Raw genomic sequence first — 144,179 nt, 5'->3', positions numbered from 1 at the left:
AAGCTAAGAATAGTGAGGTAAGTAAAAAAATAATTTTTTAAGAAGACAGAAAATAATAAGAGGTTAAAATCAGTCATCTACATTTTGACGGAAGATATGCATTTTCACAGACTACACCGGCCTGTAGTGTTCTAGCAGTGTAAGGTTGAGAGTGAGTTTCTTCAGTAGCGGTGTGATGCAGGCCTCTTTGAAAGCAGTGGGAAATGTCCCAGTGGTGAGCAAAGAGTTGATGATGCGGGTCAGACCAGGCACAACTGCTGGAGAGATGGCATGGAGGAGATGGGTGGGGATGGGATCCAGTGGGCAGGTGGTAGGGTGGTTGGAACCAATGACCTTGGAAACATCATCTTCAGACATAGGAGAAAAGGCTGGTGATGGTGGGGTAGAAAATTGGCTGTTGATTGCGGTAGTTTTCTTTACGAAGAACGATGTAAAATCATCAGCCGTTAACTCCGATGAAGGTGTGGGAGCAAGCGGACAGAGGAGAGCAGAGAAGGTTTTTAAGAGTGTACGAGAGTCAGGAGAGTTGCTGATCTTCGAGTGGTTATAATCAGTTTTTGCAGAGGTGACGTCAACAGAGAAAGTAGAGAGAAGAGACTGGTAGAGAGAGAGAGGTCAGTATGGTCTTTTGATTTGTGCCATTTTCTCTCAGCTGACCGGAGGCTGGTGCGATGCTCACGTGGTACATCCGATAACCAGGGGGCAGACAGGGATGCACGGGCTGGTCCAGATGTAAGAGGGCATATGTTGTCCAAGCAGGATGTAAGCGTGGAACACAGAGTGTCTGTGGCACTGTTGGTATTCAAAAGAGAGAGCTCCTCAGAGGGGGGGAGTGCAGACAAGACAGCAGAGGAAAAGCAGGAGGGAGGGACCGTAGGTAGCGCCGGAAAGTGACCAGCGGTAAGACATCTGCGTTGTCTGGAGCGGTGAGCTCGGGGGTGACAAAGAAGTGATCAGACGTGTGCAGCGGAGTGAACTGAGAGTGATGAGTGGAGCATTTCTCGAATCAGCCTTGTCATTTGCAAAACAGTAAGTGCATTTCTGGTTTTGATTGTTTGATTGCAAGAGACGGCACATGAGTCACGTTAACGCTTTTACTGTTTTTACAATAATTTATTGACAGACAGTGTCATTGTGATGCAGACAGGAAAAGACAGCACTGCATAGCACAAACAAATGTAGAAATCTGAACATAAGACCTTAGACAATCTCCTTAGGGAAAACTGTACATGCAGTGCAGTGGAATTACAGTGCAGTCTTCCTACACCTCCTGACGTTCCTGTCTTTTGGGCAACGGATTCTCATCCACATCACAACAAACATCTTCTCTTGCGATACAGCGTGAAAATCATCTTTCAGAGTGTCTAATCCAGCCTCTGCAGGCATCAGCTGTGATGTCATCACACGTTACATCCATGGCAGCCAGAAGGGTCATCTGTGTATGCGGCTGGCGATCATATACTTTTAATCTTAATGCTGAGAAAAATTCCTCAACGGGGTTGAGTAGGGTGAGAGGAACTCCACCAGCATCCTGTTGTGGGCCGCAAACCATTGCCTGATGATGTTGGAGCGATGGAAACTGACATTGTCCCAAACTAACACGTACTTTGGCAGGTCATCTCCAATCTGCCCCCTCTCTTGTTCAGGGATGAGATCCCTGTAGAGAGTGTCAAAAGACTGTTTAGGTGTGAAAAGGGGCCGTCTGCAACACAGTGAAGTTGTCTTGCAGTCCTATGTGGAAAGAATATAGCAATGCAAAACTAAATTGAGTAAATTAAATGCCACTGTTTACTTAAAGTATACTTACTGTATATTGTAAAACTAGTGCTTAAATGTCGTGGGGATTATACTATTCTACAGAGACCCATTATAATGCATTTTGATCAACATGACATAAGCAATTGATAATATAGGAATCTGCACAGAATTTTGTCATAATCATTTGCATGGATGTACCAAAGCATTTGCAACTTGTTCAAAGAAATGAGAAAATTCTTGTTTGATGTGCACACGTGACACAAGGATGTAAGGATTGAACAAGAAGTTTTGAGAATTTCAAATCGGATCAGAGAAATGTACCAAATTGACTTAGAAAAACTGTATTTAAAGTGGGGGGGGTACTTTTGGGGCAGTTTTGTTTCACCCAAGTGTCCCATTTCCACCCCTCTCAAACTAATGCTTGGATGCATATAGCCAGAAACAATTCATTTGATGCATGCAAAGAAGCAACACTGTGTGTCTCAAGAAGCATTTATTCATGATTACGTAGACATGCTAAAATTTCAAGGCCACACTTCTACACATTACACATAACATTACACATTTCATAAAATTTACATTTAGTCATTTAGCAGACGTTTTTATCCAAAGCGACTTACAGACGAGGAAACATTGGAAGCAATTATAACAATATAGGCAACAAAATGCATAAGTTAATTAAATCCAGTCCATTAAAGCCTAGCACAGTATACAAAGCTAAGAATAGTGAGGTAAGTAAAAAAATACTTTTTGAGGAAGACAGAAAATAATAAGAGGTTAAAATCAGTCATCTTCATTTTGACGGAAGATATGCATTTTCACACACTACACCGGCCTGTAGTGTTCTAGCAGTGTAAGGTTGAGAGTGAGTTTCTTCAGTAGCGGTGTGATGCAGGCCTCTTTGAAAGCAGTGGGAAATGTCCCAGTGGTGAGCAAAGAGTTGATGATGCGGGTCAGACCAGGCACAACTGCTGGAGAGATGGCATGGAGGAGATGGGTGGGGATGGGATCCAGTGGGCAGGTGGTAGGGTGGTTGGAACCAATGACCTTGGAAACATCATCTTCAGACATAGGAGAAAAGGCGGGTGATGGTGGCGTAGAAAATTGGCTGTTGATGGCGGTAGTTTTCTTTACGAACAACGATGCAAAATCATCAGCCGTTAACTCCGATGAAGGTGTGGGAGCAGGCGGACAGAGGAGAGCAGAGAAGGTTTTTAAGAGTGTGCGAGAGTCAGGAGAGTTGCTGATCTTCGAGTGGTTATAATCAGTTTTTGCAGAGGTGACGTCAACGGAGAAAGTAGAGAGAGATAGGTCAGTATGGTCTTTTTGACTTGTGCCATTTTCTCTCAGCTGACCGGAGGCTGGTGCGATGCTCACGTGGTACATCCGATAACCAGGGGGCAGACAGGGATGCACGGGCTGGTCCAGATGTAAGAGGGCATATGTTGTCCAAGCAGGATGTAAGCGTGGAACACAGAGTGTCTGTGGCACTGTTGGTATTCAAAAGAGAGAGCTCCTCAGAGGGGGGGAGTGCAGACAAGACAGCAGAGGAAAAGCAGGAGGGAGGGACCGTAGGTAGCGCTGGAAAGTGACCAGCGGTAAGACATCTGCGTTGTCTGGAGCGGTGAGGTCGGGGCTGACAAAGAAGTGATCAGACGTGTGCAGCGGAGTGACATGAGAGTGATGAGTGGAGCATTTCTCGAATCATCCTTGTCATTTGCAAAACAGTAAGTGCATTTCTGGTTTTGATTGTTTGATTGCAAGAGACGGCACATGATTCACGTTAACGCTTTTACTGTTTGTACAATAATTTATTGACAGACAGTGTCATTGTGATGCAGACAGGAAAAGACAGCACTGCATAGCACAAACAAATGTAGAAATCTGAACATAAGACAATCTCCTTAGGGAAAACTGTACATGCAGTGCAGTGGAATTACAGTGCAGTCTTCCTACACCTCCTGACGTTCCTGTCTTTTGGGCAACGGATTCTCATCCACATCACAACAAATATCTTCGCTTGCGATACAGCGTGAAAATCATCTTTCAGAGTGTCTAATCCAGCCTCTGCAGGCATCAGCTGTGATGTCATCACACGTTACATCCATGGCAGCCAGAAGGGTGATCTGTGTATGCGGCTGGCGATCATATACTTTTAATCTTCATGCTGAGAAAAATTCCTCAACGTGGTTGAGTAGGGTGAGAGGAACTCCACCAGCATCCTGTTGTGGGCCGCAAACCATTGCCTGATGATGTTGGAGCGATGGAAACTGACATTGTCCCAAACTAACACGTACTTTGGCAGGTCATCTCCAATCTGCCCCCTCTCTTGTTCAGGGATGAGATCCCTGTAGAGAGTGTCAAAAGACTGTTTAGGTGTGAAAAGGGGCCGTCTGCAACACAGTGAAGTTGTCTTGCAGTCCTATGTGGAAAGAATATAGCAATGCAAAACACTAAATTGAGTAAAATAAAATGCCACTGTTTACTTAAAGTATACTTACTGTATATTGTAAAACTAGTGCTTAAATGTCGTGGGGATTATACTATTCTACAGAGACCCATTATAATGCATTTTGATCAACATGACATAAGCAATTGATAATGTAGGAATCTGCACAGAATTTTGTCATAATCATTTGCATGGATGTACCAAAGCATTTGCAACTTGTTCAAAGAAATGAGCAAATGCTTGTTTGATGTGCACACGTGACACAAGGATGTAAGGATTGAACAAGAAGTTTTGAGAATTTCAAATCGGATCAGAGAAATGTACCAAATTGACTTAGAAAAAGCTGTATTTAAAGTGGGGGGGCTACTTTTGGGGCAGTTTTGTTTCACCCAAGTGTCCCATTTCCACCCCTCTCAAACTAATGCATGGATGCATATAGCCAGAAACAATTCATTTGATGCATGCAAAGAAGCAACACTGTGTGTCTCAAGAAGCATTTATTCATGATTACGTAGACATGCTAAAATTTCAAGGCCACACACTACACATTACACATGACATTACACATTTCATAAAATTTACATTTAGTCATTTAGCAGACGTTTTTATCCAAAGCGACTTACAGACGAGGAAACATTGGAAGCAATTATAACAATATAGGCAACAAAAGGCATAAGTTAATTAAATCCAGTCCATTAAAGCCTAGCACAGTATACAAAGCTAAGAATAGTGAGGTAAGTAAAAAAATATTTTTTTAAGAAGACAGAAAATAATAAGAGGTTAAAATCAGTCATCTACATTTTGACGGAAGATATGCATTTTCACACACTACACCGGCCTGTAGTGTTCTAGCAGTAAAAGGTTCAGAGTGAGTTTCTTCAGTAGCGGTGTGATGCAGGCCTCTTTGAAAGCAGTGGGAAATGTCCCAGTGGTGAGCAAAGAGTTGATGATGCGGGTCAGACCAAGGCAAGGCAAGGCAAGGCAAGGCAAGGCAAGGCAAGGCAAGGCAAGGCAAGGCAAGGCAAGGCAAGTTTATTTGTATAGCACATTTCATACACAATGGCAATTCAAAGTGCTTTACATAGAAGAAATAAAAAATATCCATTTGATAAAACAGTTAAGAAATAAGAAAAATAAAAGTAACCAGTTAAGAATAAAAAAATAAAATAACATAGTTTAGAAGAAATAAGAAAAATAAAAATTAACCAGTTAATAAAATAAAATAAAATATAGTTTAGATTAGATAATCAATAAAATAAAGAAATGTACCAGGCACCAGGCACCAAGACCAGGCACAACTGCTGGAGAGATGGCATGGAGGAGATGGGTGGGGATGGGATCCAGTGGGCAGGTGGTAGGGTGGTTGGAACCAATGACCTTGGAAACATCATCTTCAGACATAGGAGAAAAGGCGGGTGATGGTGGTGTAGAAAATTGGCTGTTGATGGCGGTAGTTTTCTTTACGAAGAACGATGCAAAATCATCAGCCGTTAACTCCGATGAAGATGTGGGAGCAGGCGGACAGAGGAGAGCAGAGAAGGTTTTTAAGAGTGTGCGAGAGTCAGGAGAGTTGCTGATCTTCGAGTGGTTATAATCAGTTTTTGCAGAGGTGACGTCAACGGAGAAAGTAGAGAGAAGAGACTGGTAGAGAGAGAGAGGTCAGTATGGTCTTTTGATTTGTGCCATTTTCTCTCAGCTGACCGGAGGCTGGTGCGATGCTCACGTGGTACATCCGATAACCAGGGGGCAGACAGGGATGCACGGGCTGGTCCAGATGTAAGAGGGCATATGTTGTCCAAGCAGGATGTAAGCGTGGAACAAAGAGTGTCTGTGGCACTGTTGGTATTCAAAAGAGAGAGCTCCTCAGAGGGGGGGAGTGCAGACAAGACAGCAGAGGAAAAGCAGGAGGGAGGGACCGTAGGTAGCGCCGGAAAGTGACCAGCGGTAAGACATCTGCGTTGTCTGGAGCGGTGAGGTCGGGGGTGACAAAGAAGTGATCAGACGTGTGCAGCGGAGTGACCTGAGAGTGATGAGTGGAGCATTTCTCGAATCATCCTTGTCATTTGCAAAACAGTAAGTGCATTTCTGGTTTTGATTGTTTGATTGCAAGAGACGGCACATGATTCACGTTAACGCTTTTACTGTTTGTACAATAATTTATTGACAGACAGTGTCATTGTGATGCAGACAGGAAAAGACAGCACTGCATAGCACAAACAAATGTAGAAATCTGAAAATAAGACAATCTCCTTAGGGAAAACTGTACATGCAGTGCAGTGGAATTACAGTGCAGTCTTCCTACACCTCCTGACGTTCCTGTCTTTTGGGCAACGGATTCTCATCCACATCACAACAAATATCTTCTCTTGCGATACAGCGTAAAAATCATCTTTCAGAGTGTCTAATCCAGCCTCTGCAGGCATCAGCTGTGATGTCATCACACGTTACATCCATGGCAGCCAGAAGGGTCATCTGTGTATGGGGCTGGCGATCATATACTTTTAATCTTCATGCTGAGAAAAATTCCTCAACGTGGTTGAGTAGGGTGAGAGGAACTCCACCAGCATCCTGATGTGGGCCGCAAACCATTGCCTGATGATGTTAGAGCGATGGAAACTGACATTGTCCCAAACTAACACGTACTTTGGTAGGTCATCTCCAATCTGCCCCCTCTCTTGTTCAGGGATGAGATCCCTGTAGAGAGTGTCAAAAGACTGTTTAGGTGTGAAAAGGGGCCGTCTGCAACACAGTGAAGTTGTCTTGCAGTCCTATGTGGAAAGAATATAGCAATGCAAAACACTAAATTGAGTAAAATAAAATGCCACTGTTTACTTAAAGTATACTTACTGTATATTGTAAAACTAGTGCTTAAATGTCGTGGGGATTATACTATTCTACAGAGACCCATTATAATGCATTTTGATCAACATGACATAAGCAATTGATAATGTAGGAATCTGCACAGAATTTTGTCATAATCATTTGCATGGATGTACCAAAGCATTTGCAACTTGTTCAAAGAAATGAGAAAATGCTTGTTTGATGTGCACACGTGACACAAGGATGTAAGGATTGAACAAGAAGTTTTGAGAATTTCAAATCGGATCAGAGAAATGTACCAAATTGACTTAGAAAAAACTGTATTTAAAGTGGGGGGGGGGTACTTTTGGGGCAGTTTTGTTTCACCCAAGTGTCCCATTTCCACCCCTCTCAAACTAATGCATGGATGCATATAGCCAGAAACAATTCATTTGATGCATGCAAAGAAGCAACACTGTGTGTCTCAAGAAGCATTTATTCATGATTACGTAGACATGCTAAAATTTCAAGGCCACACACTACACATTACACATGACATTACACATTTCATAAAATTTACATTTAGTCATTTAGCAGACGTTTTTATCCAAAGCGACTTACAGACGAGGAAACATTGGAAGCAATTATAACAATATAGGCAACAAAATGCATAAGTTAATTAAATCCAGTCCATTAAAGCCTAGCACAGTATACAAAGCTAAGAATAGTGAGGTAAGTAAAAAAATATTTTTTTAAGAAGACAGAAAATAATAAGAGGTTAAAATCAGTCATCTACATTTTGACGGAAGATATGCATTTTCACACACTACACCGGCCTGTAGTGTTCTAGCAGTGCAAGGTTGAGAGTGAGTTTCTTCAGTAGCGGTGTGATGCAGGCCTCTTTGAAAGCAGTGGGAAATGTCCCAGTGGTGAAAAAAGAGTTGATGATGCGGGTCAGACCAGGCACAACTGCTGGAGAGATGGCATGGAGGAGATGGGTGGGGATGGGATCCAGTGGGCAGGTGGTAGGGTGGTTGGAACCAATGACCTTGGAAACATCATCTTCAGACATAGGAGAAAAGCCGGGTGATGGTGGCGTAGAAAATTGGCTGTTGATGGCGGTAGTTTTCTTTACGAAGAACGATGCAAAATCATCAGCCGTTAACTCCGATGAAGGTGTGGGAGCAGGCGGAGGGAGGAGAGCAGAGAAGGTTTTTAAGAGTGTGCGAGAGTCAGGAGAATTGCTGATCTTCGAGTGGTTATAATCAGTTTTTGCAGAGGTGACGTCAACGGAGAAAGTAGAGAGAGAGAGGTCAGTATGGTCTTTTGACTTGTGCCATTTTCTCTCAGCTGACCGGAGGCTGGTGCGATGCTCACGTGGTATATCCGATAACCAGGGGGCAGACAGGGATGCACGGGCTGGTCCAGATGTAAGAGGGCATATGTTGTCCAAGCAGGATGTAAGCGTGGAACACAGAGTGTCTGTGGCACTGTTGGTATTCAAAAGAGAGAGCTCCTCAAAGGGGGGGAGTGCAGACAAGACAGCAGGGAAAAGCAGGAGGGAGGGACCGTAGGTAGCGCCGGAAAGTGACCAGCGGTAAGACATCTGCGTTGTCTGGAGCGGTGAGGTCGGGGGTGACAAAGAAGTGATCAGACGTGTGCAGCGGAGTGACCTGAGAGTGATGAGTGGAGCATTTCTCGAATCATCCTTGTCATTTGCAAAACAGTAAGTGCATTTCTGGTTTTGATTGTTTGATTGCAAGAGACGGCACATGATTCACGTTAACGCTTTTACTGTTTGTACAATAATTTATTGACAGACAGTGTCATTGTGATGCAGACAGGAAAAGACAGCACTGCATAGCACAAACAAATGTAGAAATCTGAAAATAAGACAATCTCCTTAGGGAAAACTGTACATGCAGTGCAGTGGAATTACAGTGCAGTCTTCCTACACCTCCTGACGTTCCTGTCTTTTGGGCAACGGATTCTCATCCACATCACAACAAATATCTTCTCTTGCGATACAGCGTGAAAATCATCTTTCAGAGTGTCTAATCCAGCCTCTGCAGGCATCAGCTGTGATGTCATCACACGTTACATCCATGGCAGCCAGAAGGGTCATCTGTGTATGGGGCTGGCGATCATATACTTTTAATCTTCATGCTGAGAAAAATTCCTCAACGTGGTTGAGTAGGGTGAGAGGAACTCCACCAGCATCCTGATGTGGGCCGCAAACCATTGCCTGATGATGTTAGAGCGATGGAAACTGACATTGTCCCAAACTAACACGTACTTTGGTAGGTCATCTCCAATCTGCCCCCTCTCTTGTTCAGGGATGAGATCCCTGTAGAGAGTGTCAAAAGACTGTTTAGGTGTGAAAAGGGGCCGTCTGCAACACAGTGAAGTTGTCTTGCAGTCCTATGTGGAAAGAATATAGCAATGCAAAACACTAAATTGAGTAAAATAAAATGCCACTGTTTACTTAAAGTATACTTACAGTATATTGTAAAACTAGTGCTTAAATGTCGTGGGGATTATACTATTCTACAGAGACCCATTATAATGCATTTTGATCAACATGACATAAGCAATTGATAATGTAGGAATCTGCACAGAATTTTGTCATAATCATTTGCATGGATGTACCAAAGCATTTGCAACTTGTTCAAAGAAATGAGAAAATGCTTGTTTGATGTGCACACGTGACACAAGGATGTAAGGATTGAACAAGAAGTTTTGAGAATTTCAAATCGGATCAGAGAAATGTACCAAATTGACTTAGAAAAAACTGTATTTAAAGTGGGGGGGGGGTACTTTTGGGGCAGTTTTGTTTCACCCAAGTGTCCCATTTCCACCCCTCTCAAACTAATGCATGGATGCATATAGCCAGAAACAATTCATTTGATGCATGCAAAGAAGCAACACTGTGTGTCTCAAGAAGCATTTATTCATGATTACGTAGACATGCTAAAATTTCAAGGCCACACACTACACATTACACATGACATTACACATTTCATAAAATTTACATTTAGTCATTTAGCAGACGTTTTTATCCAAAGCGACTTACAGACGAGGAAACATTGGAAGCAATTATAACAATATAGGCAACAAAATGCATAAGTTAATTAAATCCAGTCCATTAAAGCCTAGCACAGTATACAAAGCTAAGAATAGTGAGGTAAGTAAAAAAATATTTTTTTAAGAAGACAGAAAATAATAAGAGGTTAAAATCAGTCATCTACATTTTGACGGAAGATATGCATTTTCACACACTACACCGGCCTGTAGTGTTCTAGCAGTGCAAGGTTGAGAGTGAGTTTCTTCAGTAGCGGTGTGATGCAGGCCTCTTTAAAAGCAGTGGGAAATGTCCCAGTGGTGAAAAAAGAGTTGATGATGCGGGTCAGACCAGGCACAACTGCTGGAGAGATGGCATGGAGGAGATGGGTGGGGATGGGATCCAGTGGGCAGGTGGTAGGGTGGTTGGAACCAATGACCTTGGAAACATCATCTTCAGACATAGGAGAAAAGCCGGGTGATGGTGGCGTAGAAAATTGGCTGTTGATGGCGGTAGTTTTCTTTACGAAGAACGATGCAAAATCATCAGCCGTTAACTCCGATGAAGGTGTGGGAGCAGGCGGACAGAGGAGAGCAGAGAAGGTTTTTAAGAGTGTGCGAGAGTCAGGAGAATTGCTGATCTTCGAGTGGTTATAATCAGTTTTTGCAGAGGTGACGTCAACGGAGAAAGTAGAGAGAGAGAGGTCAGTATGGTCTTTTAACTTGTGCCATTTTCTCTCAGCTGACCGGAGGCTGGTGCGATGCTCACGTGGTACATCCGATAACCAGGGGGCAGACAGGGATGCACGGGCTGGTCCAGATGTAAGAGGGCATATGTTGTCCAAGCAGGATGTAAGCGTGGAACACAGAGTGTCTGTGGCACTGTTGGTATTCAAAAGAGAGAGCTCCTCAAAGGGGGGGAGTGCAAACAAGACAGCAGGGAAAAGCAGGAGGGAGGGACCGTAGGTAGCGCCGGAAAGTGACCAGCGGTAAGACATCTGCGTTGTCTGGAGCGGTGAGGTCGGGGGTGACAAAGAAGTGATCAGACGTGTGCAGCGGAGTGACCTGAGAGTGATGAGTGGAGCATTTCTCGAATCATCCTTGTCATTTGCAAAACAGTAAGTGCATTTCTGGTTTTGATTGTTTGATTGCAAGAGACGGCACATGATTCACGTTAACGCTTTTACTGTTTGTACAATAATTTATTGAGAGACAGTGTCATTGTGATGCAGACAGGAAAAGACAGCACTGCATAGCACAAACAAATGTAGAAATCTGAACATAAGACAATCTCCTTAGGGAAAACTGTACATGCAGTGCAGTGGAATTACAGTGCAGTCTTCCTACACCTCCTGACGTTCCTGTCTTTTGGGCAACGGATTCTCATCCACATCACAACAAATATCTTCTCTTGCGATACAGCGTGAAAATCATCTTTCAGAGTGTCTAATCCAGCCTCTGCAGGCATCAGCTGTGATGTCATCACACGTTACATCCATGGCAGCCAGAAGGGTCATCTGTGTATGCGGCTGGCGATCATATACTTTTAATCTTCATGCTGAGAAAAATTCCTCAACGTGGTTGAGTAGGGTGAGAGGAACTCCACCAGCATCCTGTTGTGGGCCGCAAACCATCAGAGGCGGACAGAGTACACAGGTTCATTACTTGAGTAAAAGTACAGATACCCCTTGCTAAATTTTACTCAAGTACAAGTAAAAGTACTACAGTCAGATGTGTACTTAAGTAAAAGTACTGAAGTACATGTTTTTAAAAGTACTTGAGTATCAAGAGTACAAGAGTACATTTTCTAAATATTGCATTACTACTGCCACAGTACTTACATTTATGTACAGAAACGTCCTACATGGAGTTATGAAAAATGTTAATGTTAATACCTTGGAGAATGTTAAAGGAATTTAAAGTAAAATAAAGTAATTTTAATCTTTTTACCATGCTTTATTCTTTTCACCTCTGCTAGAGTTTTAATGGATTTTTTGCACCCACATTTGAACCGAACAGTTTTAAACAACACACCGCATACTCAAGAACATCAAAGCAAATACTCGGCTTACATTAATGAGTAATATTAGAAAATACAATTCAGCTAACAATTGTGTGTACATGTGAGTTTCTCTGTTTTTTCATTAATCAGTAGTGGCGTTTCATCAAAACCTAGGGTATGGCGAAATTTCCTCAGACCATACAAAAACGAACCACAATGAAACCAAATGATACCACATATATGTAACCACAAAACTTAAAGTAGTAAAAAATAACCCAGCCAGATGTTGTCATAACCACCACCAACGACTACGTTAATCGACTATGAGACTAAAATATAAACCAACCATTGATCAGATTCAGCAAACAAGATTAAATATAAAACATGTCTTACCTTGTCGCAGGGTTGTTAAGCCTTGATTCTTTTCATTTTTAAGCTAATCCTGGCATAGCTAGTGGCAAATCGCAAAATACATAATAGCCTAAACTGCGACTGCACTACAAAGTCTTTCCGTACAATATATTTTTTTAATTTTTCACAGATAGCGTTGTACATTATGAATGAAATACAATAACAATAGTGTAAATTATTCGATTTATTAAAATTATTAAATGGATGCCAACTAAGTGGGAAAATAAAGACCATCCCCACTACCCATAACCTCACACTTGATTCCAAAACCACTGTTAGGCATTTTGTAGACAGTTTCTTTGTTTTATTGAAAATAAATGCCTGTATATGATCTTAAATGTGGAAAATGCAGACAAACGAGTTCCAAAAAGAGCTTCGAACCAACATTACGATGATGTCACGTCAAAACTACATATCTTCGGTCTTACCAACTATACGTCAATGACGCTATGTGAATTAACGGTGTTTATACATTCTCAAATACACATGCTTCCGACGCCTATGCTACATGTACACATCAGTGTAAAGCAGTTTAATTATCTTTAATGAGTCTCATTATGCACACGTACTTTGTTTCAACAATGTTTTCTGAACGCTAGGGCCATACACAAACGCCGCCCCTGAAATCAATAAACCTAAAACAGCAAAGAAGGCGATATAGCAATGTTCTGACACACCTCTGAACCTGACCGTGTTATACACGCAGCATAGAGCAAAGAAGAGAAAATAATAATGATTAAAGAAAATCAGCTGACCGGTCGCGATGTTTTCAAGTTCATTTCATGTTATATTTAGCATTTTATATGACGCTATTGGCTACTCTTCCCTTACCTTTATTCTTTATTCATATAAAAATACCCCCAAATCGCATGAAAATACACACAAAACACATATTCTTCAATCGTGCATTTATTAGCTTCTTGTTTTGGTGAAGAAATGTCACTTTAGCTTCATCGCGGATGTCCTGAATGAGGAAGTGTACACAGGACGTGTCATGCAGACGTGAGATGATTGACAGCTGTACAGCAAATGAAAGAGCTCTGAGGTCTGGGTGATTGTTGCTGATAGGCTCGCCCAATAAGTGGCGCCTGCACAATCCAATCACGTTTGAGAGGGAAAAAACAAATTGGTGGTTTCCGAGATTTTTCTTTTTCCTTTTTAGAAGTAACGGGTACTTACGGTTATGGATAGAAATGTAGCGGAGTAAAGAGTACAATATTTGCCTCTCAAATGTACTTGAGTAAAGTCATGAGTACTCCCCAAAAATTAGACTCAAGTAAAGTACAGATCCCTCAAAATTGTACTTAAGTACTGTACTCGAGTAAATGTACTCCGTTACTGTCCGGCTCTGCACACCATTGCCTGATGATGTTGGAGCGATGGAAACTGACATTGTCCCAAACTAACACGTACTTTGGCAGGTCATCTCCAATCTGCCCCCTCTCTTGTTCAGGGATGAGATCCCTGTAGAGAGTGTCAAAAGACTGTTTAGGTGTGAAAAGGGGCCGTCTGCAACACAGTGAAGTTGTCTTGCAGTCCTATGTGGAAAGAATATAGCAATGCAAAACACTAAATTGAGTAAAATAAAATGCCACTGTTTACTTAAAGTATACTTACTGTATATTGTAAAACTAGTGCTTAAATGTCGTGGGGATTATACTATTCTACAGAGACCCATTATAATGCATTTTGATCAACATGACATAAGCAATTGATAATGTAGGAATCTGCACAGAATTTTGTCATAATAATTTGCATGGATGTACCAAAGCAATTTGCAACTTTTTCAAAGAAATGAGAAAATGCTTGTTTGATGTGCACACGTGACACAAGGATGTAAGGATTGAACAAGAAGTTTTGAGAATTTCAAATCGGATCTGAGAAATGTACCAAATTGACTTAGAAAAAACTGTATTTAAAGTGGGGGGGGGGTACTTTTGGGGCAGTTTTGTTTCACCCAAGTGTCCCATTTCCACCCCTCTCAAACTAATGCATGGATGCATATAGCCAGAAACAATTCATTTGATGCATGCAAAGAAGCAACACTGTGTGTCTCAAGAAGCATTTATTCATGATTACGTAGACATGCTAAAATTTCAAGGCCACACACTACACATTACACATGACATTACACATTTCATAAAATTTACATTTAGTCATTTAGCAGACGTTTTTATCCAAAGCGACTTACAGACGAGGAAACATTGGAAGCAATTATAACAATATAGGCAACAAAATGCATAAGTTAATTAAATCCAGTCCATTAAAGCCTAGCACAGTATACAAAGCTAAGAATAGTGAGGTAAGTAAAAAAATTTTTTTTAGGAAGACAGAAAAGAATTAGAGGTTAAAATCAGTCATCTACATTTTGACGGAAGATATAAATTTTCACACACTACACCGGCCTGTAGTGTTCTAGCAGTGTTGAGAGTGGGTTTCTTCAGTAGCGGTGTGATGCAGGCCTCTTTGAACGCAGTGGGAAATGTCCCAGTGGTGAGCAAAGAGTTGATGATTGATGAACATTAAATCAATGTTCTTTCTGTTCAAATACACAGATGACCCTTCTGGCTGCCATGGATGTAACGTGTGATGACATCACAGCTGATGCCTGCAGAGGCTGGATTAGACACTCTGAAAGATGTGAGGTAATAAAATTTTTTTTTTTAAGAAGACAGAAAAGAATTAGAGGTTAAAATCAGTCATCTACATTTTGACGGAAGATATGCATTTTCACACTCTACACCGGCCTGTAGTGTTCTAGCATTGTAAGGATGAGAGTGGGTTTCTTCAGTAGCGGTGTGATGCAGGCCTCTTTGAACGCAGTGGGAAATGTCCCAGTGGTAAGCAAAGAGTTGATGATGTGGGTCAGACCAGGCACAACTGCTGGAGAGATGGCATGGAGGAGATGGGTGGGGATGGGATCCAGTGGGCAGGTGGTAGGGTGGTTGGAACCAATGACCTTGGAAACATCATCTTCAGACAGAGGAGAAAAGGCGGGTGATGGTGGTGTAGAAAATTGGCTGTTGATGGCAGTAGTTTTCTTTACGAAGAACGATGCAAAATCATCAGCAGTTAACTCCGATGAAGGTGTGGGAGCAGGCGGACAGAGGAGAGCAGAGAAGGTTTTTAAGATTGTGTGAGAGTCAGGAGATTTGCTGATCTTCGAGTGGTTATAATCAGTTTTTGCAGAGGTGACGTCAACTGAGAAAGTAGAGAGAAGAGACTGGTAGAGAGAGAGGTCAGTATGGTCTTTTGACTTGTGCCATTTTCTCTCAGCTGACCGGAGGCTGGCGCGATGCTCACGTGGTACATCCGATAACCAGGGGGCAGACATGGATGCACCGGCTGGTCCAGATGTAAGAGGGCATATGTTGTCCAAGCAGGATGTAAGCGTGGAACACAGAGTGTCTGTGGCACTGTTGGTATTCAAAAGATAGAGCTCCTCAGAGGGGGGGAGTGCAGACAAGACAGCAGAGGAAAAGCAGGAGGGAGGGACCGTAGGTAGCGCCGGAAAGTGACCAGCAGTAAGACATCTGCGTTGTCTGGAGCGGTGAGGTCGGGGGTGACAAAGAAGTGATCAGACGTGTGCAGCGGAGTGACCTGAGACTGATGAGTGGAGCATTTCTCGAATCATCCTTGACATTTTCGCCCGGCACCCTACACGGCCGGGCGGAAGTGCTCGGCGGCGGCGTCGAGATCGTAAACCAAGGCGGGGGAAGCGCTGAGGTCTAGGAGCTAGGCTAAAGGTAACACCACACCGGCTCTCTATACTCAGCATTTTCCTTGCTAATGTTCGATCATTAGTGAACAAAATGGATGAGATTCGACTCCGCATCATCAACAGCAAAAGACTTTTGAATTGCAATGTCATAATCTTCACGAAAAACATGGCTACACAGCGGTATACCGGACAACGCTATTGAGTTAGCCGGCTACAACACACACCGGGCGGATAGAACGGCAGAGGAATCCGGTAAGACAAGAGGAGGTGGATTGTGCATTTCCATCAACAAAGCGTGGTGCACGAACTCTGTTATTGTCGGGAGACACTGCTCGGCTAACCTTGAGTTTCTCATGGTTAAATGTAGACCGTTTTATCTGTCACGGGAATTCACTTCCACCATTATAACGGCAGCTTATATTCCACCGGATGCTGATGCCAAAGCTTGCTATGAAAGAACTTCATGCAGCCATCAGTAAACAACAGACTGCTCACCCGGAGGCTGCATTTATTGTTGCGGGAGATTTTAATTACTCAAACTTAAAGACAGTGCTCCCTAAATTTCATCAGCATGTTTCCTGCCACACAAGAGGAAACAAAACTTTGGTTCATGTCTACACAATCATGACGGAAGCTTACGCCGCGACCCCCCTCCCCCACCTGGGTCAATCTGATCACCTTTCTTTGTTTCTCACCCCCAAGTACATTAATCTCATTAATCGTGTGAAGCCATCAGTGAAGACCATCAAGGTGTGGCCTGCGGGGGCAGACTTTTCACTCCAGGAAAGGTTTCTACACACAGACTGGAGTATGTTTGCTTCTCAGGCCACCAGTGGCTCTCACACAGACATCGACAGTTACACCTCCTCTGTATTGGACTACATAAATTCCACCAGTGTCGCAGTGTCACAACCCAGAAGCAGATCGCCACGTAACCTAATCAGAAGCCATGGATGAACAAGGAAGTGCACCTCCTGTTGAAAGCACGTAACACTGCCTTCCGATCGGATGATGCACAGGCCTACAGTACTTCTAGGGCAAATCTGAAGAGGGGCATCAAAAAGGCCAAGCACTGCTATAAGCTGAAGCTAGAGGAGCATTTTTCTAATTCTGACCCTCGACGCATGTGGCAGGGCATCCAGGCCATCAGTGACTACAAACCCAAACACTCCACCCCCATAGCCACAGATGCCATCTTCCTGAACGAGCTTAATGACTTTTATGCTCGCTTTGAGAGAGACAATAAGGAAACAGCTACCAAGCTCACACCCTCTGCTGACCACCCAATCATCACACTTAAGTCCACTGATGTTCACACTGCACTAAGCCGGATCAACGCGCGCAAGGCTGCTGGCCCAGACGGCATCCCTGGTCGTGTACTCAAGGCATGTACGGAGCAGCTCGCTGGGGTCTTCACGGACATCTTCAACCTGTCCCTCGCCCAAGCAGTGGTTCCAGCATGTCTTAAATCCACCTCCATTGTGCCCATCCCAAAACATTCGAATCCGACATGCCTTAACGACTACCGCCCTGTAGCACTCACACCCATTGTTATGAAGTGCTTTGAGCGGCTGGTCCTGGCACACCTAAAGGTCTCCCTACCACCCACACTGGACCCATACCAATTTGCCTATCGCAACAATAGGAGCACGGATGATGCAGTGTCCATGGCGCTGCACTTTGTGCTCACACATCTGGACAATAAGGATGAGACTGCATACAGGGTGGAGGTCCGGCACCTAGCCACATGGTGCTCAGACAACAACCTGCTCCTTAACACCTCCAAGACAAAGGAGATCATCGTGGACTTCAGGAAGGCGAAAGGAGGCACACACGACCCCATCAAAATTAATGGGATGGCTGTTGAACGTGTTTCCAGTTTTAAGTTCCTGGGGACTCACATTTCGGAGGACCTGTCCTGGACCACCAACACCTCAAGCCTGGTCAAGAAGGCTCACCAGCGTCTCTTCTTTCTGAGGACACTGAAGAAGAACCAACTGTCTTCAACTATCCTGGTGAACTTCTATCGCTGCACGATAGAGAGCATCCTGACCAACTGTGTCACAGTCTGGTACGGGATCTGTTCTGTTGCTGAGCGCAAGGCACTGCAGCGGGTGGTGAAAACAGCCCAGCGCATCACAGGGACTACACTTTCTCCCATTGAGGACATCCAGAAGAAACGCTGTCTGCGTCGAGCTCGCAGCATTCTCAAGGACTCCTCTCACCACGCTCATAGACTGTTTACTCCTGCCTTCCGGTAGGCGCTTCCGGTGCCTCCGGACAAGAACCAGCAGACTAAGAAACAGCATTTTTCCAAGAGCTGTTTCATTATTGAACTCTGCCCCCCCACCGATTCCACTTCCTCTCTTACCTTGAACTCCAAGCTGCTATAACATTGTTTACACTGCACTACAGGGCTGCATGCATGACTGAACTGTACACACCAGTACTTCATGTTATCTGCTCTACTGGACTGTTTACACACGCACAGCATCATTTGCACTCTATACTGCTCACTTGCACATCTGAAATATGCTCATTTGCACTAATGGACCACTTTCATAACTGCACTAACTTATCTACTGTCTGTAACTCTATTAACGGCATCTACTCATCTATTGCACTGTAACCTCAATAACTGCATTAACTAATCTACTGCACTGTAACCTAATTAACTGCATCAGCTCATCTTCTGGACTGCAACCTATTATTACCTCTTATACTGCACCGTAACTTTAATAGCTGCATAACTCATCCACTGCACTGTTACTTCAACAACTGCATTAACTCACCTATTGCATTGCAACTGTAACAGCTAATGTCAATAATCTATGCACACTTAATCACTTGCACTATTGTTTAGTCTAAATTATTATCTGCTCATATCCACCTGTAAATTAATGTTCGTAGTGTTAATGTTCATAGTATATAGTCATCTCTATATATTGTTCATAGTACATACCTACTGTAAAATATTTTCATAACTGTATAATATTTTTTCAATATTGTATTCTGTATTTATTCTAACTTTATATACTGCACTTGCTAATTGCACTTCTGGTTGGACCTAAACTACATTTCGTTACACTGTACTTGTATATGTGTAATGACAATAAAGTTGAATCTAATCTAATCTAAACATTTGCAAAACAGTAAGTGCATTTCTGGTTTTGATTGTTTGATTGCAAGAGACGGCACACGATTCACGTCAACGCTTTTACTGTTTGTACAATAATTTATTGACAGACAGTGTCATTGCGATGCAGACAGGAAAAGACAGCACTGCATAGCACAAGCAAATGTAGAAATATGAACATAAGACAATCTCCTTCGGGAAAACTGTACATGCAGTGCAGTGGAATTACAGTGCAGTCTTCCTACACCTCCTGACGTTCCTGTCTTTTGGGCAACGGATTCTCATCCACATCACAACAAATAACTTCTCTTGCGATACAGCGTGAAAATCATCTTTCAGAGTGTCTAATCCAGCCTCTGCAGGCATCAGCTGTGATGTCATCACACGTTACATCCATGGCAGCCAGAAGGGTCATCTGTGTAAGCGGCTGGCGATCATATACTTTTAATCTTCATGCTGAGAAAAAATCCTCAACGGGGTTAAGTAGGGTGACAGGAAATCCACCAGCATCCTGTTGTGGGCCTCAAACCATTGCCTGATGATGTTGGAGAGATGGAAACTGACATTGTCCCAAACTAACACGTACTTTGGCAGGTCATCTCCAATCTAACCCCTCTCTTGTTCAGGGATGAGATCCCTGTAGAGAGTGTCAAAAGACTGTTTAGGTGTGAAAAGGGGCCGTCTGCAACCCAGTGAACTTGTCTTGCAGTTCTATGTGGAAAGAATATAGTAATGCAAAACACTAAATTGAGTAAAATAAAATGCCACTGTTTACTTGAAGTATACTTACTGTATATTGTAAAAAAAGTGCTTAAATGTCGTGGGGGATTATACTATTCAACAGAGACCCATTACAATGCATTTTGATCAACATGACATGAGCACTGATAATGTAGGAATCTGCACAGAATTGTGTCATAATCATTTGCATGGATATACCAAAGCATTTGCAACTTGTTCAAAGAAATGAGAAAATGCTTGTTTGATGTTGACAAGTGACACAAGGATGTAAGGATTGAACAAGAAGTTTTGAGAATTTCAAATCGGATCTGAGAAATGTACCAAATTGACTTAGAAAAAACTGTATTTAAAGTGGGTGGGGGTACTTTTGGGGCAGTTTTGTTTCACCCAAGTGTCCCATTTCCACCCCTCTCAAACTGATGTATGGATCCATATAGCCAGAAACAATTCGTTTGATGCATGCAAAGAAGCAACACTGTGTGTCTCAAGAAGCATTTATTCATGATTACGTAGACATGCTAAAATTTCAAGGCCACACACTACACATTACACATTACACATGACGTTACACATTTCATAAAATTTACATTTAGTCATTTAGCAGACTTTTTTATCCAAAGCGACTTACAGACGAGGAAACATTGGAAGCAATTATAACAATATAGGCAACAAAATAAATAAGTTAATTAAATCCAGTCCATTAAAGCCTAGCACAGTATACAAAGCTAAGAATAGTGAGGTAAGTAAAAAATTAATTTTTTAAGAAGACAGAAAATAATAAGAGGTTAAAATCAGTCATCTACATTTTGACGGAAGATATGCATTTTCACACACTACACCGGCCTGTAGTGTTCTAGCAGTGTAAGGTTGAGAGTGGGTTTCTTTAGTAGCGGTGTGATGCAGGCCTCTTTGAAAGCAGTGGGAAATGTCCCAGTGGTGAGCAAAGAGTTGATGATGCGGGTCAGACCAGGCACAACTGCTGGAGAGATGGCATGGAGGAGATGGGTGGGGATGGGATCCAGTGGGCAGGTGGTAGGGTGGTTGGAACCAATGACCTTGGAAACATCATCTTCAGACATAGGAGAAAAGCCGGGTGATGGTGGCGTAGAAAATTGGCTGTTGATGGCGGTAGTTTTCTTTACGAAGAACGATGCAAAATCATCAGCCGTTAACTCCGATGAAGGTGTGGGAGCAGGCGGACAGAGGAGAGCAGAGAAAGTTTTTAAGAGTGTGCGAGAGTCAGGAGAGTTGCTGATCTTCGAGTGGTTATAATCAGTTTTTGCAGAAGTAACGTCAACGGAGAAAGTAGAGAGAAGAGACTGGTAGAGAGAGAGAGGTCAGTATGGTCTTTTGACTTGTGCCATTTTCTCTCAGCTGACCGGAGGCTGGTGCGATGCTCACGTGGTACATCCGATAACCAGGGGGCAGACAGGGATGCACGGGCTGGTCCAGATGTAAGAGGGCATATGTTGTCCAAGCAGGATGTAAGCGTGGAACACAGAGTGTCTGTGGCACTGTTGGTATTCAAAAGAGAGAGATCCTCAGAGGGGGGGAGTGCAGACAAGACAGCAGAGGAAAAGCAGGAGGGAGGGACCGTAGGTAGCGCCGGAAAGTGACCAGCGGTAAGACATCTGCGTTGTCTGGAGCGGTGAGGTCGGGGGTGACAAAGAAGCGATCAGACGTGTGCAGCGGAGTGACCTGAGAGTGATGAGTGGAGCATTTCTCTAATCATCCTTGTCATTTGCAAAACAGTAAGTGCATTTCTGGTTTTGATTGTTTCATTGCAAGAGACGGCACATGATTCACGTTTACGCTTTTACTGTTTGTACAATAATTTATTGAAAGACAGTGTCATTGTGATGCAGACAGGAAAAGACAGCACTGCATAGCACAAACAAATGTAGAAATCTGAACATAAGACAATCTCCTTAGGGAAAACTGTACATGCAGTGCAGTGGAATTACAGTGCAGTCTTCCTACACCTCCTGACGTTCCTGTCTTTTGGGCAACGGATTCTCATCCACATCACAACAAATATCTTCTCTTGCGAAACAGCGTGAAAATCATCTTTCAGAGTGTCTAATCCAGCCTCTGCAGGCATCAGCTGTGATGTCATCACACGTTACATCCATGGCAGCCAGAAGGGTCATCTGTGTATGCGGCTGGCGATCATATACTTTTAATCTTCATGCTGAGAAAAATTCCTCAACGTGGTTGAGTAGGGTGAGAGGAACTCCACCAGCATCCTCTTGTGGGCCGCAAACCATTGCCTGATGATGTTGGAGCGATGGAAACTGACATTGTCCCAAACTAACACGTACTTTGGCAGGTCATCTCCAATCTGCCCCCTCTCTTGTTCAGGGATGAGATCCCTGTAGAGAGTGTCAAAAGACTGTTTAGGTGTGAAAAGGGGCCGTCTGCAACAAGGTGAAGTTGTCTTGCAGTCCTATGTGGAAAGAATATAGTAATGCAAATCACTAAATTGAGTAAAATAAAATGCCACTGTTTACTTGAAGTATACTTACTGTATATTGTAAAACTAGTGCTTAAATGTCGTGGGGGATTATACTATTCAACAGAGACCCATTATAATGCATTTTGATCAACATGACGTAAGCAATTGATAATGTTGGAATCTGCACAGAATTGTGTCATAATCATTTGCATGGATGTACCAAAGCATTTGCAACTTCTTCAAAGAAATGAGAAAATGCTTGTTTGATGTGCACAAGTGACACAAGGATGTAAGGATTGAACAAGAAGTTTTGAGAATTTCAAATCGGATCAGAGAAATGTACCAAATTGACTTAGAAAAAAACTGTATTTAAAGTGGGGGGGGGTACTTTTGGGGCAGTTTTGTTTCACCCAAGTGTCCCATTTCCACCCCTCTCAAACTAATGCATGGATGCATATAGCCAGAAACAATTCATTTGATGCATGCAAAGAAGCAACACTGTGTGTCTCAAGAAGCATTTATTCATGATTACGTAGACATGCTAAAATTTCAAGGCCACACACTACACATTACACATTACACATGACATTACACATTTCATAAAATGTACATTTAGTCATTTAGCAGACGTTTTTATCCAAAGCGACTTACAGACGAGGAAACATTGGAAGCAATTATAACAATATAGGCAACAAAATGCATAAGTTAATTAAATCCAGTCCATTAAAGCCTAGCACAGTATACAAAGCTAAGAATAGTGAGGTAAGTAAAAAAATAATTTTTAAAGAAGACAGAAAATAATAAGAGGTTAAAATCAGTCATCTACATTTTGACGGAAGATATGCATTTTCACACACTACACCGGCCTGTAGTGTTCTAGCAGTGTAAGGTTGAGAGTGAGTTTCTTCAGTAGCGGTGTGATGCAGGCCTCTTTGAAAGCAGTGGGAAATGTCCCAGTGGTGAGCAAAGAGTTGATGATGCGGGTAAGACCAGGCACAACTGCTGGAGAGATGGCATGGAGGAGATGGGTGGGGATGGGATCCAGTGGGCAAGTGGTAGGGTGGTTGGAACCAATGACCTTGGAAACATCATCTTCAGACATAGGAGAAAAGGCGGGTGATGGTGGCGTAGAAAATTGGCTGTTGATGGCGGTAGTTTTCTTTACGAAGAACGAAGCAAAATCATCAGCCGTTAACTCCGATGAAGGTGTGGGAGCAGGCGGACAGAGGAGAGCAGAGAAGGTTTTTAAGAGTGTGCGGGAGTCAGGAGAGTTGCTGATCTTCGAGTGGTTATAATCAGTTTTTGCAGAGGTGACGTCAACGGAGAAAGTAGAGAGAGAGAGGTCAGTATGGTCTTTTGACTTGTGCCATTTTCTCTCAGCTGACCGGAGGCTGGTGCGATGCTCACGTGGTACATCCGATAACCAGGGGGCAGACAGGGATGCACGGGCTGGTCCAGATGTAAGAGGGCATATGTTGTCCAAGCAGATGTAAGCTTGGAACACAGAGTGTCTGTGGCACTGTTGATATTCAAAAGAGAGAGCTCCTCAGAGGGGGGGAGTGCAGACAAGACAGCAGAGGAAAAGCAGGAGGGAGGGACCGTAGGTAGCGCCGGAAAGTGACCAGCGGTAAGACATCTGCGTTGTCTGGAGCGGTGAGGTCGGGGGTGAAAAAGAAGTGATCAGACGTGTGCAGCGGAGTGACCTGAGAGTGATGAGTGGAGCATTTCTCGAATCATCCTTGTCATTTGCAAAACAGTAAGTGCATTTCTGGTTTTGATTGTTTGATTGCAAGAGACGGCACATGATTCACGTTAACGCTTTTACTGTTTGTACAATAATTTATTGACAGACAGTGTCATTGTGATGCAGACAGGAAAAGACAGCACTGCATAGCACAAACAAATGTAGAAATCTGAACATAAGACAATCTCCTTAGGGAAAACTGTACATGCAGTGCAGTGGAATTACAGTGCAGTCTTCCTACACCTCCTGACGTTCCTGTCTTTTGGGCAACGGATTCTTATCCACATCACAACAAATATCTTTTCTTGCGATACAGCGTGAAAATCATCTTTCAGAGTGTCTAATCCAGCCTCTGCAGGCATCAGCTGTGATGTCATCACACGTTACATCAATGGCAGCCAGAAGGGTCATCTGTGTATGCGGCTGGCCATCATATACTTTTAATCGTCATGCTGAGAAAAATTCCTCAACGGGGTTGAGTAGGGTGAGAGGAACTCCACCAGCATCCTGTTGTGGGCCGCAAACCATTGCCTGATGATGTTGGAGCGATGGAAACTGACATTGTCCCAAACTAACACGTACTTTGGCAGGTCATCTCCAATCTTTCCCCTCTCTTGTTCAGGGATGAGATCCCTGTAGAGAGTGTCAAAAGACTGTTTAGTTGTGAAAAGGGGCCGTCTGCAACACAGTGAAGTTGTCTTGCAGTCCTATGTGGAAAGAATATAGCAATGCAAAACACTAAATTGAGTAAAATAAAATGCCACTGTTTACTTAAAGTATACTTACTGTATATTGTAAAACTAGTGCTTAAATGTCGTGGGGATTATACTATTCTACAGAGACCCATTATAATGCATTTTGATCAACATGACATAAGCAATTGATAATGTAGGAATCTGCACAGAATTTTGTCATAATCATTTGCATGGATGTACCAAAGCATTTGCAACTTGTTCAAAGAAATGAGAAAATGCTTGTTTGATGTGCACACGTGACACAAGGATGTAAGGATTGAACAAGAAGTTTTGAGAATTTCAAATCGGATCAGAGAAATGTACCAAATTGACTTAGAAAAAACTCTATTTAAAGTGGGGGGGGGTACTTTTGGGGCAGTTTTGTTTCACCCAAGTGTCCCATTTCCACCCCTCTCAAACTAATGCATGGAGGCATATAGCCAGAAACAATTCATTTGATGCATGCAAAGAAGCAACACTGTGTGTCTCAAGAAGCATTTATTCATGATTACGTAGACATGCTAAAATTTCAAGGCCACACACTACACATTACACATAACATTACACATTTCATAAAATTTACATTTAGTCATTTAGCAGACGTTATTATCCAAATCGACTTACAGACGAGGAAACATTGGAAGCAATTATAACAATATAGGCAACAAAATGCATAAGTTAATTAAATCCAGTCCATTAAAGCCTAGCACAGTATACAAAGCTAAGAATAGTGAGGTAAGTAAAAAAATACTTTTTTAAGAAGACAGAAAATAATAAGAGGTTAAAATCAGTCATCTACATTTTGACGGTATATATGCATTTTCACACACTACACCGGCCTGTAGTGTTCTAGCAGTGTAAGGTTGAGAGTGAGTTTCTTCACTAGCGGTGTGATGCAGGCCTCTCTGAAAGCAGTGGGAAATGTCCCAGTGGTGAGCAAAGAGTTGATGATGCGGGTCAGACCAGGCACAACTGCTGGAGAGATGGCATGGAGGAGATGGGTGGGGATGGGATCCAGTGGGCAGGTGGTAGGGTGGTTGGAACCAATGACCTTGGAAACATCATCTTCAGACATAGGAGAAAAGGCGTGTGATGGTGGCGTAGAAAATTGGCTGTTGATGGCGGTAGTTTTCTTTACGAAGAACGATGCAAAATCATCAGCCGTTAACTCCGATGAAGGTGTGGGAGCAGGCGGACAGAGGAGAGCAGAGAAGGTTTTTAAGAGTGTGCGAGAGTCAGGAGAGTTGCTGATCTTCGAGTGGTTATAATCAGTTTTTGCAGAGGTGACGTCAACGGAGAAAGTAGAGAGAGAGAGGTCAGTATGGTCTTTTGACTTGTGCCATTTTCTCTCAGCTGACCGGAGGCTGGTGCGATGCTCACGTGGTACATCCGATAACCAGGGGGCAGACAGGGATGCACGGGCTGGTCCAGATGTAAGAGGGCATATGTTGTCCAAGCAGGATGTAAGCGTGGAACACAGAGTGTCTGTGGCACTGTTGGTTTTCAAAAGAGAGAGCTCCTCAGAGAAAGGGGGGTGCAGACAAGACAGCAGAGGAAAAGCAGGAGGGAGGGACCGTAGGTAACGCCGGAAAGTGACCAGCGGTAAGACATCTGCGTTGTCTGGAGCGGTGAGGTCGGGGGTGACAAAGAAGTGATCAGACGTGTGCAGCGGAGTGACCTGAGAGTGATGAGTGGAGCATTTCTCGAATCATCCTTGTCATTTGCAAAACAGTAAGTGCATTTCTGGTTTTGATTGTTTGATTGCAATAGACGGCACATGATTCACGTTAACGCTTTTACTGTTTGTACAATAATTTATTGACAGACAGTGTCATTGTGATGCAGACAGGAAAAGACAGCACTGCATAGCACAAACAAATGTAGAAATCTGAACATAAGACAATCTCCTTAGGGAAAACTGTACATGCAGTGCAGTGGAATTACAGTGCAGTCTTCCTACACCTCCTGACGTTCCTGTCTTTTGGGCAACGGATTCTCATCCACATCACAACAAATATCTTCTCTTGCGATACAGCGTGAAAATCATCTTTCAGAGTGTCTAATCCAGCCTCTGCAGGCATCAGCTGTGATGTCATCACACGTTACATCCATGGCAGCCAGAAGGGTCATCTGTGTATGCGGCTGGCGATCATATACTTTTAATCTTCATGCTGAGAAAAATTCCTCAACGTGGTTGAGTAGGGTGAGAGGAACTCCACCAGCATCCTGTTGTGGGCCGCAAACCATTGCCTGATGATGTTGGAGCGATGGAAACTGACATTGTCCCAAACTAACACGTACTTTGGCAGGTCATCTCCAATCTGCCCCCTCTCTTGTTCAGGGATGAGATCCCTGTAGAGAGTGTCAAAAGACTGTTTAGGTGTGAAAAGGGGCCGTCTGCAACACAGTAAAGTTGTCTTGCAGTCCTATGTGGAAAGAATATAGCAATGCAAAACACTAAATTGAGTAAAATAAAATGCCACTGTTTACTTAAAGTATACTTACTGTATATTGTAAAACTAGTGCTTAAATGTCGTGGGGATTATACTATTCTACAGAGACCCATTACAATGCATTTTGATCAACATGACATAAGCAATTGATAATGTAGGAATCTGCACAGAATTTTGTCATAATCATTTGCATGGATGTACCAAAGCATTTGCAACTTGTTCAAATGAGAAAATGCTTGTTTGATGTGCACACGTGAAACAAGGATGTAAGGATTGAACAAGAAGTTTTGAGAATTTCAAATCGGATCAGAGAAATGTACCAAATTGACTTAGAAAAAACTGTATTTAAAGTGGGGGGGGTACTTTTGTGGCAGTTTTGTTTCACCCAAGTGTCCCATTTCCACCCCTCTCAAACTAATGCATGGATGTATATAGCCAGAAACAATTCATTTGATGCATGCAAAGAAGCAACACTCTGTGTCTCAAGAAGCATTTATTCATGATTACATAGACATGCTAAAATTTCAAGGCCACACACTACACATTACACATGACATAAAATTTACATTTAGTCATTTAGCAGACGTTTTTATCCAAAGTGACTTACAGACGAGGAAACATTGGAAGCAATTATAACAATATAGGCAACAAAATGCATAAGTTAATTAAATCCAGTCCATTAAAGCCTAGCACAGTATACAAAGCTAAGAATAGTGAGGTAAGTAAAAAAATATTTTTTTTAAAAGACAGAAAATAGTAAGAGGTTAAAATCAGTCATCTACATTTTGACGGAAGATATGCATTTTCACACACTACACCGGCCTGTAGTGTTCTAGCAGTGTAAGGTTGAGAGTGAGTTTCTTCAGTAGCGGTGTGATGCAGGCCTCTTTGAAAGCAGTGGGAAATGTCCCAGTGGTGAGCAAAGAGTTGATGATGCGGGTCAGACCAGGCACAACTGCTGGAGAGATGGCATGGAGGAGATGGGTGGGGATGGGATCCAGTGGGCAGGTGGTAGGGTGGTTGGAACCAATGACCTTGGAAACATCATCTTCAGACATAGGAGAAAAGGCGGGTGATGGTGGCGTAGAAAATTGGCTGTTGATGGCGGTAGTTTTCTTTACGAAGAACGATGCAAAATCATCAGCCGTTAACTCCGATGAAGGTGTGGGAGCAGGCGGACAGAGGAGAGCAGAGAAGGTTTTTAAGAGTGTGCGAGAGTCAGGAGAGTTGCTGATCTTCGAGTGGTTATAATCAGTTTTTGCAGAGGTGACGTCAACGGAGAAAGTAGAGAGAGAGAGGTCAGTATGGTCTTTTGACTTGTGCCATTTTCTCTCAGCTGACCGGAGGCTGGTGCGATGCTCACGTGGTACATCCGATAACCAGGGGGCAGACAGGGATGCACGGGCTGGTCCAGATGTAAGAGGGCATATGTTGTCCAAGCAGGATGTAAGCGTGGAACACAGAGTGTCTGTGGCACTGTTGGTATTCAAAAGAGAGAGCTCCTCAGAGGGGGGGAGTGCAGACAAGACAGCAGAGGAAAAGCAGGAGGGAGGGACCGTAGGTAGCGCCGGAAAGTGACCAGCGGTAAGACATCTGCGTTGTCTGGAGCGGTGAGGTCGGGGGTGACAAAGAAGTGATCAGACGTGTGCAGCGGAGTGACCTGAGAGTGATGAGTGGAGCATTTCTCGAATCATCCTTGTCATTTGCAAAACAGTAAGTGCATTTCTGGTTTTGATTGTTTGATTGCAAGAGACGGCACATGATTCACGTTAACGCTTTTACTGTTTGTACAATAATTTATTGACAGACAGTGTCATTGTGATGCAGACAGGAAAAGACAGCACTGCATAGCACAAACAAATGTAGAAATCTGAACATAAGACAATCTCCTTAGGGAAAACTGTACATGCAGTGCAGTGGAATTACAGTGCAGTCTTCCTACACCTCCTGACGTTCCTGTCTTTTGGGCAACGGATTCTCATCCACATCACAACAAATATCTTCTCTTGCGATACAGCGTGAAAATCATCTTTCAGAGTGTCTAATCCAGCCTCTGCAGGCATCAGCTGTGATGTCATCACACGTTACATCCATGGCAGCCAGAAGGGTCATCTGTGTATGCGGCTGGCCATCATATACTTTTAATCTTCATGCTGAGAAAAATTCCTCAACGGGGTTGAGTAGGGTGAGAGGAAGTCCACCAGCATCCTGTTGTGGGCCGCAAACCATTGCCTGATGATGTTGGAGCGATGGAAACTGACATTGTCCCAAACTAACACGTACTTTGGCAGGTCATCTCCAATCTGCCCCCTCTCTTGTTCAGGGATGAGATCCCTGTAGAGAGTGTCAAAAGACTGTTTAGGTGTGAAAAGGGGCCGTCTGCAACACAGTGAAGTTGTCTTGCAGTCCTATGTGGAAAAGAATATAGCAATGCAAAACACTAAATTGAGTAAAATAAAATGCCATGGTTTACTTAAAGTATTCTTACTGTATATTGTAAAACTAGTTCTTAAATGTCGTGGGGATTATACTATTCTACAGAGACCCATTATAATGCATTTTGATCAACATGACATAAGCAATTGATAATGTAGGAATCTGCACAGAATTTTGTCATAATCATTTGCATGGATGTACCAAAGCATTTGCAACTTGTTCAAAGAAATGAGAAAATGCTTGTTTGATGTGCACACGTGACACAAGGATGTAAGGATTGAACAAGAAGTTTTGAGAATTTCAAATCGGATCAGAGAAATGTACCAAATTGACTTAGAAAAAACTGTATTTAAAGTGGGGGGGGTACTTTTGGGGCAGTTTTGTTTCACCCAAGTGTCCCATTTCCACCCCTCTCAAACTAATGCATGGATGCATATAGCCAGAAACAATTAATTTGATGCATGCAAAGAAGCAACACTGTGTGTCTCAAGAAGCATTTATTCATGATTACGTAGACATGCTAAAATTTCAAGGCCACACACTACACATTACACATGACATTACACATTTCATGAAATTTACATTTAGTCATTTAGCAGACGTTTTTATCCAAAGCGACTTACAGACGAGGAAACATTGGAAGCAATTATAACAATATAGGCAACAAAATGCATAAGTTAATTAAATCCAGTCCATTAAAGCCTAGCACAGTATACAAAGCTAAGAATAGTGAGGTAAGTAAAAAAATATTTTTTTTAAAAGACAGAAAATAGTAAGAGGTTCAAATCAGTCATCTACATTTTGACGGAAGATATGCATTTTCACACACTACACCGGCCTGTAGTGTTCTAGCAGTGTAAGGTTGAGAGTGAGTTTCTTCAGTAGCGGTGTGATGCAGGCCTCTTTGAAAGCAGTGGGAAATGTCCCAGTGGTGAGCAAAGAGTTGATGATGCGGGTCAGACCAGGCACAACTGCTGGAGAGATGGCATGGAGGAGATGGGTGGGGATGGGATCCAGTGGGCAGGTGGTAGGGTGGTTGGAACCAATGACCTTGGAAACATCATCTTCACACATAGGAGAAAAGGCGGGTGATGGTGGCGTAGAAAATTGGCTGTTGATGGCGGTAGTTTTCTTTACGAAGAACGATGCAAAATCATCAGCCGTTAACTCCGATGAAGGTTTGGGAGCAGGCGGACAGAGCGGAGCAGAGAAGGTTTTTAAGAGTGTGCGAGAGTCAGGAGAGTTGCTGATCTTCGAGTGGTTATAATCAGTTTTTGCAGAGGTGACGTCAACGGAGAAAGTAGAGAGAGAGAGGTCAGTATGGTCTTTTGACTTGTGCCATTTTCTCTCAGCTGACCGGAGGCTGGTGCGATGCTCACGTGGTACATCCGATAACCAGGGGGCAGACAGGGATGCACGGGCTGGTCCAGATGTAAGAGGGCATATGTTGTCCAAGCAGGATGTAAGCGTGGAACACAGAGTGTCTGTGGCACTGTTGGTATTCAAAAGAGAGAGCTCCTCAGAGGGGGGGAGTGCAGACAAGACAGCAGAGGAAAAGCAGGAGGGAGGGACCGTAGGTAGCGCCGGAAAGTGACCAGCGGTAAGACATCTGCGTTGTCTGGAGCGGTGAGGTCGGGGGTGACAAAGAAGTGATCAGACGTGTGCAGCGGAGTGACCTGAGAGTGATGAGTGGAGCATTTCTCGAATCATCCTTGTCATTTGCAAAACAGTAAGTGCATTTCTGGTTTTGATTGTTTGATTGCAAGAGACGGCACATGATTCACGTTAACGCTTTTACTGTTTGTACAATAATTTATTGACAGACAGTGTCATTGTGATGCAGACAGGAAAAGACAGCACTGCATAGCACAAACAAATGTAGAAATCTGAACATAAGACAATCTCCTTAGGGAAAACTGTACATGCAGTGCAGTGGAATTACAGTGCAGTCTTCCTACACCTCCTGACGTTCCTGTCTTTTGGGCAACGGATTCTCATCCACATCACAATAAATATCTTCTCTTGCGATACAGCGTGAAAATCATCTTTCAGAGTGTCTAATCCAGCCTCTGCAGGCATCAGCTGAGATGTCATCACACGTTACATCCATGGCAGCCAGAAGGGTCATCTGTGTATGCGGCTGGCCATCATATACTTTTAATCTTCATGCTGAGAAAAATTCCTCAACGGGGTTGAGTAGGGTGAGAGGAACTCCACCAGCATCCTGTTGTGGGCCGCAAACCATTGCCTGATGATGTTGGAGCGATGGAAACTGACATTGTCCCAAACTAACACGTACTTTGGCAGGTCATCTCCAATCTGCCCCTCTCTTGTTCAGGGATGAGATCCCTGTAGAGAGTGTCAAAAGACTGTTTAGGTGTGAAAAGGGGCCGTCTGCAACACAGTGAAGTTGTCTTGCAGTCCTATGTGGAATGAATATAGCAATGCAAAACACTAAATTGAGTAAAATAAAATGCCACTGTTTACTTAAAGTATACTTACTGTATATTGTAAAACTAGTGCTTAAATGTCGTGGGGATTATACTATTCTACAGAGACCCATTATAATGCATTTTGATCAACATGACATAAGCAATTGATAATGTAGGAATCTGCACAGAATTTTGTCATAATCATTTGCATGGATGTACCAAAGCATTTGCAACTTGTTCAAATGAGAAAATACTTGTTTGATGTGCACACGTGACACAAGGATGTAAGGATTGAACAAGAAGTTTTGAGAATTTCAAATCGGATCAGAGAAATGTACCAAATTGACTTAGAAAAACTGTATTTAAAGTGGGGGGGGGTACTTTTGGGGCAGTTTTGTTTCACCCAAGTATCCCATTTCCACCCCTCTCAAACTATTGCATGGATGCATATAGCCAGAAACAATTCATTTGATGCATGCAAAGAAGCAACACTGTGTGTCTCAAGAAGCATTTTTTTCATGATTACGTAGACATGCTAAAATTTCAAGGCCACACACTACACATTACACATGACATTACACATTTCATGAAATTTACATTTAGTCATTTAGCAGACGTTTTTATCCAAAGCGACTTACAGACGAGGAAACATTGGAAGCAATTATAACAATATAGGCAACAAAATGCATAAGTTAATTAAATCCAGTCCATTAAAGCCTAGCACAGTATACAAAGCTAAGAATAGTGAGGTAAGTAAAAAAATATTTTTTTTAAAAGATAGAAAATAGTAAGAGGTTCAAATCAGTCATCTACATTTTGACGGAAGATATGCATTTTCACACACTACACCGGCCTGTAGTGTTCTAGCAGTGTAAGGTTGAGAGTGAGTTTCTTCAGTAGCGGTGTGATGCAGGCCTCTTTGAAAGCAGTGGGAAATGTCCCAGTGGTGAGCAAAGAGTTGATGATGCGGGTCAGACCAGGCACAACTGCTGGAGAGATGGCATGGAGGAGATGGGTGGGGATGGGATCCAGTGGGCAGGTGGTAGGGTGGTTGGAACCAATGACCTTGGAAACATCATCTTCACACATAGGAGAAAAGGCGGGTGATGGTGGCGTAGAAAATTGGCTGTTGATGGCGGTAGTTTTCTTTACGAAGAACGATGCAAAATCATCAGCCGTTAACTCCGATGAAGGTGTGGGAGCAGGCGGACAGAGCGGAGCAGAGAAGGTTTTTAAGAGTGTGCGAGAGTCAGGAGAGTTGCTGATCTTCGAGTGGTTATAATCAGTTTTTGCAGAGGTGACGTCAACGGAGAAAGTAGAGAGAGAGAGGTCAGTATGGTCTTTTGACTTGTGCCATTTTCTCTCAGCTGACCGGAGGCTGGTGCGATGCTCACGTGGTACATCCGATAACCAGGGGGCAGACAGGGATGCACGGGCTGGTCCAGATGTAAGAGGGCATATGTTGTCCAAGCAGGATGTAAGCGTGGAACACAGAGTGTCTGTGGCACTGTTGGTATTCAAAAGAGAGAGCTCCTCAGAGGGGGGGAGTGCAGACAAGACAGCAGAGGAAAAGCAGGAGGGAGGGACCGTAGGTAGCGCCGGAAAGTGACCAGCGGTAAGACATCTGCGTTGTCTGGAGCGGTGAGGTCGGGGGTGACAAAGAAGTGATCAGACGTGTGCAGCGGAGTGACCTGAGAGTGATGAGTGGAGCATTTCTCGAATCATCCTTGTCATTTGCAAAACAGTAAGTGCATTTCTGGTTTTGATTGTTTGATTGCAAGAGACGGCACATGATTCACGTTAACGCTTTTACTGTTTGTACAATAATTTATTGACAGACAGTGTCATTGTGATGCAGACAGGAAAAGACAGCACTGCATAGCACAAACAAATGTAGAAATCTGAACATAAGACAATCTCCTTAGGGAAAACTGTACATGCAGTGCAGTGGAATTACAGTGCAGTCTTCCTACACCTCCTGACGTTCCTGTCTTTTGGGCAACGGATTCTCATCCACATCACAACAAATATCTTCTCTTGCGATACAGCGTGAAAATCATCTTTCAGAGTGTCTAATCCAGCCTCTGCAGGCATCAGCTGTGATGTCATCACACGTTACATCCATGGCAGCCAGAAGGGTCATCTGTGTATGCGGCTGGCCATCATATACTTTTAATCTTCATGCTGAGAAAAATTCCTCAACGGGGTTGAGTAGAGTGAGAGGAACTCCACCAGCATCCTGTTGTGGGCCGCAAACCCTTGCCTGATGATGTTGGAGCAATGGAAACTGACATTGTCCCAAACTAACACGTACTTTGGCAGGTCATCTCCAATCTGCCCCCTCTCTTGTTCAGGGATGAGATCCCTGTAGAGAGTGTCAAAAGACTGTTTAGGTGTGAAAAGGGGCCGTCTGCAACACAGTGAAGTTATCTTGCAGTCCTATGTGGAAAGAATATAGCAATGCAAAACACTAAATTGAGTAAAATAAAATGCCACCGTTTACTTACAGTATACTTACTGTATATTGTAAAACTAGTGCTTAAATGTCGTGGGGATTATACTATTCTACAGAGACCCATTATAATGCATTTTGATCAACATGACATAAGCAATTGAAAATGTAGGAATCTGCACAGAATTTTGTCATAATCATTTGCATGGATGTACCAAAGCATTTGCAACTTGTTCAAAGAAATGAGAAAATGCTTGTTTGATGTGCACACGTGACACAAGGATGTAAGGATTGAACAAGAAGTTTTGAGAATTTCAAATCGGATCTGAGAAATGTACCAAATTGACTTAGAAAAAACTGTATTTAAAGTGGGGGGGGTACTTTTGGGGCAGTTTTGTTTCACCCAAGTGTCCTATTTCCACCCCTCTCAAACTAATGCATGGATGCATATAGCCAGAAACAATTCATTTGATGCATGCAAAGAAGCAACACTGTGTGTCTCAAGAAGCATTTATTTATGATTACGTAGACATGCTAAAGTTTCAAGGCCACACACTACACATTACACATTACACATGACATTACACATTTCATAAAATTTACATTTAGTCATTTAGCAGACGTTTTTATCCAAAGCGACTTACAGACGAGGAAACATTGGAAGCAATTATAACAATATAGGCAACAAAATGCATAAGTTAATTAAATCCAGTCCATTAAAGCCTAGCACAGTATACAAAGCTAAGAATAGTGAGGTAAGTAAAAAAATAATTTTTTAAGAAGACAGAAAATAATAAGAGGTTAAAATCAGTCATCTACATTTTGACGGAAGATATGCATTTTCACACACTACACCGGCCTGTAGTGTTCTAGCAGTGTAAGGTTGAGAGTGAGTTTCTTCAGTAGCGGTGTGATGCAGGCCTCTTTGAAAGCAGTGGGAAATGTCCCAGTGGTGAGCAAAGAGTTGATGATGTGGGTCAGACCAGGCACAACTGCTGGAGAGATAGCATGGAGGAGATGGGTGGGGATGGGATCCAGTGGGCAGGTGGTAGGGTGGTTGGAACCAATGACCTTGGAAACATCATCTTCAGACATAGGAGAAAAGGCGGGTGATGGTGGCGTAGAAAATGAGCTGTTGATGGCGGTAGTTTTCTTTACGAAGAACGATGCAAAATCATCAGCCGTTAACTCCGATGAAGGTGTGGGAGCAGGCGGACAGAGGAGAGCAGAGAAGGTTTTTAAGAGTGTGCGAGAGTCAGGAGAGTTGCTGATCTTCGAGTGGTTATAATCAGTTTTTGCAGAGGTGACGTCAACGGAGAAAGTAGAGAGAGAGAGGTCAGTATGGTCTTTTGACATGTGCCATTTTCTCTCAGCTGACCGGAGGCTGGTGCGATGCTCACGTGGTACATCCGATAACCAGGGGGCAGACAGGGATGCACGGGCTGGTCCAGATGTAAGAGGGCATATGTTGTCCAAGCAGGATGTAAGCGTGGAACACAGAGTGTCTGTGGCACTGTTGGTATTCAAAAGAGAGAGCTCCTCAGAGGGGGGGAGTGCAGACAAGACAGCAGAGGAAAAGCAGGAGGGAGGGACCGTAGGTAGCGCCGGAAAGTGACCAGCGGTAAGACATCTGCGTTGTCTGGAGCGGTGAGGTCGGGGGTGACAAAGAAGTGATCAGACGTGTGCAGCGGAGTGACCTGAGAGTGATGAGTGGAGCATTTCTCGAATCATCCTTGTCATTTGCAAAACAGTAAGTGCATTTCTGGTTTTGATTGTTTGATTGCAAGAGACGGCACATGATTCACGTTAACGCTTTTACTGTTTGTACAATAATTTATTGACAGACAGTGTCATTGTGATGCAGACAGGAAAAGACAGCACTGCATAGCACAAACAAATGTAGAAATCTGAACATAAGACAATCTCCTTAGGGAAAACTGTACATGCAGTGCAGTGGAATTACAGTGCAGTCTTCCTACACCTCCTGACGTTCCTGTCTTTTGGGCAACGGATTCTCATCCACATAACAACAAATATCTTCTCTTTGGATACAGCGTGAAAATCATCTTTCAGAGTGTCTAATCCAGCCTCTGCAGGCATCAGCTGTGATGTCATCACACGTTACATCCATGGCAGCCAGAAGGGTCATCTGTGTATGCGGCTGGCCATCATATACTTTTAATCTTCATGCTGAGAAAAATTCCTCAACGGGGTTGAGTAGGGTGAGAGGAACTCCACCAGCATCCTGTTGTGGGCCGCAAACCATTGCCTGATGATGTTGGAGCGATGGAAACTGACATTGTCCCAAACTAACACGTACTTTGGCAGGTCATCTCCAATCTGCCCCCTCTCTTGTTCAGGGATGAGATCCCTGTAGAGAGTGTCAAAAGACTGTTTAGGTGTGAAAAGGGGCCGTCTGCAACACAGTGAAGTTGTCTTGCAGTCCTATGTAGAAAGAATATAGCAATGCAAAACACTAAATTGAGTAAAATAAAATGCCACTGTTTACTTAAAGTATACTTACTGTATATTGTAAAACTAGTGCTTAAATGTCGTGGGGATTATACTATTCTACAGAGACCCATTATAATGCATTTTGATCAACATGACATAAGCAATTGATAATGTAGGAATCTGCACAGAATTTTGTCATAATCATTTGCATGGATGTACCAAAGCATTTGCAACTTGCTCAAAGAAATGAGATAATGCTTGTTTGATGTGCACACGTGACACAAGGATGTAAGGATTGAACAAGAAGTTTTGAGAATTTCAAATCGGATCAGAGAAATGTACCAAATTGACTTAGAAAAAACTGTATTTAAAGTGGGGGGGGTACTTTTGGGGCAGTTTTGTTTCACCCAAGTGTCCCGTTTCCACCCCTCTCAAACTAATAAATGGATGCATATAGCCAGAAACAATTCATTTGATGCATGCAAAGAAGCAACACTGTGTGTCTCAAGAAGCATTTATTCATGATTACGTAGACATGCTAAAATTTCAAGGCCACACACTACACATTACACATGACATTATACATTTCATAAAATTTACATTTAGTCATTTAGCAGACGTTTTTATCCAAAGCGACTTACAGACGAGGAAACGTGGGAGGAATTATAACAATATAGGCAACAAAATGCATAAGTTAATTAAATCCAGTCCATTAAAGCCTAGCACAGTATACAAAGCTAAGAATAGTGAGGTAAGTAAAAAAATACTTTTTTAAGAAGACAGAAAATAATAAGAGGTTCAAATCAGTCATCTACATTTTGACGGAAGATATGCATTTTCACACACTACACCGGCCTGTAGTGTTCTAGCAGTGTAAGGTTGAGAGTGAGTTTCTTCAGTAGCGGTGTGATGCAGGCCTCTTTGAAAGCAGTGGGAAATGTCCCAGTGGTGAGCAAAGAGTTGATGATGCGGGTCAGACCAGGCACAACTGCTGGAGAGATGGCATGGAGGAGATGGGTGGGGATGGGATCCAGTGGGCAGGTGGTAGGGTGGTTGGAACCAATGACCTTGGAAACATCATCTTCAGACATAGGAGAAAAGGCGGGTGATGGTGACGTAGAAAATTGGCTGTTGATGGCGGTAGTTTTCTTTACGAAGAACGATGCAAAATCATCAGCCGTTAACTCCGATGAAGGAGTGGGAGAAGGCGGACAGAGAAGAGCAGAGAAGGTTTTTAAGAGTGTGCGAGAGTCAGGAGAGTTGCTGATCTTCGAGTGGTTATAATCAGTTTTTGCAGAGGTGACGTCAACGGAGAAAGTAGAGAGAGAGAGGTCAGTATGGTCTTTTGACTTGTGCCATTTTCTCTCAGCTGACCGGAGGCTGGTGCGATGCTCACGTGGTACATCCGATAACCAGGGGGCAGACAGGGATGCACGGGCTGGTCCAGATGTAAGAGGGCATATGTTGTCCAAGCAGGATGTAAGCGTGGAACACAGAGTGTCTGTGGCACTGTTGGTATTCAAAAGAGAGAGCTCCTCAGAGGGGGGGAGTGCAGACAAGACAGCAGAGGAAAAGCAGGAGGGAGGGACCGTAGGTAGTGCCGGAAAGTGACCAGCGGTAAAACATCTGCGTTGTCTGGAGCGGTGAGGTCGGGGGTGACAAAGAAGTGATCAGACGTGTGCAGCGGAGTGACCTGAGAGTGATGAGTGGAGCATTTCTCGAATCATCCTTGTCATTTGCAAAACAGTAAGTGCATTTCTGGTTTTGATTGTTTGATTGCAAGAGACGGCACATGATTCACGTTAACGCTTTTACTGTTTGTACAAGAATTTATTGACAGACAGTGTCATTGTGATGCAGACAGGAAAAGACAGCACTGCATAGCACAAACAAATGTAGAAATCTGAACATAAGACAATCTCCTTAGGGAAAACTGTACATGCAGTGCAGTGGAATTACAGTGCAGTCTTCCTACACCTCCTGAAGTTCCTGTCTTTTGGGCAACGGATTCTCATCCACATCACAACAAATATCTTCTCTTGCGATACAGCGTGAAAATCATCTTTCAGAGTGTCTAATCCAGCCTCTGCAGGCATTAGCTGTGATGTCATCACACGTTAAATCCATGGAAGCCAGAAGGGTCATCTGTGTATGCGGCTGGCGATCATATACTTTTAATCTTCATGCTGAGAAAAATTCCTCAACGTGGTTGAGTAGGGTGAGAGGAACTCCACCAGCATCCTGTTGTGGGCCGCAAACCATTGCCTGATGATGTTGGAGCGATGGAAACTGACATTGTCCCAAACTAACACGTACTTTGGCAGGTCATCTCCAATCTGCCCCCTCTCTTGTTCAGGGATGAGATCCCTGTAGAGAGTGTCAAAAGACTGTTTAGGTGTGAAAAGGGGCCGTCTGCAACACAGTGAAGTTGTCTTGCAGTCCTATGTGGAAAGAATATAGCAATGCAAAACACTAAATTGAGTAAAATAAAATGCCACTGTTTACTTAAAGTATACTTACTGTATATTGTAAAACTAGTGCTTAAATGTCGTGGGGATTATACTATTCTACAGAGACCCATTATAATGCATTTTGATCAACATGACATAAGCAATTGATAATGTAGGAATCTGCACAGAATTTTGTCATAATCATTTGCATGGATGTACCAAAGCATTTGCAACTTGTTCAAAGAAATGAGAAAATGCTTGTTTGATGTGCACACGTGACACAAGGATGTAAGGATTGAACAAGAAGTTTTGAGAATTTCAAATCGGATCTGAGAAATGTTCCAAATTGACTTAGAAAAAACTGTATTTAAAGTGGGGGGGGTACTTTTGGGGCAGTTTTGTTTCACCCAAGTGTCCCATTTCCACCCCTCTCAAACTAATGCATGGATGCATATAGCCAGAAACAATTCATTTGATGCATGCAAAGAAGCAACACTGTGTGTCTCAAGAAGCATTTATTCATGATTACGTAGACATGCTAAAATTTCAAGGCCACACACTACACATTACACATTACACATGACATTACACATTTCATAAAATTTACATTTAGTCATTTAGCAGACGTTTTTATCCAAAGCGACTTACAGACGAGGAAACATTGGAAGCAATTATAACAATATAGGCAACAAAATGCATAAGTTAATTAAATCCAGTCCATTAAAGCCTAGCACAGTATACAAAGCTAAGAATAGTGAGGTAAGTAAAAAAATACTTTTTTAAGAAGACAGAAAATAATAAGAGGTTAAAATCAGTCATCTACATTTTGACGGAAGATATGCATTTTCACACACTACACCGGCCTGTAGTGTTCTAGCAGTGTAAGGTTGAGAGTGAGTTTCTTCAGTAGCGGTGTGATGCAGGCCTCTTTGAAAGCAGTGGGAAATGTCCCAGTGGTGAGCAAAGAGTTGATGATGCGGGTCAGACCAGGCACAACTGCTGGAGAGATGGCATGGAGGAGATGGGTGGGGATGGGATCCAGTGGGCAGGTGGTAGGGTGGTTGGAACCAATGACCTTGGAAACATCATCTTCAGACATAGGAGAAAAGGCGGGTGATGGTGGCGTAGAAAATTGGCTGTTGATGGCGGTAGTTTTCTTTACGAAGAACGATGCAAAATCATCAGCCGTTAACTCCGATGAAGGTGTGGGAGCAGGCGGACAGAGGAGAGCAGAGAAGGTTTTTAAGAGTGTGCGAGAGTCAGGAGAGTTGCTGATCTTCGAGTGGTTATAATCAGTTTTTGCAGAGGTGACGTCAATGGAGAAAGTAGAGAGAGAGAGGTCAGTATGGTCTTTTGACTCGTGCCATTTTCTCTCAGCTGACCGGAGGCTGGTGCGATGCTCACGTGGTACATCCGATAACCAGGGGGCAGACAGGGATGCACGGGCTGGTCCAGATGCAAGAGGGCATATGTTGTCCAAGCAGGTTTTAAGCGTGGAACACAGAGTGTCTGTGGCACTGTTGGTATTCAAAAGTGAGAGCTCCTCAGAGGGGGGAGTGCAGACAAGACAGCAGAGGAAAAGCAGGAGGGAGGGACCGTAGGTAGCGCCGGAAAGTGACCAGTGGTAAGACATCTGCGTTGTCTGGAGCGGTGAGGTCGGGGGTGACAAAGAAGTGATCAGACGTGTGCAGCGGAGTGACCTGAGAGTGATGAGTGGAGCATTTCTCGAATCATCCTTGTCATTTGCAAAACAGTAAGTGCATTTCTGGTTTTGATTGTTTGATTGCAAGAGACGGCACATGATTCACGTTAACGCTTTTACTGTTTGTACAATAATTTATTGACAGACAGTGTCATTGTGATGCAGACAGGAAAAGACAGCACTGCTTAGCACAAACAAATGTAGAAATCTGAACATAAGACAATCTCCTTAGGGAAAACTGTATATGCAGTGCAGTGGAATTACAGTGCAGTCTTCCTACACCTCCTGACGTTCCTGTCTTTTGGGCAACGGATTCTCATCCACATCACAACAAATATCTTCTCTTGCGATACAGCGTGAAAATCATCTTTCAGAGTGTCTAATCCAGCCTCTGCAGGCATCAGCTGTGATGTCATCACACGTTACATCCATGGCAGCCAGAAGGGTCATCTGTGTATGCGGCTGGCCATCATATACTTTTAATCTTCATGCTGAGAAAAATTCCTCAAAGGGGTTGAGTAGGGTGAGAGGAACTCCACCAGCATCCTGTTGTGGGCCGCAAACCATTGCCTGATGATGTTGGAGCGATGGAAACTGACATTGTCCCAAACTAACACGTACTTTGGCAGGTCATCTCCAATCTGCCCCCTCTCTTGTTCAGGGATGAGATCCCTGTAGAGAGTGTCAAAAGACTGTTTAGGTGTGAAAAGGGGCCGTCTGCAACACAGTGAAGTTGTCTTGCAGTACTATGTGGAAAGAATATAGCAATGCAAAACACTAAATTGAGTAAAATAAAATGCCACTGTTTACTTAAAGTATACTTACTGTATATTGTAAAACTAGTGCTTAAATGTCGTGGGGATTATACTATTCTTCAGAGACCCATTATAATGCATTTTGATCAACATGACATAAGCAATTGATAATGTAGGAATCTGCACAGAATTTTGTCATAATCATTTGCATGGATGTACCAAAGCATTTGCAGCTTGTTCAAAGAAATGAGAAAATGCTTGTTTGATGTGCACACGTGACACAAGGATGTAAGGATTGAACAAGAAGTTTTGAGAATTTCAAATCGGATCAGAGAAATGTTCCAAATTGACTTAGAAAAAACTGTATTTAAAGTGGGGGGGGTACTTTTGGGGCAGTTTTGTTTCACCCAAGTGTCCCATTTCCACCCCTCTCAAACTAATGCATGGATGCATATAGCCAGAAACAATTCATTTGATGCATGCAAAGAAGCAACACTGTGTGTCTCAAGAAGCATTTATTCATGATTACGTAGACATGCTAAAATTTCAAGGCCACACACTACACATTACACATTACACATGACATTACACATTTCATAAAATTTACATTTAGTCATTTAGCAGACGTTTTTATCCAAAGCGACTTACAGACGAGGAAACATTGGAAGCAATTATAACATTATAGGCAACAAAATGCATAAGTTAATTAAATCCAGTCCATTAAAGCCTAGCACAGTATACAAAGCTAAGAATAGTGAGGTAAGTAAAAAAATACTTTTTTAAGAAGACAGAAAATAATAAGAGGTTCAAATCAGTCATCTACATTTTGACGGAAGATATGCATTTTCACACACTACACCGGCCTGTAGTGTTCTAGCAGTGTAAGGTTGAGAGTGAGTTTCTTCAGTAGCGGTGTGATGCAGGCCTCTTTGAAAGCAGTGGGAAATGTCCCAGTGGTGAGCAAAGAGTTGATGATGCGGGTCAGACCAGGCACAACTGCTGGAGAGATGGCATGGAGGAGATGGGTGGGGATGGGATCCAGTGGGCAGGTGGTAGGGTGGTTGGAACCAATGACCTTGGAAACATCATCTTCAGACATAGGAGAAAAGGCGGGTGATGGTGGCGTAGAAAATTGGCTGTTGATGGCGGTAGTTTTCTTTACGAAGAACGATGCAAAATCATCAGCCGTTAACTCCGATGAAGGTGTGGGAGCAGGCGGACAGAGGAGAGCAGAGAAGGTTTTTAAGAGTGTGCGAGAGTCAGGAGAGTTGCTGATCTTCGAGTGGTTATAATCAGTTTTTGCAGAGGTGACGTCAACGGAGAAAGTAGAGAGAGAGAGGTCAGTATGGTCTTTTGACTTGTGCCATTTTCTCTCAGCTGACCGGAGGCTGGTGCGATGCTCACGTGGTACATCCGATAACCAGGGGGCAGACAGGGATGCACGGGCTGGTCCAGATGTAAGAGGGCATATGTTGTCCAAGCAGGATGTAAGCGTGGAACACAGAGTGTCTGTGGCACTGTTGGTATTCAAAAGAGAGAGCTCCTCAGAGGGGGGGAGTGCAGACAAGACAGCAGAGGAAAAGCAGGAGGGAGGGACCGTAGGTAGCGCCGGAAAGTGACCAGCGGTAAGACATCTGCGTTGTCTGGAGCGGTGAGGTCGGGGGTGACAAAGAAGTGATCAGACGTGTGCAGCGGAGTGACCTGAGAGTGATGAGTGGAGCATTTCTCGAATCATCCTTGTCATTTGCAAAACAGTAAGTGCATTTCTGGTTTTGATTGTTTGATTGCAAGAGACGGCACATGATTCACGTTAACGCTTTTACTGTTTGTACAATAATTTATTGACAGACAGTGTCATTGTGATGCAGACAGGAAAAGACAGCACTGCATAGCACAAACAAATGTAGAAATCAGAACATAAGACAATCTCTTTAGGGAAAACTGTACATGCAGTGCAGTGGAATTACAGTGCAGTCTTCCTACACCTCCTGACGTTCCTGTCTTTTGGGCAACGGATTCTCATCCACATCACAACAAATATCTTCTCTTGCGAAACAGCGTGAAAATCATCTTTCAGAGTGTCTAATCCAGCCTCTGCAGGCATCAGCTGTGATGTCATCACACGTTACATCCATGGCAGCCAGAAGGGTCATCTGTGTATGCGGCTGGCGATCATATACTTTTAATCTTCATGCTGAGAAAAATTCCTCAACGTGGTTGAGTAGGGTGAGAGGAACTCCACCAGCATCCTGTTGTGGGCCGCAAACCATTGCCTGATGATGTTGGAGCGATGGAAACTGACATTGTCCCAAACTAACACGTACTTTGGCAGGTCATCTCCAATCTGCCCCCTCTCTTGTTCAGGGATGAGATCCCTGTAGAGAGTGTCAAAAGACTGTTTAGGTGTGAAAAGGGGCCGTCTGCGACACAGTGAAGTTGTCTTGCAGTCCTATGTGGAAAGAATATAGCAATGCAAAACACTAAATTGAGTAAAATAAAATGCCATTGTTTACTTAAAGTATACTTACTGTATATTGTAAAACTAGTGCTTAAATGTTGTGGGGATTATACTATTCTACAGAGACCCATTATAATGCATTTTGATCAACATGACATAAGCAATTGATAATGTAGGAATCTGCACAGAATTTTGTCATAATCATTTGCATGGATGTACCAAAGCATTTGCAACTTGTTCAAAGAAATGAGAAAATGCTTGTTTGATGTGCACACGTGACACAAGGATGTAAGGATTGAACAAGAAGTTTTGAGAATTTCAAATCGGATCAGAGAAATGTTCCAAATTGACTTAGAAAAAACTGTATTTAAAGTGGGGGGGGTTCTTTTGGGGCAGTTTTGTTTCACCCAAGTGTCCCATTTCCACCCCTCTCAAACTAATGCATGGATGCATATAGCCAGAAACAATTCATTTGATGCATGCAAAGAAGCAACACTGTGTGTCTCAAGAAGCATTTATTCATGATTACGTAGACATGCTAAAATTTCAAGGCCACACACTACACATTACACATTACACATGACATTACACATTTCATAAAATTTACATTTAGTCATTTAGCAGACGTTTTTATCCAAAGCGACTTACAGACGAGGAAACATTGGAAGCAATTATAACATTATAGGCAACAAAATGCATAAGTTAATTAAATCCAGTCCATTAAAGCCTAGCACAGTATACAAAGCTAAGAATAGTGAGGTAAGTAAAAAAATACTTTTTTAAGAAGACAGAAAATAATAAGAGGTTCAAATCAGTCATCTACATTTTGACGGAAGATATGCATTTTCACACACTACACCGGCCTGTAGTGTTCTAGCAGTGTAAGGTTGAGAGTGAGTTTCTTCAGTAGCGGTGTGATGCAGGCCTCTTTGAAAGCAGTGGGAAATGTCCCAGTGGTGAGCAAAGAGTTGATGATGCGGGTCAGACCAGGCACAACTGCTGGAGAGATGGCATGGAGGAGATGGGTGGGGATGGGATCCAGTGGGCAGGTGGTAGGGTGGTTGGAACCAATGACCTTGGAAACATCATCTTCAGACATAGGAGAAAAGGCGGGTGATGGTGGCGTAGAAAATTGGCTGTTGATGGCGGTAGTTTTCTTTACGAAGAACGATGCAAAATCATCAGCCGTTAACTCCGATGAAGGTGTGGGAGCAGGCGGACAGAGGAGAGCAGAGAAGGTTTTTAAGAGTGTGCGAGAGTCAGGAGAGTTGCTGATCTTCGAGTGGTTATAATCAGTTTTTGCAGAGGTGACGTCAACGGAGAAAGTAGAGAGAGAGAGGTCAGTATGGTCTTTTGACTTGTGCCATTTTCTCTCAGCTGACCGGAGGCTGGTGCGATGCTCACGTGGTACATCCGATAACCAGGGGGCAGACAGGGATGCACGGGCTGGTCCAGATGTAAGAGGGCATATGTTGTCCAAGCAGGATGTAAGCGTGGAACACAGAGTGTCTGTGGCACTGTTGGTATTCAAAAGAGAGAGCTCCTCAGAGGGGGGGAGTGCAGACAAGACAGCAGAGGAAAAGCAGGAGGGAGGGACTGTAGGTAGCGCCGGAAAGTGACCAGCGGTAAGACATCTGCGTTGTCTGGAGCGGTGAGGTCGGGGGTGACAAAGAAGTGATCAGACGTGTGCAGCGGAGTGATCTGAGAGTGATGAGTGGAGCATTTCTCGAATCATCCTTGTCATTTGCAAAACAGTAAGTGCATTTCTGGTTTTGATTGTTTGATTGCAAGAGACGGCACATGATTCACGTTAACGCTTTTACTGTTTGTACAATAATTTATTGACAGACAGTGTCATTGTGATGCAGACAGGAAAAGACAGCACTGCATAGCACAAACAAATGTAGAAATCTGAACATAAGACAATCTCTTTAGGGAAAACTGTACATGCAGTGCAGTGGAATTACAGTGCAGTCTTCCTACACCTCCTGACGTTCCTGTCTTTTGGGCAACGGATTCTCATCCACATCACAACAAATATCTTCTCTTGCGAAACAGCGTGAAAATCATCTTTCAGAGTGTCTAATCCAGCCTCTGCAGGCATCAGCTGTGATGTCATCACACGTTACATCCATGGCAGCCAGAAGGGTCATCTGTGTATGCGGCTGGCGATCATATACTTTTAATCTTCATGCTGAGAAAAATTCCTCAACGTGGTTGAGTAGGGTGAGAGGAACTCCACCAGCATCCTGTTGTGGGCCGCAAACCATTGCCTGATGATGTTGGAGCGATGGAAGCTGACATTGTCCCAAACTAACACGTACTTTGGCAGGTCATCTCCAATCTGCCCCCTCTCTTGTTCAGGGATGAGATCCCTGTAGAGAGTGTCAAAAGACTGTTTAGGTGTGAAAAGGGGCCGTCTGCGACACAGTGAAGTTGTCTTGCAGTCCTATGTGGAAAGAATATAGCAATGCAAAACACTAAATTGAGTAAAATAAAATGCCATTGTTTACTTAAAGTATACTTACTGTATATTGTAAAACTAGTGCTTAAATGTCGTGGGGATTATACTATTCTACAGAGACCCATTATAATGCATTTTGATCAACATGACATAAGCAATTGATAATGTAGGAATCTGCACAGAATTTTGTCATAATCATTTGCATGGATGTACCAAAGCATTTGCAACTTGTTCAAAGAAATGAGATAATGCTTGTTTGATGTTCACACGTGACACAAGGATGTAAGGATTGAACAAGAAGTTTTGAGAATTTCAAATCGGATCAGAGAAATGTACCAAATTGACTTAGAAAAAACTGTATTTAAAGTGGGGGGGGGGGTACTTTTGGGGCAGTTTTGTTTCACCCAAGTGTCCCATTTCCACCCCTCTCAAACTAATGCATGGATGCATATAGCCAGAAACAATTAATTTGATGCATGCAAAGAAGCAACACTGTGTGTCTCAAGAAGCATTTATTCATGATTACGTAGACATGCTAAAATTTCAAGGCCACACACTACACATTACACATTACACATGACATTACACATTTCATAAAATTTACATTTAGTCATTTAGCAGACGTTTTTATCCAAAGCGACTTACAGACGAGGAAACATTGGAAGCAATTATAACAATATAGGCAACAAAATGCATAAGTTAATTAAATCCAGTCCATTAAAGCCTAGCACAGTATACAAAGCTAAGAATAGTGAGGTAATTAAAAGAATACTTTTTTAAGAAGACAGAAAATAATAAGAGGTTAAAATCAGTCATCTACATTTTGACGGAAGATATGCATTTTCACACACTACACCGGCCTGTAGTGTTCTAGCAGTGTAAGGTTGAGAGTGAGTTTCTTCAGTAGCGGTGTGATGCAGGCCTCTTTGAAAGCAGTGGGAAATGTCCCAGTGGTGAGCAAAGAGTTGATGATGCGGGTCAGACCAGGCACAACTGCTGGAGAGATGGCATGGAGGAGATGGGTGGGGATGGGATCCAGTGGGCAGGTGGTAGGGTGGTTGGAACCAATGACCTTGGAAACATCATCTTCAGACATAGGAGAAAAGGCGGGTGATGGTGGCGTAGAAAATTGGCTGTTGATGGCGGTAGTTTTCTTTACGAAGAACGATGCAAAATCATCAGCCGTTAACTCCGATGAAGGTGTGGGAGCAGGCGGACAGAGGAGAGCAGAGAAGGTTTTTAAGAGTGTGCGAGAGTCAGGAGAGTTGCTGATCTTCGAGTGGTTATAATCAGTTTTTGCAGAGGTGACGTCAACGGAGAAAGTAGAGAGAGAGAGGTCAGTATGGTCTTTTGACTTGTGCCATTTTCTCTCAGCTGACCGGAGGCTGGTGCGATGCTCACGTGGTACATCCGATAACTAGGGGGCAGACAGGGATGCACAGGCTGGTCCAGATGTAAGAGGGCATATGTTGTCCAAGCAGGATGTAAGCGTGGAACACAGAGTGTCTGTGGCACTGTTGGTATTCAAAAGTGAGAGCTCCTCAGAGGGGGGAGTGCAGACAAGACAGCAGAGGAAAAGCAGGAGGGAGGGACCGTAGGTAGCGCCGGAAAGTGACCAGCGGTAAGACATCTGCGTTGTCTGGAGCGGTGAGGTCGGGGGTGACAAAGAAGTGATCAGACGTGTGCAGCGGAGTGACCTGAGAGTGATGAGTGGAGCATTTCTCGAATCATCCTTGTCATTTGCAAAACAGTAAGTGCATTTCTGGTTTTGATTGTTTGATTGCAAGAGACGGCACATGATTCACATTAACGCTTTTACTGTTTGTACAATAATTTATTGACAGACAGTGTCATTGTGATGCAGACAGGAAAAGACAGCACTGCATAGCACAAACAAATGTAGAAATCTGAACATAAGACAATCTCCTTAGGGAAAACTGTACATGCAGTGCAGTGGAATTACAGTGCAGTCTTCCTACACCTCCTGACGTTCCTGTCTTTTGGGCAACGGATTCTCATCCACATCACAACAAATATCTTCTCTTGCGATACAGCGTGAAAATCATCTTTCAGAGTGTCTAATCCAGCCTCTGCAGGCATCAGCTGTGATGTCATCACACGTTACATCCATGGCAGCCAGAAGGGTCATCTGTGTATGCGGCTGGCCATCATATACTTTTAATGTTCATGCTCAGAAAAATTCCTCAACGGGGTTGAGTAGGGTGAGAGGAAGTCCACCAGCATCCTGTTGTGGGCCGCAAACCATTGCCTGATGATGTTGGAGCGATGGAAACTGACATTGTCCCAAACTAACACGTACTTTGGCAGGTCATCTCCAATCTGCCCCCTCTCTTGTTCAGGGATGAGATCCCTGTAGAGAGTGTCAAAAGACTGTTTAGGTGTGAAAAGGGGCCGTCTGCAACACAGTGAAGTTGTCTTGCAGTCCTATGTGGAAAGAATATAGCAATGCAAAACACTAAATTGAGTAAAATAAAATGCCATGGTTTACTTAAAGTATTCTTACTGTATATTGTAAAACTAGTTCTTAAATGTCGTGGGGATTATTCTATTCTACAGAGACCCATTATAATGCATTTTGATCAACATGACATACGCAATTGATAATGTAGGAATCTGCACAGAATTTTGTCATAATCATTTGCATGGATGTACCAAAGCATTTGCAACTTGTTCAAAGAAATGAGAAAATGCTTGTTTGATGTGCACACGTGACACAAGGATGTAAGGATTGAACAAGAAGTTTTGAGAATTTCAAATCGGATCAGAGAAATGTACCAAATTGACTTAGAAAAAACTGTATTTAAAGTGGGGGGGGTACTTTTGGGGCAGTTTTGTTTCACCCAAGTGTCCCATTTCCACCCCTCTCAAACTAATGCATGGATGCATATAGCCAGAAACAATTAATTTGATGCATGCAAAGAAGCAACACTGTGTGTCTCAAGAAGCATTTATTCATGATTACGTAGACATGCTAAAATTTCAAGGCCACACACTACACATTACACATGACATTACACATTTCATAAAATTTACATTTAGTCATTTAGCAGACGTTTTTATCCAAAGCGACTTACAGACGAGGAAACATTGGAAGCAATTATAACAATATAGGCAACAAAATGCATAAGTTCATTAAATCCAGTCCATTAAAGCCTAGAACAGTATACAAAGCTAAGAATAGTGAGGTAAGTAAAAACATAATTTTTTAAGAAGACAGAAAATAATAAGAGGTTAAAATCAGTCATCTACATTTTGACGGAAGATATGCATTTTCACACACTACACCGGCCTGTAGTGTTCTAGCAGTGTAAGGTTGAGAGTGAGTTTCTTCAGTAGCGGTGTGATGCAGGCCTCTTTGAAAGCAGTGGGAAATGTCCCAGTGGTGAGCAAAGAGTTGATGATGCGGGTCAGACCAGGCACAACTGCTGGAGAGATGGCATGGAGGAGATGGGTGGGGATGGGATCCAGTGGGCAGGTGGTAGGGTGGTTGGAACCAATGACCTTGGAAACATCATCTTCAGACATAGGAGAAAAGGCGGGTGATGGTGGCGTAGAAAATTGGCTGTTGATGGCGGTAGTTTTCTTTACGAAGAACGATGCAAAATCATCAGCCGTTAACTCCGATGAAGGTGTGGGAGCAGGCGGACAGAGGAGAGCACAGAAGGTTTTTAAGAGTGTGCGAGAGTCAGGAGAGTTGCTGATCTTCGAGTGGTTATAATCAGTTTTTGCAGAGGTGACGTCAACGGAGAAAGTTGAGAGACAGAGGTCAGTATGGTCTTTTGACTTGTGCCATTTTCTCTCAGCTGACCGGAGGCTGGTGCGATGCTCACGTGGTACATCCGATAACCAGGGGGCAGACAGGGATGCACGGGCTGGTCCAGATGTAAGAGGGCATATGTTGTCCAAGCAGGATGTAAGCGTGGAACACAGAGTGTCTGTTGCACTGTTGGTATTCAAAAGAGAGAGCTCCTCAGAGGAGGGGAGTGCAGACAAGACAGCAGATGAAAAGCAGGAGGGTGGAACCGTAGGTAGCGCCGGAAAGTGACCAGTGGTAAGACATCTGCGTTGTCTGGAGCGGTGAGGTCGGGGGTGACAAAGAAGTGATCAGACGTGTGCAGCGGAGTGACCTGAGAGTGATGAGTGGAGCATTTCTCGAATCATCCTTGTCATTTGCAAAACAGTAAGTGCATTTCTGGTTTTGATTGTTTGATTGCAAGAGACAGCACATGATTCACGTTAACGCTTTTACTGTTTGTACAATAATTATTTGACAGACAGTGTCATTGTGATGCAGACAGGAAAAGACAGCACTGCATAGCACAAACAAATGTAGAAATCTGAACATAAGACAATCTCCTTAGGGAAAACTGTACATGCAGTGCAGTGGAATTACAGTGCAGTCTTCCTACACCTCCTGACGTTCCTGTCTTTTGGGCAACGGATTCTCATCCACATCACAACAAATATCTTCTCTTGCGATACAGCGTGAAAATCATCTTTCAGAGTGTCTAATCCAGCCTCTGCAGGCATCAGCAGTGATGTCATCACACGTTACATCCATGGCAGCCTGAAGGGTCATATGTGTATGCGGCTGGCCATCATATACTTTTAATCTTCATGCTGAGAAAAATTCCTCAACGGGGTTGAGTAGGGTGAGAGGAACTCCACCAGCATCCTGTTGTGGGCCGCAAACCATTGCCTGATGATGTTGGAGCGATGGAAACTGACATTGTCCCAAACTAACACGTACTTTGGCAGGTCATCTCCAATCTGCCCCCTCTCTTGTTCAGGGATGAGATCCCTGTAGAGAGTGTCAAAAGACTGTTTAGGTGTGAAAAGGGGCCGTCTGCAACACAGTGAAGTTGTCTTGCAGTCCTATGTGGAAAGAATATAGCAATGCAAAACACTAAATTGAGTAAAAAATAAAATGCCACCGTTTACTTAAAGTATACTTACTGTATATTGTAAAACTAGTGCTTAAATGTCGTGGGGATTATACTATTCTACAGAGACCCATTATAATGCATTTTGATCAACATGACATAAGTAATTGATAATGTAGGAATCTGCACAGAATTTTGTCATAATCATTTGCATGGATGTACCAAAGCATTTGCAACTTGTTCAAAGAAATGAGAAAATGCTTGTTTGATGTGCACACGTGACACAAGGATGTAAGGATTGAACAAGAAGTTTTGAGAATTTCAAATCGGATCAGAGAAATGTACCAAATTGACTTAGAAAAAAGTGTATTTAAAGTGGGGGGGGTACTTTTGGGGCAGTTTTGTTTCACCCAAGTGTCCCATTTCCACCCCTCTCAAACTAATGCATGGATGCATATAGCCAGAAACAATTCATTTGATGCATGCAAAGAAGCAACACTGTGTGTCTCAAGAAGCATTTATTCATGATTACGTAGACATGCTAAAATTTCAAGGCCACACACTACACATTACACATGACATTACACATTTCATAAAATTTACATTTAGTCATTTAGCAGACGTTTTTATCCAAAGCGACTTACAGACGAGGAAACATTGGAAGCAATTATAACAATATAGGCAACAAAAGGCATAAGTTAATTAAATCCAGTCCATTAAAGCCTAGCACAGTATACAAAGCTAAGAATAGTGAGGTAAGTAAAAAAATATTTTTTTAAGAAGACAGAAAATAATAAGAGGTTAAAATCAGTCATCTACATTTTGACGGAAGATATGCATTTTCACACACTACACCGGCCTGTAGTGTTCTAGCAGTATAAGGTTGAGAGTGAGCTTCTTCAGTAGCGGTGTGATGCAGGCCTCTTTGAAAGCAGTGGGAAATGTCCCAGTGGTGAGCAAAGAGTTGATGATGCGGGTCAGACCAGGCACAACTGCTGGAGAGATGGCATGGAGGACATCTGCGTTGTCTGGAGCGGTGAGCTCGGGGGTGACAAAGAAGTGATCAGACGTGTGCAGCGGAGTGAACTGAGAGTGATGAGTGGAGCATTTCTCGAATCAGCCTTGTCATTTGCAAAACAGTAAGTGCATTTCTGGTTTTGATTGTTTGATTGCAAGAAACGGCACATGAGTCACGTTATCGCTTTTACTGTTTTTACAATAATTTATTGACAGACAGTGTCATTGTGATGCAGACAGGAAAAGACAGCACTGCATATTACAAACAAATGTAGAAATCTGAACATAAGACATTAGGGAATTCCTTAGGGAAAACTGTACATGCAGTGCAGTGGAATTACAGTGCAGTCTTCCTACACCTCCTGACGTTCCTGTCTTTTGGGCAACGGATTCTCATCCACATCACAACAAATATCTTCTCTTGCGATACAGCGTGAAAATCATCTTTCAGAGTGTCTAATCCAGCCTCTGCAGGCATCAGCTGTGATGTCATCACATGTTACATCCATGGCAGCCAGAAGGGTCATCTGTGTATGCGGCTGGCCATCATATACTTTTAATCTTCATGCTGAGAGAAATTCCTCAACGTGGTTGAGTAGGGTGAGAGGAACTCCACCAGCATCCTGTTGTGGGCCGCAAACCATTGCCTGATGATGTTGGAGCGATGTAAACTGACATTGTCCAAAACTAACACGTACTTTGCCAGGTCATCTCCAATCTGCCCCCTCTCTTGTTCAGGGATGAGATCCCTGTAGAGAGTGTCAAAAGACTGTTTAGGTGTGTAAAGGGGCCGTCTGCAACACAGTGAAGTTGTCTTGCAGTCCTATGTGGAAAGAATATAGCAATGCAAAACACTAAATTGAGTAAAATAAAATGCCACCGTTTACTTAAAGTATACTTACTGTATATTGTAAAACTAGTGCTTAAATGTCGTGGGGATTATACTATTCTACAGAGACCCATTATAATGCATTTTGATCAACATGACATAAGCAATTGATAATGTAGGAATCTGCACAGAATTTTGTCATAATCATTTGCATGGATGTACCAAAGCATTTGCAACTTGTTCAAAGAAATGAGAAAATGCTTGTTTGATGTGCACATGTGACACAAGGATGTAAGGATTGAACAAGAAGTTTTGAGAATTTCAAATCGGATCAGAGAAATGTACCAAATTGACTTAGAAAAAACTGTATTTAAAGTGGGGGGGGTACTTTTGGGGCAGTTTTGTTTCACCCAAGTGTCCCATTTCCACCCCTCTCAAACTAATGTCTCAAACTGGATGCATATAGCCAGAAACAATTCATTTGATGCATGCAAAGAAGCAACACTGTGTGTCTCAAGAAGCATTTATTCATGATTACGTAGACATGCTAAAATTTCAAGGCCACACACTACACATTACACATTACACATGACATTACACATTTCATAAAATTTACATTTAGTCATTTAGCAGACGTTTTTATCCAAAGCGACTTACAGACGAGGAAACATTGGAAGCAATTATAACAATATAGGCAACAAAATGCATAAGTTAATTAAATCCAGTCCATTAAAGCCTAGCACAGTATACAAAGCTAAGAATAGTGAGGTAAGTAAAAAAATATTTTTTTAAGAAGACAGAAAATAATAAGAGGTTAAAATCAGTCATCTACATTTTGACGGAAGATATGCATTTTCACACACTACACCGGCCTGTAGTGTTCTAGCTGTGTAAGGTTGAGAGTGAGTTTCTTCAGTAGCGGTGTGATGCAGGCCTCTTTGAAAGCAGTGGGAAATGTCACAGTGGTGAGCAAAGAGTTGATGATGCGGGTCAGACCAGGCACAACTGCTGGAGAGATGGCATGGAGGAGATGGGTGGGGATGGGATCCAGTGGGCAGATGGTAGGGTGGTTGGAACCAATGACCTTGGAAACATCATCTTCAGACATAGGAGAAAAGGCGGGTAATGGTGGCGTAGAAAATTGGCTGTTGATGGCGGTAGTTTTCTTTACGAAGAACGATGCAAAATCATCAGCCGTTAACTCCGATGAAGGTGTGGGAGCAGGCGGACAGAGGAGAGCAAAGAAGGTTTTTAAGAGTGTGCGAGAGTCAGGAGAGTTGCTGATCTTCGAGTGGTTATAATCAGTTTTTGCAGAGGTGACGTCAACGGAGAAAGTAGAGAGAAGAGACTGGTAGAGAGAGAGAGGTCAGTATGGTCTTTTGATTTGTGCCATTTTCTCTCAGCTGACCGGAGGCTGGTGCGATGCTCACGTGGTACATCCGATAACCAGGGGGCAGACAGGGATGCACGGGCTGGTCCAGATGTAAGAGGGCATATGTTGTCCAAGCAGGATGTAAGCGTGGAACACAGAGTGTCTGTGGCACTGTTGGTATTCAAAAGATAGAGCTCCTCAGAGGGGGGGAGTGCAGACAAGACAGCAAAGGAAAAGCAGGAGGGAGGGACTGTAGGTAGCGCCGGAAAGTGACCAGCGGTAAGACATCTGCGTTGTCTGGAGCGGTGAGGTCGGGGGTGACAAAGAAGTGATCAGACGTGTGCAGCGGAGTGAACTGAGAGTGATGAGTGGAGCATTTCTCGAATCATCCTTGTCATTTGCAAAACAGTAAGTGCATTTCTGGTTTTGATTGTTTGATTGCAAGAGACGGCACATGAGTCACGTTTACGCTTTTACTGTTTTTACAATAATTTATTGACAGACAGTGTCATTGTGATGCAGACAGGAAAAGACAGCACTGCATAGCACAAACAAATGTAGAAATCTGAACATAAGACAATCTCCTTAGGGAAAACTGTACATGCAGTGCAGTGGAATTACAGTGCAGTCTTCCTACACCTCCTGACGTTCCTGTCTTTTGGGCAACGGATTCTCATCCACATCACAACAAATATCTTCTCTTGCGATACAGCGTGAAAATCATCTTTCAGAGTGTCTAATCCAGCCTCTGCAGGCATCAGCTGTGATGTCATCACACGTTACATCCATGGCAGCCAGAAGGGTCATCTGTGTATGCGGCTGGCGATCATATACTTTTAATCTTCATGCTGAGAAAAATTCCTCAACGTGGTTGAGTAGGGTGAGAGGAACTCCACCAGCATCCTGTTGTGGGCCGCAAACCATTGCCAGATGATGTTGGAGCGATGGAAACTGACATTGTCCCAAACTAACACGTACTTTGGCAGGTCATCTCCAATCTGCCCCCTCTCTTGTTCAGGGATGAGATCCCTGTAGAGAGTGTCAAAAGACTGTTAAGTTGTGAAAAGGGGCCGTCTGCAACACAGTGAAGTTGTCTTGCAGTCCTATGTGGAAAGAATATAGCAATGCAAAACACTAAATTGAGTAAAATAAAATGCCACCGTTTACTTAAAGTATACTCACTGTATATTGTAAAACTAGTGCTCAAATGTCGTGGGGATTATACTATTCTACAGAGACCCATTATAATGCATTTTGATCAACATGATATAAGCAATTGATAATGTAGGAATCTGCACAGAATTTTGTCATAATCATTTGCATGGATGTACCAAAGCATTTGCAACTTGTTCAAAGAAATGAGAAAATGCTTGTTTGATGTGCACACGTGACACAAGGATGTAAGGATTGAACAAGAAGTTTTGAGAATTTCAAATCGGATCAGAGAAATGTACCAAATTGACTTAGAAAAAACTGTATTTAAAGTGGGGGGGGGGTACTTTTGGGGCAGTTTTGTTTCACCCAAGTGTCCCATTTCCACCCCTCTCAAACTAATGCATGGATGCATATAGCCAGAAACAATTCATTTGATGCATGCAAAGAAGCAACACTGTGTGTCTCAAGAAGCATTTATTCATGATTACGTAGACATGCTAAAATTTCAAGGCCACACACTACACATTACACATTACACATGACATTACACATTTCATAAAATTTACATTTAGTCATTTAGCAGACGTTTTTATCCAAAGCGACTTACAGACGAGGAAACATTGGAAGCAATTATAACAATATAGGCAACAAAATGCATAAGTTAATTAAATCCAGTCCATTAAAGCCTAGCACAGTATACAAAGCTAAGAATAGTGAGGTAAGTAAAAAAATACTTTTTGAGGAAGACAGAAAATAATAAGAGGTTAAAATCAGTCATCTACATTTTGACGGAAGATATGCATTTTCACACACTACACCGGCCTGTAGTGTTCTAGCAGTATAAGGTTGAGAGTGAGTTTCTTCAGTAGCGGTGTGATGCAGGCCTCTTTGAAAGCAGTGGGAAATGTCCCAGTGGTGAGCAAAGAGTTGATGATGCGGGTCAGACCAGGCACAACTGCTGGAGAGATGGCATGGAGGAGATGGGTGGGGATGGGATCCAGTGGGCAGGTGGTAGGGTGGTTGGAACCAATGACCTTGGAAACATCATCTTCAGACATAGGAGAAAAGGCGGGTGATGGTGGGGTAGAAAATTGGCTGTTGATGGCGGTAGTTTTCTTTACGAAGAACGATGTAAAATCATCAGCCGTTAACTCCGATGAAGGTGTGGGAGCAAGCGGACAGAGGAGAGCAGAGAAGGTTTTTAAGAGTGTGCGAGAGTCAGGAGAGTTGCTGATCTTCGAGTGGTTATAATCAGTTTTTGCAGAGGTGACGTCAACAGAGAAAGTAGAGAGAAGAGACTGGTAGAGAGAGAGTTCAGTATGGTCTTTTGATTTGTGCCATTTTCTCTCAGCTGACCGGAGGCTGGTGCGATGCTCACGTGGTACATCCGATAACCAGGGGGCAGACAGGGATGCACGGGCTGGTCCAGATGTAAGAGGGCATATGTTGTCCAAGCAGGATGTAAGCGTGGAACACAGAGTGTCTGTGGCACTGTTGGTATTCAAAAGAGAGAGCTCCTCAGAGGGGGGGAGTGCAGACAAGACAGCAGAGGAAAAGCAGGAGGGAGGGACCGTAGGTAGCGCCGGAAAGTGACCAGCGGTAAGACATCTGCGTTGTCTGGAGCGGTGAGCTCGGGGGTGACAAAGAAGTGATCAGACGTGTGCAGCGGAGTGAACTGAGAGTGATGAGTGGAGCATTTCTCGAATCAGCCTTGTCATTTGCAAAACAGTAAGTGCATTTCTGGTTTTGATTGTTTGATTGCAAGAGACGGCACATGAGTCACGTTAACGCTTTTACTGTTTTTAGAATAATTTATTGACAGACAGTGTCATTGTGATGCAGACTGGAAAAGACAGCACTGCATAGCACAAACAAATGTAGAAATCTGAACATAAGACCTTAGACAATCTCCTTAGGGAAAACTGTACATGCAGTGCAGTGGAATTACAGTGCAGTCTTCCTACACCTCCTGACGTTCCTGTCTTTTGGGCAACGGATTCTCATCCACATCACAACAAATATCTTCTCTTGCGATACAGCGTGAAAATCATCTTTCAGAGTGTCTAATCCAGCCTCTGCAGGCATCAGCTGTGATGTCATCACACGTTACATCCATGGCAGCCAGAAGGGTCATCTGTGTATGCGGCTGGCCATCATATACTTTTAATCTTCATGCTGAGAAAAATTCCTCAACGGGGTTGAGTAGGGTGAGAGGAACTCCACCAGCATCCTGTTGTGGGCCGCAAACCATTGCCAGATGATGTTGGAGCGATGGAAACTGACATTGTCCCAAACTAACACGTACTTTGGCAGGTCATCTCCAATCTGCCCCCTCTCTTGTTCAGGGATGAGATCCCTGTAGAGAGTGTCAAAAGACTGTTTAGGTTTGAAAAGGGGCCGTCTGCAACACAGTGAAGTTGTCTTGCAGTCCTATGTGGAAAGAATATAGCAATGCAAAACACTAAATTGAGTAAAATAAAATGCCACTGTTTACTTAAAGTATACTTACTGTATATTGTAAAACTAGTGCTTAAATGTCGTGGGGATTATACTATTCTAAAGAGACCCATTATAATGCATTTTGATCAACATGACATAAGCAATTGATAATGTAGGAATCTACACAGAATTTTGTCATAATCATTTGCATGGATGTACCAAATCATTTGCAACTTGTTCAAAGAAATGAGAAATGCTTGTTTGATGTGCACACGTGACACAAGGATGTAAGGATTGAACAACAAGTTTTGAGAATTTCAAATCGGATCTGAGAAATGTACCAAATTGACTTAGAAAAAACTGTATTTAAAGTGGGGGGGGTACTTTTGGGGCAGTTTTGTTTCACCCAAGTGTCCCATTTCCACCCCTCTCAAACTAATGGATGGATACATATAGCCAGAAACAATTCATTTGATGCATGCAAAGAAGCAACACTGTGTGTCTCAAGAAGCATTTATTCATGATTAAGTAGACATGCTACAATTTCAAGGCCACACACTACACACATTAAACATTACACATGACATTACACATTTCATAAAATTTACATTTAGTCATTTAGAAGACGTTTTTATCCAAAGCGACTTACAGACGAGGAAACATTGGAAGCAATTATAACAATATAGGCAACAAAATGCATAAGTTAATTAAATCCAGTCCATTAAAGCCTAGCACAGTATACAAAGCTAAGAATAGTGAGGTAAGTAAAAAAATACTTTTTAAGAAGACAGAAAATAATAAGAGGTTAAAATCAGTCATCTACATTTTGACGGAAGATATGCATTTTCACACACTACACCCGCCTGTAGTGTTCTAGCAGTGTAAGGTTGAGAGTGAGTTTCTTCAGTAGCGGTGTGATGCAGGCCTCTTTGAAAGCAGTGGGAAATGTCCAAGTGGTGAGCAAAGAGTTGATGATGCGGGTCAGACCAGGCACAACTGCTGGAGAGATGGCATGGAGGAGATGGGTGGGGATGGGATCCAGTGGGCAGGTGGTAGGGTGGTTGGAACCAATGACCTTGGAAACATCATCTTCAGACATAGGAGAAAAGGTGGGTGATGGTGGCGTAGAAAATTGGCTGTTGATGGCGGTAGTTTTCTTTACGAAGAACGATGCAAAATCATCAGCCGTTAACTCCGATGAAGGTGTGGGAGCAGGCGGACAGAGGAGAGCACAGAAGGTTTTTAAGAGTGTGCGAGAGTCAGGAGAGTTGCTGATCTTCGAGTGGTTATAATCAGTTTTTGCAGAGGTGACGTCAACGGAGAAAGTAGAGAGACAGAGGTCAGTATGGTCTTTTGACTTGTGCCATTTTCTCTCAGCTGACCGGAGGCTGGTGCGATGCTCACGTGGTACATCCGATAACCAGGGGGCAGACAGGGATGCACGGGCTGGTCCAGATGTAAGAGGGCATATGTTGTCCAAGCAGGATGTAAGCGTGGAACACAGAGTGTCTGTGGCACTGTTGGTATTCAAAAGAGAGAGCTCCTCAGAGGGGGGGAGTGCAGACAAGACAGCAGAGGAAAAGTAGGAGGGAGGGACCGTAGGTAGCGCCGGAAAGTGACCAGCAGTAAGACATCAGCGTTGTCTGGAGCGGTGAGGTCGGGGGTGACAAAGAAGTGATCAGACGTGTGCAGCGGAGTGACCTGAGAGTGATGAGTGGAGCATTTCTCGAATCATCCTTGTCATTTGCAAAACAGTAAGTGCATTTCTGGTTTTGATTGTTTGATTGCAAGACACGGCACATGATTCACGTTAACGCTTTTACTGTTTGTACAATAATTTATTGACAGACAGTGTCACTGTGATGCAGACAGGAAAAGACAGCACTGCATAGCACAAACAAATGTAGAAATCTGAACATAAGACAATCTCCTTAGGGAAAACTGTACATGCAGTGCAGTGGAATTACAGTGCAGTCTTCCTACACCTCCTGACGTTCCTGTCTTTTGGGCAACGGATTCTCATCCACATCACAACAAATATCTTCTCTTGCGATACAGCGTGAAAATCATCTTTCAGAGTCTCTAATCCAGCCTCTGCAGGCATCAGCTGAGATGTCATCACACGTTACATCCATGGCAGCCAGAAGGGTCATCTGTGTATGCGGCTGGCCATCATATACTTTTAATCTTCATGCTGAGAAAAATTCCTCAACGGAGTTGAGCAGGGTGAGAGGAACTCCACCAGCATCCTGTTGTGGGCCGCAAACCATTGCCTGATGATGTTGGAGCGATGGAAACTGACATTGTCCCAAACTAACACGTACTTTGGCAGGTCATCTCCAATCTGCCCCTCTCTTGTTTAGGGATGAGATCCCTGTAGAGAGTGTCAAAAGACTGTTTAGGTGTGAAAAGGGGCCGTCTGCAACACAGTGAAGTTGTCTTGCAGTCCTATGTGGAAAGAATATAGCAATGCAAAACACTAAATTGAGTAAAATAAAATGCCACTGTTTACTTAAAGTATACTTACTGTATATTGTAAAACTAGTGCTTAAATGTCGTGGGGATTATACTTTTCTACAGAGACCCATTATAATGCATTTTGATCAACATGACATAAGCAATTGATAATGTAGGAATCTGCACAGAATTTTGTCATAATCATTTGCATGGATGTACCAAAGCATTTGCAACTTGTTCAAAGAAATGAGATAATGCTTGTTTGATGTGCACACGTGACACAAGGATGTAAGGATTGAACAAGAAGTTTTGAGAATTTCAAATCGGATCAGAGAAATGTAACAAATTGACTTAGAAAAAACTGTATTTAAAGTGGTGGGGGGGGTACTTTTGGGGCAGTTTTGTTTCACCCAAGTGTCCCATTTCCACCCCTCTCAAACTAATGCATGGATGCATATAGCCAGAAACAATTCATTTGATGCATGCAAAGAAGCAACACTGTGTGTCTCAAGAAGCATTTATTCATGATTACGTAGACATGCTAAAATTTCAAGGCCACACACTACACATTACACATTACACATGACATTACACATTTCATAAAATTTACATTTAGTCATTTAGCAGACGTTTTTATCCAAAGCGACTTACAGACGAGGAAACATTGGAAGCAATTATAACAATATAGGCAACAAAATGCATAAGTTAATTAAATCCAGTCCATTAAAGCCTAGCACAGTATACAAAGCTAAGAATAGTGAGGTAAGTAAAAAAATACTTTTTTAAGAAGACAGAAAATAATAAGAGGTTAAAATCAGTCATCTACATTTTGACGGAAGATATGCATTTTCACACATTACACCGGCCTGTAGTGTTCTAGCAGTGTAAGGTTGAGAGTGAGTTTCTTCAGTAGCGGTGTGATGCAGGCCTCTTTGAAAGCAGTGGGAAATGTCCCAGTGGTGAGCAAAGAGTTGATGATGCGGGTCAGACCAGGCACAACTGCTGGAGAGATGGCATGGAGGAGATGGGTGGGGATGGGATCCAGTGGGCAGGTGGTAGGGTGGTTGGAACCAATGACCTTGGAAACATCATCTTCAGACATAGGAGAAAAGGCGGGTGATGGTGGCGTAGAAAATTGGCTGTTGATGGCGGTAGTTTTTTTTACGAACAACGATGCAAAATCATCAGCCGTTAACTCCGATGAAGGTGTGGGAGCAGGCGGACAGAGGAGAGCAGAGAAGGTTTTTAAGAGTGTGCGAGAGTCAGGAGAGTTGCTGATCTTCTAGTGGTTATAATCAGTTTTTGCAGAGGTGACGTCAACGGAGAAAGTAGAGAGAGAGAGGTCAGTATGGTCTTTTGACTTGTGCCATTTTCTCTCAGCTGACCGGAGGCTGGTGCGATGCATCCGATAACCAGGGGGCAGACAGGGATGCACGGGCTGGTCCAGATGTAAGAGGGCATATGTTGTCCAAGCAGGATGTAAGCGTGGAACACAGAGTGTCTGTGGCACTGTTGGTATTCAAAAGAGAGAGCTCCTCAGAGGGGGGGAGTGCAGACAAGACAGCAGAGGAAAAGCAGGAGGGAGGGACCGTAGGTAGCGCCAGAAAGTGACCAGTGGTAAGACATCTGCGTTGTCTGGAGCGGTGAGGTCGGGGGTGACAAAGAAGTGATCAGACGTGTGCAGAGGAGTGACCTGAGAGTGATGAGTGGAGCATTTCTCGAATCATCCTTGTCATTTGCAAAACAGTAAGTGCATTTCTGGTTTTGATTGTTTGATTGCAAGAGACGGCACATGATTCACGTTAACGCTTTTACTGTTTGTACAATAATTTATTGACAGACAGTGTCATTGTGATGCAGACAGGAAAAGACAGCACTGCATAGCACAAACAAATGTAGAAATCTGAACATAAGACAATCTCCTTAGGGAAAACTGTACATGCAGTGCAGTGGAATTACAGTGCAGTCTTCCTACACCTCCTGACGTTCCTGTCTTTTGGGCAACGGATTCTCATCCACATCACAACAAATATCTTCTCTTGCGATACAGCGTTAAAATCATCTTTCAGAGTGTCTAATCCAGCCTCTGCAGGCATCAGCTGTGATGTCATCACACGTTACATCCATGGCAGCCAGAAGGGTCATCTGTGTATGCGGCTGGCCATCATATACTTTTAATCTTCATGCTGAGAAAAATTCCTCAACGGGGTTGAGTAGGGTGAGAGGAACTCCACCAGCATCCTGTTGTGGACCGCAAACCATTGCCTGATGATGTTGGAGCGATGGAAACTGACATTTTCCCAAACTAACACGTACTTTGGCAGGTCATCTCCAATCTGCCCCCTCTCTTGTTCAGGGATGAGATCCCTGTAGAGAGTGTCAAAAGACTGTTTAGGTGTGAAAAGGGGCCGTCTGCAACACAGTGAAGTTGTTTTGCAGTCCTATGTGGAAAGAATATAGCAATGCAAAACACTAAATTAAGTAAAATAAAATGCCACTGTTTACTTAAAGTATACTTACTGTATATTGTAAAACTAGTGCTTAAATGTCGTGGGGATTATACTATTCTACAGAGACCCATTATAATGCATTTTGATCAACATGACATAAGCAATTGATAATGTAGAAATCTGCACAGAATTTTGTCATAATCATTTGCATGGATGTACCAAAGCATTTGCAACTTGTTCAAAGAAATGAGAAAATGCTTGTTTGATGTGCACACGTGACACAAGGATGTAAGGATTGAACAGGAAGTTTTGAGAATTTCAAATCGGATCTGAGAAATGTACCAAATTGACTTAGAAAAAACTGTATTTAAAGCGGGGGGGGTACTTTTGGGGCAGTTTTGTTTCACCCAAGTGTCCTATTTCCACCCCTCTCAAACTAATGCATGGATGCATATAGCCAGAAACAATTCATTTGATGCATGCAAAGAAGCAACACTGTGTGTCTCAAGAAGCATTTATTCATGATTACGTAGACATGCTAAAATTTCAAGGCCACACACTACACATTACACATTACACATGACATTACACATTTCATAAAATTTACATTTAGTCATTTAGCAGACGTTTTTATCCAAAGCGACTTACAGACGAGGAAACATTGGAAGCAGTTATAACAATATAGGCAACAAAATGCATAAGTTAATTAAATCCAGTCCATTAAAGCCTAGCACAGTATACAAAGCTAAGAATAGTGAGGTAAGTAAAAAAATACTTTTTTAAGAAGACAGAAAATAATAAGAGGTTAAAATCAGTCATCTACATTTTGACGGAAGATATGCATTTTCACACACTACACCGGCCTGTAGTGTTCTAGCAGTGTAAGGTTGAGAGTGAGTTTCTTCAGTAGCGGTGTGATGCAGGCCTCTTTGAAAGCAGTGGGAAATGTCCCAGTGGTGAGCAAAGAGTTGATGATGCGGGTCAGACCAGGCACAACTGCTGGAGAGATGGCATGGAGGAGATGGGTGGGGATGGGATCCAGTGGGCAGGTGGTAGGGTGGTTGGAACCAATGACCTTGGAAACATCATCTTCAGACATCAGAGAAAAGGCGGGTGATGGTGGCGTAGAAAATTGGCTGTTGATGGCGGTAGTTTTCTTTACGAAGAACGATGCAAAATCATCAGCCGTTAACTCCAATGAAGGTGTGGGAGCAGGCGGACAGAGGAGAGCAGAGAAGGTTTTTAAGAGTGTGCGAGAGTCAGGAGAGTTGCTGATCTTCGAGTGGTTATAATCAGTTTTTGCAGAGGTGACGTCAACGGAGAAAGTAGAGAGAGAGAGGTCAGTATGGTCTTTTGACTTGTGCCATTTTCTCTCAGCTGACCGGAGGCTGGTGCGATGCTCACGTGGTACATCCGATAACCAGGGGGCAGACAGGGATGCACGGGCTGGTCCAGATGTAAGAGGGCATATGTTGTCCAAGCAGGATGTAAGCGTGGAACACAGAGTGTCTGTGGCACTGTTGGTATTCAAAAGAGAGAGCTCCTCAGAGGGGGGGAGTGCAGACAAGACAGCAGAGGAAAAGCAGGAGGGAAGGACCGTAGGTAGCGCTGGAAAGTGACCAGCGGTAAGACATCTGCGTTGTCTGGAGCGGTGAGGTCGGGGCTGACAAAGAAGTGATCAGACGTGTGCAGCGGAGTGACCTGAGAGTGATGAGTGGAGCATTTCTCGAATCATCCTTGTCATTTGCAAAACAGTAAGTGCATTTCTGGTTTTGATTGTTTGATTGCAAGAGACGGCACATGATTCACGTTAACGCTTTTACTGTTTGTACAATAATTTATTGACAGACAGTGTCATTGTGATGCAGACAGGAAAAGACAGCACTGCATAGCACAAACAAATGTAGAAATCTGAACATAAGACAATCTCCTTAGGGAAAACTGTACATGCAGTGCAGTGGAATTACAGTGCAGTCTTCCTACACCTCCTGACGTTCCTGTCTTTTGGGCAACGGATTCTCATCCACATCACAACAAATATCTTCTCTTGCGATACAGCGTTAAAATCATCTTTCAGAGTGTCTAATCCAGCCTCTGCAGGCATCAGCTGTGATGTCATCACACGTTACATCCATGGCAGCCAGAAGGGTCATCTGTGTATGCGGCTGGCCATCATATACTTTTAATCTTCATGCTGAGAAAAATTACTCAACGGGGTTGAGTAGGGTGAGAGGAACTCCACCAGCATCCTGTTGTGGGCCGCAAACCATTGCCTGATGATGTTGGAGCGATGGAAACTGACATTTTCCCAAACTAACACGTACTTTGGCAGGTCATCTCCAATCTGCCCCCTCTCTTGTTCAGGGATGAGATCCCTGTAGAGAGTGTCAAAAGACTGTTTAGGTGTGAAAAGGGGCCGTCTGCAACACAGTGAAGTTGTCTTGCAGTCCTATGTGGAAAGAATATAGCAATGCAAAACACTAAATTGAGTAAAATAAAATGCCACTGTTTACTTAAAGTATACTTACTGTATATTGTAAAACTAGTGCTTAAATGTCGTGGGGATTATACTATTCTACAGAGACCCATTATAATGCATTTTGATCAACATGACATAAGCAATTGATAATGTAGAAATCTGCACAGAATTTTGTCATAATCATTTGCATGGATGTACCAAAGCATTTGCAACTTGTTCAAAGAAATGAGAAAATGCTTGTTTGATGTGCACACGTGACACAAGGATGTAAGGATTGAACAGGAAGTTTTGAGAATTTCAAATCGGATCTGAGAAATGTACCAAATTGACTTAGAAAAAACTGTATTTAAAGTGGGGGGGGTACTTTTGGGGCAGTTTTGTTTCACCCAAGTGTCCTATTTCCACCCCTCTCAAACTAATGCATGGATGCATATAGCCAGAAACAATTCATTTGATGCATGCAAAGAAGCAACACTGTGTGTCTCAAGAAGCATTTATTCATGATTACGTAGACATGCTAAAATTTCAAGGCCACACACTACACATTACACATTACACATGACATTACACATTTCATAAAATTTACATTTAGTCATTTAGCAGACGTTTTTATCCAAAGCGACTTACAGACGAGGAAACATTGGAAGCAGTTATAACAATATAGGCAACAAAATGCATAAGTTAATTAAATCCAGTCCATTAAAGCCTAGCACAGTATACAAAGCTAAGAATAGTGAGGTAAGTAAAAAAATACTTTTTTAAGAAGACAGAAAATAATAAGAGGTTAAAATCAGTCATCTACATTTTGACGGAAGATATGCATTTTCACACACTACACCGGCCTGTAGTGTTCTAGCAGTGTAAGGTTGAGAGTGAGTTTCTTCAGTAGCGGTGTGATGCAGGCCTCTTTGAAAGCAGTGGGAAATGTCCCAGTGGTGAGCAAAGAGTTGATGATGCATGGTCAGACCAGGCACAACTGCTGGAGAGATGGCATGGAGGAGATGGGTGGGGATGGGATCCAGTGGGCAGGTGGTAGGGTGGTTGGAACCAATGACCTTGGAAACATCATCTTCAGACATCAGAGAAAAGGCGGGTGATGGTGGCGTAGAAAATTGGCTGTTGATGGCGGTAGTTTTCTTTACGAAGAACGATGCAAAATCATCAGCCGTTAACTCCAATGAAGGTGTGGGAGCAGGCGGACAGAGGAGAGCAGAGAAGGTTTTTAAGAGTGTGCGAGAGTCAGGAGAGTTGCTGATCTTCGAGTGGTTATAATCAGTTTTTGCAGAGGTGACGTCAACGGAGAAAGTAGAGAGAGAGAGGTCAGTATGGTCTTTTGACTTGTGCCATTTTCTCTCAGCTGACCGGAGGCTGGTGCGATGCTCACGTGGTACATCCGATAACCAGGGGGCAGACAGGGATGCACGGGCTGGTCCAGATGTAAGAGGGCATATGTTGTCCAAGCAGGATGTAAGCGTGGAACACAGAGTGTCTGTGGCACTGTTGGTATTCAAAAGAGAGAGCTCCTCAGAGGGGGGGAGTGCAGACAAGACAGCAGAGGAAAAGCAGGAGGGAAGGACCGTAGGTAGCGCTGGAAAGTGACCAGCGGTAAGACATCTGCGTTGTCTGGAGCGGTGAGGTCGGGGCTGACAAAGAAGTGATCAGACGTGTGCAGCGGAGTGACATGAGAGTGATGAGTGGAGCATTTCTCGAATCATCCTTGTCATTTGCAAAACAGTAAGTGCATTTCTGGTTTTGATTGTTTGATTGCAAGAGACGGCACATGATTCACGTTAACGCTTTTACTGTTTGTACAATAATTTATTGACAGACAGTGTCATTGTGATGCAGACAGGAAAAGACAGCACTGCATAGCACAAACAAATGTAGAAATCTGAACATAAGACAATCTCCTTAGGGAAAACTGTACATGCAGTGCAGTGGAATTACAGTGCAGTCTTCCTACACCTCCTGACGTTCCTGTCTTTTGGGCAACGGATTCTCATCCACATCACAACAAATATCTTCGCTTGCGATACAGCGTGAAAATCATCTTTCAGAGTGTCTAATCCAGCCTCTGCAGGCATCAGCTGTGATGTCATCACACGTTACATCCATGGCAGCCAGAAGGGTCATCTGTGTATGCGGCTGGCCATCATATACTTTTAATCTTCATGCATTGAAAAATTCCTCAACGTGGTTGAGTAGGGTGAGAGGAACTCCACCAGCATCCTGTTGTGGGCCGCAAACCATTGCCTGATGATGTTGGAGCGATGGAAACTGACATTGTCCCAAACTAACACGTACTTTGGCAGGTCATCTCCAATCTGCCCCCTCCCTTGTTCAGGGATGAGATCCCTGTAGAGAGTGTCAAAAGACTGTTTAGGTGTGAAAAGGGGCCGTCTGCAACACAGTAAAGTTGTCTTGCAGTCCTATGTGGAAAGAATATAGCAATGCAAAACACTAAATTGAGTAAAATAAAATGCCACTGTTTACTTAAAGTATACTTACTGTATATTGTAAAACTAGTGCTTAAATGTCGTGGGGATTATACTATTCTACAGAGACCCATTATAATGCATTTTGATCAACATGACATAAGCAATTGATAATGTAGGAATCTGCACAGAATTTTGTCATAATCATTTGCATGGATGTACCAAAGCATTTGCAACTTGTTCAAAGAAATGAGAAAATGCTTGTTTGATGTGCACACGTGACACAAGGATGTAAGGATTGAACAAGAAGTTTTGAGAATTTCAAATCGGATCAGAGAAATGTACCAAATTGACTTAGAAAAAGCTGTATTTAAAGTGGGGGGGCTACTTTTGGGGCAGTTTTGTTTCACCCAAGTGTCCCATTTCCACCCCTCTCAAACTAATGCATGGATGCATATAGCCAGAAACAATTCATTTGATGCATGCAAAGAAGCAACACTGTGTGTCTCAAGAAGCATTTATTCATGATTACGTAGACATGCTAAAATTTCAAGGCCACACACTAAACATTACACATTACACATGACATTACACATTTCATAAAATTTAAATTTAGCCATTTAGCAGACGTTTTTATCCAAAGCGACTTACAGACGAGGAAACATTGGAAGCAATTATAACAATATAGGCAACAAAATGCATAAGTTAATTAAATCCAGTCCATTAAAGCCTAGCACAGTATACAAAGCTAAGAATAGTGAGGTAAGTAAAAAAAATAATTTTTTAAGAAGACAGAAAATAATAAGAGGTTAAAATCAGTCATCTACATTTTGACGGAAGATATGCATTTTCACAGACTACACCGGCCTGTAGTGTTCTAGCAGTGTAAGGTTGAGAGTGAGTTTCTTCAGTAGCGGTGTGATGCAGGCCTCTTTGAAAGCAGTGGGAAATGTCCCAGTGGTGAGCAAAGAGTTGATGATGCGGGTCAGACCAGGCACAACTGCTGGAGAGATGGCATGGAGGAGATGGGTGGGGATGGGATCCAGTGGGCAGGTGGTAGGGTGGTTGGAACCAATGACCTTGGAAACATCATCTTCAGACATAGGAGAAAAGGCGGGTGATGGTGGCGTAGAAAATTGGCTGTTGATGGCGGTAGTTTTCTTTACGAAGAACGATGCAAAATCATCAGCCGTTAACTCCGATGAAGGTGTGGGAGCAGGCGGACAGAGGAGAGCAGAGAAGGTTTTTAAGAGTGTGCGAGAGTCAGGAGAGTTGCTGATCTTCGAGTGGTTATAATCAGTTTTTGCAGAGGTGACGTCAACGGAGAAAGTAGAGAGAGAGAGGTCAGTATGGTCTTTTGACTTGTGCCATTTTCTCTCAGCTGACCGGAGGCTGGTGCGATGCTCACGTTGTACATCCGATAACCAGGGGGCAGACAGGGATGCACGGGCTGGTCCAGATGCAAGAGGGCATATGTTGTCCAAGCAGGTTTTAAGCGTGGAACACAGAGTGTCTGTGGCACTGTTGGTATTCAAAAGTGAGAGCTCCTCAGAGGGGGGAGTGCAGACAAGACAGCAGAGGAAAAGCAGGAGGGAGGGACCGTAGGTAGCGCCGGAAAGTGACCAGCGGTAAGACATCTGCGTTGTCTGGAGCGGTGAGGTCGGGGGTGACAAAGAAGTGATCAGACGTGTGCAGCGGAGTGACCTGAGAGTGATGAGTGGAGCATTTCTCGAATCATCCTTGTCATTTGCAAAACAGTAAGTGCATTTCTGGTTTTGATTGTTTGATTGCAAGAGACGGCACATGATTCACGTTAACGCTTTTACTGTTTGTACAATAATTTATTGACAGACAGTGTCATTGTGATGCAGACAGGAAAAGACAGCACTGCATAGCACAAACAAATGTAGAAATCTGAACATAAGACAATCTCCTTAGGGAAAACTGTACATGCAGTGCAGTGGAATTACAGTGCAGTCTTCCTACACCTCCTGACGTTCCTGTCTTTTGGGCAACGGATTCTCATCCACATCACAACAAATATCTTCTCTTGCGATACAGCGTGAAAATCATCTTTCAGAGTGTCTAATCCAGCCTCTGCAGGCATCAGCTGTGATGTCATCACACGTTACATCCATGGCAGCCAGAAGGGTCATCTGTGTATGCGGCTGGCCATCATATACTTTTAATCTTCATGCTGAGAAAAATTCCTCAACGGGGTTGAGTAGGGTGAGAGGAACTCCACCAGCATCCTGTTGTGGGCCGCAAACCATTGCCTGATGATGTTGGAGCAATGGAAACTGACATTGTCCCAAACTAACACGTACTTTGGCAGGTCATCTCCAATCTGCCCCCTCTCTTGTTCAGGGATGAGATCCCTGTAGAGAGTGTCAAAAGACTGTCTAGGTGTGAAAAGGGGCCGTCTGCAACACAGTGAAGTTATCTTGCAGTCCTATGTGGAAAGAATATAGCAATGAAAACACTAAATTGAGTAAAATAAAATGCCACTGTTTACTTAAAGTATACTTACTGTATATTGTAAAACTAGTGCTTAAATGTCGTGGGGATTATACTATTCTACAGAGACCCATTATAATGCATTTTGATCAACATGACATAAGCAATTGATAATGTAGGAATCTGCACAGAATTTTGTCATAATCATTTGCATGGATGTACCAAAGCATTTGCAACTTGTTCAAAGAAATGAGAAAATGCTTGTTTGATGTGCACACGTGACACAAGGATGTAAGGATTGAACAGGAAGTTTTGAGAATTTCAAATCGGATCTGAGAAATGTACCAAATTGACTTAGAAAAAACTGTATTTAAAGTGGGGGGGGGTACTTTTGGGGCAGTTTTGTTTCACCCAAGTGTCCTATTTCCACCCCTCTCAAACTAATGCATGGATGCATATAGCCAGAAACAATTCATTTGATGCATGCAAAGAAGCAACACTGTGTGTCTCAAGAAGCATTTATTCATGATTACGTAGACATGCTAAAATTTCAAGGCCACACACTACACATTACACATTACACATGACATTACACATTTCATAAAATTTACATTTAGTCATTTAGCAGACGTTTTTATCCAAAGCGACTTACAGACGAGGAAACATTGGAAGCAATTATAACAATATTGGCAACAAAATGCATAAGTTAATTAAATCCAGTCCATTAAAGCCTAGCACAGTATACAAAGCTAAGAATAGTGAGGTAAGTAAAAAAATACTTTTTTAAGAAGACAGAAAATAATAAGAGGTTAAAATCAGTCATCTACATTTTGACGGAAGATATGCATTTTCACACACTACACCGGCCTGTAGTGTTCTAGCAGTGTAAGGTTGAGAGTGAGTTTCTTCAGTAGCGGTGTGATGCAGGCCTCTTTGAAAGCAGTGGGAAATGTCCCAGTGGTGAGCAAAGAGTTGATGATGCGGGTCAGACCAGGCACAACTGCTGGAGAGATGGCATGGAGGAGATGGGTGGGGATGGGATCCAGTGGGCAGGTGGTAGGGTGGTTGGAACCAATGACCTTGGAAACATCATCTTCAGACATCAGAGAAAAGGCGGGTGATGGTGGCGTAGAAAATTGGCTGTTGATGGCGGTAGTTTTCTTTACGAAGAACGATGCAAAATCATCAGCCGTTAACTCCAATGAAGGTGTGGGAGCAGGCGGACAGAGGAGAGCAGAGAAGGTTTTTAAGAGTGTGCGAGAGTCAGGAGAGTTGCTGATCTTCGAGTGGTTATAATCAGTTTTTGCAGAGGTGACGTCAACGGAGAAAGTAGAGAGAGAGAGGTCAGTATGGTCTTTTGACTTGTGCCATTTTCTCTCAGCTGACCGGAGGCTGGTGCGATGCTCACGTGGTACATCCGATAACCAGGGGGCAGACAGGGATGCACGGGCTGGTCCAGATGTAAGAGGGCATATGTTGTCCAAGCAGGATGTAAGCGTGGAACACAGAGTGTCTGTGGCACTGTTGGTATTCAAAAGAGAGAGCTCCTCAGAGGGGGGGAGTGCAGACAAGACAGCAGAGGAAAAGCAGGAGGGAGGGACCGTAGGTAGCGCCGGAAAGTGACCAGCGGTAAGACATCTGCGTTGTCTGGAGCGGTGAGGTCGGGGCTGACAAAGAAGTGATCAGACGTGTGCAGCGGAGTGACATGAGAGTGATGAGTGGAGCATTTCTCGAATCATCCTTGTCATTTGCAAAACAGTAAGTGCATTTCTGGTTTTGATTGTTTGATTGCAAGAGACGGCACATGATTCACGTTAACGCTTTTACTGTTTGTACAATAATTTATTGACAGACAGTGTCATTGTGATGCAGACAGGAAAAGACAGCACTGCATAGCACAAACAAATGTAGAAATCGGAACATAAGACAATCTCCTTAGGGAAAACTGTACATGCAGTGCAGTGGAATTACAGTGCAGTCTTCCTACACCTCCTGACGTTCCTGTCTTTTGGGCAACGGATTCTCATCCACATCACAACAAATATCTTCGCTTGCGATACAGCGTGAAAATCATCTTTCAGAGTGTCTAATCCAGCCTCTGCAGGCATCAGCTGTGATGTCATCACACGTTACATCCATGGCAGCCAGAAGGGTCATCTGTGTATGCGGCTGGCCATCATATACTTTTAATCTTCATGCTGAGAAAAATTCCTCAACGGGGTTGAGTAGGGTGAGAGGAACTCCACCAGCATCCTGTTGTGGGCCGCAAACCATTGCCTGATGATGTTGGAGCGATGGAAACTGACATTGTCCCAAACTAACACTTACTTTGGCAGGTCATCTCCAATCTGCCCCCTCTCTTGTTCAGGGATGAGATCCCTGTAGAGAGTGTCAAAAGACTGTTTAGGTGTGAAAAGGGGCCGTCTGCAACACAGTGAAGTTGTCTTGCAGTCCTATGTGGAAAGAATATAGCAATGCAAAACACTAAATTGAGTAAAATAAAATGCCACTGTTTACTTAAAGTATACTTACTGTATATTGTAAAACTAGTGCTTAAATGTCGTGGGGATTATACTATTCTACAGAGACCCATTATAATGCATTTTGATCAACATGACATAAGCAATTGATAATGTAGGAATCTGCACAGAATTTTGTCATAATCATTTGCATGGATGTACCAAAGCATTTGCAACTTGTTCAAAGAAATTAGAAAATGCTTGTTTGATGTGCACACGTGACACAAGGATGTAAGGATTGAACAAGAAGTTTTGAGAATTTCAAATCGGATCAGAGAAATGTACCAAATTGACTTAGAAAAAGCTGTATTTAAAGTGGGGGGGCTACTTTTGGGGCAGTTTTGTTTCACCCAAGTGTCCCATTTCCACCCCTCTCAAACTAATGCATGGATGCATATAGCCAGAAACAATTCATTTGATGCATGCAAAGAAGCAACACTGTGTGTCTCAAGAAGCATTTATTCATGATTACGTAGACATGCTAAAATTTCAAGGCCACACACTACACATTACACATGACATTACACATTTCATAAAATTTACATTTAGTCATTTAGCAGACGTTTTTATCCAAAGCGACTTACAGACGAGGAAACATTGGAAGCAATTATAACAATATAGGCAACAAAAGGCATAAGTTAATTAAATCCAGTCCATTAAAGCCTAGCACAGTATACAAAGCTAAGAATAGTGAGGTAAGTAAAAAAATATTTTTTTAAGAAGACAGAAAATAATAAGAGGTTAAAATCAGTCATCTACATTTTGACGGAAGATATGCATTTTCACACACTACACCGGCCTGTAGTGTTCTAGCAGTAAAAGGTTGAGAGTGAGTTTCTTCAGTAGCGGTGTGATGCAGGCCTCTTTGAAAGCAGTGGGAAATGTCCCAGTGGTGAGCATAGAGTTGATGATGCGGGTCAGACCAGGCACAACTGCTGGAGAGATGGCATGGAGGAGATGGGTGGGGATGGGATCCAGTGGGCAGGTGGTAGGGTGGTTGGAACCAATGACCTTGGAAACATCATCTTCAGACATAGGAGAAAAGGCGGGTGATGGTGGTGTAGAAAATTGGCTGTTGATGGCGGTAATTTTCTTTACGAAGAACGATGCAAAATCATCAGCCGTTAACTCCGATGAAGGTGTGGGAGCAGGCGGACAGAGGAGAGCAGAGAAGGTTTTTAAGAGTGTGCGAGAGTCAGGAGAGTTGCTGATCTTCGAGTGGTTATAATCAGTTTTTGCAGAGGTGACGTCAACGGAGAAAGTAGAGAGAAGAGACTGGTAGAGAGAGAGAGGTCAGTATGGTCTTTTGATTTGTGCCATTTTCTCTCAGCTGACCGGAGGCTGGTGCGATGCTCACGTGGTACATCCGATAACCAGGGGGCAGACAGGGATGCACGGGCTGGTCCAGATGTAAGAGGTCATATGTTGTCCAAGCAGGATGTAAGCGTGGAACACAGAGTGTCTGTGGCACTGTTGGTATTCAAAACAGAGAGCTCCTCAGAGGGGGGGAGTGCAGACAAGACAGCAGAGGAAAAGCAGGAGGGAGGGACCGTAGGTAGCGCCGGAAAGTGACCAGCGGTAAGACATCTGCGTTGTCTGGAGCTTTGAGGTCGGGGGTGACAAAGAAGTGATCAGACGTGTGCAGCGGAGTGACCTGAGAGTGATGAGTGGAGCATTTCTCGAATCATCCTTGTCATTTGCAAAACAGTAAGTGCATTTCTGGTTTTGATTGTTTGATTGCAAGAGACGGCACATGATTCACGTTAACGCTTTTACTGTTTGTACAATAATTTATTGACAGACAGTGTCATTGTGATGCAGACAGGAAAAGACAGCACTGCATAGCACAAACAAATGTAGAAATCTGAACATAAGACAATCTCCTTAGGGAAAACTGTACATGCAGTGCAGTGGAATTACAGTGCAGTCTTCCTACACCTCCTGAAGTTCCTGTCTTTTGGGCAACGGATTATCATCCACATCACAACAAATATCTTCTCTTGCGATACAGCGTGAAAATCATCTTTCAGAGTGTCTAATCCAGCCTCTGCAGGCATCAGCTGTGATGTCATCACACGTTACATCCATGGCAGCCAGAAGGGTCATCTGTGTATGGGGCTGGCGATCATATACTTTTAATCTTCATGCTGAGAAAAATTCCTCAACGTGGTTGAGTAGGGTGAGAGGAACTCCACCAGCATCCTGATGTGGGCCGCAAACCATTGCCTGATGATGTTAGAGCGATGGAAACTGACATTGTCCCAAACTAACACGTACTTTGGTAGGTCATCTCCAATCTGCCCCCTCTCTTGTTCAGGGATGAGATCCCTGTAGAGAGTGTCAAAAGACTGTTTAGGTGTGAAAAGGGGCCGTCTGCAACACAGTGAAGTTGTCTTGCAGTCCTATGTGGAAAGAATATAGCAATGCAAAACACTAAATTGAGTAAAATAAAATGCCACTGTTTACTTAAAGTATACTTACTGTATATTGTAAAACTAGTGCTTAAATGTCATGGGGATTATACTATTCTACAGAGACCCATTATAATGCATTTTGATCAACATGACATAAGCAATTGATAATGTAGGAATCTGCACAGAATTTTGTCACAATCATTTGCATGGATGTACCAAAGCATTTGCAACTTGTTCAAAGAAATGAGAAAATGCTTGTTTGATGTGCACACGTGACACAAGGATGTAAGGATTGAACAAGAAGTTTTGAGAATTTCAAATCGGATCTGAGAAATGTACCAAATTGACTTAGAAAAAACTGTATTTAAAGTGGGGGGGGGGTACTTTTTGGGCAGTTTTGTTTCACCCAAGTGTCCCATTTCCACCCCTCTCAAACTAATGCATGGATGCATATAGCCAGAAACAATTCATTTGATGCATGCAAAGAAGCAACACTGTGTGTCTCAAGAAGCATTTATTCATGATTACGTAGACATGCTAAAATTTCAAGGCCACACACTACACATTACACATGACATTACACATTTCATAAAATTTACATTTAGTCATTTAGCAGATGTTTTTATCCAAAGCGACTTACAGACGAGGAAACATTGGAAGCAATTATAACAATATAGGCAACAAAATGCATAAGTTAATTAAATCCAGTCCATTAAAGCCTAGTATACAAAGCTAAGAATAGTGAGGTAAGTAAAAAAATAATTTTTTAAGAAGACAGAAAATAATAAGAGGTTAAAATCAGTCATCTATATTTTGATGGAAGATATGCATTTTCACACACTACACCGGCCTGTAGTGTTCTAGCAGTGTAAGGTTGAGAGTGAGTTTCTTCAGTAGCGGTGTGATGCAGGCCTCTTTGAAAGCAGTGGGAAATGTCCCAGTAGTGAGCAAAGAGTTGATGATGCGGGTCAGACCAGGCACAACTGCTGGAGAGATGGCATGGAGGAGATGGGTGGGGATGGGATCCAGTGGGCAGGTGGTAGGGTGGTTGGAACCAATGACCTTGGAAACATCATCTTCAGACATAGGAGAAAAGGCGGGTGATGGTGGCGTAGAAAATTGGCTGTTGATGGCGGTAGTTTTCTTTACGAAGAACGATGCAAAATCATCAGCCGTTAACGCCGATGAAGGTGTGGGAGCAGGCGGACAGAAGAGAGCAGAGAAGGTTTTTAAGAGTGTGCGAGAGTCAGGAGAGTTGCTGATCTTCGAGTGGTTATAATCAGTTTTTGCAGAGGTGACGTCAACGGAGAAAGTAGAGAGAGAGAGGTCAGTATGGTCTTTTGACTTGTGCCATTTTCTCTCAGCTGACCGGAGGCTGGTGTGATGCTCACGTGGTACATCCGATAACCAGGGGGCAGACAGGGATGCACGGGCTGGTCCAGATGTAAGAGGGCATATGTTGTCCAAGCAGGATGTAAGCGTGGAACACAGAGTGTCTGTGGCACTGTTGGTATTCAAAAGAGAGAGCTCCTCAGAGGGGGGGAGTGCAGACAAGACAGCAGAGGAAAAGCAGGAGGGAGGGACCGTAGGTAGCGCCGGAAAGTGACCAGCGGTAAGACATCTGCGTTGTCTGGAGCGGTGAGGTCGGGGGTGACAAAGAAGTGATCAGACGTGTGCAGCGGAGTTACCTGAGAGTGATGAGTGGAGCATTTCTCGAATCATCCTTGTCATTTGCAAAACAGTAAGTGCATTTCTGGTTTTGATTGTTTGATTGCAAGAGACGGCACATGACTCACGTTAACGCTTTTACTGTTTGTACAATAATTTATTGACAGACAGTGTCATTGTGATGCATACAGGAAAAGACAGCACTGCATAGCACAAACAAATGTAGAAATCTGAACATAAGACAATCTCCTTAGGGAAAACTGTACATGCAGTGCAGTGGAATTACAGTGCAGTCTTCCTACACCTCCTGACGTTCCTGTCTTTTGGGCAACGGATTCTCATCCACATCACAACAAATATCTTCTCTTGCGATACAGCGTGAAAATCATCTTTCAGAGTGTCTAATCCAGCCTCTGCAGGCATCAGCTGTGATGTCATCACACGTTACATCCATGGCAGCCAGAAGGGTCATCTGTGTATGCGGCTGGCCATCATATACTTTTAATCTTCATGCTGAGAAAAATTCCTCAACGGGGTTGAGTAGGGTGAGAGGAACTCCACCAGCATCCTGTTGTGGGCCGCAAACCATTGCCTGATGATGTTGGAGCGATGGAAACTGACATTTTCCCAAACTAACACGTACTTTGGCAGGTCATCTCCAATCTGCCCCCTCTCTTGTTCAGGGATGAGATCCCCGTAGAGAGTGTTTAGGTGTGAAAAGGGGCCGTCTGCAACACAGTGAAGTTGTCTTGCAGTCCTATGTGGAAAGAATATAGCAATGCAAAACACTAAATTGAGTAAAATAAAATGCCACTGTTTACTTAAAGTATACTTACTGTATATTGTAAAACTAGTGCTTAAATGTCGTGGGGATTATACTATTCTACAGAGACCCATTATAATGCATTTTGATCAACATGACATAAGCAATTGATAATGTAGGAATCTGCACAGAATTTTGTCATAATCATTTGCATGGATGTACCAAAGCATTTGCAACTTGTTCAAAGAAATGAGAAAATGCTTGTTTGATGTGCACACGTGACACAAGGATGTAAGGATTGAACAAGAAGTTTTGAGAATTTCAAATCGGATCAGAGAAATGTACCAAATTGACTTAGAAAAAGCTGTATTTAAAGTGGGGGGGCTACTTTTGGGGCAGTTTTGTTTCACCCAAGTGTCCCATTTCCACCCCTCTCAAACTAATGCATGGATGCATATAGCCAGAAACAATTCATTTGATGCATGCAAAGAAGCAACACTGTGTGTCTCAAGAAGCATTTATTCATGATTACGTAGACATGCTAAAATTTCAAGGCCACACACTACACATTACACATTACACATGACATTACACATTTCATAAAATTTACATTTAGTCATTTAGCAGACGTTTTTATCCAAAGCGACTTACAGACGAGGAAACATTGGAAGCAATTATAACAATATAGGCAACAAAATGCATAAGTTAATTAAATCCAGTCCATTAAAGCCTAGCACAGTATACAAAGCTAAGAATAGTGAGGTAAGTAAAAAAAAAAATTTTTTTAAGAAGACAGAAAATAATAAGAGGTTAAAATCAGTCATCTACATTTTGACGGAAGATATGCATTTTCACAGACTACACCGGCCTGTAGTGTTCTAGCAGTGTAAGGTTGAGAGTGAGTTTCTTCAGTAGCGGTGTGATGCAGGCCTCTTTGAAAGCAGTGGGAAATGTCCCAGTGGTGAGCAAAGAGTTGATGATGCGGGTCAGACCAGGCACAACTTCTGGAGAGATGGCATGGAGGAGATGGGTGGGGATGGGATCCAGTGGGCAGGTGGTAGGGTGGTTGGAACCAATGACCTTGGAAACATCATCTTCAGACATAGGAGAAAAGGCGGGTGATGGTGGCGTAGAAAATTGGCTGTTGATGGCAGTAGTTTTCTTTACGAAGAACGATGCAAAATCATCAGCCGTTAACTCCGATGAAGGTGTGGGAGCAGGCGGACAGAGGAGAGCAGAGAAGGTTTTTAAGAGTGTGCGAGAGTCAGGAGAGTTGCTGATCTTCGAGTGGTTATAATCAGTTTTTGCAGAGGTGACGTCAACGGAGAAAGTAGAGAGAGAGAGGTCAGTATGGTCTTTTGACTTGTGCCATTTTCTCTCAGCTGACCGGAGGCTGGTGCGATGCTCACGTGGTACATCCGATAACCAGGGGGCAGACAGGGATGCACGGGCTGGTCCAGATGCAAGAGGGCATATGTTGTCCAAGCAGGATGTCAGCGTGGAACACAGAGTGTCTGTGGCACTGTTGGTATTCAAAAGAGAGAGCTCCTCAGAGGGGGGGAGTGCAGACAAGACAGCAGAGGAAAAGCAGGAGGGAGGGACCGTAGGTAGCGCTGGAAAGTGACCAGCGGTAAGACATCGGCGTTGTCTGGAGCGGTGAGGTCGGGGGTGACAAAGAAGTGATCAGACGTGTGCAGCGGAGTGACATGAGAGTGATGAGTGGAGCATTTCTCGAATCATCCTTGTCATTTGCAAAACAGTAAGTGCATTTCTGGTTTTGATTGTTTGATTGCAAGAGACGGCACATGATTCACGTTAACGCTTTTACTGTTTGTACAATAATTTATTGACAGACAGTGTCATTGTGATGCAGACAGGAAAAGACAGCACTGCATAGCACAAACAAATGTAGAAATCTGAACATAAGACAATCTCCTTAGGGAAAACTGTACATGCAGTGCAGTGGAATTACAGTGCAGTCTTCCTACACCTCCTGACGTTCCTGTCTTTTGGGCAACGGATTCTCATCCACATCACAACAAATATCTTCGCTTGCGATACAGCGTGAAAATCATCTTTCAGAGTGTCTAATCCAGCCTCTGCAGGCATCAGCTGTGATGTCATCACACGTTACATCCATGGCAGCCAGAAGGGTGATCTGTGTATGCGGCTGGCGATCATATACTTTTAATCTTCATGCTGAGAAAAATTCCTCAACGTGGTTGAGTAGGGTGAGAGGAACTCCACCAGCATCCTGTTGTGGGCCGCAAACCATTGCCTGATGATGTTGGAGCGATGGAAACTGACATTGTCCCAAACTAACACGTACTTTGGCAGGTCATCTCCAATCTGCCCCCTCTCTTGTTCAGGGATGAGATCCCTGTAGAGAGTGTCAAAAGACTGTTTAGGTGTGAAAAGGGGCCGTCTGCAACACAGTGAAGTTGTCTTGCAGTCCTATGTGGAAAGAATATAGCAATGCAAAACACTAAATTGAGTAAAATAAAATGCCACTGTTTACTTAAAGTATACTTACTGTATATTGTAAAACTAGTGCTTAAATGTCGTGGGGATTATACTATTCTACAGAGACCCATTATAATGCATTTTGATCAACATGACATAAGCAATTGATAATGTAGGAATCTGCACAGAATTTTGTCATAATCATTTGCATGGATGTACCAAAGCATTTGCAACTTGTTCAAAGAAATGAGAAAATGCTTATTTGATGTGCACACGTGACACAAGGATGTAAGGATTAAACAAGAAGTTTTGAGAATTTCAAATCGGATCAGAGAAATGTACCAAATTGACTTAGAAAAAGCTGTATTTAAAGTGGGGGGGCTACTTTTGGGGCAGTTTTGTTTGACCCAAGTGTCCCATTTCCACCCCTCTCAAACTAATGCATGGATGCATATAGCCAGAAACAATTCATTTGATGCATGCAAAGAAGCAACACTGTGTGTCTCAAGAAGCATTTATTTATGATTACGTAGACATGCTAAAGTTTCAAGGCCACACACTACACATTACACATGACATTACACATTTCATAAAATTTACATTTAGTCATTTAGCAGACGTTTTTATCCAAAGCGACTTACAGACGAGGAAACATTGGAAGCAATTATAACAATATAGGCAACAAAAGGCATAAGTTAATTAAATCCAGTCCATTAAAGCCTAGCACAGTATACAAAGCTAAGAATAGTGAGGTAAGTAAAAAAATATTTTTTTAAGAAGACAGAAAATAATAAGAGGTTAAAATCAGTCATCTACATTTTGACGGAAGATATGCATTTTCACACACTACACCGGCCTGTAGTGTTCTAGCAGTAAAAGGTTGAGAGTGAGTTTCTTCAGTAGCGGTGTGATGCAGGCCTCTTTGAAAGCAGTGGGAAATGTCCCAGTGGTGAGCAAAGAGTTGATGATGCGGGTCAGACCAAGGCAAGGCAAGGCAAGGCAAGGCAAGTTTATTTGTATAGCACATTTCATACACAATGGCAATTCAAAGTGCTTTACATAGAAGAAATTAAAAATATCCATTTGATAAAACAGTTAAGAAATAAGAAAAATAAAAGTAACCAGTTAAGAATAAAAAAATAAAATAACATAGTTTAGAAGAAATAAGAAAAATAAAAATTAACCAGTTAATAAAATAAAATATAGTTTAGATTAGATAATCAATAAAATAAAGAAATGTACCAGGCACCAGGCACCAAGACCAGGCACAACTGCTGGAGAGATGGCATGGAGGAGATGGGTGGGGATGGGATCCAGTGGGCAGGTGGTAGGGTGGTTGGAACCAATGACCTTGGAAACATCATCTTCAGACATAGGAGAAAAGGCGGGTGATGGTGGTGTAGAAAATTGGCTGTTGATGGCGGTAGTTTTCTTTACGAAGAACGATGCAAAATCATCAGCCGTTAACTCCGATGAAGATGTGGGAGCAGGCGGACAGAGGAGAGCAGAGAAGGTTTTTAAGAGTGTGCGAGAGTCAGGAGAGTTGCTGATCTTCGAGTGGTTATAATCAGTTTTTGCAGAGGTGACGTCAACGGAGAAAGTAGAGAGAAGAGACTGGTAGAGAGAGAGAGGTCAGTATGGTCTTTTGATTTGTGCCATTTTCTCTCAGCTGACCGGAGGCTGGTGCGATAATCACGTGGTACATCCGATAACCAGGGGGCAGACAGGGATGCACGGGCTGGTCCAGATGTAAGAGGGCATATGTTGTCCAAGCAGGATGTAAGCGTGGAACACAGAGTGTCTGTGGCACTGTTGGTATTCAAAAGAGAGAGCTCCTCAGAGGGGGGGAGTGCAGACAAGACAGCAGAGGAAAAGCAGGAGGGAGGGACCGTAGGTAGCGCCGGAAAGTGACCAGCGGTAAGACATCTGCGTTGTCTGGAGCGGTGAGGTCGGGGGTGACAAAGAAGTGATCAGACGTGTGCAGCGGAGTGACCTGAGAGTGATGAGTGGAGCATTTCTCGAATCATCCTTGTCATTTGCAAAACAGTAAGTGCATTTCTGGTTTTGATTGTTTAATTGCAAGAGACGGCACATGATTCACGTTAACGCTTTTACTGTTTGTACAATAATTTATTGACAGACAGTGTCATTGTGATGCAGACAGGAAAAGACAGCACTGCATAGCACAAACAAATGTAGAAATCTGAAAATAAGACAATCTCCTTAGGGAAAACTGTACATGCAGTGCAGTGGAATTACAGTGCAGTCTTCCTACACCTCCTGACGTTCCTGTCTTTTGGGCAACGGATTCTCATCCACATCACAACAAATATCTTCTCTTGCGATACAGCGTGAAAATCATCTTTCAGAGTGTCTAATCCAGCCTCTGCAGGCATCAGCTGTGATGTCATCACACGTTACATCCATGGCAGCCAGAAGGGTCATCTGTGTATGGGGCTGGCGATCATATACTTTTAATCTTCATGCTGAGAAAAATTCCTCAACGTGGTTGAGTAGGGTGAGAGGAACTCCACCAGCATCCTGATGTGGGCCGCAAACCATTGCCTGATGATGTTAGAGCGATGGAAACTGACATTGTCCCAAACTAACACGTACTTTGGTAGGTCATCTCCAATCTGCCCCCTCTCTTGTTCAGGGATGAGATCCCTGTAGAGAGTGTCAAAAGACTGTTTAGGTGTGAAAAGGGGCCGTCTGCAACACAGTGAAGTTGTCTTGCAGTCCTATGTGGAAAGAATATAGCAATGCAAAACACTAAATTGAGTAAAATAAGATGCCACTGTTTACTTAAAGTATACTTACTGTATATTGTAAAACTAGTGCTTAAATGTCGTGGGGATTATACTATTCTACAGAGACCCATTATAATGCATTTTGATCAACATGACATAAGCAATTGATAATGTAGGAATCTGCACAGAATTTTGTCATAATCATTTGCATGGATGTACCAAAGCATTTGCAACTTGTTCAAAGAAATGAGAAAATGCTTGTTTGATGTGCACATGTGACACAAGGATGTAAGGATTGAACAAGAAGTTTTGAGAATTTCAAATCGGATCAGAGAAATGTACCAAATTGACTTAGAAAAAACTGTATTTAAAGTGGGGGGGGTACTTTTGGGGCAGTTTTGTTTCACCCAAGTGTCCCATTTCCACCCCTCTCAAACTAATGTCTCAAACTGGATGCATATAGCCAGAAACAATTCATTTGATGCATGCAAAGAAGCAACACTGTGTGTCTCAAGAAGCATTTATTCATGATTACGTAGACATGCTAAAATTTCAAGGCCACACACTACACATTACACATTACACATGACATTACACATTTCATAAAATTTACATTTAGTCATTTAGCAGACATTTTTATCCAAAGCGACTTACAGACGAGGAAACATTGGAAGCAATTATAACAATATAGGCAACAAAATGCATAAGTTAATTAAATCCAGTCCATTAAAGCCTAGCACAGTATACAAAGCTAAGAATAGTGAGGTAAGTAAAAAAATAATTTTTAAAGAAGACAGAAAATAATAAGAGGTTAAAATCAGTCATCTACATTTTGACGGAAGATATGCATTTTCACACACTACACCGGCCTGTAGTGTTCTAGCAGTGTAAGGTTGAGAGTGAGTTTCTTCAGTAGCGGTGTGATGCAGGTCTCTTTGAAAGCAGTGGGAAATGTCCCAGTGGTGAGCAAAGAGTTGATGATGCGGGTCAGACCAGGCACAACTGCTGGAGAGATGGCATGGAGGAGATGGGTGGGGATGGGATCCAGTGGGCAAGTGGTAGGGTGGTTGGAACCAATGACCTTGGAAACATCATCTTCAGACATAGGAGAAAAGGCGGGTGATGGTGGCGTAGAAAATTGGCTGTTGATGGCGGTAGTTTTCTTTACGAAGAACGATGCAAAATCATCAGCCGTTAACTCCGATGAAGGTGTGGGAGCAGGCGGACAGAGGAGAGCAGAGAAGGTTTTTAAGGGTGTGCGAGAGTCACACGTTACATCCATGGCAGCCAGAAGGGTCATCTGTGTATGCTGCTGGCCATCATATACTTTTAATCTTCATGCTGAGAAAAATTCCTCAACGTGGTTGAGTAGGGTGAGAGGAACTCCACCAGCATCCTGTTGTGGGCCGCAAACCATTGCCTGATGATGTTGGAGCGATGGAAACTGACATTGTCCCAAACTAACACGTACTTTGGCAGGTCATCTCCAATCTGCCCCCTCTCTTGTTTAGGGATGAGATCCCTGTAGAGAGTGTCAAAAGACTGTTTAGGTGTGAAAAGGGGCCGTCTGCAACACAGTGAAGTTGTCTTGCAGTCCTATGTGGCGAGAATATAGCAATGCAAAACACTAAATTGAGTAAAATAAAATGCCACCGTTTACTTAAAGTATACTTACTGTATATTGTAAAACTAGTGCTCAAATGTCGTGGGGATTATACTATTCTACAGAGACCCATTATAATGCATTTTGATCAACATGACATAAGCAATTGATAATGTAGGAATCTGCACAGAATTTTGTCATAATCATTTGCATGGATGTACCAAAGCATTTGCAACTTGTTCAAAGAAATGAGAAAACGCTTGTTTGATGTGCACACGTGACACAAAGATGTAAGGATTGAACAAGAAGTTTTGAGAATTTCAAATCGGATCTGAGAAATGTACCAAATTGACATAGAAAAAACTGTATTTAAAGTGGGGAGGGTACTTTTGGGGCAGTTTTGTTTCACCCAAGTGTCCCATTTCCACCCCTCTCAAACTAATGTCTCAAACTGGATGCATATAGCCAGAAACAATTCATTTGATGCATGCAAAGAAGCAACACTGTGTGTCTCAAGAAGCATTTATTCATGATTACGTAGACATGCTAAAATTTCAAGGCCACACACTACACATTACACATTACACATGACATTACACATTTCATAAAATTTACATTTAGTCATTTAGCAGACGTTTTTATCCAAAGCGACTCACAGACGAGGAAACATTGGAAGCAATTATAACAATATAGGCAACAAAATGCATAAGTTAATTAAATCCAGTCCATTAAAGCCTAGCACAGTATACAAAGCTAAGAATAGTGAGGTAAGTAAAAAAATAATTTTTAAAGAAGACAGAAAATAATAAGAGGTTAAAATCAGTCATCTACATTTTGACGGAAGATATGCATTTTCACACACTACACCGGCCTGTAGTGTTCTAGCAGTGTAAGGTTAATAGTGAGTTTCTTCAGTAGCGGTGTGATGCAGGCCTCTTTGAAAGCAGTGGGAAATGTCCCAGTGGTGAGCAAAGAGTTGATGATGCGGGTCAGACCAGGCACAACTGCTGGAGAGATGGCATGGAGGAGATGGGTGGGGATGGGATCCAGTGGGCAAGTGGTAGGGTGGTTGGAACCAATGACCTTGGAAACATCATCTTCAGACATAGGAGAAAAGGCGGGTGATGGTGGCGTAGAAAATTGGCTGTTGATGGCGGTAGTTTTCTTTACGAAGAACGATGCAAAATCATCAGCCGTTTACTCCGATGAAGGTGTGGGAGCAGGCGGACAGAGGAGAGCAGAGAAGGTTTTTTAAGGGTGTGCGAGAGTCACACGTTACATCCATGGCAGCCAGAAGGGTCATCTGTGTATGCTGCTGGCCATCATATACTTTTAATCTTCATGCTGAGAAAAATTCCTCAACGTGGTTGAGTAGGGTGAGAGGAACTCCACCAGCATCCTGTTGTGGGCCGCAAACCATTGCCTGATGATGTTGGAGCGATGGAAACTGACATTGTCCCAAACTAACACGTACTTTGGCAGGTCATCTCCAATCTGCCCCCTCTCTTGTTTAGGGATGAGATCCCTGTAGAGAGTGTCAAAAGACTGTTTAGGTGTGAAAAGGGGCCGTCTGCAACACAGTGAAGTTGTCTTGCAGTCCTATGTGGAAAGAATATAGCAATGCAAAACACTAAATTGAGTAAAATAAAATGCCACCGTTTACTTAAAGTATACTTACTGTATATTGTAAAACTAGTGCTCAAATGTCGTGGGGATTATACTATTCTACAGAGACCCATTATAATGCATTTTGATCAACATGACATAAGCAATTGATAATGTAGGAATCTGCACAGAATTTTGTCATTATCATTTGCATGGATGTACCAAAGCATTTGCAACTTGTTCAAAGAAATGAGAAAATGCTTGTTTGATGTGCACACGTGACACAAGGATGTAAGGATTGAACAAGAAGTTTTGAGAATTTCAAATCGGATCTGAGAAATGTACCAAATTGACATAGAAAAAACTGTATTTAAAGTGGGGGGGGTACTTTTGGGGCAGTTTTGTTTCACCCAAGTGTCCCATTTCCACCCCTCTCAAACTAATGCATGGATGCATATAGCCAGAAACAATTCATTTGATGCATGCAAAGAAGCAACACTGTGTGTCTCAAGAAGCATTTATTCATGATTACGCAGACATGCTAAAATTTCAAGGCCACACACTACACATTACACATGACATTACACATTTCATAAAATTTACATTTAGTCATTTAGCAGACGTTTTTATCCAAAGCGACTTACAGACGAGGAAACATTGGAAGCAATTATAACAATATAGGCAACAAAATGCATAAGTTAATTAAATCCAGTCCATTAAAGCCTAGCACAGTATACAAAGCTAAGAATAGTGAGGTAAGTAAAAAAATACTTTTTTAAGAAGACAGAAAATAATAAGAGGTTAAAATCAGTCATCTACATTTTGACGGAAGATATGCATTTTCACACACTACACCGGCCTGTAGTGTTCTAGCAGTGTAAGGTTGAGAGTGAGTTTCTTCAGTAGCGGTGTGATGCAAGCCTCTTTGAAAGCAGTGGGAAATGTCCCAGTGGTGAGCAAAGAGTTGATGATGCGGATCAGACCAGGCACAACTGCTGGAGAGATGGCATGGAGGAGATGGGTGGGGATGGGATCCAGTGGGCAGATGGTAGGGTGGTTGGAACCAATAACCTTGGAAACATCATCTTCAGACATAGGAGAAAAGGCGGGTGATGGTGGCGTAGAAAATTGGCTGTTGATGGCGGTAGTTTTCTTTACGAAGAAGGATGCAAAATCATCAGCCGTTAACTCCGATGAAGGTGTGGGAGCAGGCGGACAGAGGAGAGCAGAGAAGGTTTTTAAGAGTGTGCGAGAGTCAGGAGAGTTGCTGATCTTCGAGTGGTTATAATCAGTTTTTGCAGAGGTGACGTCAACGGAGAAAGTAGAGAGAGAGAGGTCAGTATGGTCTTTTGACTTGTGCCATTTTCTCTCAGCTGACCGGAGGCTGGTGCGATGCTCACGTGGTACATCCGATAACCAGGGGGCAGACAGGGATGCACGGGCTGGTCCAGATGTAAGAGGGCATATGTTGTCCAAGCAGGATGTAAGCGTGGAACACAGAGTGTCTGTGGCACTGTTGGTATTCAAAAGAGAGAGCTCCTCAGAGGGGGGGAGTGCAGACAAGACAGCAGAGGAAAAGCAGGAGGGAGGGACCGTAGGTAGCGCCGGAAAGTGACCAGCGGTAAGACATCTGCGTTGTCTGGAGCGGTGAGGTCGGGGGTGACAAAGAAGTGATCAGACGTGTGCAGCGGAGTGACCTGAGAGTGATGAGTGGAGCATTTCTCGAATCATCCTTGTCATTTGCAAAACAGTAAGTGCATTTCTGGTTTTGATTGTTTGATTGCAAGAGACGGCACATGATTCACGTTAACGCTTTTACTGTTTGTACAATAATTTATAGACAGACAGTGTCATTGTGATGCAGACAGGAAAAGACAGCACTGCATAGCACAAACAAATGTAGAAATCTGAACATAAGACAATCTCCTTAGGGAAAACTGTACATGCAGTGCAGTGGAATTACAGTGCAGTCTTCCTACACCTCCTGACGTTCCTGTCTTTTGGGCAACGGATTCTCATCCACATCACAACAAATATCTTCTCTTGCGATACAGCGTGAAAATCATCTTTCAGAGTGTCTAATCCAGCCTCTGCAGGCATCAGCTGTGATGTCATCACACGTTACATCCATGGCAGCCAGAAGGGTCATCTGTGTATGCGGCTGGCGATCATATACTTTTAATCTTAATGCTGAGAAAAATTCCTCAACGTGGTTGAGTAGGGTGAGAGGAACTCCACCAGCATCCTGTTGTGGGCCGCAAACCATTGCCTGATGATGTTGGAGCGATGGAAACTGACATTGTCCCAAACTAACACGTACTTTGGCAGGTCATCTCCAATCTGCCCCCTCTCTTGTTCAGGGATGAGATCCCTGTAGAGAGTGTCAAAAGACTGTTTAGGTGTGAAAAGGGGCCGTCTGCAACACAGTGAAGTTGTCTTGCAGTCCTATGTGGAAAGAATATAGCAATGCAAAACACTAAATTGAGTAAATGAAATGCCACTGTTTACTTAAAGTATACTTACTGTATATTGTAAAACTAGTGCTTAAATGTCGTGGGGATTATACTATTCTACAGAGACCCATTATAATGCATTTTGATCAACATGACATAAGCAATTGATAATATAGGAATCTGCACAGAATTTTGTCATAATCATTTGCATGGATGTACCAAAGCATTTGCAACTTGTTCAAAGAAATGAGAAAATGCTTGTTTGATGTGCACACGTGACACAAGGATGTAAGGATTGAACAAGAAGTTTTGAGAATTTCAAATCGGATCAGAGAAATGTACCAAATTGACTTAGAAAAAACTGTATTTAAAGTGGGGGGGGTACTTTTGGGGCAGTTTTGTTTCACCCAAGTGTCCCATTTCCACCCCTCTCAAACTAATGCATGGATGCATATAGCCAGAAACAATTCATTTGATGCATGCAAAGAAGCAACACTGTGTGTCTCAAGAAGCATTTATTCATGATTACGTAGACATGCTAAAATTTCAAGGCCACACACTACACATTACACATAACAATACACATTTCATAAAATTTACATTTAGTCATTTAGCAGATGTTTTTATCCAAAGCGACTTACAGACGAGGAAACATTGGAAGCAATTATAACAATATAGGCAACAAAATGCATAAGTTAATTAAATCCAGTCCATTAAAGCCTAGCACAGTATACAAAGCTAAGAATAGTGAGGTAAGTAAAAAAATACTTTTTGAGGAAGACAGAAAATAATAAGAGGTTAAAATCAGTCATCTACATTTTGACGGAAGATATGCATTTTCACACACTACACCGGCCTGTAGTGTTCTAGCAGTGTAAGGTTGAGAGTGAGTTTCTTCAGTAGCGGTGTGATGCAGGCCTCTTTGAAAGCAGTGGGAAATGTCCCAGTAGTGAGCAAAGAGTTGATGATGCGGGTCAGACCAGGCACAACTGCTGGAGAGATGGCATGGAGGAGATGGGTGGGGATGGGATCCAGTGGGCAGGTGGTAGGGTGGTTGGAACCAATGACCTTGGAAACATCATCTTCAGACATAGGAGAAAAGGCGGGTGATGGTGGCGTAGAAAATTGGCTGTTGATGGCGGTAGTTTTCTTTACGAAGAACGATGCAAAATCATCAGCCGTTAACGCCGATGAAGGTGTGGGAGCAGGCGGACAGAAGAGAGCAGAGAAGGTTTTTAAGAGTGTGCGAGAGTCAGGAGAGTTGCTGATCTTCGAGTGGTTATAATCAGTTTTTGCAGAGGTGACGTCAACGGAGAAAGTAGAGAGAGAGAGGTCAGTATGGTCTTTTGACTTGTGCCATTTTCTCTCAGCTGACCGGAGGCTGGTGTGATGCTCACGTGGTACATCCGATAACCAGGGGGCAGACAGGGATGCACGGGCTGGTCCAGATGTAAGAGGGCATATGTTGTCCAAGCAGGATGTAAGCGTGGAACACAGAGTGTCTGTGGCACTGTTGGTATTCAAAAGAGAGAGCTCCTCAGAGGGGGGGAGTGCAGACAAGACAGCAGAGGAAAAGCAGGAGGGAGGGACCGTAGGTAGCGCCGGAAAGTGACCAGCGGTAAGACATCTGCGTTGTCTGGAGCGGTGAGGTCGGGGGTGACAAAGAAGTGATCAGACGTGTGCAGCGGAGTGACCTGAGAGTGATGAGTGGAGCATTTCTCGAATCATCCTTGTCATTTGCAAAACAGTAAGTGCATTTCTGGTTTTGATTGTTTGATTGCAAGAGACGGCACATGATTCACGTTAACGCTTTTACTGTTTGTACAATAATTTATTGACAGACAGTGTCATTGTGATGCATACAGGAAAAGACAGCACTGCATAGCACAAACAAATGTAGAAATCTGAACATAAGACAATCTCCTTAGGGAAAACTGTACATGCAGTGCAGTGGAATTACAGTGCAGTATTCCTACACCTCCTGACGTTCCTGTCTTTTGGGCAACGGATTCTCATCCACATCACAACAAATATCTTCTCTTGCGATACAGCATGAAAATCATCTTTCAGAGTGTCTAATCCAGCCTCTGCAGGCATCAGCTGTGATGTCATCACACGTTACATCCATGGCAGCCAGAAGGGTCATCTGTGTATGCGGCTGGCCATCATATACTTTTAATCTTCATGCTGAGAAAAATTCCTCAACGGGGTTGAGTAGGGTGAGAGGAACTCCACCAGCATCCTGTTGTGGGCCGCAAACCATTGCCTGATGATGTTGGAGCGATGGAAACTGACATTTTCCCAAACTAACACGTACTTTGGCAGGTCATCTCCAATCTGCCCCCTCTCTTGTTCAGGGATGAGATCCCCGTAGAGAGTGTCAAAAGACTGTTTAGGTGTGAAAAGGGGCCGTCTGCAACACAGTGAAGTTGTCTTGCAGTCCTATGTGGAAAGAATATAGCAATGCAAAACACTAAATTGAGTAAAATAAAATGCCACTGTTTACTTAAAGTATACTTACTGTATATTGTAAAACTAGTGCTTAAATGTCGTGGGGATTATACTATTCTACAGAGACCCATTATAATGCATTTTGATCAACATGACATAAGCAATTGATAATGTAGGAATCTGCACAGAATTTTGTCATAATCATTTGCATGGATGTACCAAAGCATTTGCAACTTGTTCAAAGAAATGAGAAAATGCTTGTTTGATGTGCACACGTGACACAAGGATGTAAGGATTGAACAAGAAGTTTTGAGAATTTCAAATCGGATCTGAGAAATGTACCAAATTGACTTAGAAAAAACTGTATTTAAAGTGGGGGGGGTTACTTTTGGGGCAGTTTTGTTTCACCCAAGTGTCCCATTTCCACCCCTCTCAAACTAATGCATGGATGCATATAGCCAGAAACAATTCATTTGATGCATGCAAAGAAGCAACACTGTGTGTCTCAAGAAGCATTTATTCATGATTACGTAGACATGCTAAAATTTCAAGGCCACACACTACACATTACACATTACACATGACATAACACATTTCATAAAATTTACATTTAGTCATTTAGCAGACGTTTTTATCCAAAGCAACTTACAGACGAGGAAACATTGGAAGCAATTATAACAATATAGGCAACAAAATGCATAAGTTAATTAAATCCAGTCCATTAAAGCCTAGCACAGTATACAAAGCTAAGAATAGTGAGGTAAGTAAAAAAATAATTTTTTAAGAAGACAGAAAATAATAAGAGGTTAAAATCAGTCATCTATATTTTGATGGAAGATATGCATTTTCACACACTACACCGGCCTGTAGTGTTCTAGCAGTGTAAGGTTGAGAGTGAGTTTCTTCAGTAGCGGTGTGATGCAGGCCTCTTTGAAAGCAGTGGGAAATGTCCCAGTAGTGAGCAAAGAGTTGATGATGCGGGTCAGACCAGGCACAACTGCTGGAGAGATGGCATGGAGGAGATGGGTGGGGATGGGATCCAGTGGGCAGGTGGTAGGGTGGTTGGAACCAATGACCTTGGAAACATCATCTTCAGACATAGGAGAAAAGGCGGGTGATGGTGGCGTAGAAAATTGGCTGTTGATGGCGGTAGTTTTCTTTACGAAGAACGATGCAAAATCATCAGCCGTTAACGCCGATGAAGGTGTGGGAGCAGGCGGACAGAAGAGAGCAGAGAAGGTTTTTAAGAGTGTGCGAGAGTCAGGAGAGTTGCTGATCTTCGAGTGGTTATAATCAGTTTTTGCAGAGGTGACGTCAACGGAGAAAGTAGAGAGAGAGAGGTCAGTATGGTCTTTTGACTTGTGCCATTTTCTCTCAGCTGACCGGAGGCTGGTGTGATGCTCACGTGGTACATCCGATAACCAGGGGGCAGACAGGGATGCACGGGCTGGTCCAGATGCAAGAGGGCATATGTTGTCCAAGCAGGATGTAAGCGTGGAACACAGAGTGTCTGTGGCACTGTTGGTATTCAAAAGAGAGAGCTCCTCAGAGGGGGGGAGTGCAGACAAGACAGCAGAGGAAAAGCAGGAGGGAGGGACCGTAGGTAGCGCCGGAAAGTGACCAGCGGTAAGACATCTGCGTTGTCTGGAGCGGTGAGGTCGGGGGTGACAAAGAAGTGATCAGACGTGTGCAGCGGAGTGACCTGAGAGTGATGAGTGGAGCATTTCTCGAATCATCCTTGTCATTTGCAAAACAGTAAGTGCATTTCTGGTTTTGATTGTTTGATTGCAAGAGACGGCACATGATTCACGTTAACGCTTTTACTGTTTGTACAATAATTTATTGACAGACAGTGTCATTGTGATGCATACAGGAAAAGACAGCACTGCATAGCACAAACAAATGTAGAAATCTGAACATAAGACAATCTCCTTAGGGAAAACTGTACATGCAGTGCAGTGGAATTAAAGTGCAGTCTTCCTACACCTCCTGACGTTCCTGTCTTTTGGGCAACGGATTCTCATCCACATCACAACAAATATCTTCTCTTGCGATACAGCGTGAATATCATCTTTCAGAGTGTCTAATCCAGCCTCTGCAGGCATCAGCTGTGATGTCATCACACGTTACATCCATGGCAGCCAGAAGGGTCATCTGTGTATGCGGCTGGCCATCATATACTTTTAATCTTCATGCTGAGAAAAATTCCTCAACGGGGTTGAGTAGGGTGAGAGGAACTCCACCAGCATCCTGTTGTGGGCCGCAAACCATTGCCTGATGATGTTGGAGCGATGGAAACTGACATTGTCCCAAACTAACACGTACTTTGGCAGGTCATCTCCAATCTGCCCCCTCTCTTGTTCAGGGATGAGATCCCTGTAGAGAGTGTCAAAAGACTGTTTAGGTGTGAAAAGGGGCCGTCTGCAACACAGTGAAGTTGTCTTGCAGTCCTATGTGGAAAGAATATAGCAATGCAAAACACTAAATTGAGTAAATGAAATGCCACTGTTTACTTAAAGTATACTTACTGTATATTGTAAAACTAGTGCTTAAATGTCGTGGGGATTATACTTTTCTACAGAGACCCATTATAATGCATTTTGATCAACATGACATAAGCAATTGATAATGTAGGAATCTGCACAGAATTTTGTCATAATCATTTGCATGGATGTACCAAAGCATTTGCAACTTGTTCAAAGAAATGAGAAAATGCTTGTTTGATGTGCACACGTGACACAAGGATGTAAGGATTGAACAAGAAGTTTTGAGAATTTCAAATCGGATCAGAGAAATGTACCAAATTGACTTAGAAAAAACTGTATTTAAAGTGGGGGGGGGGTACTTTTGGGGCAGTTTTGTTTCACCCAAGTGTCCCATTTCCACCCCTCTCAAACTAATGCATGGATGCATATAGCCAGAAACCATTCATTTGATGCATGCAAAGAAGCAACACTGTGTGTCTCAAGAAGCATTTATTCATGATTACGTAGACATGCTAAAATTTCAAGGCCACACACTACACATTACACATAACATTACACATTTCATAAAATTTACATTTAGTCATTTAGCAGACGTTTTTATCCAAAGCGACTTACAGACGAGGAAACATTGGAAGCAATTATAACAATATAGGCAACAAAATGCATAAGTTAATTAAATCCAGTCCATTAAAGCCTAGCACAGTATACAAAGCTAAGAATAGTGAGGTAAGTAAAAAAATAATTTTTTAAGAAGACAGAAAATAATAAGAGGTTAAAATCAGTCATCTATATTTTGATGGAAGATATGCATTTTCACACACTACACCGGCCTGTAGTGTTCTAGCAGTGTAAGGTTGAGAGTGAGTTTCTTCAGTAGCGGTGTGATGCAGGCCTCTTTGAAAGCAGTGGGAAATGTCCCAGTAGTGAGCAAAGAGTTGATGATGCGGGTCAGACCAGGCACAACTGCTGGAGAGATGGCATGGAGGAGATGGGTGGGGATGGGATCCAGTGGGCAGGTGGTAGGGTGGTTGGAACCAATGACCTTGGAAACATCATCTTCAGACATAGGAGAAAAGGCGGGTGATGGTGGCGTAGAAAATTGGCTGTTGATGGCGGTAGTTTTCTTTACGAAGAACGATGCAAAATCATCAGCCGTTAACGCCGATGAAGGTGTGGGAGCAGGCGGACAGAAGAGAGCAGAGAAGGTTTTTAAGAGTGTGCGAGAGTCAGGAGAGTTGCTGATCTTCGAGTGGTTATAATCAGTTTTTGCAGAGGTGACGTCAACGGAGAAAGTAGAGAGAGAGAGGTCAGTATGGTCTTTTGACTTGTGCCATTTTCTCTCAGCTGACCGGAGGCTGGTGTGATGCTCACGTGGTACATCCGATAACCAGGGGGCAGACAGGGATGCACGGGCTGGTCCAGATGTAAGAGGGCATATGTTGTCCAAGCAGGATGTAAGCGTGGAACACAGAGTGTCTGTGGCACTGTTGGTATTCAAAAGAGAGAGCTCCTCAGAGGGGGGGAGTGCAGACAAGACAGCAGAGGAAAAGCAGGAGGGAGGGACCGTAGGTAGCGCCGGAAAGTGACCAGCGGTAAGACATCTGCGTTGTCTGGAGCGGTGAGGTCGGGGGTGACAAAGAAGTGATCAGACGTGTGCAGCGGAGTGACCTGAGAGTGATGAGTGGAGCATTTCTCGAATCATCCTTGTCATTTGCAAAACAGTAAGTGCATTTCTGGTTTTGATTGTTTGATTGCAAGAGACGGCACATGATTCACGTTAACGCTTTTACTGTTTGTACAATAATTTATAGACAGACAGTGTCATTGTGATGCAGACAGGAAAAGACAGCACTGCATAGCACAAACAAATGTAGAAATCTGAACATAAGACAATCTCCTTAGGGAAAACTGTACATGCAGTGCAGTGGAATTACAGTGCAGTCTTCCTACACCTCCTGACGTTCCTGTCTTTTGGGCAACGGATTCTCATCCACATCACAACAAATATCTTCTCTTGCGATACAGCGTGAAAATCATCTTTCAGAGTGTCTAATCCAGCCTCTGCAGGCATCAGCTGTGATGTCATCACACGTTACATCCATGGCAGCCAGAAGGGTCATCTGTGTATGCGGCTGGCGATCATATACTTTTAATCTTAATGCTGAGAAAAATTCCTCAACGTGGTTGAGTAGGGTGAGAGGAACTCCACCAGCATCCTGTTGTGGGCCGCAAACCATTGCCTGATGATGTTGGAGCGATGGAAACTGACATTGTCCCAAACTAACACGTACTTTGGCAGGTCATCTCCAATCTGCCCCCTCTCTTGTTCAGGGATGAGATCCCTGTAGAGAGTGTCAAAAGACTGTTTAGGTGTGAAAAGGGGCCGTCTGCAACACAGTGAAGTTGTCTTGCAGTCCTATGTGGAAAGAATATAGCAATGCAAAACACTAAATTGAGTAAATGAAATGCCACTGTTTACTTAAAGTATACTTACTGTATATTGTAAAACTAGTGCTTAAATGTCGTGGGGATTATACTATTCTACAGAGACCCATTATAATGCATTTTGATCAACATGACATAAGCAATTGATAATATAGGAATCTGCACAGAATTTTGTCATAATCATTTGCATGGATGTACCAAAGCATTTGCAACTTGTTCAAAGAAATGAGAAAATGCTTGTTTGATGTGCACACGTGACACAAGGATGTAAGGATTGAACAAGAAGTTTTGAGAATTTCAAATCGGATCAGAGAAATGTACCAAATTGACTTAGAAAAAACTGTATTTAAAGTGGGGGGGGGTACTTTTGGGGCAGTTTTGTTTCACCCAAGTGTCCCATTTCCACCCCTCTCAAACTAATCTATGGATGCATATAGCCAGAAACAATTCATTTGATGCATGCAAAGAAGCAACACTGTGTGTCTCAAGAAGCATTTATTCATGATTACGTAGACATGCTAAAATTTCAAGGCCACACACTACACATTACACATAACATTACACATTTCATAAAATTTACATTTAGTCATTTAGCAGACGTTTTTATCCAAAGCGACTTACAGACGAGGAAACATTGGAAGCAATTATAACAATATAGGCAACAAAATGCATAAGTTAATTAAATCCAGTCCATTAAAGCCTAGCACAGTATACAAAGCTAAGAATAGTGAGGTAAGTAAAAAAATACTTTTTGAGGAAGACAGAAAATAATAAGAGGTTAAAATCAGTCATCTACATTTTGACGGAAGATATGCATTTTCACACACTACACCGGCCTGTAGTGTTCTAGCAGTGTAAGGTTGAGAGTGAGTTTCTTCAGTAGCGGTGTGATGCAGGCCTCTTTGAAAGCAGTGGGAAATGTCCCAGTGGTGAGCAAAGAGTTGATGATGCGGGTCAGACCAGGCACAACTGCTGGATAGATGGCATGGAGGAGATGGGTGGGGATGAGATCCAGTGGGCAGGTGGTAGGGTGGTTGGAACCAATGACCTTGGAAACATCATCTTCAGACATATGAGAAAAGGCGGGTGATGGTGGCGTAGAAAATTGGCTGTTGATGGCGGTAGTTTTCTTTACGAAGAACGATGCAAAATCATCAGCCGTTAACTCCGATGAAGGTGTGGGAGCAGGCGGACAGAGGAGAGCAGAGAAGGTTTTTAAGTGTGTGCGAGAGTCAGGAGAGTTGCTGATCTTCGAGTGGTTATAATCAGTTTTTGCAGAGGTGACGTCAACGGAGAAAGTAGAGAGAGAGAGGTCAGTATGGTCTTTTGACTTGTGCCATTTTCTCTCAGCTGACCGGAGGCTGGTGCGATGCTCACGTGGTACATCCGATAACCAGGGGGCAGACAGGGATGCACGGGCTGGTCCAGATGTAAGAGGGCATATGTTGTCCAAGCAGGATGTAAGCGTGGAACACAGAGTGTCTGTGGCACTGTTGGTATTCAAAAGAGAGAGCTCCTCAGAGGGGGGGAGTGCAGACAAGACAGCAGAGGAAAAGCAGGAGGGAGGGACCGTAGGTAGCGCTGGAAAGTGACCAGCGGTAAGACATCTGCGTTGTCTGGAGCGGTGAGGTCGGGGGTGACAAAGAAGTGATCAGACGTGTGCAGCGGAGTGACCTGAGAGTGATGAGTGGAGCATTTCTCGAATCATCCTTGTCATTTGCAAAACAGTAAGTGCATTTCTGGTTTTGATTGTTTGATTGCAAGAGACGGCACATGATTCACGTTAACGCTTTTACTGTTTGTACAATAATTTATTGACAGACAGTGTCATTGTGATGCATACAGGAAAAGACAGCACTGCATAGCACAAACAAATGTAGAAATCTGAACATAAGACAATCTCCTTAGGGAAAACTGTACATGCAGTGCAGTGGAATTACAGTGCAGTCTTCCTACACCTCCTGACGTTCCTGTCTTTTGGGCAACGGATTCTCATCCACATCACAACAAATATCTTCTCTTGCGATACAGCGTGAAAATCATCTTTCAGAGTGTCTAATCCAGCCTCTGCAGGCATCAGCTGTGATGTCATCACACGTTACATCCATGGCAGCCAGAAGGGTCATCTGTGTATGCGGCTGGCGATCATATACTTTTAATCTTCATGCTGAGAAAAATTCCTCAACGGGGTTGAGTAGGGTGAGAGGAACTCCACCAGCATCCTGTTGTGGGCCGCAAACCATTGCCTGATGATGTTGGAGCGATGGAAACTGACATTGTCCCAAACTAACACGTACTTTGGCAGGTCATCTCCAATCTGCCCCCTCTCTTGTTCAGGGATGAGATCCCTGTAGAGAGTGTCAAAAGACTGTTTAGGTGTGAAAAGGGGCCGTCTGCAACACAGTGAAGTTGTCTTGCAGTCCTATGTGGAAAGAATATAGCAATGCAAAACACTAAATTGAGTAAAATAAAATGCCACTGCTTACTTAAAGTATACTTACTGTATATTGTAAAACTAGTGCTTAAATGTCGTGGGGATTATACTATTCTACAGAGACCCATTATAATGCATTTTGATCAACATGACATAAGCAATTGATAATGTAGGAATCTGCACAGAATTTTGTCATAATCATTTGCATGGATGTACCAAAGCATTTGCAACTTGTTCAAAGAAATGAGAAAATGCTTGTTTGATGTGCACACGTGACACAAGGATGTAAGGATTGAACAAGAAGTTTTGAGAATTTCAAATCGGATCTGAGAAATGTACCAAATTGACTTAGAAAAAACTGTATTTAAAGTGGGGGGGGTACTTTTGGGGCAGTTTTGTTTCACCCAAGTGTCCCATTTCCACCCCTCTCAAACTAATGCATGGATGCATATAGCCAGAAACAATTCATTTGATGCATGCAAAGAAGCAACACTGTGTGTCTCAAGAAGCATTTATTCATGATTACGTAGACATGCTAAAATTTCAAGGCCACACACTACACATTACACATTACATATGACATAACACATTTCATAAAATTTACATTTAGTCATTTAGCAGACGTTTTTATCCAAAGCGACTTACAGACGAGGAAACATTGGAAGCAATTATAACAATATAGGCAACAAAATGCATAAGTTAATTAAATCCAGTCCATTAAAGCCTAGCACAGTATACAAAGCTAAGAATAGTGAGGTAAGTAAAAAAATAATTTTTTAAGAAGACAGAAAATAATAAGAGGTAAAAACAGTCATCTATATTTTGATGGAAGATATGCATTTTCACACACTACACCGGCCTGTAGTGTTCTAGCAGTGTAAGGTTGAGAGTGAGTTTCTTCAGTAGCGGTGTGATGCAGGCCTCTTTGAAAGCAGTGGGAAATGTCCCAGTAGTGAGCAAAGAGTTGATGATGCGGGTCAGACCAGGCACAACTGCTGGAGAGATGGCATGGAGGAGATGGGTGGGGATGGGATCCAGTGGGCAGGTGGTAGGGTGGTTGGAACCAATGACCTTGGAAACATCATCTTCAGACATAGGAGAAAAGGCGGGTGATGGTGGCGTAGAAATTTGGCTGTTGATGGCGGTAGTTTTCTTTACGAAGAACGATGCAAAATCATCAGCCGTTAACGCCGATGAAGGTGTGGGAGCAGGCGGACAGAAGAGAGCAGAGAAGGTTTTTAAGAGTGTGCGAGAGTCAGGAGAGTTGCTGATCTTCGAGTGGTTATAATCAGTTTTTGCAGAGGTGACGTCAACGGAGAAAGTAGAGAGAGAGAGGTCAGTATGGTCTTTTGACTTGTGCCATTTTCTCTCAGCTGACCGGAGGCTGGTGTGATGCTCACGTGGTACATCCGATAACCAGGGGGCAGACAGGGATGCACGGGCTGGTCCAGATGTAAGAGGGCATATGTTGTCCAAGCAGGATGTAAGCGTGGAACACAGAGTGTCTGTGGCACTGTTGGTATTCAAAAGAGAGAGCTCCTCAGAGGGGGGGAGTGCAGACAAGACAGCAGAGGAAAAGCAGGAGGGAGGGACCGTAGGTAGCGCCGGAAAGTGACCAGCGGTAAGACATCTGCGTTGTCTGGAGCGGTGAGGTCGGGGGTGACAAAGAAGTGATCAGACGTGTGCAGCGGAGTGACCTGAGAGTGATGAGTGGAGCATTTCTCGAATCATCCTTGTCATTTGCAAAACAGTAAGTGCATTTCTGGTTTTGATTGTTTGATTGCAAGAGACGGCACATGATTCACGTTAACGCTTTTACTGTTTGTACAATAATTTATTGACAGACAGTGTCATTGTGATGCATACAGGAAAAGACAGCACTGCATAGCACAAACAAATGTAGAAATCTGAACATAAGACAATCTCCTTAGGGAAAACTGTACATGCAGTGCAGTGGAATTACAGTGCAGTCTTCCTACACCTCCTGACGTTCCTGTCTTTTGGGCAACGGATTCTCATCCACATCACAACAAATATCTTCTCTTGCGATACAGCGTGAAAATCATCTTTCAGAGTGTCTAATCCAGCCTCTGCAGGCATCAGCTGTGATGTCATCACACGTTACATCCATGGCAGCCAGAAGGGTCATCTGTGTATGCGGCTGGCCATCATATACTTTTAATCTTCATGCTGAGAAAAATTCCTCAACGGGGTTGAGTAGGGTGAGAGGAACTCCACCAGCATCCTGTTGTGGGCCGCAAACCATTGCCTGATGATGTTGGAGCGATGGAAACTGACATTTTCCCAAACTAACACGTACTTTGGCAGGTCATCTCCAATCTGCCCCCTCTCTTGTTCAGGGATGAGATCCCCGTAGAGAGTGTCAAAAGACTGTTTAGGTGTGAAAAGGGGCCGTCTGCAACACAGTGAAGTTGTCTTGCAGTCCTATGTGGAAAGAATATAGCAATGCAAAACACTAAATTGAGTAAAATAAAATGCCACCGTTTACTTAAAGTATACTTACTGTATATTGTAAAACTAGTGCTTAAATGTCGTGGGGATTATACTATTCTACAGAGACCCATTATAATGCATTTTGATCAACATGACATAAGCAATTGATAATGTAGGAATCTGCACAGAATTTTGTCATAATCATTTGCATGGATGTACCAAAGCATTTGCAACTTGTTCAAAGAAATGAGAAAATGCTTGTTTGATGTGCACACGTGACACAAGGATGTAAGGATTGAACAAGAAGTTTTGAGAATTTCAAATCGGATCTGAGAAATGTACCAAATTGACTTAGAAAAAACTGTATTTAAAGTGGGGGGGGGGTACTTTTGGGGCAGTTTTGTTTCACCCAAGTGTCCCATTTCCACCCCTCTCAAACTAATGCATGGATGCATATAGCCAGAAACAATTAATTTGATGCATGCAAAGAAGCAACACTGTGTGTCTCAAGAAGCATTTATTCATGATTACGTAGACATGCTAAAATTTCAAGGCCACACACTACACATTACACATTACACATGACATAACACATTTCATAAAATATACATTTAGTCATTTAGCAGACGTTTTTATCCAAAGCGACTTACAGACGAGGAAACATTGGAAGCAATTATAACAATATAGGCAACAAAATGCATAAGTTAATTAAATCCAGTCCATTAAAGCCTAGCACAGTATACAAAGCTAAGAATAGTGAGGTAAGTAAAAAAATAATTTTTTAAGAAGACAGAAAATAATAAGAGGTTAAAATCAGTCATCTATATTTTGATGGAAGATATGCATTTTCACACACTACACCGGCCTGTAGTGTTCTAGCAGTGTAAGGTTGAGAGTGAGTTTCTTCAGTAGCGGTGTGATGCAGGCCTCTTTGAAAGCAGTGGGAAATGTCCCAGTAGTGAGCAAAGAGTTGATGATGCGGGTCAGACCAGGCACAACTGCTGGAGAGATGGCATGGAGGAGATGGGTGGGGATGGGATCCAGTGGGCAGGTGGTAGGGTGGTTGGAACCAATGACCTTGGAAACATCATCTTCAGACATAGGAGAAAAGGCGGGTGATGGTGGCGTAGAAAATTGGCTGTTGATGGCGGTAGTTTTCTTTACGAAGAACGATGCAAAATCATCAGCCGTTAACGCCGATGAAGGTGTGGGAGCAGGCGGACAGAAGAGAGCAGAGAAGGTTTTTAAGAGTGTGCGAGAGTCAGGAGAGTTGCTGATCTTCGAGTGGTTATAATCAGTTTTTGCAGAGGTGACGTCAACGGAGAAAGTAGAGAGAGAGAGGTCAGTATGGTCTTTTGACTTGTGCCATTTTCTCACAGCTGACCGGAGGCTGGTGCGATGCTCACGTGGTACATCCGATAACCAGGGGGCAGACAGGGATGCACGGGCTGGTCCAGATGTAAGAGGGCATATGTTGTCCAAGCAGGATGTAAGCGTGGAACACAGAGTGTCTGTGGCACTGTTGGTATTCAAAAGAGAGAGCTCCTCAGAGGGGGGGAAGTGCAGACAAGACAGCAGAGGAAAAGCAGGAGGGAGGGACCGTAGGTAGCGCCGGAAAGTGACCAGCGGTAAGACATCTGCGTTGTCTGGAGCGGTGAGGTCGGGGGTGACAAAGAAGTGATCAGACGTGTGCAGCGGAGTTACCTGAGAGTGATGAGTGGAGCATTTCTCGAATCATCCTTGTCATTTGCAAAACAGTAAGTGCATTTCTGGTTTTGATTGTTTGATTGCAAGAGACGGCACATGATTCACGTTAACGCTTTTACTGTTTGTACAATAATTTATTGACAGACAGTGTCATTGTGATGCAGACAGGAAAAGACAGCACTGCATAGCACAAACAAATGTAGAAATCTGAACATAAGACAATCTCCTTAGGGAAAACTGTACATGCAGTGCAGTGGAATTACAGTGCAGTCTTCCTACACCTCCTGACGTTCCTGTCTTTTGGGCAACGGATTCTCATCCACATCACAACAAATATCTTCTCTTGCGATACAGCATGAAAATCATCTTTCAGAGTGTCTAATCCAGCCTCTGCAGGCATCAGCTGTGATGTCATCACACGTTACATCCATGGCAGCCAGAAGGGTCATCTGTGTATGCGGCTGGCCATCATATACTTTTAATCTTCATGCTGAGAAAAATTCCTCAACGGGGTTGAGTAGGGTGAGAGGAACTCCACCAGCATCCTGTTGTGGGCCGCAAACCATTGTCTGATGATGTTGGAGCGATGGAAACTGACATTGTCCCAAACTAACACGTACTTTGGCAGGTCATCTCCAATCTGCCCCCTCTCTTGTTCAGAGATGAGATCCCTGTAGAGAGTGTCAAAAGACTGTTTAGGTGTGAAAAGGGGCCGTCTGCAACACAGTGAAGTTGTCTTGCAGTCCTATGTGGAAAGAATATAGCAATGCAAAACACTAAATTGAGTAAATTAAAATGCCACCGTTTACTTAAAGTATACTTACTGTATATTGTAAAACTAGTGCTTAAATGTCGTGGGGATTATACTATTCTACAGAGACCCATTATAATGCATTTTGATCAACATGACATAAGCAATTGATAATGTAGGAATCTGCACAGAATTTTGTCATAATCATTTGCATGGATGTACCAAAGCATTTGCAACTTGTTCAAAGAAATGAGAAAATGCTTGCTTGATGTGCACACGTGACACAAGGATGTAAGGATTGAACAAGAAGTTTTGAGAATTTCAAATCGGATCAGAGAAATGTACCAAATTGACTTAGAAAAAACTGTATTTAAAGTGGGGGGGGGGTACTTTTGGGGCAGTTTTGTTTCACCCAAGTGTCCCATTTCCACCCCTTTCAAACTAATGCATGGATGCATATAGCCAGAAACAATTCATTTGATGCATGCAAAGAAGCAACACTGTGTGTCTCAAGAAGCATTATTTCATGATTAAGTAGACATGCTAAAATTTCAAGGCCACACACTACACATGACATTACACATTTCATAAAATTTACATTTAGTCATTTAGCAGACGTTTTTATCCAAAGCGACTTACAGACGAGGAAACATTGGAAGCAATTATAACAATATAGGCAACAAAATGCATAAGTTAATTAAATCCAGTCCATTAAAGCCTAGCACAGTATACAAAGCTAAGAATAGTGAGGTTAGTAAAAAAAAATTTTTAAGAAGACAGAAAATAGTAAGAGGTTCAAATCAGTCATCTACATTTTGACGGAAGATAGGCATTTTCACACACTAAACCGGCCTGTAGTGTTCTAGCAGTGTAAGGTTGAGAGTGAGTTTCTTCAGTAGCGGTGTGATGCAGGCCTCTTTGAAAGCAGTGGGAAATGTCCCAGTAGTGAGCAAAGAGTTGATGATGCGGGTCAGACCAGGCACAACTGCTGGAGAGATGGCAAGGAGGAGATGGGTGGGGATGGGATCCAGTGGGCAGGTGGTAGGGTGGTTGGAACCAATGACCTTGGAAACATCATCTTCAGACATAGGAGAAAAGGCGGGTGATGGTGGCGTAGAAAATTGGCTGTTGATGGCGGTAGTTTTCTTTACGAAGAACGATGCAAAATCATCAGCCGTTAACTCCGATGAAGGTGTGGGAGCAGGCGGACAGAGGAGAGCAGAGAAGGTTTTTAAGAGTGTGCGAGAGTCAGGAGAGTTGCTGATCTTCGAGTGGTTATAATCAGTTTTTGCAGAGGTGACGTCAACGGAGAAAGTAGAGAGAGAGAGGTCAGTATGGTCTTTTGACTTGTGCCATTTTCTCTCAGCTGACCGGAGGCTGGTGCGATGCTCACGTGGTACATCCGATAACCAGGGAGCAGACAGGGATGCACGGGCTGGTCCAGATGTAAGAGGGCATATGTTGTCCAAGCAGGATGTAAGCGTGGAACACAGAGTGTCTGTGGCACTTTTGGTATTCAAAAGAGAGAGCTCCTCAGAGGGGGGGAGTGCAGACAAGACAGCAGAGGAAAAGCAGGAGGGAGGGACCGTAGGTAGCGCGGGAAAGTGACCAGCGGTAAGACATCTGCGTTGTCTGGAGCGGTGAGGTCGGGGGTGACAAAGAAGTGATCAGACGTGTGCAGCGGAGTGACCTGAGAGTGATGAGTGGAGCATTTCTCGAATCATCCTTGTCATTTGCAAAACAGTAAGTGCATTCTGGTTTTGATTGTTTAATTGCAAGAGACGGCAAATGATTCACGTTAACGCTTTTACTGTTTGTACAATAATTTATTGACAGACAGTGTCATTGTGATGCAGACAGGAAAAGACAGCACTGCATAGCACAAACAAATGTTGAAATCTGAACATAAGACAATCTCCTTAGGGAAAACTGTACATGCAGTAGAGTGGAATTACAGTGCAGTCTTCCTACACCTCCTGACGTTCCTGTCTTTTGGGCAACGGATTCTCATCCACATCACAACAAACATCTTCTCTTGCGATACAGCGTGAAAATCATCTTTCAGAGTGTCTTATCCAGCCTCTGCAGGCATCAGCTGTGATGTCATCACACGTTACATCCATGGCAGCCAGAAGGGTCATCTGTGTATGCGGCTGGCGATCATATACTTTTAATCTTCATGCTGAGAAAAATTCCTCAACGTGGTTGAGTAGAGTGAGAGGAACTCCACCAGCATCCTGTTGTGGGCCGCAAACCATTGCCTGATGATGTTGGAGCGATGGAAACTGACATTGTCCCAAACTAACATGTACTTTGGTAGGTCATCTCCAATCTGCCCCCTCTCTTGTTCAGGGATGAGATCCCTGTAGAGAGTGTCAAAAGACTGTTTAGGTGTGAAAAGGGGCCGTCTGCAACACAGTGAAGTTGTCTTGCAGTCCTATGTGGAAAGAATATAGCAATGCAAAACACTAAATTGAGTAAAATAAAATGCCACTGTTTACTTAAAGTATACTTACTGTATATTGTAAAACTAGTTCTTAAATGTCGTGGGGATTATACTATTCTACAGAGACCCATTGTAATGCATTTTGATCAACATGACATAAGCACTTGATAATGTAGGAATCTGCACAGAATTTTGTCATAATCATTTGCATGGATGTACCAAAGCATTTGCAACTTGTTCAAAGAAATGAGAAAATGCTTGTTTGATGTGCACACGTGACACAAGGATGTAAGGATTGAACAAGAAGTTTTGAGAATTTCAAATCGGATCAGAGAAATGTACCAAATTGACTTAGAAAAAACTGTATTTAAAGTGGGGGGGGGGTACTTTTGGGGCAGTTTTGTTTCACCCAAGTGTCCCATTTCCACCCCTCTCAAACTAATGCATGGATGCATATAGCCAGAAACAATTCATTTGATGCATGCAAAGAAGCAACACTGTGTGTCTCAAGAAGCATTTATTCATGATTACGTAGACATGCTAAAATTTCAAGGCCACACACTACACATTACACATGACATTACAAATTTCATAAAATTTACATTTAGTCATTTAGCAGACGTTTTTATCCAAAGCGACTTACAGACGAGGAAACATTGGAAGCAATTATAACAATATAGGCAACAAAATGCATAAGTTAATTAAATCCAGTCCATTAAAGCCTAGCACAGTATACAAAGCTAAGAATAGTGAGGTAAGTAAAAAAAAATTTTTTTAAGAAGACAGAAAATAGTAAGAGGTTCAAATCAGTCATCTACATTTTGACGGAAGATATGCATTTTCACACACTACACCGGCCTGTAGTGTTCTAGCAGTGTAAGGTTGAGAGTGAGTTTCTTCAGTAGCGGTGTGATGCAGGCCTCTTTGAAAGCAGTGGGAAATGTCCCAGTAGTGAGCAAAGAGTTGATGATGCGGGTCAGACCAGGCACAACTGCTGGAGAGATGGCATGGAGGAGATGGGTGGGGATGGGATCCAGTGGGCAGGTGGTAGGGTGGTTGGAACCAATGACCTTGGAAACATCATCTTCAGACATAGGAGAAAAGGCGGGTGATGGTGGCGTAGAAAATTGGCTGTTGATGGCGGTAGTTTTCTTTACGAAGAACGATGCAAAATCATCAGCCGTTAACTCCGATGAAGGTGTGGGAGCAGGCGGACAGAGGAGAGCAGAGAAGGTTTTTAAGAGTGTGCGAGAGTCAGGAGAGTTGCTGATCTTCGAGTGGTTATAATCAGTTTTTGCAGAGGTGACGTCAACGGAGAAAGTAGAGAGAGAGAGGTCAGTATGGTCTTTTGACTTGTGCCATTTTCTCTCAGCTGACCGGAGGCTGGTGCGATGCTCACGTGGTACATCCGATAACCAGGGGGCAGACAGGGATGCACGGGCTGGTCCAGATGTAAGAGGGCATATGTTGTCCAAGCAGGATGTAAGCGTGGAACACAGAGTGTCTGTGGCACTGTTGGTATTCAAAAGAGAGAGCTCCTCAGAGGGGGGGAGTGCAGACAAGACAGCAGAGGAAAAGCAGGAGGGAGGGACCGTAGGTAGCGCCGGAAAGTGACAAGCGGTAAGACATCTGCGTTGTCTGGAGCGGTGAGGTCGGGGGTGACAAAGAAGTGATCAGACGTGTGCAGCGGAGTGACCTGAGAGTGATGAGTGGAGCATTTCTCGAATCATCCTTGTCATTTGCAAAACAGTAAGTGCATTTCTGGTTTTGATTGTTTGATTGCAAGAGACGGCACATGATTCACGTTAACGCTTTGACTGTTTGTACAATAATTTATTGACAGACAGTGTCATTGTGATGCAGACATGAAAAGACAGCACTGCATAGCACAAACAAATGTAGAAATCTGAACATAAGACAATCTCCTTAGGGAAAACTGTACATGCAGTGCAGTGGAATTACAGTGCAGTCTTCCTACACCTCCTGACGTTCCTGTCTTTTGGGCAACGGATTCTCATCCACATCACAACAAATATCTTCTCTTGCGATACAGCGTGAAAATCATCTTTCAGAGTGTCTAATCCAGCCGCTGCAGGCATCAGCTGTGATGTCATCACACGTTACATCCATGGCAGCCAGAAGGGTCATCTGTGTATGCGGCTGGCGATCATATACTTTTAATCTTAATGCTGAGAAAAATTCCTCAACGTGGTTGAGTAGGGTGAGAGGAACTCCACCAGCATCCTGTTGTGGGCCGCAAACTATTGCCTGATGATGTTGGAGCGATGGAAACTGACATTGTCCCAAACTAACACATACTTTGGCAGGTCATCTCCAATCTGCCCCCTCTCTTGTTCAGGGATGAGATCCCTGTAGAGAGTGTTAAAAGACTGTTTAGGTGTGAAAAGGGGCCGTCTGCAACACAGTGAAGTTGTCTTGCAGTCCTATGTGGAAAGAATATAGCAATGCAAAACACTAAATTGAGTAAATGAAATGCCACTGTTTACTTAAAGTATACTTACTGTATATTGTAAAACTAGTGCTTAAATGTCGTGGGGATTATACTATTCTACAGAGACCCATTATAATGCATTTTGATCAACATGACATAAGCAATTGATAATGTAGGAATCTGCACAGAAGTTTTGTCATAATCATTTGCATGGATGTACCAAAGCATTTGCAACTTGTTCAAAGAAATGAGAAAATGCTTGTTTGATGTGCACACTTGACACAAGGATGTAAGGATTGAACAAGAAGTTTTGAGAATTTCAAATCGGATCAGAGAAATGTACCAAATTTACTTAGAAAAAACTGTATTTAAAGTGGGGGGGGGTACTTTTGGGGCAGTTTTAATTCACCCAAGTGTCCCATTTCCACCCCTCTCAAACTAATGCATGGATGCATATAGCCAGAAACAATTCATTTGATGCATGCAAAGAAGCAACACTGTGTGTCTCAAGAAGCATTTATTCATGATTACGTAGACATGCTAAAATTTCAAGGCCACACACTACACATTACACATTACACATGACATTACACATTTCATAAAATTTACATTTAGTCATTTAACAGACGTTTTTATCCAAAGCGACTTACAGACGAGGAAACATTGGAAGCAATTATAACAATATTGGCAACAAAATGCATAAGTTAATTAAATCCAGTCCATTAAAGCCTAGCACAGTATACAAAGCTAAGAATAGTGAGGTAAGTAAAAAAATACTTTTTTAAGAAGACAGAAAATAAAAAGAGGTTAAAATCAGTCATCTACATTTTGACGGAAGATATGCATTTTCACACACTACACCGGCCTGTAGTGTTCTAGCAGTGTAAGGTTGAGAGTGAGTTTCTTCAGTAGCGGTGTGATGCAGGCCTCTTTGAAAGCAGTGGGAAATGTCCCAGTGGTGAGCAAAGAGTTGATGATGCGGGTCAGACCAGGCACAACTGCTGGAGAGATGGCATGGAGGAGATGGGTGGGGATGGGATCCAGTGGGCAGGTGGTAGGGTTGTTGGAACCAATGACCTTGGAAACATCATCTTCAGACATAGGAGAAAAGGCGGGTGATGGTGGCGTAGAAAATTGGCTGTTGATGGCGGTAGTTTTCTTTACGAAGAACGATTCAAAATCATCAGCCGTTAACTCCAATGAAGGTGTGGGAGCAGGCGGACAGAGGAGAGCAGAGAAGGTTTTTAAGAGTGTGCGAGAGTCAGGAGAGTTGCTGATCTTCGAGTGGTTATAATCAGTTTTTGCAGAGGTGACGTCAACGGAGAAAGTAGAGAGAGAGAGGTCAGTATGGTCTTTTGACTTGTGCCATTTTCTCTCAGCTGACCGGAGGCTGGTGCGATGCTCACGTGGTACATCCGATAACCAGGGGGCAGACAGGGATGCAAGGGCTGGTCCAGATGTAAGAGGGCATATGTTGTCCAAGCAGGATGTAAGCGTGGAACACAGAGTGTCTGTGGCACTGTTGGTATTCAAAAGAGAGAGCTCCTCAGAGGGGGGGAGTGCAGACAAGACAGCAGAGGAAAAGCAGGAGGGAGGGACCGTAGGTAGCGCCGGAAAGTGACCAGCGGTAAGACATCTGCGTTGTCTGGAGCGGTGAGGTCGGGGGTGACAAAGAAGTGATCAGACGTGTGCAGCGGAGTGACCTGAGAGTGATGAGTGGAGCATTTCTCGAATCATCCTTGTCATTTGCAAAACAGTAAGTGCATTTCTGGTTTTGATTGTTTGATTGCAAGAGACGGCACATGATTCACGTTAACGCTTTTACTGTTTGTACAATAATTTATTGACAGACAGTGTCATTGTGATGCAGACAGGAAAAGACAGCACTGCATAGCACAAACAAATGAAATAAATGAAATGCCACTGTTTACTTAAAGTATACTTACTGTATATTGTAAAACTAGTGCTTAAATGTCGTGGGGATTATACTATTCTACAGAGACCCATTATAATGCATTTTGATCAACATGACATAAGCAATTGATAATGTAGGAATCTGCACAGAATTTTGTCATAATCATTTGCATGGATGTACCAAAGCATTTGCAACTTGTAGAAATCTGAACATAAGACAATCTCCTTAGGGAAAACTGTACATGCAGTGCAGTGGAATTACAGTGCAGTCTTCCTACACCTCCTGACGTTCCTGTCTTTTGGGCAACGGATTCTCATCCACATCACAACAAATATCTTCTCTTGCGATACAGCGTGAAAATCATCTTTCAGAGTGTCTAATCCAGCCTCTGCAGGCATCAGCTGTGATGTCATCACACGTTACATCCATGGCAGCCAGAAGGGTCATCTGTGTATGCGGCTGGCGATCATATACTTTTAATCTTAATGCTGAGAAAAATTCCTCAACGTGGTTGAGTAGGGTGAGAGGAACTCCACCAGCATCCTGTTGTGGGCCGCAAACCATTGCCTGATGATGTTGGAGCGATGGAAACTGACATTGTCCCAAACTAACACGTACTTTGGCAGGTCATCTCCAATCTGCCCCCTCTCTTGTTCAGGGATGAGATCCCTGTAGAGAGTGTCAAAAGACTGTTTAGGTGTGAAAAGGGGCCGTCTGCAACACAGTGAAGTTGTCTTGCAGTCCTATGTGGAAAGAATATAGCAATGCAAAACACTAAATTGAGTAAATGAAATGCCACTGTTTACTTAAAGTATACTTACTGTATATTGTAAAACTAGTGCTTAAATGTCGTGGGGATTATACTATTCTACAGAGACCCATTATAATGCATTTTGATCAACATGACATAAGCAATTGATAATGTAGGAATCTGCACAGAATTTTGTCATAATCATTTGCATGGATGTACCAAAGCATTTGCAACTTGTTCAAAGAAATGAGAAAATGCTTGTTTGATGTGCACACGTGACACAAGGATGTAAGGATTGAACAAGAAGTTTTGAGAATTTCAAATCGGATCAGAGAAATGTACCAAATTGACTTAAAAAAACTGTATTTAAAGTGGGGGGGTACTTTTGGGGCAGTTTTGTTTCACCCAAGTGTCCCATTTCCACCCCTCTCAAACTAATGCATGGATGCATATAGCCAGAAACAATTCATTTGATGCATGCAAAGAAGCAACACTGTGTGTCTCAAGAAGCATTTATTCATGATTACGTAGACATGCTAAAATTTCAAGGCCACACACTACACATTACACATTACACATGACATTACACATTTCATAAAATTTACATTTAGTCATTTAGCAGACGTTTTTATCCAAAGCGACTTACAGACGAGGAAACATTGGAAGCAATTATAACAATATAGGCAACAAAATGCATAAGTTAATTAAATCCAGTCCATTAAAGCCTAGCACAGTATACAAAGCTAAGAATAGTGAGGTAAGTAAAAAAATAATTTTTTAAGAAGACAGAAAATAATAAGAGGTTAAAATCAGTCATCTACATTTTGACGGAAGATATGCATTTTCACACACTACACCGGCCTGTAGTGTTCTAGCAGTGTAAGGTTGAGAGTGAGTTTCTTCAGTAGCGGTGTGATGCAGGCCTCTTTGAAAGCAGTGGGAAATGTCCCAGTGGTGAGCAAAGAGTTGATGATGCGGGTCAGACCATGCACAACTGCTGGAGAGATGGCATGGAGGAGATGGGTGGGGATGGGATCCAGTGGGCAGGTGGTAGGGTGGTTGGAACCAATGACCTTAGAAACATCATCTTCAGACATAGGAGAAAAGGCGGGTGATGGTGGCGTAGAAAATTGGCTGTTGATGGCGGTAGTTTTCTTTACGAAGAACGATGCAAAATCATCAGCCGTTAACTCCGATGAAGGTGTGGGAGCAGGCGGACAGAGGAGAGCAGAGAAGATTTTTAAGAGTGTGCGAGAGTCAGGAGAGTTGCTGATCTTCGAGTGGTTATAATCAGTTTTTGCAGAGGTGACGTCAACGGAGAAAGTAAAGAGAGAGAGGTCAGTATGGTCTTTTGACTTGTGCCATTTTCTCTCAGCTGACCGGAGGCTGGTGCGATGCTCACGTGGTACATCCGATAACCAGGGGGCAGACAGGGATGCACGGGCTGGTCCAGATGTAAGAGGGCATATGTTGTCCAAGCAGGATGTAAGCGTGGAACACAGAGTGTCTGTGGCACTGTTGGTATTCAAAAGAGAGAGCTCCTCAGAGGGGGGGAGTGCAGACAAGACAGCAGAGAAAAAGCAGGAGGGAGGGACCGTAGGTAGCGCCGGAAAGTGACCAGCGGTAAGACATCTGCGTTGTCTGGAGCGGTGAGGTCGGGGGTGACAAAGAAGTGATCAGACGTGTGCAGCGGAGTGACCTGAGAGTGATGAGTGGAGCATTTCTCGAATCATCCTTGTCATTTGCAAAACAGTAAGTGCATTTCTGGTTTTGATTGTTTAATTGCAAGAGACGGCACATGATTCACGTTAACGCTTTTACTGTTTGTACAATAATTTATTGACAGACAGTGTCATTGTGATGCAGACAGGAAAAGACAGCACTGCATAGCACAAACAAATTTAGAAATCTGAACATAAGACAATCTCCTTAGGGAAAACTGTACATGCAGTGCAGTGGAATTACAGTGCAGTCTTCCTACACCTCCTGACGTTCCTGTCTTTTGGGCAACGGATTCTCATCCACATCACAACAAATATCTTCTCTTGCGATACAGCGTGAAAATCATCTTTCAGAGTGTCTAATCCAGCCTCTGCAGGCATCAGCTGTGATGTCATCACACGTTACATCCATGGCAGCCAGAAGGGTCATCTGTGTATGCGGCTGGCGATCATATACTTTTAATCTTCATGCTGAGAAAAATTCCTCAACGTGGTTGAGTAGAGTGAGAGGAACTCCACCAGCATCCTGTTGTGGGCCGCAAACCATTGCCTGATGATGTTGGAGCGATGGAAACTGACATTGTCCCAAACTAACACGTACTTTGGCAGGTCATCTCCAATCTGCCCCCTCTCTTGTTCAGGGATGAGATCCCTGTAGAGAGTGTCAAAAGACTGTTTAGGTGTGAAAAGGGGCCGTCTGCAACACAGTGAAGTTGTCTTGCAGTCCTATGTGGAAAGAATATAGGAATGCAAAACACTAAATTGAGTAAAATAAAATGCCACTGTTTACTTAAAGTATACTTACTGTATATTGTAAAACTAGTGCTTAAATGTCGTGGGGATTATACTATTCTACAGAGACCCATTATAATGCATTTTGATCAACATGACATAAGCAATTGATAATGTAGGAATCTGCACAGAATTTTGTCATAATCATTTGCATGGATGTACCAAAGCATTTGCAACTTGTTCAAAGAAATGAGAAAATGCTTGTTTGATGTGCACACGTGACACAAGGATGTAAGGATTGAACAAGAAGTTTTGAGAATTTCAAATCGGATCAGAGAAATGTACCAAATTGACTTAGAAAAAACTGTATTTAACCTGTTCCACGTCAGGGCCCTTTTTGAGCATTCACATGAAAACGCACTGTTGGAATTAAAATGGCTGTAACTCATGAAATCTTTGGAATAAAGACCTACAGTTGGTCTTGTTTGAAAGAAGACAATTAGAAGATTAGTCCTAAAAAAAAATATCACACCAAATAATGTATTTTTGGAAAGGGATTTTGTTATGTTTATTATAAAAATAAATAAATAAAAGGTTTAGGGTATAAAAAATAATAAAAAAGACAATTAAAAAATTCAAATCAGATTTTTTTTTCTCGAAGGTCAAAGTCCCAAGGGTCAACAAGTGTTGTATCAAGTTTGGTCATGATACATAAAATTTTGAGGGGTCTGTAAAGTTTTTTAGCCGCCATACCACCTAAATCCTTTAGGGGGCCCATAGACTTCCATTGGTTTTAACACTTGAACTAATATTTGACCACAAAGGACATTGAGATGCTTTATTTTACTCTTCCACATACCAGACACAATTAAAAACTACAAAAGCACAGAAACCACATAAAAACAAAAAAAATATGAATATTTTTGTATAATATGCTTTTGATGCACACTAATTTATGAATCAATTATCATTTATGTATCCATTTATCTTCCTAAATAGATTGTTCTTCTAAACACTGATCAAATGTGTAATCTAGTTTATTTTGCTTTTCCAACAATATAAAGTTTGTAATGATAAGATAAGAATTTACATGCACAGTATTGATGTAAATGTTGGTGTTCCACGGAATGTATTTATTTTTGATACACACTCTCGTCCTTTATGCATCAATTTCATTTCCTACATACTTTATTTTATAAAAATATCATAAAATATGTATTGTAGAGTCTCAGACCTTTCCGACGATATATAGTTTGTCATAAGAAGATCAGAATTATCACAAAAATATGGAAGCAAACATGGGTGTTCCGTATACGGAACGGTGACAAGTGAAAGGACATTAACAAATCTAAGCACACTCTTCGTAAAAAAGAAACAATTACTCTTCCTGAATAAATTATTTGAAAAAACACCAAAAAGAATTGTATTCTAGAGTCTTAGACCTTTCCAAAAATATATAGTTTGTCATGATTCGACTAGAAATTCCATGCACAATATTGAAGCAAACTCAGGTGTTCCATATATGGAACAGTGACAGTTAACGGGTTAAAGTGGGGGGGGGGGGTACTTTTGGGGCAGTTTTGTTTCACCCAAGTGTCCCATTTCCACCCCTCTCAAACTAATGCATGGATGCATATAGCCAGAAACAATTCATTTGATGCATGCAAAGAAGCAACACTGTGTGTCTCAAGAAGCATTAATTCATGATTAAGTAGACATGCTAAAATTTCAAGGCCACACACTACACATTACACATGACATTACACATTTCATAAAATTTACATTTAGTCATTTAGCAGACGTTTTTATCCAAAGCGACTTACAGACGAGGAAACATTGGAAGCAATTATAACAATATAGGCAACAAAATGCATAAGTTAATTAAATCCAGTCCATTAAAGCCTAGCACAGTATACAAAGCTATGAATAGTGAGGTAAGTAAAAAAATACTTTTTTAAGAAGACAGAAAATAATAAGAGGTTAAAATCAGTCATCTACATTTTGACGGAAGATATGCATTTTCACACACTACACCGGCCTGTAGTGTTCTAGCAGTGTAAGGTTGAGAGTGAGTTTCTTCAGTAGCAGTGTGATGCAGGCCTCTTTGAAAGCAGTGGGAAATGTCCCAGTGGTGAGCAAAGAGTTGATGATGCGGGTCAGACCAGGCACAACTGCTGGAGAGATGGCATGGAGGAGATGGGTGGGGATGGGATCCAGTGGGCAGGTGGTAGGGTGGTTGGAACCAATGACCTTGGAAACATCATCTTCAGACATAGGAGAAAAGGCGGGTGATGGTGGCGTAGAAAATTGGCTGTTGATGGCGGTAGTTTTCTTTACGAAGAACGATGCAAAATCATCAGCCGTTAACTCCGATGAAGGTGTGGGAGCAGGCGGACAGAGGAGAGCAGAGCAGGTTTTTAAGAGTGTGCGAGAGTCAGGAAAGTTGCTGATCTTCGAGTGGTTATAATCAGTTTTTGCAGAGGTGACGTCAACGGAGAAAGTAGAGAGAGAGAGGTCAGTATGGTCTTTTGACTTGTGCCATTTTCTCTCAGCTGACCGGAGGCTGGTGCGATGCTCACGTGGTACATCCGATAACCAGGGGGCAGACAGGGATGCACGGGCTGGTCCAGATGTAAGAGGGCATATGTTGTCCAAGCAGGATGTAAGCGTGGAACACAGAGTGTCTGTGGCACTGTTGGTATTCAAAAGAGAGAGCTCCTCAGAGGGGGGGAGTGCAGACAAGACAGCAGAGGAAAAGCAGGAGGGAGGGACCGTAGGTAGCGCCGGAAAGTGACCAGCGGTAAGACATCTGCGTTGTCTGGAGCGGTGAGGTCGGGGGTGACAAAGAAGTGATCAGACGTGTGCAGCGGAGTGACCTGAGAGTGATGAGTGGAGCATTTCTCGAATCATCCTTGTCATTTGCAAAACAGTAAGTGCATTTCTGGTTTTGATTGTTTGATTGCAAGAGACGGCACATGATTCACGTTAACGCTTTTACTGTTTGTACAATAATTTATTGACAGACAGTGTCATTGTGATGCAGACAGGAAAAGACAGCACTGCATAGCACAAACAAATGTAGAAATCTGAACATAAGACAATCTCCTTAGGGAAAACTGTACATGCAGTGCAGTGGAATTACAGTGCAGTCTTCCTACACCTCCTGACGTTCCTGTCTTTTGGGCAACGGATTCTCATCCACATCACAACAAATATCTTCTCTTGCGATACAGCGTGAAAATCATCTTTCAGAGTGTCTAATCCAGCCTCTGCAGGCATCAGCTGTGATGTCATCACACGTTACATCCATGGCAGCCAGAAGGGTCATCTGTGTATGCGGCTGGCCATCATATACTTTTAATCTTCATGCTGAGAAAAATTCCTCAACGGGGTTGAGTAGGGTGAGAGGAACTCCACCAGCATCCTGTTGTGGGCCGCAAACCATTGCCTGATGATGTTGGAGCGATGGAAACTGACATTGTCCCAAACTAACACGTACTTTGGCAGGTCATCTCCAATCTGCCCCCTCTCTTGTTCAGGGATGAGATCCCTGTAGAGAGTGTCAAAAGACTGTTTAGGTGTGAAAAGGGGCCGTCTGCAACACAGTGAAGTTGTCTTGCAGTCCTATGTGGAAAGAATATAGCAATGCAAAACACTAAATTGAGTAAAATAAAATGCCACTGTTTACTTAAAGTATACTTACTGTATATTGTAAAACTAGTGCTTAAATGTCGTGGGGATTAAACTATTCTACAGAGACCCATTATAATGCATTTTGATCAACATGACATAAGCAATTGATAATGTAGGAATCTGCACAGAATTTTGTCATAATCATTTGCATGGATGTACCAAAGCATTTGCAACTTGTTCAAAGAAATGAGAAAATGCTTGTTTGATGTGCACACGTGACACAAGGATGTAAGGATTGAACAAGAAGTTTTGAGAATTTCAAATCGGATCTGAGAAATGTACCAAATTGACTTACAAAAAACTGTATTTAAAGTGTGGGGGGGGTACTTTTGGGGCAGTTTTGTTTCACCCAAGTGTCCCATTTCCACCCCTCTCAAACTAATGCATGGATGCATATAGCCAGAAACAATTCATTTGATGCATGCAAAGAAGCAACACTGTGTGTCTCAAGAAGCATTTATTCATGATTACGTAGACATGCTAAAATTTCAAGGCCACACACTACACATTACACATTACACATGACATTACAAATTTCATAAAATTTACATTTAGTCATTTAGCAGACGTTTTTATCCAAAGCGACTTACAGACGAGGAAACATTGGAAGCAATTATAACAATATAGGCAACAAAATGCATAAGTTAATTAAATCCAGTCCATTAAAGCCTAGCACAGTATACAAAGCTAAGAATAGTGAGGTAAGTAAAAAAATACTTTTTTAAGAAGACAGAAAATAATAAGAGGTTAAAATCAGTCATCTACATTTTGACGGAAGATATGCATTTTCACACACTACACCGGCCTGTAGTGTTCTAGCAGTGTAAGGTTGAGAGTGAGTTTCTTCAGTAGCGGTGTGATGCAGGCCTCTTTGAAAGCAGTGGGAAATGTCCCAGTGGTGAGCAAAGAGTTGATGATGCGGGTCAGACCATGCACAACTGCTGGAGAGATGGCATGGAGGAGATGGGTGGGGATGGGATCCAGTGGGCAGGTGGTAGGGTGGTTGGAACCAATGACCTTGGAAACATCATCTTCAGACATAGGAGAAAAGGCGGGTGATGGTGGCGTAGAAAATTGGCTGTTGATGGCGGTAGTTTTCTTTACGAAGAACGATGCAAAATCATCAGCCGTTAACTCCGATGAAGGTGTGGGAGCAGGCGGACAGAGGAGAGCAGAGAAGGTTTTTAAGAGTGTGCGAGAGTCAGGAGAGTTGCTGATCTTCGAGTGGTTATAATCAGTTTTTGCAGAGGTGACGTCAACGGAGAAAGTAGAGAGAGAGAGGTCAGTATGGTCTTTTGACTTGTGCCATTTTCTCTCAGCTGACCGGAGGCTGGTGCGATGCTCACGTGGTACATCCGATAACCAGGGGGCAGACAGGGATGCACGGGCTGGTCCAGATGCAAGAGGGCATATGTTGTCCAAGCAGGATGTAAGCGTGGAACACAGAGTGTCTGTGGCACTGTTGGTATTCAAAAGTGAGAGCTCCTCAGAGGGGGGAGTGCAGACAAGACAGCAGAGGAAAAGCAGGAGGGAGGGACCGTAGGTAGCGCCGGAAAGTGACCAGCGGTAAGACATCTGCGTTGTCTGGAGCGTTGAGGTCGGGGGTGACAAAGAAGTGATCAGACGTGTGCAGCGGAGTGACCTGAGAGTGATGAGTGGAGCATTTCTCGAATCATCCTTGTCATTTGCAAAACAGTAAGTGCATTTCTGGTTTTGATTGTTTGATTGCAAGAGACGGCACATGATTCACGTTAACGCTTTTACTGTTTGTACAATAATTTATTGACAGACAGTGTCATTGTGATGCAGACAGGAAAAGACAGCACTGCATAGCACAAACAAATTTAGAAATCTGAACATAAGACAATCTCCTTAGGGAAAACTGTACATGCAGTGCAGTGGAATTACAGTGCAGTCTTCCTACACCTCCTGACGTTCCTGTCTTTTGGGCAACGGATTCTCATCCACATCACAACAAATATCTTCTCTTGCGATACAGCGTGAAAATCATCTTTCAGAGTGTCTAATCCAGCCTCTGCAGGCATCAGCTGTGATGTCATCACACGTTACATCCATGGCAGCCAGAAGGGTGATCTGTGTATGCGGCTGGCGATCATATACTTTTAATCTTCATGCTGAGAAAAATTCCTCAACGTGGTTAAGTAGGGTGAGAGGAACTCCACCAGCATCCTGTTGTGGGCCGCAAACCATTGCCTGATGATGTTGGAGCGATGGAAACTGACATTGTCCCAAACTAACATGTACTTTGGCAGGTCATCTCCAATCTGCCCCCTCTCTTGTTCAGGGATGAGATCCCTGTAGAGAGTGTCAAAAGACTGTTTAGGTGTGAAAAGGGGCCGTCTGCAACACAGTGAAGTTGTCTTGCAGTCCTATGTGGAAAGAATATAGCAATGCAAAACACTAAATTGAGTAAAATAAAATGCCACTGTTTACTTAAAGTATACTTACTGTATATTGTAAAACTAGTGCTTAAATGTCGTGGGGATTATACTATTCTACAGAGACCCATTATAATGCATTTTGATCAACATGACATAAGCAATTGATAATGTAGGAATCTGCACAGAATTTTGTCATAATCATTTGCATGGATGTACCAAAGCATTTGCAACTTGTTCAAAGAAATGAGAAAATGCTTGTTTGATGTGCACACGTGACACAAGGATGTAAGGATTGAACAAGAAGTTTTGAGAATTTCAAATCGGATCTGAGAAATGTACCAAATTGACTTAGAAAAAACTGTATTTAAAGTGGGGGGGGGTACTTTTGGGGCAGTTTTGTTTCACCCAAGTGTCCTATTTCCACCCCTCTCAAACTAATGCATGGATGCATATAGCCAGAAACAATTCATTTGATGCATGCAAAGAAGCAACACTGTGTGTCTCAAGAAGCATTTATTCATGATTACGTAGACATGCTAAAATTTCAAGGCCACACACTACACATTACACATTACACATGACATTACACATTTCATAAAATTTACATTTAGTCATTTAGCAGACGTTTTTATCCAAAGCGACTTACAGACGAGGAAACATTGGAAGCAATTATAACAATATAGGCAACAAAATGCATAAGTTAATTAAATCCAGTCCATTAAAGCCTAGCACAGTATACAAAGCTAAGAATAGTGAGGTAAGTAAAAAAATACTTTTTTAAGAAGACAGAAAATAATAAGAGGTTAAAATCAGTCATCTACATTTTGACGGAAGATATGCATTTTCACACACTACACCGGCCTGTAGTGTTCTAGCAGTGTAAGGTTGAGAGTGAGTTTCTTCAGTAGCGGTGTGATGCAGGCCTCTTTGAAAGCAGTGGGAAATGTCCCAGTGGTGAGTAAAGAGTTGATGATGCGGGTCAGACCAGGCACAACTGCTGGAGAGATGGCATGGAGGAGATGGGTGGGGATGGGATCCAGTGGGCAGGTGGTAGGGTGGTTGGAACCAATGACCTTGGAAACATCATCTTCAGACATAGGAGAAAAGGCGGGTGATGGTGGCGTAGAAAATTGGCTGTTGATGGCGGTAGTTTTCTTTACGAACAACGATGCAAAATCATCAGCCGTTAACTCCGATGAAGGTGTGGGAGCAGGCGGACAGAGGAGAGCAGAGAAGGTTTTTAAGAGTGTGCGAGAGTCAGGAGAGTTGCTGATCTTCGAGTGGTTATAATCAGTTTTTGCAGAGGTGACGTCAACGGAGAAAGTAGAGAGAGAGAGGTCAGTATGGTCTTTTGACTTGTGCCATTTTCTCTCAGCTGACCGGAGGCTGGTGCGATGCTCACGTGGTACATCCGATAACCAGGGGGCAGACAGGGATGCACGGGCTGGTCCAGATGTAAGAGGGCATATGTTGTCCAAGCAGGATGTAAGCGTGGAACACAGAGTGTCTGTGGCACTGTTGGTATTCAAAAGAGAGAGCTCCTCAAAGGGGGGGAGTGCAGAAAAGACAGCAGAGGAAAAGCAGGAGGGAGGGACCGTAGGTAGCGCCGGAAAGTGACCAGCGGTAAGACATCTGCGTTGTCTGGAGCGTTGAGGTCGGGGGTGACAAAGAAGTGATCAGACGTGTGCAGCGGAGTGACCTGAGAGTGATGAGTGGAGCATTTCTCGAATCATCCTTGTCATTTGCAAAACAGTAAGTGCATTTCTGGTTTTGATTGTTTGATTGCAAGAGACGGCACATGATTCACGTTAACGCTTTTACTGTTTGTACAATAATTTATTGACAGACAGTGTCATTGTGATGCAGACAGGAAAAGACAGCACTGCATAGCACAAACAAATGTAGAAATCTGAACATAAGACAATCTCCTTAGGGAAAACTGTACATGCAGTGCAGTGGAATTACAGTGCAGTCTCCCTACACCTCCTGACGTTCCTGTCTTTTGGGCAACGGATTCTCATCCACATCACAACAAATATCTTCTCTTGCGATACAGCGTGAAAATCATCTTTCAGAGTGTCTAATCCAGCCTCTGCAGGCATCAGCTGTGATGTCATCACACGTTACATCCATGGCAGCCAGAAGGGTGATCTGTGTATGCGGCTGGCGATCATATACTTTTAATCTTCATGCTGAGAAAAATTCCTCAACGTGGTTAAGTAGGGTGAGAGGAACTCCACCAGCATCCTGTTGTGGGCCGCAAACCATTGCCTGATGATGTTGGAGCGATGGAAACTGACATTGTCCCAAACTAACATGTACTTTGGCAAGTCATCTCCAATCTGCCCCCTCTCTTGTTCAGGGATGAGATCCCTGTAGAGAGTGTCAAAAGACTGTTTAGGTGTGAAAAGGGGCCGTCTGCAACACAGTGAAGTTGTCTTGCAGTCCTATGTGGAAAGAATATAGCAATGCAAAACACTAAATTGAGTAAAATAAAATGCCACTGTTTACTTAAAGTATACTTACTGTATATTGTAAAACTAGTGCTTAAATGTCGTGGGGATTATACTATTCTACAGAGACCCATTATAATGCATTTTGATCAACATGACATAAGCAATTGATAATGTAGGAATCTGCACAGAATTTTGTCATTATCATTTGCATGGATGTACCAAAGCATTTGCAACTTGTTCAAAGAAATGAGAAAATGCTTGTTTGATGTGCACACGTGACACAAGGATGTCAGGATTGAACAAGAAGTTTTGAGAATTTCAAATCGGATCTGAGAAATGTACCAAATTGACTTAGAAAAAACTGTATTTAAAGTGGGGGGGGGGTACTTTTGGGGCAGTTTTGTTTCACCCAAGTGTCCTATTTCCACCCCTCTCAAACTAATGCATGGATGCATATAGCCAGAAACAATTCATTTGATGCATGCAAAGAAGCAACACTGTGTGTCTCAAGAAGCATTTATTCATGATTACGTAGACATGCTAAAATTTCAAGGCCACACACTACACATTACACATTACACATGACATTACACATTTCATAAAATTTACATTTAGTCATTTAGCAGACGTTTTTATCCAAAGCGACTTACAGACGAGGAAACATTGGAAGCAATTATAACAATATAGGCAACAAAATGCATAAGTTAATTAAATCCAGTCCATTAAAGCCTAGCACAGTATACAAAGCTAAGAATAGTGAGGTAAGTAAAAAAATACTTTTTTAAGAAGACAGAAAATAATAAGAGGTTAAAATCAGTCATCTACATTTTGACGGAAGATATGCATTTTCACACACTACACCGGCCTGTAGTGTTCTAGCAGTGTAAGGTTGAGAGTGAGTTTCTTCAGTAGCGGTGTGATGCAGGCCTCTTTGAAAGCAGTGGGAAATGTCCCAGTGGTGAGCAAAGAGTTGATGATGCGGGTCAGACCAGGCACAACTGCTGGAGAGATGGCATGGAGGAGATGGGTGGGGATGGGATCCAGTGGGCAGGTGGTAGGGTGGTTGGAACCAATGACCTTGGAAACATCATCTTCAGACATAGGAGAAAAGGCGGGTGATGGTGGCGTAGAAAATTGGCTGTTGATGGCGGTAGTTTTCTTTAAGAACAACGATGCAAAATCATCAGCCGTTAACTCCGATGAAGGTGTGGGAGCAGGCGGACAGAGGAGAGCAGAGAAGGTTTTTAAGAGTGTGCGAGAGTCAGGAGAGTTGCTGATCTTCGAGTGGTTATAATCAGTTTTTGCAGAGGTGACGTCAACGGAGAAAGTAGAGAGAAGAGACTGGTAGAGAGAGAGAGGTCAGTATGGTCTTTTGACTTGTGCCATTTTCTCTCAGCTGACCGGAGGCTGGTGCGATGCTCACGTGGTACATCCGATAACCAGGGGGCAGACAGGGATGCACGGGCTGGTCCAGATGTAAGAGGGCATATGTTGTCCAAGCAGGATGTAAGCGTGGAACACAGAGTGTCTGTGGCACTGTTGGTATTCAAAAGAGAGAGCTCCTCAGAGGGGGGGAGTGCAGACAAGACAGAAGAGGAAAAGCAGGAGGGAGGGACCGTAGGTAGCGCCGGAAAGTGACCAGCGGTAAGACATCTGCGTTGTCTGGAGCGGTGAGGTCGGGGGTGACAAAGAAGTGATCAGACGTGTGCAGCGGAGTGACCTGAGAGTGATGAGTGGAGCATTTCTCGAATCATCCTTGTCATTTGCAAAACAGTAAGTGCATTTCTGGTTTTGATTGTTGGATTGCAAGAGACGGCACATGATTCACGTTAACGCTTTTACTGTTTGTACAATAATTTATTGACAGACAGTGTCATTGTGATGCAGACAGGAAAAGACAGCACTGCATAGCACAAACAAATGTAGAAATCTAAACATAAGACAATCTCCTTAGGGAAAACTGTACATGCAGTGCAGTGGAATTACAGTGCAGTCTTCCTACACCTCCTGACGTTCCTGTCTTTTGGGCAACGGATTCTCATCCACATCACAACAAATATCTTCTCTTGCGATACAGCGTGAAAATCATCTTTCAGAGTGTCTAATCCAGCCTCTGCAGGCATCAGCTGTGATGTCATCACACGTTACATCCATGGCAGCCAGAAGGGTCATCTGTGTATGCGGCTGGCGATCATATACTTTTAATCTTCATGCTGAGAAAAATTCCTCAACGTGGTTGAGTAGGGTGAGAGGAACTCCACCAGCATCCTGTTGTGGGCCGCAAACCATTGCCTGATGATGTTGGAGCGATGGAAACTGACATTGTCCCAAACTAACACGTACTTTGGCAGGTCATCTCCAATCTGCCCCCTCTCTTGTTCAGGGATGAGATCCCTGTAGAGAGTGTCAAAAGACTGTTTAGGTGTGAAAAGGGGCCGTCTGCAAAAACAGTGAAGTTGTCTTGCAGTCCTATGTGGAAAGAATATAGCAATGCAAAACACTAAATTGAGTAAAATAAAATGCCACCGTTTACTTAAAGTAAACTTACTGTATATTGTAAAACTAGTGCTTAAATGTCGTGGGGATTATACTATTCTACAGAGACCCATTATAATGCATTTTGATCAACATGACATAAGCAATTGATAATGTAGGAATCTGCACAGAGTTTTGTCATAATCATTTGCATGGATGTACCAAAGCATTTGCAACTTGTTCAAAGAAATGAGAAAATGCTTGTTTGATGTGCACACGTGACACAAGGATGTAAGGATTGAACAAGAAGTTTTGAGAATTTCAAATCGGATCAGAGAAATGTACCAAATTGACTTAGAAAAAACTGTATTTAAAGTGGGGGGGTACTTTTGGGGCAGTTTTGTTTCACCAAAGTGTCCCATTTCCACCCCTCTCAAACTAATGCATGGATGCTGTGGGAATTAAGATCAATATATGGATCGATATAAAAATGGATGATTGATGTTGTTTAAATCAGATGTATTTTCCTACATGACATGATTGTGAACAAAAGCTTGAAGCTGAGAATTCTACAGTTGCTAGATGTTGCCAGAGATGGAATGTGGTCAGTTAGTGGGGGGTTGCAGGTTCTGCTTGTGTGAATGTGTAACAATAACCGAATCTTATTTTTGGGGAAGAAATGTGTACACTCAAGGATCTTATTGTGGTTTAAACGTGCCTTTACATTTAATATGATTTCATTATTGATTACTAACTATGCATAATATGTTGAAAATATAACCAGTGTGTTAGTTGGGTTAGCCGAGACAGCGCTGATATTGTGGGGTTTTTCCATAGGAAATTACTATGTGTGTGTGTTGAGATCAGGTTACGCACAGAGCGTGTTGGGCCTCTATAATTTGTTACAGATGGATGGTGGTTTGAAAAACAAGGCAGTGAGCTGATTGGCTGGAGACCAGACAAAGGGGAGAAGAACTGATTGGACCCCGGCTGAAGAAGAGTTTCGGCGAGAAATACATATAAATACCAGTGAAACTGCTTTTCGTGGTCGGTTCTTTGTTAAGACTTTGTGTGTCTGAGAATCCACCGAAACAGCTGTTTGTTTGAGACTTCTGATCAATAAATGCCAACGTTTTCTGAACTGGCCTCGCTCCAATTTTTGAACGCGCAGAACATTGTTTAAATGTTCCTCAGATGGTGACCCCGAACGCGGTTGGAGACAGAGCCACCAAAAGAGAATTGTTAAACTCGGAGATTGACCGAAAATTGGGACGAGAGAACTTTTGACTTCAACACGCTGTCGACAGAATTAAATAAGGTGAGCAGAGACCTGTTTAAACGAACTTCTGCAGATTGGATATTCCAAATTTATGTGTTGAATTTGAAGTATATCTGTTCCATTGAGAAAAAATTAAAAATCATTGATATTTGTTGATCAGAATAAAAGGATATTTTTTATATATATATTGGAAGACGGGGTGAGAGACCCGCGTCACGATAGTTACGTAAACTATTGTTATTAAATCCCTTTAAACCACCGGCAAGTATTGAAGCCTTGCGGTGTAAGAAAGGGCACTTTTAGAATTTCGGCAAGTATAGAAGCCTTTGCTGTTTTATAAAAGTGAATAAGTTATTAAATCCCTTTAAACCACCGGCAAGTATTGAAGCCTTGCGGTGTAAGAAAGGGCGCTTTTAGAATTTCGGCAAGTATAGAAGCCTTTGCTGTTTTATAAAAGTGGATTAGTTATTAAATCCCTTTAAACCACCGGCAAGTATTGAAGCCTTGCGGTGTAAGAAAGGGCACTTTTAGAATTTCGGCAAGTATAGAAGCCTTTGCTGTTTTATAAAAGTGAATAAGTTATTAAATCCCTTTAAACCACCGGCAAGTATTGAAGCCTTGCGGTGTAAGAAAGGGCGCTTTTAGAATTTCGGCAAGTATAGAAGCCTTTGCTGTTTTATAAAAGTGGATTAGTTATTAAATCCCTTTAAACCACCGGCAAGTATTGAAGCCTTGCGGTGTAAGAAAGGGCGCTTTTAGAATTTCGGCAAGTATAGAAGCCTTTGCTGTTTTATAAAAGTGAATAAGTTATTAAATCCCTTTAAACCACCGGCAAGTATTGAAGCCTTGCGGTGTAAGAAAGGGCAGTTTTAGAATTTCGGCAAGTATAGAAGCCTTTGCTGTTTTATAAAAGTGAATAAGTTATTAAATCCCTTTAAACCACCGGCAAGTATTGAAGCCTTGCGGTGTAAGAAAGGGCGCTTTTAGAATTTCGGCAAGTATAGAAGCCTTTGCTGTTTTATAAAAGTGAATAAGTTATTAAATCCCTTTAAACCACCGGCAAGTATTGAAGCCTTGCGGTGTAAGAAAGGGCGCTTTTAGAATTTCGGCAAGTATAGAAGCCTTTGCTGTTTTATAAAAGTGAATAAGTTATTAAATCCCTTTAAACCACCGGCAAGTTGTGAAGCCTTGCGGCGTAAGAAAGGGCGCTTTTAGAATTACGGCAAGTATAGAAGCCTTTGCTTTTTTATAAAAGTGAATAAGTTATTAAATCCCTTTAAACCACCGGCAAGTATTGAAGCCTTGCGGCGTAAGAAAGGGCGCTTTTAGAATTACGGCAAGTATAAAAGCCTTTGCTGTTTTATAAAAGTGAATAAACAGGGATAAATGCGTTAAAAAGCGTGTGGGTGACCGACACCATAGTACGCTAAAAGCCGATTAAACTGTGTATACTAATAGTATATTGTGTACCAAATATTACTTTTAAAAGTATAAAAAGGTGATAAATTGTGTATTAAGTGTGTATTGTATACTGTAATATTATAGTGTAAAATGTCTGATTTTGAGAGAAAATGTGCGGAGTATGGCTGTTCCCCTGTAGTTATGCAGTGGGAAAAGATTGTTGATATGCTAATGGCCCAATCAGAGCCGAAAACTCGTAAGAAAGACAGCAAAATCTGGAAACAAAAATGGAGTGAAATTTGCATGGAGAATGTGTGGAAGGAATCTGAGAAAGTGTTGATTAAGATCACTCCAAAAATCAGGGAAATGGAGGAAAAAGCGCATGCAAGTTTAAACAAACATGTAGAAGGAGGAAAAGATGTGAAGTGGTTAGATAAAAATAAGCATAAAAAGGAGGAAGAGAGATTGAGAGAAGAATTACGCCTTTGGACACGCATTGCTCTGACTGCAATTGCTTTGAGTTCCCCTAGGGGGGGCACAGGACATGTGCAATCGGAGGAGTCAGAGAAAGAAATGGTGAGAGAGTCAAGAAGTGTAGGAGCCAGTATCTCGCGTCATACTGAGACCGCCCCCTTATATCCTGATTTGAATAAGCTGTTGCCCCCGCCCTACATACCAGCTTCACAGCAAGTGCAAGTGAATGTGAAAGATTCGATGGTGGAGGTAGACATGCCAGATCTAGATGTTTTAAAGGATCAAATAAATGTGTTGACAGCACAATTAGAACTAATGGTAAATAGACAGGAAACCTTACAAATAAAGGGTAGCATAACAAACCAAAGAGCACAAGTAGTGCACAATGAGGAGGAAGGCAGAGACATGAAGGGACAGGAAGCATGTAATAACAGTGAGGATGGAGGGCCACTGCAGGTATGTAGGGACGTAGTTATTAAAGGAACTATGATGTCTACCCCAGTGTCACAGGGTACTAGAAGTCGTACCAGAGCCTGTCAATCCACTCCAGCCTGTCAATTCACTCCCCCTCAAGAGAGACAATGGGACAGTATGTGTCGCCCAGGTAGTGAGTATGATGAAAGGAATGTTAATGTGCCAAACACCCAACTAATGTCAGGAGGGGCAACTAACATGCCTCTGTTACAGGGCAACCGAGGGGTACCAAAGTACCAGCCCTGGAGCCATAGTGACATGACAGCTGTGCTGGCAAAATTGCCCCCCATTACATCTGGTGGAGGCAGATGGCTTATAAAGTTGATGGCATTGTGCCACGGCACCACCTTGGCGGTAGGAGACATAAGATGCCTTTTAGGCCAAGTTTTTACTGTTTCGCAGATGGCAGAGTTTGAGAAGGATGCAAACATTGAAGACGAACCCAATGACGCACAGTATACCACTGTCAGTACAGCGATCGCCAGGGCCCTCAGAGAAAGATTTCCAACACCCCCAACCGTATACCAAAACATTAAGGTCCTCATTAAGCCTGGTGAGACTGGAGCAAGCTACTATTTTAGATGCGCCGCTGAATGGGAGCAGATGGTAGAAGAAAATAGTCTAAATAATCCAATTACGCGTAATATATTTAGAACTGCCGTAATGACAGGGGCCCCCAATGGTGTCAAGCAGGCAATGGAATGTAATCCTGACACTCCAGTTGCCAGCAACGAAATGTGGGAAAGACATCTAGTGTTCCATATTGACAGATCAGTCGATAAGCAGGATAAAGAACAGGAGGAATTAGAAAAGACAAAGCAACAATTGTTAAAACTACAATTAGAAATGGCTAAGTCAGATACCAAAAAATCAAAACAAATGTCACAACGTCCTGTGAGCAGCGGCTTTGACGGGCAGCCCGGAGTAAAGACCCAAACTTTTCCCATAACCACACCTGAAACTTTTGGCTATGGTCAGGGAGGACATGTCCCTAATTTTCAATTAATGAAACCGCGGGGAGGGTATAGGCCACGGGGCAATAGCGGATGGGCTAGGGGAAAACCAAATGGGGCAGAGGTGCGCTACAGGGGGGTATGTTATCAGTGTGGGGGGACTGGTCATTGGTGGAGAGACTGTCCCATGGCAGTGAACAGCCAGTATATGGGACCACCTGCGGGGGGATGGGATCCTCATAGAGGTGGGCCCAGTGGTCGTGGCAGAGGACCACAAACTCCAAAATACCCGGAGCAACAAGGCCCACCTCCCCACTCGATTCAGGCGCCCTTGAACCCATCTTGGGGCCAGGGGGAAGGCGCGGATTGTTGACGAGGCCAACAGAGAACAATCATGCGAGGTCTGGCTGAGCCTTACATGATTTTAGTGGTTAACAACAGACCACTAACGGCTTTGGTAGATACCGGAGCAACATACTCCACAGTAACGAGGGGCACAATCACTGACAAAGATCTAAGTGATAAGACTGTTGGAGTTATGGGATTCTCTGGAAGGTTCGAACACTGGCATCTTACTGTTCCTCTTACCACGAAAGTGGCAAATCAGTCCCTGTCACACTCATTTCTATATTCCACAAAAGCACCTGTTCCCCTATTGAGCAGAGATCTGTTGATTAAATTGGGTGCAAATATTTTATGCTCACCAGAAGGTGTCACAGTCACGTTCCCGGACGGCACTAAAGTCGACTGTTCACAGGCACACGGTAGAGAGGGCCACCAGCAGGTTTTGCTGGGAGGACCCTTGCAAGAGATGGCAGACATATATTGGGTGGAACTAGATAATTCACAACCAGGAGCCAGAGCACTGTATAAGAGTCAGTGGCCCTGGATCAAAGATTTAGCTGTCTATTTGCCTCCCATCGACCCCCTGCATTGTACACTATTTTATGACCGTAATGACACTGTCACATACCAGGAAATGTTCCATGAAATTGAGGGCCAAATGTGGACACTCACAGGGGAGGGTCTATATGTAGGACAAGAGGGTGTAGTAGTTCCAGTTACACTGACACCAGAACAACAGATATGGTATGAAATGGCAGACACAGCTGAACCTCACATTTCTATGGCACTGCATCCAGGCCATGAAGCTCGAGAGTTAGGAGCTATGACAAAAAGGTTGCGCTTGGTGACCGATTGGGAGCCCTCTGGCATGTTGGGGTTTTGCATTCGCGTATGACAGATTCATATTGGGTACCACAAAAAACGTCCGATAGGGGCCAATTGACTCACCTCGAAATTACAAGAAGCCATGGTCGCGAACTGACAGACGGTCCCGGAGCTGAGCAGTTAATTAACAGCCAGCCGGACGACCTCTGGTCACAAGGTCCAACGGACGTTGGCCTCTGTAACATTGAGCCAGTCAAATTTCAGTTAAAATCGACAGAACCAGTTTGGGTCCCACAATATCCTAACAAAAGGGAGGCAGAGGAAGGCATTGCGCCCACTGTTCAAGGTTTAGTGGAGAAAGGTGTCATTATTCCATGGCGATCGCCTTTGGACACGCATTGCTCTGACTGCAATTGCTTTGAGTTCCCCTAGGGGGGGCACAGGACATGTGCAATCGGAGGAGTCAGAGAAAGAAATGGTGAGAGAGTCAAGAAGTGTAGGAGCCAGTATCTCGCGTCATACTGAGACCGCCCCCTTATATCCTGATTTGAATAAGCTGTTGCCCCCGCCCTACATACCAGCTTCACAGCAAGTGCAAGTGAATGTGAAAGATTCGATGGTGGAGGTAGACATGCCAGATCTAGATGTTTTAAAGGATCAAATAAATGTGTTGACAGCACAATTAGAACTAATGGTAAATAGACAGGAAACCTTACAAAGAAAGGATAGCATAACAAACCAAAGAGCACAAGTAGTGCACAATGAGGAGGAAGGCAGAGACATGAAGGGACAGGAAGCATGTAATAACAGTGAGGATGGAGGGCCACTGCAGGTATGTAGGGACGTAGTTATTAAAGGAACTATGATGTCTACCCCAGTGTCACAGGGTACTAGAAGTCGTACCAGAGCCTGTCAATCCACTCCAGCCTGTCAATTCACTCCCCCTCAAGAGAGACAATGGGACAGTATGTGTCGCCCAGGTAGTGAGTATGATGAAAGGAATGTTAATGTGCCAAACACCCAACTAATGTCAGGAGGGGCAACTAACATGCCTCTGTTACAGGGCAACCGAGGGGTACCAAAGTACCAGCCCTGGAGCCATAGTGACATGACAGCTGTGCTGGCAAAATTGCCCCCCATTACATCTGGTGGAGGCAGATGGCTTATAAAGTTGATGGCATTGTGCCACGGCACCACCTTGGCGGTAGGAGACATAAGATGCCTTTTAGGCCAAGTTTTTACTGTTTCGCAGATGGCAGAGTTTGAGAAGGATGCAAACATTGAAGACGAACCCAATGACGCACAGTATACCACTGTCAGTACAGCGATCGCCAGGGCCCTCAGAGAAAGATTTCCAACACCCCCAACCGTATACCAAAACATTAAGTTCCGCATTAAGCCTGGTGAGACTGGAGCAAGCTACTATTTTAGATGCGCCGCTGAATGGGAGCAGATGGTAGAAGAAAATAGTCTAAATAATCCAATTACGCGTAATATATTTAGAACTGCCGTAATGACAGGGGCCCCCAATGGTGTCAAGCAGGCAATGGAATGTAATCCTGACACTCCAGTTGCCAGCAACGAAATGTGGGAAAGACATCTAGTGTTCCATATTGACAGATCAGTCGATAAGCAGGATAAAGAACAGGAGGAATTAGAAAAGACAAAGCAACAATTGTTAAAACTACAATTAGAAATGGCTAAGTCAGATACCAAAAAATCAAAACAAATGTCACAACGTCCTGTGAGCAGCGGCTTTGACGGGCAGCCCGGAGTAAAGACCCAAACTTTTCCCATAACCACACCTGAAACTTTTGGCTATGGTCAGGGAGGACATGTCCCTAATTTTCAATTAATGAAACCGCGGGGAGGGTATAGGCCACGGGGCAATAGCGGATGGGCTAGGGGAAAACCAAATGGGGCAGAGGTGCGCTACAGGGGGGTATGTTATCAGTGTGGGGGGACTGGTCATTGGTGGAGAGACTGTCCCATGGCAGTGAACAGCCAGTATATGGGACCACCTGCGGGGGGATGGGATCCTCATAGAGGTGGGCCCAGTGGTCGTGGCAGAGGACCACAAACTCCAAAATACCCGGAGCAACAAGGCCCACCTCCCCACTCGATTCAGGCGCCCTTGAACCCATCTTGGGGCCAGGGGGAAGGCGCGGATTGTTGACGAGGCCAACAGAGAACAATCATGCGAGGTCTGGCTGAGCCTTACATGATTTTAGTGGTTAACAACAGACCACTAACGGCTTTGGTAGATACCGGAGCAACATACTCCACAGTAACGAGGGGCACAATCACTGACAAAGATCTAAGTGATAAGACTGTTGGAGTTATGGGATTCTCTGGAAGGTTCGAACACTGGCATCTTACTGTTCCTCTTACCACGAAAGTGGCAAATCAGTCCCTGTCACACTCATTTCTATATTCCACAAAAGCACCTGTTCCCCTATTGAGCAGAGATCTGTTGATTAAATTGGGTGCAAATATTTTATGCTCACCAGAAGGTGTCACAGTCACGTTCCCGGACGGCACTAAAGTCGACTGTTCACAGGCACACGGTAGAGAGGGCCACCAGCAGGTTTTGCTGGGAGGACCCTTGCAAGAGATGGCAGACATATATTGGGTGGAACTAGATAATTCACAACCAGGAGCCAGAGCACTGTATAAGAGTCAGTGGCCCTGGATCAAAGATTTAGCTGTCTATTTGCCTCCCATCGACCCCCTGCATTGTACACTATTTTATGACCGTAATGACACTGTCACATACCAGGAAATGTTCCATGAAATTGAGGGCCAAATGTGGACACTCACAGGGGAGGGTCTATATGCAGGACAAGAGGGTGTAGTAGTTCCAGTTACAATGACACCAGAACAACAGATATGGTATGAAATGGCAGACACAGCTGAACCTCACATTTCTATGGCACTGCATCCAGGCCATGAAGCTCGAGAGTTAGGAGCTATGACAAAAAGGTTGCGCTTGGTGACCGATTGGGAGCCCTCTGGCATGTTGGGGTTTTGCATTCGCGTATGACAGATTCATATTGGGTACCACAAAAAACGGCCGATAGGGGCCAATTGACTCACCTCGAAATTACAAGAAGCCATGGTCGCGAACTGACAGACGGTCCCGGAGCTGAGAAGTTAATTAACAGCCAGCCGGACGACCTCTGGTCACAAGGTCCAACGGACGTTGGCCTCTGTAACATTGAGCCAGTCAAATTTCAGTTAAAATCGACAGAACCAGTTTGGGTCCCACAATATCCTAACAAAAGGGAGGCAGAGGAAGGCATTGCGCCCACTGTTCAAGGTTTAGTGGAGAAAGGTGTCATTATTCCATGGCGATCGCCATGGAACACCCCGATTTTTCCTGTAAAAAAACCAGGCACAAACAAATATAGATTAGTCCATGATCTGCGTCGAGTAAACAGCCTGGTGACAACACCAACAATGGCCGTACCAAACCCATATACTGCCATCTCAAATTTGACCCCAGCTCACCAATGGTTCACATGTATTGATTTGGCCAACGCTTTTTTCTGTATACCAATCTCAGAAGAATGTAAATCGTGCCTGACTTTCACTTACCGTCAATGTCAATATTCTTATAACAGACTTCCACAGGGCTTTATTTTATCGCCAGGGATATTCAATCAGGTCCTAAAAAATCAGCTGATGAATTGTGTGTTACCTGTGGATTGCGTTCTAATAATGTATGTTGATGATCTTTTGCTAGCAGCCGTAACCAATGAAGATTGCTTAAAAGCAACGGGCGTCATTCTGAGACAGCTGTATGCGTCTGGGTTCAAGGTTAGTAAAGAAAAACTGCAGGTCAGCAGGCCATCTGTTACTTTCATGGGCCGTTTAATCACAGGCCAAGGCACAACATTGTCTGATCGCCAACGTGATGGCATTTTGTCACACCCAAAGCCACACAATGTGAAGGACATGCTTTCCTTTCTGGGATTGACAGGTTTCAGCAGAAATTATATCCCTATGTATGTAGCGGTCACCAAGCCATTACGAGACATGGTCAAGGAACAAGGCATGAGAAATGTGCAGGCGAAGTTAACATGGACCCCTGAAGCAGAAACTGCGTTCATTAAATTGAAAGGGGAGCTGTCACATGCAGCATATCTGCATAGCCCTGATTACAGCAAGGCATTTTTCCTAGACGTTTCTGAAACAGGGAATAGCGCACATGGAGTACTTTTCCAGAAGCAGTCTAGTGCTAGACGTGTGCTCATGTATGTCAGTGTCCTAATGGACACCATAGAACAACGCCAGCCGGCTTGTGCCAGGTTCACTGCAGGATTGGCAAAGATTATTGAAAAGACATCACACATTGTGATGGGTCATCAGTTAACGGTCCTGACCACGCACTCTGTCATGTCGTTTGTCAACTCTGATTCATTTACGTTTTCACCATTGAGGCAGAGAAAACTGTCCAAATGTCTAACGGCGCCAAACATAACATACAAACACGATGGCATTAACATGGCAGATTTGTTCACCAAAGGGGAACCACATGACTGTGCACCAATCACTGACCTGGCATCTCGTGTTCGCCAGGACTTAACTGCAACCCCTATCCCTGAAGCCTCGGACGTGATTACACTTTTCACGGACGGGTGCTGTTTTAGAGCTCAGGATGGCTCTTTGGTCTCAGCTTACTCTGTTGTGCAGCAAACAGACTTAGGTTACACTACTAGGGAAGCAGAGAAAATAGAAGGCAAACAGTCGGCACAGAGAGCAGAACTAATTGCGGTCACACAAGCACTTAAACTTGCAGGGTCTGGCAAAGTCAACATTTATAGTGACTCAGCTTATGTCGTGGGTGCTGTCCATGTCGAACTCGCAGTTTGGCAAAGGAGTGGGTTCGTGACATGATGCAGAAGTACGTGCACTGTTGGACGCATTGAAAATTCCAGCAGCTGTTGCTGTCATAAAATGTCAGGGCCACTGTAAAACAGACAGTGCTGTAGCACGGGGAAATGAGGCTGCTGACTTGGCTGCCAAAACAGCTGCAGGCTATCAGGTGACCATGATGGTACAGACTGACTGTTCATATGTGAAACTGTTACCATCTTTCAGCAGAGAAACACTTGTGGCCGAACATGGCAAATGCACACCAGAAGAACTGTCAACGTGGACAGAGTATGGGGCCCTGTGTGCACCAGATGGTCTGTGGCAGGCCCCAGATGGCAGACCAGCATTGCCCATGAGCCTGTCACGCTCTATCATGACCCAAGCACACACTATGTCGCACGTGAGTTCAAAACAGATGATGAAAACATTGCAATATTGGTGGCATCCTTTTTTGACGGCTATGGTGTCTAACTTTGTACTTTCATGCGACATTTGTCAAAAACATAACATCAAACCAACTTTAAAACAGTTAAAGGGCACATTTTTGCCATTACGAGGCCCAGGAGAGGAAATCGTGATTGACTTTACAGACATGGTAGAGAGGGTGCAAGGGAAACGGTATTTGTTGGTGATAGTTGACCAATTCACGGGTTGGCCTGAGGCTTTTCCTTGTGGGAAAGAAGACAGCACTGCAGTCATTAAGTGGTTTATTAATTTGTACATTCCGCATTACGGTTTCCCCCGGCATATCCGGTCAGATAACGGCTCGCACTTCAAAAATGAGCATTTAAAAATCGTAGAGAAATCGCTGGGTCTAACGCATGCGTTTGGAGCAGTCTATCATCCTGAATCGCAAGGTAAGGTCGAACGGATGAACCTAACACTGAAACTTAAATTGGCTAAAATCTGTGCACAGACCAAATTATCATGGCTATCAGCTCTTCCGTTGGCTCTAATGTCTGTACGTTCCTCTGTTAATAGAATCACTGGCTTTACACCTTTTGAATTGCTTACAGGCAGATCTTTTCCAGGACCGTCGACGCCGCTGAAGCCGGACACCTGTAAACCACTGTCACATTGTGTATATTTTGACAAACTGACTGCTATGATTCAACATTTCTCTCAGCAGACTCCCTCTGACATTGCTGGAGAACCTGTCGAGCCCGGTTCACAGTGGGTGCGCCTGAAGAAGTTTCGAAGGAAGTGGAATGAGCCACGCTGGACGGAGCCTCTGAAAGTGACGGCAAGGACATCACATTGTGTCCGTCTATCTGGCAAGGGTGACACCTGGTATCACTTGTCTTCTTGTGTTAACTGTGATCCACCAAACAGGTCACTGTCGGAGACTGCTGTGGACCTGAGGGCTCAGGTCCATGAGGGGGAGGGTATCTCTGCAGAAAGTGACATACAGGAGGGTATCTCTGGAGCAGAAAGTGACATACAAACATCAACAACAGGGGCATTAAAAATTAAAATCCAGTGCAAAAAAGGTGACATTTTTTCAAGCAGTGACATTTAAAAACAGGTACGGAGTGGAGAACGTGAGACGACAAAATAAAAGAACAGGTGATTGTGCAGTGACTCTTGAGGAAGACATTAGAACTATCTTCCATTTAGTCACAAAAGCAAGGTGCACGGACTATCCAACTTATGATGATTTCACCCAGAGCTTAAAACAAATAAGAAACTGGTGTGTAGACTATATACTCATTATAATCAAGGGTTATCAACATTTTCGTATTTACCTTTATCATAATCTTTATATATTAATTTTCTTTCTAATTCTTTATAAGCAATATATATTGTTGTTATTGTGATCCTTCAATTTTAATATTCACATTTTCCATAATTTAATATTCACCACATTTTCCATAATTTAATATTCACCACATTTTTCATAATTTAATATTCACCACATTTTCCATAATTTAATATTCACATTTTCCATATTGACTATTTTTCATATTTTTATATTCACAATTTTCATATTTCATATTCAGTATTTTCCATATTTTCTATATTTTTATATTGCTATTGTGATTTTATATTGTCATATTCATTAACGTATAACCATTTATTTCCTACATTTCTATTTTTTGGGAGTTTAACCATATTTTTTTTCTTAATTTCATATTCCCATTAAGTGTACTGTGTGTTTAACCATTTAAATTTTTCCAAGAGTGTGTTTAACCATTCAAAGTCCAAGAGAGGGTAACGAGATGAAGCTGTGGGAAAACTGTAAGCTGTCAGGGATCCTATTAATAATTTCAGGGGTTATAGTAGGAATAATTTTTAGCATAACTGAGGGTCAGGAAAGCAATAACAACATATCGAAACCAAGTTACAAAAGAGCCATAGCCAATACGAGGTTACCATGTGAACAACTCGTAATTAACTATGTTTGGGGTAACACCACATCATTTACGTTCGACCTATGCGCTGTCATAAATTGTGGGGGAAAAAATAGCTCATGGAGGGGGTACGAGGTATATTCATGTACGGACGGGAATATGGACAGTGTTTGTAAGGCGTACCAGTCTAGGCAAACCTATAGGGGTGAATGGTGTCCATCGTGGAATAAAGTAATAGCATACACCGGTGCTTGGACCCCGAAAGAACCTAGCCTTTGGACCCGTACCTCGGCAAAATTTGATTTTAAAATGCAAAGAGATTATAGTGCAAGCCAAAATCCACTCACCCTTTCAATATCCACCAGAATGGGATCAGCCAATTATACGGGGGAGTTTTTCCTTATAATGGGGGTGCACAGCCCAGGAACAGATAAAAAAGCAGTAATAAAATTTGTTGTGGACAGTTCACCTGAGGAGGAAAGAAATGGGACAGGAGCTGAGCCATTATCGGTAGGACAAAAGAATGGGGTGGTAGAAATAGATTACACCATGTTAAAACCAGAAGATATGATAGAAAGAGCCACAGGATATGGGGAAAATAATTTGTGGCTGGAATGGATAATTACCACAGCCAGAGAGCAGAGCTTAGATGATTGTGTTGGATGTGCTAATGCAAGACCCCATTTATATATTGAGCCAGCCCCGTTGTACCAAAACGATACGTGGGGTTATGAGTGTATGTTGGCATTGACACGGATGGCCAGTCCAAAAAATTGTACCACATTGGCAGCAATATTCCCACCAATAACCAACCTTTCACGGGCAGGTCCATTTACACCAAAGAAAGCAAATTATACCTGTTTTGATATTAAACGTCTATCACCAACCAGCAACCTGGGGGAGATAAATAAGGAGTGGTGTGATCAGATCATAGTAGATAATGGGACTGAGATAGGTACGTGGGCTAGAGCAGGTTTGTATTATTATTGTGGAGATCGAAGATTGTGTACTAGGATACCTGAGAAGGCAAAGGGAGTGTGTGCCATGGTGAGACTGGGAGCCCCAATAACTCTGATAGGAGACAGAGCAGTCAGAACGGAAACGGAGAACGTGAATTCAGCAACATTGACTAGAAGACGTAGGAGACACATCATTACAAAGAGAGCAATAGGATCAAGTGTAGATTTATCATTAAATAGTCCGACATACATTGACGCGATCGGGATTCCCAGAGGTGTTCCAGATGAATATAAGCTAGCGAACCAAGTGGCAGCAGGTTTTGAGAATATACCCATAATAGCTGCTATTTTTCCAGTCACCCCAAACAAGAATGTAGATAGGATTAATTATGTACATTATAATGTGATGAGGTTAGCAAATATGACAAGGGATGCAGTAGATGGTTTAGCAGAACAGCTAGCACCAACTTCACTTATGGCTATACAGAACCGTATGGCTCTGGACATGTTGTTGGCAGAAAAGGGAGGAGTATGTGTTATGTTTGGTGATCTTTGCTGTACTTACATTCCTAATAATACAGCACCAGACGGATCAGTCACTAGGGCATTGGAAGGTTTGAGAACTTTGTCTATCGAAATGAAGGAACATTCAGGAGTGAATAATCCTATTGGAGATTGGCTAGACAAGGCACTAGGCAAATGGAAATCAGTTTTAATGTCGATTGTGTTATCAATAGCTGTATTTGCAGGTATTTTGGTCTCATGCGGATGCTGTTGTATTCCCTGTATCAGATCACTATGTAACAGAGTGATATTATCGGCAATAGAAAAGACAGATTTAACCCCTCCGAAATATACCATGCCTCTATTGTCTGGCGACCATTTCCTAGATGAGGATGATAATGATGATTGTGATGTTTTATGACCATTTTTTAATGGTCAAGAGAGGGAATTGTGGGAATTAAGATCAATATATGGATCGATATAAAAATGGATGATTGATGTTGTTTAAATCAGATGTATTTTCCTACATGACATGATTGTGAACAAAAGCTTGAAGCTGAGAATTCTACAGTTGCTAGATGTTGCCAGAGATGGAATGTGGTCAGTTAGTGGGGGGTTGCAGGTTCTGCTTGTGTGAATGTGTAACAATAACCACATCTTATTTTTGGGGAAGAAATGTGTACACTCAAGGATCTTATTGTGGTTTAAACGTGCCTTTACATTTAATATGATTTCATTATTGATTACTAACTATGCATAATATGTTGAAAATATAACCAGTGTGTTAGTTGGGTTAGCCGAGACAGCGCTGATATTGTGGGGTTTTTCCATAGGAAATTACTATGTGTGTGTGTTGAGATCAGGTTACGCACAGAGCGTGTTGGGCCTCTATAATTTGTTACAGATGGATGGTGGTTTGAAAAACAAGGCAGTGAGCTGATTGGCTGGAGACCAGACAAAGGGGAGAAGAACTGATTGGACCCCGGCTGAAGAAGAGTTTCGGCGAGAAATACATATAAATACCAGTGAAACTGCTTTTCGTGGTCGGTTCTTTGTTAAGACTTTGTGTGTCTGAGAATCCACCGAAACAGCTGTTTGTTTGAGACTTCTGATCAATAAATGCCAACGTTTTCTGAACTGGCCTCGCTCCAATTTTTGAACGCGCAGAACATTGTTTAAATGTTCCTCAATGCATATAACCAGAAACAATTCATTTGATGCATGCAAAGAAGCAACACTGTGTGTCTGAAGAAGCATTTATTCATGATTACGTAGACATGCTAAAATTTCAAGGCCACACACTACACATTACACATTACACATGACATTACACATTTCATAAAATTTACATTTAGTCATTTAGCAGACGTTTTTATCCAAAGCGACTTACAGACGAGGAAACATTGGAAGCAATTATAACAATATTGGCAACAAAATGCATAAGTTAATTAAATCCAGTCCATTAAAGCCTAGCACAGTATACAAAGCTAAGAATAGTGAGGTATGTAAAAAAATAATTTTTTAAGAAGACAGAAAATAATAAGAGATTAAAATCAGTCATCTACATTTTGACGGAAGATATGCATTTTCACACACTACACCGGCCTGTAGTGTTCTGGCAGTGTAAGGTTGAGAGTGAGTTTCTTCAGTAGCGGTGTGATGCAGGCCTCTTTGAAAGCAGTGGAAAATGTCCCAGTGGTGAGCAAAGAGTTGATGATGCGGGTCAGACCAGGCACAACTGCTGGAGAGATGGCATGGAGGAGATGGGTGGGGATGGGATCCAGTGGGCAGGTGGTAGGGTGGTTGGAACCAATGACCTTGGAAACATCATCTTCAGACATAGGAGAAAAGGCGGGTGATGGTGGCGTAGAAAATTGGCTGTTGATGGCGGTAGTTTTCTTTACGAAGAACGATGCAAAATCATCAGCCGTTAACTCCGATGAAGGTGTGGGAGCAGGCGGACAGAGGAGAGCAGAGAAGGTTTTTAAGAGTGTGCGGGAGTCAGGAGAGTTGCTGATCTTCGAGTGGTTATAATCAGTTTTTGCAGAGGTGACGTCAACGGAGAAAGTAGAGAGAGAGGTCAGTATGGTCTTTTGACTTGTGCCTTTTCTCTCAGCTGACCGGAGGCTGGTGCGATGCTCACGTGGTACATCCGATAACCTGGGGGCAGACAGGGATGCACGGGCTGGTCCATATGTAAGAGGGCATATGTTGTCCAAGCAGGATGTAAGCGTGGAACACAGAGTGTCTGTGGCACTGTTGGTATTCAAAAGAGAGAGCTCCTCAGAGGGGGGGAGTGCAGACAAGACAGCAGAGGAAAAACAGGAGGGAGGGACCGTAGGTAGCGCCGGAAAGTGACCAGCGGTAAGACATCTGCGTTGTCTGGAGCGGTGAGTTCGGGGGTGACAAAGAAGTGATCTGACGTGTGCAGCGGAGTGAACTGAGAGTGATGAGTGGAGCATTTCTCGAATCATCCTTGTCATTTGCAAAACAGTAAGTGCATTTCTGGTTGTGATTGTTTGATTGCAAGAGACGGCACATGAGTCACGTTAACGCTTTTACTGTTTTTACAATAATTTATTGACAGACAGTGTCATTGTGATGCAGACAGGAAAAGACAGCACTGCATAGCACAAACAAATGTAGAAATCTGAACATAAGACAATCTCCTTAGGGAAAACTGTGCATGCAGTGCAGTGGAATTACAGTGCAGTCTTCCTACACCTCCTGACGTTCCTGTCTTTTGGGCAACGGATTCTCATCCACATCACAACAAATATCTTCTCTTGCGATACAGCGTGAAAATCATCTTTCAGAGTGTCTAATCCAGCCTCTGCAGGCATCAGCTGTGATGTCATCACACGTTACATCCATGGCAGCCAGAAGGGTCATCTGTGTATGCGGCTGGCCATCATATACTTTTAATCTTCATGCTGAGAAAAATTCCTCAACGGGGTTGAGTAGGGTGAGAGGAACTCCACCAGCATCCTGTTATGGGCCGCAAACCATTGCCTGATTATCTTGGAGCGATGGAAACTGACATTGTCCCAAACTAACACGTACTTTGGCAGGTCATCTCCAATCTGCCCCCTCTCTTGTTCAGGGATGAGATCCCTGTAGAGAGTGTCAAAAGACTGTTTAGGTGTGAAAAGGGGCCGTCTGCAACACAGTGAAGTTGTCTTGCAGTCCTATGTGGAAAGAATATAGCAATGCAAAACCCTAAATTGAGTAAAATAAAATGCCACTGTTTACTTAAAGTATACTTACTGTATATTGTAAAACTAGTGCTTAAATGTCGTGGGGATAATACTATTCTACAGAGACCCATTATAATGCATTTTGATCAACATGACATAAGCAATTGATAATGTAGGAATCTGCACATAATTTTGTCATAATCATTTGCATGGATGTACCAAAGCATTTGCAACTTGTTCAAAGAAATGAGATAATGCTTGTTTGATGTGCACACGTGATACAAGGATGTAAGGATTGAACAAGAAGTTTTGAGAATTTCAAATCGGATCAGAGAAATGTACCAAATTGACTTAGAAAAAATTTTATTTAAAGTGGGGGGGGGGTACTTTTGGGGCAGTTTTGTTTCACCCAAGTGTCCCATTTCCACCCCTCTCAAACTAATGCATGGATGCATATAGCCAGAAACAATTCATTTGATGCATGCAAAGAAGCAACACTGTGTGTCTCAAGAAGCATTTATTCATGATTACGTAGACATGCTAAAATTTCAAGGCCACACACTACACATTACACATTACACATGACATTACACATTTCATAAAATTTACATTTAGTCATTTAGCAGACGTTTTTATCCAAAGCGACTTACAGACGAGGAAACATTGGAAGCAATTATAACAATATAGGCAACAAAATGCATAAGTTAATAAAATCCAGTCCATTAAAGCCTAGCACAGTATACAAAGCTAAGAATAGTGAGGTAAGTAAAAAAATATTTTTTTTAAAAGACAGAAAATAGTAAGAGGTTCAAATCAGTCATCTACATTTTGACGGAAGATATGCATTTTCACACACTACACCGGCCTGTAGTGTTCTAGCAGTGTAAGGTTGAGAGTGAGTTTCTTCAGTAGCGGTGTGATGCAGGCCTCTTTGAAAGCAGTGGGAAATGTCCCAGGGGTGAGCAAAGAGTTGATGATGCGGGTCAGACCAGGCACAACTGCTGGAGAGATGGCATGGAGGAGATGGGTGGGGATGGGATCCAGTGGGCAGGTGGTAGGGTGGTTGGAACCAATGACCTTGGAAACATCATCTTCAGACATAGGAGAAAAGGCGGGTGATGGTGTCGTAGAAAATTGGCTGTTGATGGCGGTAGTTTTCTTTACAAACAACGATGCAAAATCATCAGCCGTTAACTCCGATGAAGGTGTGGGAGCAGGCGGACAGAGGAGAGCAGAGAAGGTTTTTAAGAGTGTGCGAGAGTCAGGAGAGTTGCTGATCTTCGAGTGGTTATAATCAGTTTTTGCAGAGGTGACGTCAACGGAGAAAGTAGAGAGAGAGAGGTCAGTATGGTCTTTTGACTTGTGCCATTTTCTCTCAGCTGACCGGAGGCTGGTGCGATGCTCACGTGGTACATCCGATAACCAGGGGGCAGACAGGGATGCACGGGCTGGTCCAGATGTAAGAGGGCA

This window comes from Barbatula barbatula (genome assembly GCF_947034865.1).
Source record: "Barbatula barbatula genome assembly, chromosome: 1".
NCBI classification, from domain to species: Eukaryota; Metazoa; Chordata; class Actinopteri; order Cypriniformes; family Nemacheilidae; genus Barbatula; species Barbatula barbatula.
Note: the sequence above shows the minus strand (reverse complement) of the source record.